This window comes from Tasmannia lanceolata, unplaced genomic scaffold, assembly GCF_043159265.1.
Source record: "Tasmannia lanceolata isolate RefF3 unplaced genomic scaffold, GAP_Taslan_0.1 ptg000006l, whole genome shotgun sequence".
NCBI classification, from domain to species: Eukaryota; Viridiplantae; Streptophyta; class Magnoliopsida; order Canellales; family Winteraceae; genus Tasmannia; species Tasmannia lanceolata.
In genome coordinates this window covers 19333445-19446150 of record NW_027518683.1, presented here as the reverse complement: position 1 = coordinate 19446150, position 112706 = coordinate 19333445, and the positions used below count along the sequence as shown (strand labels likewise).

The window sequence follows — 112706 nt, the reverse complement described above, 5'->3', positions numbered from 1 at the left end:
AATGATTGCCTTTTCATCCCATCCCAAAATAATCTAGGAACCAAAAATAAGTTTGAGAATTTTTTTCTTCCCACCAGTTCAAGCAGCCAAACAAAGTTACATCGCACCATAGTCCGGTCAACCAAACATGAGATTTTTATTTTACCGGGATTCTTCTAGGACTTTTTTTTCCCACCAATCTCCTTGGATTTTTTTTCTCCCACCTAAATCCCAGGAACCAAATAGAGCACGGCCGTTTGGATAGGTGGACTCTAGAATTTTGGATTTCATCAAAATTGTAGATGGAAGATAAAGAGAAGGAGACTAGCCGTAGTTTTCTGATTTCTTGCTTTCTTTCCGTCAGCAAGAGAGTAGGAGATCATCCCATGTTTTCAGGTTTTAAAAATCTCAAGATGGGGAAAAGATTACTAAAATCTGGATTTCTTACTTAAAATCCATGATTCTAAAGAGAAGCGAAACAGACAGGTCTCCTTCTTCTATTGCCTTCCATCAACAATTCCGAAGAAATCCGAGATTCTAAAATCCGCGTATCCAAACGGCCCGAGCCCATTAATGTGGTCCAAGCCCATTAATGTAATGGTTACGGTCACTTTTAAATTGTGTTCCATCCCAGTGGATCTTCCTTAGAGCTTCTCTATTTCAAAATTTGACAGATAGCAGAAGGACTCTACTTGAAAATGGTCATTTCACTGAAGGGAGAATTGAAATAGGAATCAAAATATGATGTCGAATTCGCGGCTGGAATTACGACTTTGAGCTGATTTTGGACGGATTTCTACGGTTTGTATCGGGATTTCTATGGCTTCAATGGCTCAATCCACGAACAAAGCTAGGGTTTTGGGAGATTACATAGTCGGGAGGCAGATCGGATCGGGATCCTTCTCTGTTGTGTGGCACGGCCAGCACCGAATCCATGGAACTGAGGTGGCCGTACAGGAGATCTCCATGGAGAGGTTGAATAAGAAGCTTCAGGAGAGTCTAATGTCGGAGATCTTGATCTTGAAGAAGATCAACCATCCTAACATTCTTGGATTGCTCGACATCATCGAGGTTGGTAGAAATTGTTTTTTTGTTTTTTTCCTATTCTCTTGCAAGTAAATCATTTCCAAAATGTAAATAGAGAGATGTATAATTCATAAAATGATGAGAATTTCCCACATCAATGTTCCCAAGGTTTTTGCGATTTCATTTCCACAAAACGCACTTTGGAAATCTACAGCTTTTGTGAACACACTTCTGAAAATCCATGTCCTTTGTAACTATGACCACATTGTATTCCTGTGACAAAGCCTAGAACCACATGTTAACCTTTGGTAAGCCGTAAGGGTTTAGAATAAGATGTCACATATCGACCCGTAGCAGGGTCTAGAATCAGAAACCACATGGAACAGAAACATCCATGTACCGGCGTGGCGGCGTGTGACCCCCAACTGGCGGGGTTCAGATCATAGTTGTTGGGTTGTGTGTGAAACAGATACGGAATATAATACATATATTTAGAGAGCACGGCTTAAGATGGTTTGGGTATATCCAATGCAGGCCTTTGGATGCTCCGGTGAGAAGAAGTGACTCGTGCTGAGTTGATGGAGTAAAAAGTGGTAGGGGCAGACCGAAAACAACTTGGGTAGAAACAGTGAGGAAAGATTTGAGGGCTAGGAACATAACAGGGAACATGACCTTGGATGGGAGAGAATGGAAGAAAATGATCCCTGTAGACGAACCCAACTAGTGTCAGGATCAGACTTAGTCAATTTGAGCCGGGTAGATCCTTTCACCTTCTTTAGCTTCAGTTATGGATAGGAAAGAGATTGAATTTCTAGAATTACAGTAAGGCAAAATGACATGGCTCAGTATGAAACCAAATTTATTGAGTTGTCAAGATTTGCTTCTTGGATAGTTGACAATGAAGAGAAAATGGCAATTGCTCAGTATGTGGATATGTGCTTAGTATGTCAGCGGGTAAAAATAAATTGAGCATCAAAGACCAACAAGAAAGTTGGATCCTGTTCCCATTTCAAAGTGGAAGTGGGAACATATCACCATGGACTTTGTTATAAGCTTACCTCGGACTTTCTATGAAAAATTGTGTCATTTGGGTGATTATTGATAGACTGACGAATTCTGCATATTTCTTTCCCTATAAGGTTGGCTCTTCTTTAGAGAAAATGGCAGAGTGATACATAGAAGAGGTTATCCGGTTGCATGGGATTCTTATTTCCATTGTGTTTGGCTGATATCCCAGATTCGTATCTCAATTATGGGGGAGTTTTCATAGAGCTACGGGGACCAGATTAAGTTTTAGCATTGCGTATCAACCTCTGACTGAAGGCCGATTGGAGAGGACCATTCAAATTCTTGAGGATATGTTGAGAGCTTGTGTCATTGACTTCAAGGGAGATTGGGACTAACAGTTAACCTCTGATAGAGTTTGGTTATAACAACAGTTATCAATCAAGTATTCGAATGGCCCCATATGCGGCTCTGTTTGGAAGAAAATGTAGGTCTCCAATTTGTTAAGACAGTGGGTGAAAAGATGTTATTGGGACCTAATATTGTACACCAGGCAGAGGAGAAAGTTCGAATGATCAGAGACCACATCAACTCATAGTAGACAGAAGAGTTATGCAAGTACTTTTTTGAATGCTAGCAAATTTCATTAAAAACAAGGGAGAGACCAAGATGGTCCATCCAAACATTACAAGGAGAAAAAGAAAGGTCCAGCAAAGCATTACAAGGGGGAAGTTATGCAAATAGTAGGAGGCGAGAATTGGAGTTTCAGGTGAGCGATCATGTGTTAGTGAAGATTTCACCTACAAAGGGAGTAATGAGATTTGGAATTTGGGGAAAATTGAGTCCAAAGTATGTGCGACCAATCCAAATCTTGGAAACGATAGGGACAATAGCATACAGAGTAGCATTACCACCCACCCTATCAGGAGTACATAATGTGTTTCATGTATCTATGCCGAGAAAGTATATTTTGGACCCCATCTATGTAATGGAACCTGCACCATTGGAATTCAAGGAGGACCTGACTTATGAAGAGTGGCCAGGTGCGCATAGTCAACACAAAGGATCATGTTCTAAGGCATTTAGGGGCGTCGTACCCTGTGTCAAGATTCAATGAAGCAAGCATTCCGAATGGGAAGCAACATGGGAGCTCGAAGAGGAAATGAAGGAGAAGTACCCACATCGCTTTTAGCCTACATGTGTGTAAATTTTGAGGATGGAATTATTTTAAAGGGGAGGAGAATGTAATACAATTATTTTAGAAAGTTCGCCCAAGTCACTGCCATCCGTCTTGCTTCCCATGTCCTCTCTACTACTTCCCACCAGTGTTCTACATCACCTTCCTACACGAAGGTAGCAAAAATTACTTTCTATTCTTCATCGCATTTAAGAACTTTAAAAATTTTCCCCTAACTAGATGACACATTTTTCAGCTTCTATAACATTCCTACATTCTAGAAAGGAAGGCTAAGCTTTTTAAAACTCTTTGTATTTGAGTTCCATCATTTCTGTCTACTAGCCTTGGTGCAAGGTTTTGATGCATCTATTGTCTCATTGTTGATGTCATCTCAGCCAATATTATGAAAAATTCCTCCATGTTGTTCTCACTTTCAGTTGTATTTCCTTGTCGTTCTTACCATTTCAAACCCATTCAAGAGAACATGGCTTAATTCTGGTAACTTTTTTTTTTTTTTGAATGATAAAATTTCATTAAAGAAGGGAAGACCGAGATGGTCCCCCCAAAGAAGTATAGAAAAGGATCTCAATACAAAAGGACAAATAGAGAAAAATCAATCAAGGGGGCAAGAAGTCAAACATCTCTAGACCCAAACTTTCAACCCTGTCACGCGCTAGCTTATCGGCTTCGCTATTAGCGGATCTCCTAACATGGTTGAAGACGATGGAAGATCCTTCTATTTGATCCTGGATCTCATCAAAGATGCGCATGAATCTCCAAGGAGGCACAATCGACCCTCTAAGCCAACGAATCACGTTAATAGTCTCCTTCAACAACCGTGGAATTCAATAGAAATCGATCTAGAATTTTTATTCCTTGAGTAGTAAGAAATAACTAATCTCGATCACATGAGTTCGTCATGCGGTCGAGATTGTTATTCCTCGATCTAGAATTCAATTTTTATTCCTCGATCTAGAATTCAATTTTTATTCCTCGATCTAGAATTCTTACTACTCTAACTAATCTCTTGAGCTTATCATATCATTTCATACCAGCATACCTTACTCGCATACTAAACTAGGTGCTCTTGGTGTACATGAGCTGACTATGCTATCTCATACCAACACAGCCGGTTCACATGCTAAACCAAGTGCTCTTAGTGTATACGAGTTTACTATGCTATCTCATATCAGCATCATTGATTCACATGCTGAACCAAGCGGCCCTGCTACACATGAACTCATCATACGGTCTCATGCCACCACAACTAACTCACACGCTGAACCAGCCGTCCCTGGTGCACATGAGCTCATCATATGGTCTCATGCCACCACAACTAACTCACATGCTGAACTAGGCATCCCTGGTGCACATGAGCTCATCATGCGGTATCTTTTTTTATCAATCTTCATTTGATATCTTATTAGTACAACTAACTCACATGCTAAACCAGGCGTCCCCGATGCACATGAGTTCATTATGCTATTCCCCTCATTGTTCTACACTGTTACCTTATTCAACTCCCGATAACCAACGCAAAGCCGCATGCTCCCATCATTCTTTTTCACGAATAAAACTAGAGCACCTAAGGTGAGACACTAGGTGTAATGAATCCCCTATCCAATAAGTCTTGTAACTGCACGGTCAAGTCTTTTAATTCTGCTGGAGTCATATGATATGAGATTTTAGAAATAGAGCCAATACCAGGCACAGGGTCGATGGAAAATTCTATATCTATATCAGGAGGCAAACTTGGCAAATCATCTGGAAAGACATTTACAAACTCCCGCACAATGGTAAAATCCTCCAACTTCAGGTCCTCCTAGCTAGTATCTCTTACTGTAGCTAAATAGGCATGGCATCCTCTTCTTAGTAAAGAGTTGGCCTGTAAGGCTGAAATAACCCAAGGTGGTGTACATAACATACTCCCTACAAAACTAAGCTTTGTCTGCCCAGGAATCTGGAGTTTCACTATCTTCCCACAACAATCCAAGTTGACATGATTGACAACCAGCCAGTCCATTACGAGGATGGCATTAAAATACCTCATATCAAGCATCACTAAGTCCGTCGGTAACTTCTCATCACCAATCCTGTTCAAACAAAACATCCAAATCCGATCTGTAACCAAACATCCTCCCACTGGAATATCAATGCATCGCTAGACCTCCATAGGTTCGCTCATCAACCAATGCTTCCTAGTTAAGCTAGCACACACGAAAAAATGTGTTACTAGAGTCAAACAACTTCTACGCTCGTACCAAAACCATGTCTGAAACATTGATATTTTCCCAAGATTAAACATATGATCAGATCGTCCATTAGATCCTTAAACTTCTACTTTTACTTTGCATAAAATCATATCTTATTTTCCAATATCCCTCAAAGTCACAGATCATGTACTAACAATCTACAGGATCATAAACCTAAGCTCTGATGCCACAAAACTGTCACGCCCCGAACTTGACAGTACGAGCAGGTGACATGGCAGCGACCACATAACTATAGGCTTAGTCCCATAGTTTTAAAACTCCTCCGCATCCGTGCCGACTCCCTTTTACCTTGGCCACGTTCTGTGTTACGCCGCATCCGCGTTTTTCCCTACAGAGTCAATAAAAACTCCTTTGACTCTCCTGAATTGAATTATGACCTCGTTAACTGAGTACTCGACCGCGTCATGCCAAGTCAAATAGGATTTTCTTCGTCTGCGTTCTGCTCCACATCCGTGTTTTTAAGTCTCATATCAAACAAATCTAAATACAAGTATAAAACCAATGAAAATCTTAAACTCCATTCTTATAAACAAGGTCATAGTTCTCAACAGATCCATGACCATCAAACCACTTCTCAATAAAGTACGAGCTTCCAAACAAGTTGTAAGTCCTACAGTCAGTTTCTCACTAAAGGGTCAATGGCAATACAGACTAAGTCTTTCGGCTTCCAAAAATTCTCAATGGGAATCATTTCTTTTCAAATGATTGGATATAGTGCTGGGATGATCTTGCATCTTACTCATTACCCTTAGCTGCATTTTCTGTTATTTTCTCATGAATAAAGTCAATAAACTTTCAGCAAAAAAAGAGAACATTTTTTTTTCGTGCAAGAAAAACAAGTTGGAATACTGCAGAGGCACATTTTTGAAATTTTTATTTCTTACTTGCCTGTATTATCTCTATCATTTTAGACACATGGAAGGGTACATCTTGTATTGGAATACGGCGTAAGTGGTGATCTTTCTATATATTTACAGCGTCATGGAAGTGTTTCAGAAGCCACTGCTAAGTACTTCATGCTCCAACTAGGGACATTTAGCTCTATTTTGAAAAATACCAATTCTTTGTGATTCTTTTTAATTCTTGTTTTACTTGAGAAGTTCACATCTATAATATGTTGTAATGTTTGTTTCTTCTACAGCTGCTGGTCTGAAAGTCCTCCACGAAAACAGACTTATGCATCATGATCTGAAGCCACAGGTACGTCTCAATGTTCTTTTCGCTAGTTTTATTGGTTATTGCGAGAGTCACTATGGTCCCATTGTTCATTCAGCCCCTCCATGGTCATATTTGCATGTTTATGTTTTAATTTGGGAGTGCTGTAACGCTCTTTTATTTGCTTAGTTTTTACATGACCAGTTTGGGGTTTATATTTTGGATTGTATTCATCTGCCGATATGCATGCCCAGAATATAACCTGTTCTAATGCTTTATCATTTTTAGCTTGAGTTTTGAGGTTAAGCGAGGATACTGTTAGGGTCTGTTTGGATACATGGATTTTAGAATCCAGGTTTTAGTTTTTAGTTTGACAGCGGTGTAAAATTCTGGATTTTACAATCCATTATCCTGGATTTTAAGTAAGTTTAAAATCCAGGTTTTAGAAATCTCTTCCCCATCCTGAGATTTCTAAAAGAGATTTCTAAAACCTGGAAACAGTTGACAATCTCCTACTCCCTCACTCGACAGAAAGAAGAGAGAGAAATCAGAAAACGATGGATGGTCTCCTTCTTCTCTTGCCTCCCATCCAGGATTTTGAGGAAATCCAAGATTCTAAAATCCGAGTATCCAAACGGCCCCTTAAAGTGTGTAAGATTCTTGGCTGACCCACTGATGAGATTGATTATCCGCTGTATTGATAAACATCAAATGGCGTAAGAACCAAAAATAGACTTTTTCTGTTTCATGGTAGACATCTCTCAGCGGCATTTGGTTCTTAACTTCTTATCGATGCATCTTGTCAATGGTATAAATTCTTGGTGAAGATTTATGGGGAATTTCTTCATATTGTTGCATGCATTCTTCTCTGTGGGCAAATTTGTATGGTAAAATTTGTGATGACTTGTTGACTATGCACACACACATCTTGCATACTCATGCACACACGACATGCACCCTAGTTTTCATTGAGTCACTATCTCCAGCCCGTTGTCGGTGTCAGGTATGCTTTCATATCTATCCACAGTTGTATATACCTGAGACAATGGGCATCACCTGTGATCTCTATAGCGCAGTGACTATTCATGACTTATGAGTGAAATGCATATATTACCGAAATTAGCTATTTGTCTGTTCAAAATTGTTAATTTTGAGCAACAATTGACAAATCCAGAAATTCCTTCGATGGATTAATGCCTGCCATCGTCATTTTTGGTATTTTCCATAGTTTTAAAACTCCCCCACTTCATCGTGGACTCCCTTTTACCTTGGCCGCGTTCCGTGTTTTTCCTCCGCGTTCTGCGTTTTGCCCTATAGAGACAATAAAAACTCCTTTGACTCTCCCGACTTATGAGCGCATCAACCGAGTACTCGGCCGCGTCGTACCGAGTCGACTAGGATTTTCTTTGTCCGCGTTCTGCGCCTCATCTGCATTTTTAAACACTGGTATTTTCAGGTCCTATATTGATAATTTAGTCACTTAAGGCCATGAATTTGAAACCTGTAATAACTGTGAGATAACAATGCTGCCTTCAATAATAGAACTAAATGATTCCATCACTTTAAATCTCGTCCTCTGATTTCTCTGCATGGATATTATATACACAATAAATTTGGAAGCTCATCCGTGAACTTATGAGGCATGCATAATCATAAAAAACTGGAATTTTGTTTGAGGCTGGTACTTGTAGGCTAGTAGCTGATACATTGCAGCATTCTTGTCTCAACCACATTCTGAAACGGAAATTTCTCAACACTTTGCTGGACTTTCTCTGGGACCCCCTTATCACGTGTCAGTTGGGGATTGTCCTTTGAAAGCTTGGATTGGAGCTCACGGTAGGACATGCTACTTTAATCCATGCAACTCTGGCTTCCCTTTAAAACCATTCCAAAAAAAAAAACTGGCTGCCCTTTAAGATATGATGGTTTCATGAGTTGAAGTGTGTTAATAATAATTTTTTTTTTATCGGTAATAATAATATTAATATTAGTTTGATGTTCTAGAAATTTAAACTGTTGTTGAATCATTTCATCATGTTTCCACTAGTGGAACCTTGCAAGGATGCATACTCTTGTCTTTCTTTTCAGAGATGGTATTTTTTTTCAATGTCAAGTTGGTGCTTGGTAGTGCTTTTGGCGAATAATTTTATGGAAAACATCATCTAGAGAAGATTTTCTTGCAGTTTTGGCCCAATTGATTAAGTTAAATCCCAGTCAAGTTAACAAGCTATCTCTTCTCTTCATTGACCATCATTCAGAACCCACTGTAATGAACCAAGGGACTACATCAACATTAAGAAGAGTTAGCAGCAGAAACAGAGTAGTGCCAGCTAGACTAAGGGATTAGATAACTAATTCAGTTGAAGTTGTTAGAAAGTAGTTTAAAATAGTTGGGAGACAGTTGGGAGATGAGAGAGGGGTATAAAGATAGGAAAGGAGGGAAGGTGGGGTAATGAACAATTCTGAAGAAATTACTTTCTTGTAAAATGGAGGTTCCTGGTGCCTCGAAGCCAGTGGTGTAACTTTTCTTTGAACATAAATTCAAGATTTTCTTTTATCTTCTTCTTCTTCTTCTTCTTCTTCTTCAACAGTTTTACTGTCTTATTCTGTGAATCATCTGATATAGATCTAAGCTCCTAACAGTGGTGCTTTCATTGACTTCTCACATCATGGCTGAGAATACTAGGATGAAGAGCTTAGATGAGGCAATCAAGAAGTTGATGGAAACCACATTTTCACAAGAAACAAGATTACAAACTCAGCAAGAAATCGCCATTCAACAGCAAGATGTTCTACTGGATATTTCTAATAAGCTTACTGCTCTCGATGGCAGAGTAAATCAACTATCAAGGTGAATTGAACACGGAGATCGTTTTGAGGGGGTGCAACCTGAGAATCAAGAAGAGGTAAGAGATGGACATCAAGATAGAATTCGAGACGTTAACAAGTATGGGGGAATTTCTGCAAGACAGCTACGATTGGAATTTCCTAGATTTGAGAGCATTGATCCAACTGCTTGGATCTCTAAAGCTAACAAGTTTTTCCGATTTCATCACACTTCTGATGATTTGAAATTGGAAATCGCATCATTTCACCTGGATGGAAAGGCATACGATTGGTTTCAAGCAATGGAACGTGAACAACCTTTTGATTCTTGGGCACAACTCGTTGGGGCTCTACAAACCAGGTTTGGTCCTTCCATTTATGATAATCCTCAAGGCAAATTAGCCAAATTACTGCAAACCTCCGCAGTTGGAAATTATCAAGCAAAATTCGATGCTTTAGCCAATCATACTGTTCATCTTCCTTCCAGATTCTTGATCGATTGTTTTGTGTCTGGACTAAAACCTGAAATTCACAATGAGTTTCAGATTCATTTACCTACTTCTTTATCACAAGTTGTCGGTTTAGCTTTGATGCCAAGAAGTTTACATACAAACCCAGTTTCAAAACTACATTTTCCCCTGTATCTAGGCCTGTGACTGATAATTCAATTGTGGGTTCTTCTTCCTCATCAACTACCAAAATTCCTTCACAGAATGGTCCAATTAAGAGGTTAACAACCGCAGAATTGCAAGCTAAATGTGATAAGGGATTATGCTATACTTGTGATGAAAAGTATAATCCGGGTCATAAATGTAAAAATAGACAATTATTTTTACTTTTTAATGAAGATTCATATCGAGAATCAGAAGCACTGATTTTGGAAGACAATACATCAGTTTTGGACACTTCCGTAAACAATCCGGAAATTTCATATTATGCCTTAACGGGACAGGACAATCCAAAAACTTTGCGAGTGAGAGCCAATGTTAATGGCAGAGAAATTCTAGTTTTAATTGATGGAGGTAGTTCCAATAATTTTGTTCAAGAGAGGCTGATTCAATATCTACAATTACCTATGCTTTCGGGATCGAAATTTCAAGTCATGGTAGGCAATGGGGAGAGATTGGAGTGTTCAGGTCTTCGCAAAAAAGTAGAAATAGCTATGGAAAATCATAAATTTCCAATTGATCTCTTTGTCCTTCCTCTCATGGGAGCTGACATTGTGTTGGGGGTTCAATGGCTGGAACTTTTGGGACCTATCATATTTGACTATAAACGTCTTACAATGGATTTTCATTTGCAAGAGCAGAACGTATTACAAGGGGAAAATAAAACAACAGAGGAGCCTATACAATTCCATAGTTTTAAGTGACTCAATGCAACATCTGGGGTGCAGATGTATTTTCATATACAACACCCCAAAATCTTAAGGAGATTAGGGGATTTCTGGGCTTAACGGGGTATTATAGAAGATTTATCAAGGGTTATGCTAACATAGCATCACCAATGACTGAATTGCTTAAGAAGCGAGGGTTCTCATGGAATTCTGCTGCCCAATCAGCATTTGAAGCATTAAAACAGGCTGCTACAACCACTCCTGTTCTTGCACTCCCAAATTTTGCAAAACCTTTTATTGTAGAAACAGACGCTTCTGGATATGGAATAGGTGCCGTCTTGTCTCAAGAAGGTCATCCAATTTCTTTTTATAGTAAGAAACTTTCGGCCAAAATGCAATCTGCTTCCACTTATGTTCGAGAAATGTTTGCAATCACTGAAGCTGTATTTAAATGGCGTCAGTATCTGCTTGGGCAAAAATTCATCATTCAAACAGATAAAAAAAGCTTGAAATCTCTTTTTGATCAATCCATTCAGACACCAGAACAACAACATTGGCTAACCAAGCTAATGGGATTTCAATATGAGATTCATTACAGACCTGGTAAAGAAAATTTCGCCGTTGACGCCTTGTCCAGACAACCCATGGAGAACAGTACTTGTATGACCCTCTCTGTTCCACTATTCGAACTGATGGATCAACTCAAGTTGGAACATGCTTCTAATCCTCAAATCAGAGCCATCTGCGATAGTATTAGTCAAGGGCATACCGATTCTAACACCTACTCTTGCCGCCTTGGATTATTGTTATATAATGGTAAAATCATGATTCCGACAGACTCAGAGTTGAAGATGCCACTATTACACGAATTCCATTCATCTCCAATAGGGGGTCATGCTGGAATCTCTCGCACAATTGCTCGATTAGCTCTTAACTTTCATTGGCCAGGTTTAAAGAAAGATGTCAAGACCTTTGTCTCAAATTGTGTCATCTGTCAACAAACTAAATCCCAACATACATCTCCTTATGGGTTTTGCAACCATTACCGATTTCAGAGCAGATATTAGAGGACTGGGCAATGGATTTTATTACTTTCCTTCCTAATTCCCAAGGAAAGACAATTATCATGGTCGTTATTGACCGATTGAGTAAATACGCTCACTTCAGTGCTATGCGTAACCCCATTACTGCATCCATGGTTGCTCAAGTTTTTGTCACTGACATTTGCAAATTACATGGTATTCCTAAATCCATTGTTAGTGGCCGAGATGCAATTTTTCTCCGTAGATTCTGGCAAGAATTATTCAGATTACAAGGAACTTAATTGGCAATGAGCAGTGCCTATCATCCGCAATCAGATGGACAATCAGAAGCATTGAACCGTTGTTTGGAAATGTATCTTCGAAGTTATGTATGTGATTGGCCAACACAATGGTCCAAATACTTACCTTGGGCTGAGTTTTGGTACAACACAGTTTTTCACTCTGCTGCTCAAATGACCCCTTTTGAGGTTGTGTTTAATCGTAAGCCACCCACAATTCAACGTTATGAACAGGGCACCTCCCAATTGGAAGCGCTAGACCAAGAATTAGTGCAAAGGGATAATGTTTTACAACAATTGAAAATTAATCTTCAGCGGGCACAAGTCAGAATGCAGCAACAAACTAACAAGCATCGTCAAGAGAAGCACTTCGAGGTTGGGGATCATGTATTGGTCAAGCTACAACCGTATAGACAATCCTCCGTAGCACAGCGAAGTTCCAATAAGTTTGCTCGACGTTTTTATGGTCCGTATCTGGTACTTGAACGAATTGGAGAAGTGGCTTATAAACTACAGCTTCCAGAAGGGTCGAAAATTCATCATGTCTTTCATGTTTCATTGCTCAAACAATTTATGGGAGATCCATCAGTTTCGGAGGTCGCTTTACCACCAATGCCCACCGGAACCCAGCCACTTTGCCTACCCCTAACTGTGTTAGACCGTCGAGTGATTCAGAGGAATGGGGAACACATTACCCAACTATTGATACAATGGGATGGTTTGCCTTTGGAAGCCAGTTCTTGGGAAGACCTGTCAGTTCTGCAAATGATTACCCTGACATGAACCTTGAGGACAAGGTTCCTTTTCCAGGGGAGGCATCTGTAACGAACCAAGGGACTACATCAACATTAAGAAGAGTTAGTAGCAGAAACAGAGTAGTGCCAGCTAGACTAAGGGATTAGATAACTAATTCAGTTGAAGTTGTTAGAAAGCAGTTTAAAACAGTTGGGAGACAGTTAGGATATGAGAGAGGGGTATAAAGATAGGAAAGGAGGGAAGGTGGGGTAATGAACAATTCTGAAGAAATTACTTTCTTGTAAAATGGAGGTTCCTGGTGCCTCGAAGCCAGTGGTGTAACTTTTCTTTGAACAGAAATTCAAGATTTTCTTTTATCTTCGTCTTCAACAGTTTTACTGTCTTATTCTGTGAATCATTTGATATAGATCTAAGCTCCTAACAGTGAAACCTTGCAAGGATGCATACTCTTGTCTTTCTTTTGAGAGATGGCATTTTTTTTAATGTCAAGTTGGTGCTTGGTAGTGCTTTTGGCGAATAATTTTATGGAAAACATCATCTAGAGAAGATTTTCTTGCAGTTTTGGCCCAAATGATTAAGTTAAATCCCAGTCAAGTTAACAAGCTATCGCATCTCTTCATTGACTATCATTCAGAACTCACATTATGCTCCAAGATGTAGGTGTGTTCACACAAGACTTGGTTGTTAGGAAAAAATATTGCCACGTGAAAATCTCATGGTTTCGTAGTGTTTCCTTGTAGGAATTCATTTTGGAGCTTTAATTTTGGTATGATGTACTTGATTGGAGTTTTTCGTGGACATTAGTAATTTAAATGGTCCAATGTTTCAAACTGAAAATTTATGTGAAAGCAGCCTTATCTTTGTATGTATTCTAAAAAATTTATTTGGTGGAACAGCAGCTCCTCCTCTCCACAAATGACGACAATTCTATATTGAAATTTGGCGCAAGATACAACGCAAAGCAAGGGAAAACAAGAAAACAGCGTAATAAGTCATGGGGGTAGGTAATCGAAAATCTCCAATGACTGCATGGGCAGTCCTCTGCGAGTTAGATAATCCGCCACGGCATTAGCCGACCCGGCACACATGCTGGAAACAATTGGATGGTCCTCCACACGATCCAAAATCTCACCAATCATGTCACCAAATCTCCAAGGGTGAGGGTTGTACCTGTCCATCCATCGAACCACATTGAGGGAATCTCCCTCCTCTATAAAGTAATCCAAAACACTGTTATCCACAATCCTCATTCCCCGTAGAATCACCATGACTTCAGCTTCAGTAGAATCCACAATACCAATAGGACCAGGAAAGGCTCATATAGTCATCCTAGTATCGCTTTATGTGGAAATTTAATTCCAATGTTACTGGACAAAAATTCATCGTAAAAGTTAAATATCCATTTTATATGTGTAAACAAGAAAATACTTCTAATTTCACCCATAAACCAGCTGAAGTAATGTTAGTTATTGTTCAGAAGCATATTCATGTGATGTTGTAGTTTCCAGGTCCATAAATCCCTGTTTTAATAATCTGCCTTGAATCAATCTCTCTCATTCTGGCTGTATAAATGTTGCTCTAGTATTTTTTTATTTTTTATTTTTTATTTTTTATTTTTTTTTGAGAAATGGTAACTTTATTGCAAATCAAATAAGGATACAAGACAATTCATGACTCGATTACAGTCACTCTACGTGCCGAGTGGCACCCCCTTTACAACAGAATGTCTCCATAGCTTTTAATTTGTTGAATGAATATGTTAATGCTACACATCCAAATGAGTAATGCTAGGGAAACCGGTTGTTGCCATCGCATCACAAGTAAACCAATCCTTTGGTTTAGAAAAAAACAACAAAAATGTGATTTTTTTGCACACATGGTGCATTCTACTTCTAATTGTTGATTTCTCCCATTGGTCTTACTCTTTGTTGACGTATCATTTTCCTATCCAAATTGGTGAATGTACAGGTTAAGTGTACACGGTCCAATTGATCAATTGATCTTCAAATAAGGGCAACTGTTCTAAAGCCATTGTGAGCTTATCCAAGAGGGAGTAACAATATGGGCAAATGTTAGGAAGAAGGAGCTCATGGTGTCCTATCCAAGAGGGAGTTACAATAAAAGGGCAAACGTTCTGAAGGAGCTCCCAATTTTCTATAATCCTTTTACTATCTACTTATGCTCCTTAACATATGCATTCGCCCAATTTTCTTTGAGAATATTCGTAATACATTTATATGTTCTCTCCTTTCGCTACTTCTCTCTGCGGCATCGTTAAATGTAGGTCGTTACTGCCTTCCGATTTGTTGTTGTTGCAACGACTCAGTCCTTGAACTTATCATAGAAATTTAGGCCATGTTTGGCTACCTCATGTTTTTGTATTTGGATTTGGATTTGAGTTTTGGATACAAAATACATCAATCATCCTCATGCTCATGTTGTACGAGAGAGAGAGAGAGAGAGAGAGAGAGAGAGAGAGAGAGGTCTGGCTGCTGGTGAAGGTAATTGCCACAAATATTGATTTCCAAATAATGTCTTGCAGAACAGATTTGAAAATCGGATATTTTTTCACTGTTGTAGCTGATTTGGAGATCTAAGGATCTGATCCACTTCCAAATCTCATCAGCAAATGTGAGAAATCCAAATCTAAATCTTGTGGGTATCCGAACATGGCCTTAAGGCTAAGTGATACGTACAGAAGTAATAATATTCATTAGGACGAACTCTCGGTATTGCTTGCGACAACCCTTTTGCCTGTTGCGAGAATTGTAGATATCTCTAATTTTATCAACAACATATAACTCTGTAACAATATCAAAACCGTTTTGCCCAAGTATCATGTAACCAAGATTGAACGAACTCATATGTGAGAGGAACCATTCCATTGTTTCTATCAAAGCCACAAGCAATCAATAATATTCCATATACTTGCCCTCCTCGAGTGTGTCCCGTCCTCTACTATTAAATGTCATAGTATATAGATAAACATGTCTTTGTCTAATGCAAATGTAGATAAGGCCCATAGAAATTACTAATCAATACTCCTCGGGATCAGGTCAGAAGCTCGAATTACACATGTATAACTCTCTCTGGGTTGGATCTTCCAAACTCTATCAAAGGATCTGCTAGGGACCATCACAGAAGGCATTTTGCGGCCGTCCTGTTGCATGAGAGCAGCCATAGAGGCTCACTTTGAGGTGGCTGCTCTCTCATTCAATAGCCCGGCCGTGAAATGCCTTCTGCGATGATCCCTAGCAAATCCCCTCTATTAAATACTCAGGTAAGATATGATACGACCTTCTTCATAAGATCTACAGACCACCAACCCTCGGTCTAGGTTTTTTTTTGCAAATGGCACTTTTCTATTGAAAATTAACATTGGGGAAGTTTGTAAACTCATTTTCCACGCAAACCTACTGGATTTGGGATTTTTTTACAAGTGCACAGCACGGTGGGCCCGCCATTTTTCCGGTGTAGCCTACCATTTAACAAACATTCTATGCATGGGGTCACAAATTCTATCAAACTTAGTCGTCCACCTCAATCACACGAAACCGAGGGCATAATTAAAGGGTTTTTTGGACCATCATAGAAGCAAAAGACAATACGTCTTTGGTTACCTTCACCCTTCTCACTCACGACATGTATACGTCCTATTTCAAAAACAGAGCAATGATAGATACAAGGGGGATCTCCTGCATAAAGAGCTGCAAAAGGTCTCTTCATTGGATCCACGTCATTTTCAGTTACATTTTAAAATCGGTTGAAAAAGTAGATTCAGTTACAGTTATATTTGACGACGTGGATCCAATCAAGAGCCCTTTTTTGGCTCTTTATGCAACGGCTCCCTTCTGTCTAGAGTCGGTTGAAAAAATGCTGGAATCTGGTTCCTACTCCTAGAGTTGGTATTCTGATTCTCCCATGCTTGGAAGGGAATTTTTATTAGAATTTCTTTTTCTCATTTTATTGAAGGGAGAATCGAAATAGGAATGTGAAAAAAAAATTAAAATTAAAAATTTAAGTCAAAAAAATATAATAAAAATTCCATTTGAATACGACGCCGGGGAGGGTAACATATTTCAGCAATATTTTTACCTTTCTAATTCCGTCCCGTTGTCAATTCCGCCTTTTATGCTGTTCTTCTTCTTATTATTATTATTTTGAATGAATCTAGATTCCGGCGGAATTGGTATCGGATCTCCATTTCAGCATTTGATTCCTGTAATCTGAATGCATCCTACAATGTGCAAAATCATTCAGATGGGCCCACTTAAAGGAAGTTCCGAATTAGGAAATGATATATTTGAGCCCTATTCTTCCCTGGGCCAACACCCTCTAATATATTTACAGTGAAAATATATGATGTTTGAGCTGTCATCTGCATAAAAGGGGTACAATAAAGGTGGCCCTTGAGATTTGGTCCAACAACAGTCTCTAAAACACAAAAGAAAAAATCAAGCGCAGTTTACGTGAATGAACGCGTGAACTCGTATAGAAACTCGTATTTATGCACTACATTGGTAGACCTGGCAAAAAGTGACCCCGACCTGTGCGTCCACCCAGCCCGCCCGTAACTTACGGGTCACTAAATTAGTGACCTGTTGAAATTTGACCCGGCCCTGCCCTGCCCAAACCCGTCAAAACTGGTCTGTACTATGTAAACCAGCCGGTGCCCACGAAAACCCACGTGATCAAGATTTTATATGGTGTAAGCCCTTATAGTCCAATATTTTTCAAAAAGTACTGTACGGACCACATCATAGGATGATCTAAACCGTCCATGTGATGGAACACAACGTAAATAGGTTGTGCCCCCAAAATCATTTCCATAGGGTGATCCTACCCCTCCGATCTATAGAGGTTTTCATAAATAATAATATGCAATTCCACCATAGATTAGAGGGCTAGCATCATCCTATAGAAATGATTTTTTGGGCACAATACGTTATGGCACAACCTATTTACTGTCCGGATCATCCTATAGTGTGGGAATAGGTATAAAAAAAAAAAACTGGATGACCTGGACCTTCTAGCCTATATGGTTGGGGTCTGGGTTCACAAAATAGGGATCTATAAGATTCCAAGTCATTTGTGACCCGGCTTGTCCTATCTGGACCCATACAGGTTGGGTTAAACCCGGCCCGGCCCACCCATTTGCCGGGTAACATTGGGGTAGGTTTCTACACACATGTGTAGATAAGTTATCTACACACTAGCTTAAAATACAGTGGAGGGCATATTGTTTGGGTGATATAAGCCATCCATTTGATTGGCCCTCACATAGATAGGGTGTCCAAAAAATATCAGTTTCTTAGGATCATCCCAACCCTACGATTTGTGGAGGTAAAATGGACATGTATAAACCTTTACAAATCTGTCCATTTTTTGCCTCCACGGTTCGAAGGGTTAGGATGATACTATGGAGCTGATTTTTTGTGGACACCCTATCTATGTGGGGGTCAATCAAATGAATGGTTTGGATCACCCAAACAATGTGGGCCTCCACTGTATTTTAAGCTAGTGTGTAAATAACTTATCTACACGTGTTTATAAACCGTTTTATCATTTCCCTGTAGTTAGCACGGTAGGGATGAGACGGGCGGGATATAGATTAGGTTACACTCGCGAAGCACGAAATGAAGCTAAAAATGGAAAAAAGTGAGAAGCAAGAACACGGAAACAGATATTCATGGTGACTAGATCGTAGGCTGTTATTTCTGTGTTGGGTAAATTCCGGTACAAGGTCTTTATTTTCTGTTTGTTTCACGTAATCACACTCCCAACCTCTACTTCTCCCAATTTTTTATATAAAAATCCAATAAAAATAATCCCTCTCTCTCTCTCTCTCTCTCTCTCTCTCTCTCTCTCTCTCTCTCTTCAATTTCAATGAAGAAAATAAATTCCTGACCCCCTTTCTGTTTTTTCTCTCCACCGATCCAAACCAAAACCCTCTCTCCTGAAGAGAAAACCGAGAAATCTCTTTCCCGATTCCTTTCAGATTCTCCTTCAGCTCCTGATTTTAAAAGAGGATTCCAATTTTACAACCGATTTTTGATTTTTTTCTGGAATTGGGATTCTGAGCTGGTTTTGGAGGGGTTTCTACGGTTTATTTTGAGATTTCTAGGGTTTCGATGGCTCAATCCACAAGCAGAAATAGGGTTTTGGGAGATTACATCGTAGGGAGACAGATCGGATCGGGATCTTTCTCTGTTGTATGGCACGGAAAGCATCGAATCCATGGAACGGAGGTGGCGATAAAGGAGATCGTGATGGAGAGGTTGAATACAAAGCTTCAAGACAGTCTCATGTCGGAGATCGAGATCTTGAAGAAGATCAATCATCCTAACATTATTCGATTGCACGACATCATAAAGGTTCGTAGAAATTCTTGCTTTTATTATCTATTTCTCGATTTTTTTCTTCTTCTCTTGCTTTAGATTTCATTGCTTTTGATCTAATTAATGTTCATACAGTGAAATCCCGAACCGTGTCCATTGATTTTCAAATAATAAAAAATTTCATATCTTTGATCCTATGTGGAAAAAAAAAAGAATAGATAAGAAATGAATTAGAAAAAGCGAACCTTTTCAAACTTTATTAGAAACGAGGAGATGAAGGACTAACAACAGTAAGTTATCTGCAAGGATAAAACAGTTCTAAGAAAGGATGTAAGCAAAATAGGGGCTGTTGTAGGTTTTAGGTAAATTTTGCAGATTGTTATGGGTGGTAACTAGTTTTAGAGGATTTTTATGGGCTGTGGATGGAGGAGTTAAGGGCTGTTTTACGTAAATGTAGAATGGTGAAAGGAGTCTTAGTTCCTGCATACGCAAAAGTAGGTGTTGGTTAAAAAACAAAAATTTGTTTTTGTTTCTTGCCCTCTCTTAGTAGCGGGAAAGGATATGGGATTCTAGGGGATTGTTTAGGATCGACTGCAGGTTACAGGTCAAACAGTCCAACGAAATTTTTTTAGAGTTGTTCAATTGGAGCCAGGATCTGAAATGATGGGGAGGATCGGATCGAGGACTGATAGGTTCAGGTAAAGGTCTAATTCTGTAACAGATTGAGGTATAGCTTCTGGACAGGTTCTTTTCATGTGCTTGTAAAGAATCGAGATTTCAATGAAAATCTTGTACAAAAAGTTTTAAAGGTGGGGGAAATTAAGATTCGGTTCAGGATGATTCAAGAATAGGATTTCAAAAAGATTTTGGGAGATATATGAATGACATGAAGCACGGGTACTCTCCGGAGGCCCACGTACCCGTGTCGGGTGCGTATCGAGTGCGGGTGCTCTTGGGTACTCTTTGGGTGCGTACCGGGTACGCATCCGGATTTGTGTACGTATCGGGTGAGGACGCGGTTCAAATTAAATCGAAAATTACAGATTTACAATAGAGGGGCTCTCCCAATTAACAAAAGGAGGGTTGAATATATCAAAAAAAAAAAAAATAAAATAAAAAATAAAAAATATATATATATATATATATATATATATATATATATAAAATTAAAAACCTAACACCTTAGAAGTAAGATTAGATTTTGGTGAAGTAATATTAGATTTTGGTGATGTTATGGTTATTTGATTGTTCTCCAATTACATTGTTTGAATTCTTTAACAAAAAAAATAAAAATAAAAAATAAATAAATATATATATATATATATATATATATATATTTATAAATATATAATAAAATATAAAAATATATTATATTCAGTGTACCCCCAACGTACCCGTATCCTATTTTTTAAAAAAAATCACGTATCCACGTACCCGTATCGTATCGTGTCGTACCCGCACCCCGTACCCGTATCCGTGCTTCATCACATAACATGATAGGGTTTGATATCTGGGATGATTGAAGTGAAATACAGGTGAGATAGAGGATAGAACGTGGGGAAAGGGTTAGAAAGGGGATCAAATGGTTGTAAGGGTTTGGAATGATACGTGTTGTGTTGATGGGGCTGAAAGATGGGGTTTAAGGGTATAGGATGATGATCAAATGTCAGGGAATATGTAGGGTGGTCATGGATTTAGGTATGGCAAGACAGGTGTGGGTAAGGGTTTCAAAACTCCCTTTTGTCATTGTGGACTCCCCTGAGTTGACTCCTTTTTAACTTGTCCAAGTCTGCATTTTGCCCTACAAAGTCAATCAAAACTCCTTTGACTCTCTCGAGTTATGACCGCATTAACCGAGTACTCAGCTGCATGCATCAACCGAGTACTTGACCGCGTTGTGACAAGTCGACTAGGATTTGTTTTGGCCGTGTTTTGACCCGCATTCTTGTTTTGAGACACTGGTTTAAAGGATGTGAATAGCAGGTTAGGGTGGTCAATGGTTTGGGGATGGGGGGTATGGAGATGGAATGTCGAGGCCTTGGGGTCATGGAGATGATGGTATGGTTAGGGTTGAAAGCAAGGAAGCTAAAAAAAAAGGTACTAAAGCAAAGATCAGTACTCATAGGCGAGGATCTCTTTAGCTAAATAACCAAGCTTAGGAGTAAATCATTTCATTCAAGTGATTTGCGAAGGGGCTAAAGGCCTTACATTTATAGACTAACATGAAAACCCAAGGGGTTTAACTCCTACTTCTTGTTGCACAAGGATCCTACTCCTACTGCAATCATTCAATCCGTAGAGATTTGTGACATTTGTCCCTAGGCTTATTCAACATTGTAAAATAAACATTTAGTCCAAATCACATTAACAAGTCCCAATAGCAAAGACCTAGTCAAACCCCAATAACTCCCATATAGACTCGGTCAAGTGTGCCCCCTCCCACTTCTCTCAAATGACACCACCTTATGTCATAATTGCCGCATGGGACCTAGCCACTTCCGGTAATCGCACTCTCGTATTAATAATTGTATTCTCCCAAAGTGATATTAGCACTCAGACTTGATAATGACACTCCTATGAAAATATTTTCCAAATTTATTTACGAGCCCCTTCAGGGGACCTCCCATTTAGAATTTCCTCCTTCCTCATGCCATACCAAGATTGTGGCTTTAGAGCTTGAATCATTATACCTTTGATAAATCTTTGAGGCCTTCTGATTACTATTATCTGTCACCAGCTGAACAAAAGTATCTGAATAGTTGAAAGCATTGTACATATCTTATGCGTCGTAGTTGAGGCGTTGAAATTCTTTCGCTGTAATCTAGGTACAATCGGAAGACCTTTCCATTTGGCACTACCACTTGTCGAGACAAGTTGTTCATCAAGAACATCTTCAATCACCTCTTGGATCTTAGGAAGAGAAGGTAGCCGTGGAGCATGTAGTGCGGCTGGATCGTCGACATAGTGTCTATGATAGGCTGTGAGATCTTCCACATTAAAAATTTGACTGATCCCCATGTCGTCTGGAAGTTACAATACATAAGCGTTAGAACATATCTTCTTCATGATCTTATACAAACACACACTTCTAGAATTGAACTTCTTATATGTGCCTTTTGGAAACTGCTCTAGACCCAATCGAACCATAACCATGTCACCTTCTTGAAACGCTACAAGGCGACGATGTAAATCCGTGCTGATTTTGTGAGCTTTGTTTCTAAGATTGATTCACTTTGGCTCCTCATCATGTTACTCGTATATATGCAGAGCGAAACCCTCCCTTTGAACACAGGTTCTCCGTTCTCACCTCTGATGGTGAAGGCATGACTGCATGAGATTAATTGGTCTCGTGGTTCGATCCCTGTGACTACCTCAAAAGGACTCCTTTCCTTGGATCTATTGATGGAGTTGTTGTAAGCTAACTCAACAATAGGTAAAATTTGATCTCATCTCGTTACATGGTCTCCGAATAAACATCTAAGTAAATCACCCAAACTTTGGTTGACTACTTCAATTTGGTTGTCTGCTTGTGAATGAAAGTAGACAAGAATTGAAGCTTTGTGTTTAGGTGCTTCCACAGTGTGCGTCATAATTAACTTGTGAACTTCACGTCTTGATTTGATATGAGTCTTTGGTAATTCATGGTCGTCTATCTTCTTGAGGAAAGTTGAGCAATATGCACTCCGTCTGAGGTTTTACTAGAAGGGATTGAGAAACATCCTTGAGAAACGGTCAACACTATAAAAATCGAGTCATGGCCTTTAATTGTCTTTAGCATGCTAAGGACAAAATCTATGCTTAAGTCTTTACATGGTTCATGTGGAACTAGTAGTGGCATGTATACGACAATATTATGTCTCTGTGCCTTTGCCAATTGACAAGTACGACACTGCCAGATAAGTCTTTCTGTGTCGTTCTTAAGGCTTAGTCAGAAGAATTTGTTTTCGACCATCACAATGGTCGTATCATGACCGAAATGTCTGTCAACACCTTCAGAGTGCAATTCCCACACAGTATGGTCTCTGAGTGATGTGACGAGAAGACAAAGGTGAGTATCTCAAAAGATGTACCTGTCATGCATTGTATAGTTTGTGGCACTGTCTTGTTGTCCAGCTACAATGTCTTCATAGATAGTGTTGTAGCCCTTGCATGCAGAATAGTGCTTCCTTAGCTTGTCGAAACCAACAAGATGGACGGCCATAGAATGCAAGATGTATAGGTTCAGACTTACAGAGTGCTTGATGATCTGAATAAAGCACGGACTTCTTCAATATTAATGCAGCCAATGTCGTAGTCTGAAGTATGCTGTACAACTCCTTGTCATATCTAGATGACTTCTACGCCTTGTTCAACCTTTTGCTATGGTAAGATATAGGGTGGCCACCTTGCATACGAATGCCTCCGAGCCCAGTGTTGGATGCGTCGCATCTTAATTCAAAGACCTTTGAGAACTCAGAAAGTTGAAGCACTGACGTCTCTGTCATCTTTGACCACAAAACTCTGCCCTTCATCCAAGTTAGTAGGTGCCAACTAATTTAAAATAGCTTTCACCTTTTCAGGATCAGCTTTTACATCATCAACATATATGGGAAGGATTTGGAGTCTTAATAGGGCAAGTATATGCTCTATATGAGGGGTCTTTGGACTGATTTATGTATGGTTGCGAAATTAAGAAATAATTTGGAGAGCTTTGAAGCCTTTTTCCAACTGGGTGGATTCATTTGATAAAAGAGCATGCCCTCTAGGTGTATTCCTTGACATCAAAGGTGGATTCCTCTGTGTGTTCTTCTCTAAGGGTGCGTTTGGATTACAGGAATCATGAATCGGTATTGGTAACAAATTCCAATCCCATTCCAATTACCCTGGTAAAAGGAATGCCAATTTCCATTCAAGTGTTTGGGTAAGCATTGGTATTCAAAAGGGAATCACTCATGATTCCGATTCTAGTGTTTGGTACCATTGGAATGGAATTAATCTTCAATAATTTTTCATATTATCCCAATTTGTTTCAACTGGTAGAAATGAGTAACTGCAATGATCTGGTCGCCAATCTGTTTATATGCACAGATCATAGAGATAGAATTCCATTCCACCAAATCTTTTCTCCATGGTATCAAATAGTTTTCTCCATGGTAAAAATCTAGCCCATTTTTTAGCACGTGCACATGGATCAACCTCCCCATAAAAGGATATTCATCAAGGGCTCACAAACAGGGAGAATACTTGAGATTGTAACCCAATCCATCCTCATACCTCCAACATCATCTCCTCAAACACACCCAATGTCTCAGCCACTTGACATTTTTGCAAAACCCAGAAATCATGGCATTCCAGGAACTTAAATACCTAAGTAGCATTTCGTCAAACACGTCTCAAGCACCACCTATGAACCAATATTCCGTATACAAGTGGACCAACGAATCATCCACGAAATAGAGTTACATAATCCACTTTAGTTCTTGCCTGCTCCTTAAACCATCAACATCCAGAGAGAGAGAGAGAGAGAGAGAGAGAGAGAGAGAGAGAGAGAGGGTTTTGATCACCCAGATACAGTGAGAGACAGGGAGAGAGAGAGAGATTTGCATACCTGGTTTGATTTATAGGGAACCCAACGAAAGAGGAGAGTAAGATGACATCGTTATTTTGGAAGGTTGAGAGGGATGAAGGTCTTATAACCTAATTTGGGAAGCTAAAATCGAGCAAAATAAGGCAAATATTGACGGCATTTTTTTTCTCCGATTCTGGGAATCAGAATACCACCCCTCTACGCGGGTATCAAATCGTGACCTTTATTCCCCTCTTTCTTCCGCCCGGTGTCGCGCATCATTCCTCATTCCGTTAGCCAAATAGAAACCAAACAGCGGAATTGGCTAAATCAGTTTCAGATACCGATTCCAGTGATCCAAACACACCCTAGGCAGATTCTTAGAGCCCCAAAAGTGGATTCTTTTGGTAAATCTATATATTTTCAGTCATAGTTGTTTTTTTTTTTTTTTTGCGTTTTCCATCAGTACGTTAAGCCTTTCATAATTAGTTTGTTTATCTCGGGTTAGATCTTTAGTTTAGTTTTCATCTTCGTATAGTCTTGTTAATTTTCTTTCTAAAACCCTACAACAGTTTTTCTCCAAACCCGCGTTTCTTAATATCTGCAAGCTTATTATCTTTGTTGTTCTAAGCAGACGATTTTTATTTCCTGAACTGGACAGCTACAACTATTCTTGGTTCTAAAGATACTTTTTCATTTGTAGTTCCAGCAGGGTTAAATTTGTATCTAAAAATTATTAAACCGATCCCAATCCTTCTTGTAGATCTTTTAATAGCTCAGTTATCCTTTAGGTTCAGTTCTACAGCATCCAGAAAATTCCCCCTAGTTCTGTATTGTTTTTTTTTGAATGGCCTCCAAGTTCTGTAATTACGACAATTTTTTCAGAACATTCACTCCATCCTTTAGGCTATTTTCTTCTCATTTCTAAACAAATTCATTCAAGATTTGTAATTCTAGCATATCCTTACAATATCTTGATTGGTTTTATCCTTCCCATAGCCTGTCCCACATCAGGTAGTTTTTAGAAAAATATCTATGGGGCTGTTCCCTTCCTGCACCAACTTGGAGGGGGTATGAAAGCAGCTTTCTCGTGGCTCAATAGCCTACTGAGGGAAAAAGCTAATTCATTTGGAAAAACTGATGATTTTAAATGAATCCCAGCTTTCCATCATATGACTTTTTGCATGATTGGCATCTCACCCAACATCTCAGATCCTGGCTCCAATTTGGCACCACAGTATGCCAGCATGTGTTAGGAAACCCTATATAGACACACTCAAGACATGATTTTGATAACAAAAGCACACATTTCAAGAAATAAGTTGTGTACGTGAAGAAGGCAAGAACCTAGTTCAATGTTAGTAGTAGAGACAACCCTACAACTGCTGGACTAGAAATCTAGCTGTGCATCTCTTTTTTCTTTTCTTTTGAATGAGCTGTGCATCTCTATAGTGAGTGATCGCATTCACAACCCTTAATCTTCCACTTTTAATAGGTAGTTGAATTTGGCATTGATAAATCTTTGACCCCTTTGTCAGAGGGATGCATTAATTTCACCAGGAAGATGTGAGGTAATTTGTTTATAAGTATATTCTGGAGTTCGTTGGTGTGCGAGATTCTATCCTTACTTGCATTCAGTAGGCGAGAGGGGCTCATGGACCATTTAGCTATTGTTTGATAGCTGATGAAGAATGAGGTCTACCTCAATGGGAAGCAGTTCTTTTCAAAAGATTGGATAAAGTGCTGGGATGCTCTTGCATCCTACTTATTTCTCTTAGCTGCATTTTGCATTATTTTGTCTTGAATAAAGTCATTGTTTCCGTGAAAAAGATGACTTTTTACTTTTTTGGTGCAAGAAAAAAGTTGGAATGCTGCAGAGCCATATTTTCATAAAATTTAATTTCTTGTATTATTTGTCTCACTTTAGACATCTGGAAGGGTACATCTTGTATTGGAATACTGCAGAGGTGGCGATCTTTCTATATATATACAACGTCATGGAAGTGTTCCAGAAGCCACTGCTAAGTACTTCATGCAACAACTAGGTGCATTTAGCTCTATTTTGAAGAATACCCATTCTACGTGGTTATTTTTTTTTCTTCTTTGACTAGACAAATTCACATTTATAATATGTTGTAAGGTTTGTTTCTTCTACAGCTGCTGGACTTAAAGTCCTCCGTGAAAACAGCCTCATACATCGTGATCTGAAGCCACAGGTATGTCTCACTATTCTTTTCGCTAATGTTTTCTGATAGACAATATGGTTCTATTGTTCATTCAGCCCCTCCAGGGTCATATTTGCATTTTTATGTGGGAAACTGTGATAACTGTAATGCTCTTTTATTTGCTTTGTTTTTACATGAACATTTTGGGGTCGATTTTTTGGATTGTCTTCATTTGCTGATATGAATGCGTAGAATGTAACTATTCTGATGCTTTATCTTTCTAACCCTGAATGTAGGGGTTAAGTGAGGATGCTTTAAGTGTATTAGATTCATGGCTGGCCCACATATGAGATTTTTTATTTCCTCTAGCTATAACTATATATATTAAATGACATAAGAACCAAAATTTTTTTTTTTTTGTTTCATGGCTGGCATCTCCAAGAGGCTTTGGTTATTGACACATCTTGTTAATGGTATAAATTTTTGGTAAAGCTTCAGACGGAAAGAAATTCCTTAGATGGATTGATGCCAGCCATTATTATTCTCAGTATTTTCAAGTCCTATGTTGAGGCTGTGTTACATGCTTAGTTGTGTCCCACTTAGACTGGAATTAATTAGTTTGTATTTTATAATTTTTGGACTTTGCTTTCTAGTTGTTTGGTATGGGTGGAGTCTTAGAGATAAGGGTTAGAATCTCTAGATTGGCTTGGGTAGGAGTTTTAGAGGAAGTGGTCAAGTGGCTGCCAAGTGGGTTTTCCATTTGGTATAAATAACATTTTTTTGAATGGTTTGGTATAAATAACATTTAGTAGCCTTTTTCAAAGGAATAAAGAATTTCAAACTAAAAACCGTGTATATGCACACACGAGGGCTAACCCTTCCCTCGAAGTAGGTGGAGAGGCGAATCTTCCCTCTAAGAAGATCAATCACGTTGCGAACTGATTTGGGTTCGTAACAATTGGTATCAAAGCCAAATGGAAAAAAGGCTACTAACATGTTATTTATGCCAAATGAAAAACCCACTTGGCAGCCACTTGACCACTTGCTCTAAAACTCCCACCCAAGCCAATGTAGAGATTGTAACCTCATCTCTAAGACTCCTCCTACCCATACCAAACAACTAGAAAGCAAAGTCCAAAAATTTTAAAAATCCAAACTAAGTTATTACTCTTAGTGGGACCCATCTAGGCATGTAACAGTCTGGTATTCATAGCTGATACAGCGCAAGCATCTTGTCTCAACCGCATTATGAAACAAAAATTTCTCAACGCTTAGCTGGATTTGCCCTAGGCCACCTTATAATTTGTCAGGGTTGTCCTTGTTGGCTTGGACTGGAACTCACAGTAGGACATGCTACTTTAATCCAGGCAACTGGCTGTCCTTTAAAATATGATGGTTTCATTAGTTGAAGCGTGTTAATAATATTAGTATTAGTTTGGTGTTTTAGAAATTGAAACTGTCTTCCAAGTATTTCATTACGTTTCCACCCATGGAACGTTGCATGGATGCATGCTCATGTCTTTCTTTTGAGAGATAGCGCTCTTTTATGTCAAGTTGGTGCCTTGTAGTGCTTTTGGTGGATAATTTTATGGAAAACATCATCTAGAGAAGATTTCTTGTGGTTTTGCCCCAAATGATGAAGTTAAATCCCAATCAAGTTAACATGCTATTGGCCTCTCTTCATGACCATCATTCAGTATTTATGTTATGTTGAAAGAGGTGGGTGTGTCACACACGACTTAGTTGTTAGGAAAATGTATTATGCTTGCTGTTGGATGCATACCTTCTAAGTTTGACGACATATTCTTTATTGCCGTGTGAAAAACTCATGGTTTCGTAGTGTTTCGTCCTCCTAGGAATTCATTTTGGAGCTTTTTTTCATGGACATTAATAATGTAGAAGGTCTAATGTTTAAAAATGGAAATTTATGTAAAATCAACCTTATCATTGTATGTTTTCTGAAAATTTTCATTTCGTGGAACAGAATCTTCTCCTCTTCACAAATGACAGCAATTCTCTATTGAAGATTGCAGACTTTGGCTTTGCAAGGTGAGCTATACTTTTTCTGGCAGGAAGTAACTATTAGTTGGTCAATTTGTTCATTCGTATATCACCGATTCCTTTATGGAAGTCCCATTGGGAAGAATTTTGTTAAAATGTCTCAAGGATGCACTGAACTGCTTTTGTGCTTACTGGTTCTCTGAAGGGATGTATCACTTTCTATTGAAATTTAATTCTGACATTACTGGGGAAAAAGTTTGCCCTGAAGCTTTGAGCCATGTAGCTTTTCCACCAGCTTTTGGTGGCTCTGGCTGCTTAAATTTTGCGCTCTTTGAGTCCTGTAACTTTTCCGCCAGCTCTTTTAGCCACCTTGTTGGTGCTATGGATAGAAAGAAATAATAGAGTGTTCCATGGTATATCTAAGTCTCCTCATTTCTTGTTCGTTAAAGTGATCACCCTATCCATTTCGTGGGATAAAATTCTCCCTTCCTTTATGTTTGTTTCGGCCTATAATCTTTGGGAGGGTTGGTCGGCAGTTTGCAATAGCTCTGAGTAGCGCAATATAAGTGTTCAAAATGGGATCCTCCTCGTTAAGGAATTCTAAATTTGAACTTTGACGGATCAAGTATGGGGAACCCAGGACCAGCGGGTATCGGAGGTGTCCGTAGAAATTGAGGGGAGATGTCATTTGGGCTTTTGCAGGGCCTATTGGAGCCGCAGATGCTAGCGAAGCTGAGGTTCGAGCTGTCCATCAAGGGATTAAATCCTTAGATAAAGAGTGCTTGGATAGGGTAATTGTAGAAGGGGATTCCCTAAATGTCATCCGATGGCTTAGGGGCTCTTTGGTTCCTCTTTGGAGATTTGCCCTCTTTTTCGACGAAATCCAAGATATTGTTGATGGAACCTTGATTACTTTTTTGCATGTCTGAAGGTCGGCCAACACTGTGGCGGACAAGTTAACGAAGGATGGTGTAGCCAAGGCGGGCCTTGAGATGTTTGATTTTCTTCTCTCTTGGGTGCTCGGATGCATTGTCTGTCTTTTGTTTTGTTCTCTTCTCTTCTTTCTTGTAATGCTTTGCTTTGTTCTCTCTTTTCCCTCCTTGTAATGCTTGGATGGACCATCTCGGTCTCTCCCTTGTTTTTAATGAAAATTGCTACCATTAAAATAAAAGAAACTTTTCCACCAGCTTTTAGTGGTTCTGGCTGCTTAAATTTTGCGCTAATATCTTCCCATACATTTCCTCCTATCATTATATATTTCTCTTGCCAAAGATGCAGTTTTGTTATACTGCAAATCCCTTGCATCTGTTTATCAAAAAAAAAATCAGCCTTTCAAAGTTCAAACTTTAGATTCTTTCAATGGTGGCAGATCCCTACAACCTCGAGGCCTGGCAGAAACTTTATGTGGTTCGCCCCTCTATATGGCTCCGGAAATAATGCATCTCCAGAAGTACGACGCTAAGGTGAAGCTTATCTTTTTCTTACAAATTTCCATTGCTATACTTTTTTCTCAAGCTCTCAAGCTGGTCTTCCATTCATGTTGCACTGGATACACAGGCAGATCTCTGGAGTGTTGGTGCTATCCTATTTCAGCTTGCAACAGGCAACACCCCATTTTCTGGGAATAACCAAACTCAGGTTTATGTGTTTTTTTTTAATATTTTAGCATAAAATTAGCCATTTATGTGGATGAAACTTCAGTGTAGTGAACATGGTTTGAAGTATTGGATTCCAGTACATGTCAGACACCTCAAATCTGATACACATCATTCTGTATTTGCCAATACAAGCATTGTATTGGATGATGGCGGTGTGTTTTTCTGGATGAATAGTATATGTATCAGACGGTGCACTCTCGTTTGTATCGTGCAGCTGGAAAACTGAGACGTATCAGCCAATACATCTCGGTATCAACAGATATTTCAATCCATGGTAGAGAAGTAGTTATTTTGCATACTTTCTTGGTTGCATACAATTGATCAACCTTTTTATCTCTTGTGTCGGTTCAGTTGCTACAAAACATCATGAAGTCAAATGAGTTGTCCTTTCCTCCTGATAAAAAGGACTTGAGCTTTGACTGTCTTGATTTATGTCAAAAGTTGTTGCGCCGTAATCCAGGTATGACTTTCTATTCCATGTAGTTTGTGATTAGAGAAATATTCGCAGATGTATGTTGTTTCTTCTGTTCAATACGAGAAGCATATCTGGTATGCTGATTTTAGAAACACATGACATGGGTCTTATCATCGGCAACCATAGCCTCTGGACATTGCATGTGGCAAATTTTTTTCGTTCTGGATATAATATCATTCCATTGTTTACATTTAGGAAAATACGTATATAATGTTTTGGGGTAGTGATATAAGCAAGGGTCGTGAACAAGCCCATAATTCAGCAAAGATTATTCAAGAGAGGAAGAGGGTATTGACAGCCAAAAGTAGGTCCGAAGGTGAACAAAACATCATGCTAACATTGATAGTGGGATATTGGGCCCTATAGGGCTATTTTTTCATGGAAATCCACAGGCTTTCATAAGATATCTAATGATTTTTAGTACATTTATTTAGCTTTTGGGTTAAGTAGGTTAAAGTGTACCATATGAAAGGAAACAATGTGTTTTTAGGTTAGAACTTGGAACCTTTCTACTTTGGATAGTTTTGAAGTTGAGAAAGTGGAATTTTGGGCTGGGGTTAGTAACTTGAAATAGTGGAAGGAGTCCTAAATTGAATTTACCAAGTAGGGAGTCCGTTTTTAGAAGTTTTATGATTTAAGAAGTTGGTGGTCCGGGTTTTCTTGGACAACATGTAATACATTTTCTGTTATTACTTTAGGTTCCTCTAAACTTGGGCTTTATTTAGGTTGGTCTTGTTAGTAATTAGTCGCTTACACTTCATCAAGGGCACTTCTTTCATTGGTTGTTTTTTAGTATATATGTCATTGTAATCATCTCGTAAAAGTAATGAAAATGGAATTACTCCACACGAATTCTCTTCCCCCTTTTCCTTTCTCTTTTCTCTCTTCTTACATCCGTTTGTTAAAGATTTTTGCATGGTTTTAGGGTTTAGGGATCAAGATCACATACTAGGGGACTGGTTTTAAACTCCTAATTATGTGTTTTGTTTCTTGTTACACCGTTGAAACCCTATATCCTTCATCCTTTTCCCTCTCCGGTATAGTTGTCAATTCCATCTTTTCTGAACTCTGCTCTCTTCATTCTCAACTATTTCTTTTTCAAATAATATTTCTGTCTTTATCATCCAAATTAATAATGTGTATATCTTTTCATTCTTCCTCTGTTTTCCTATCCCCGCACAAACCTTTCGCTCTCTCAAGAAAACCCAAATCCGCACAAATCATATTGTCCTCTTTTTCTCTAAAAAAATCATATATTGTGAATAAATGTTGAAAACTCAGACCCGATTCATACTCCAACTCCAACTTGACCAAGGTAAAAAGGAATCGACATGAATGAATCAATGTTTGACAGAATCAATTTTCCATTAATTCGGATTGAAGGAGTTGCTTATTGACTTGGTATACCAAAACTCATACTTGGACAAGAACTATGCGAATATAAAACATAGTTGACTTGGATGAGTTGATGAGTAATTTGGGGTGTTTTAAAATGTGCCTTGAATTATACGTACGGTTCGTACGTGAATATTTCCATCAACAGTAAGTGACCCCTCACTCGCATCTTCCATGCAAAACTCTTCCTATAGAAATCCTAACCCTAATCCTATTCCCGATCCCTGGCAAACCATAATTATTTTCTTTCTCATTTTTTATTTACTGCACCTTTGTTTTTTCTTTCCCCCAGCCTTTTGTACCCTGCATGGCATCTCGAACCTCCCCTACCTCTTCTTCCATTTCTAGTTTTTTGTTTACCCAACCTGTCACCATAAAACTCAATAATCACAATTACCCCCTTTAGAAAGGGCAAATCCATCCTACTGCTTTTGCTTAGGGCATTCTTGATCACATAGAAGGCTTAGCCATAACCCCAAATGAACGTGTGATGAATGGAGGAGGCGAAAGTACTACAGGGGAAGTTTAGATAAACCTTCTCACTTTGAGAAGAATCTAAAATGTGACATTTGGCCTGCCAAGCGTAAATTCATAAGTGCTTGGATCAATTATGTTCTTTCCTTGAAGGTACCTACGTACATTACCATTGCTTATGACCTCTAGAGGACCCTACTAAGATTTTAGCAATTTGAAGCTTGTATAATGCAGCTTCGTACTAAGATTTATAATTTGAGAAATGTTCTCCTTCTATCCATGAGTTTCTTCTAAATATGGAGAATATATTCAATTAATTAGCCACCATTCAACAATCTTTAGAAGTGTGAGATGGTGCGATGTACCCTACATGAACTATGTGATGACTGCCATGCCTTTACCACTTTTATATTGACCCACTTGGAAATCTTGCCTTTCTCAGTGTAATTTCTAGTTGTAATTTCCTCCTCTAAGGCTACTATTAAACCCTCTACTCCTATCCCTTTTCTCAGTATAATTTCTAGGTGCTGTACGCTGTTGGGCCCTCTTCCACTCGTGGTCATGAGTGAGGCCACGGACATAATTGTGAAGTTCCATTTTATCAACCATATGGTTGTCCACACCTTAGACCCAACTATTATGTTCCTCGCCCGGGGAACTGTGGACCACAATTGTTTTACTCTCCACACTACTCAACCAAAGATATGTTCCATGCCTCAATATTATCCTATTATTTCCGGTTCCGTCGCCTCTTAGTTTGTTGGACTCCTACACAAACTTCTATGAGCTGTTAGATTAGCAATCATTGGAACCACTCAACAATAGATTGCAATCAATGCTACAATTTAGTATCAACAATACTCTCCTTGGGCTTTAACAAATCATTTGGGTGATCTTTTACATACTCTTTTTTTTTTTTTGAATAATAGCCGATTTTATTGAGAAGAAAAGACCGAGGTGGGTTATTGACGAGAGTGCCACCCACCTTCTGTCCGATGACTCATTGATGCGGATTGTAGGACCAATAAGAGGCATATCTGCCCATTAGGACTTTTAGGGATTTATTTCCATGTTATTTAGTTTCTAAGATTTTTATTTCCATGTTTTAAGTTTTAGGGCTTTTATTTTCCATGATATTTTATTGACATGCTCACATGCTGTATTGAACTTTAATTTTTTTTTATGAATTAATATTGATTGAGAATTACACCCCCCTGCTCTGCAAAAAAAAAAGATTTCTTCTTCCTCCTCTCCTTCTCCAATTCTTCTCTTCTTCTTCTATATCTCTTCCCTGGCCTACATCAGTTTGGCATCAGAGCAAAGAATTGAAAGTTGTCTTCAACCTCCAATCCGTCTGGCACACCGATCGACCTGATTTCACCCAACACTAACAGCACCCGGAAGAAAACGCGATCTTCTTCAACCAGCCCCTAATTCCCCAGAGGTTTCTGCCTGCTATGCTTCCCCTTTCCACACCCAGTTCTCAGGTTATAGCAACAACCTAAAACCTCCTTTCTTTTCTACGGCTTTAGCCAACTATAGCCTCTCTTAGTAGCCCATCCCTGCTACCTTTCTTAAACCTGCAACTAACAGCCCATCACTCTCTTACAATTTCCCAATCGGAACCACCAGAAAACCCAGCCCAACCACACCTTCGACAGCCCATACTCTGATTGTAACTAGTCCTGAACCCAATCGAAATGTTTCGGCTAAAATTTTAAACCATGAACTTAACTAGGCCATGCCCTGAAAATCATCTTAAAAAATGACCCTTCGATTTGTGGATGTTTGTATAATGTGTCGTCCATTTTAAACCTCTGTAGATTGGAGGGTTAGTATCATCCTATAGAGATCATTTTCAGGGCATGACCTAGTTTAGTGGGGCTCCAACAGTCCAACAAATGAACGAGTGGATTATCCAAACAAGTAGGTCCCACTATTTCCTCCTCTGTCCTAGTGTGTCAGTGCGGACACCATATGATAATGTGTCCATATGATAACATGGAGATGGACCCACTATGGTTAAATAGGTCTCAACCAAGATTTTAAATTTCAGTTTTGGTCATCAGCGAAACGGAAACATTTTGCTTTCAGTATGAAATTTCGATCGAAATCTTGTGAAATTATGGAAACATTTCGGTACGAAATCACAACCGAAATACAGGCAAGATTTTTCTCCACTGATATTCTTTTATTTTTTGTCATTTTTGGAAATATCTAATCAGAATCCTGTTGTTCTTCTCTTTTCTGTGATTGGAGTTTATTTTTGTCAGGGTTTTGGTCGAAATGTTGATATTTCAAAAATTAATTTGGTTTTTTATTTGAAAATTTGCACGTTTTGCATATGTCGATTGAAATATTAATGAAATCCCGAAATTTCAGGCGAAATCTTATATTTTTGCAAATTCAAGTGGATTTTGTCCCAGTGGCAGCCAAAATCGAAATATTTTAGCTGAAACAAAATGTTTCTTAAAACCATTGTCTCACCTTTCAGAACTGTATATTTGAAAGGCCTTGCTTTGGACACCTTCTCAAAAAATCAAGTCAATCATCCCACTGTACAATCAAATAATGTGAAATTTTTTATTGAACATGGATGATCCAAATTATCTATAGTCAATGTTTAACATTGGTGACTGGAAATACACATATTGGATGTTTTGATTGCATGATTGATGTTATTTTGGTGCCTTAGAAGACCAAAACCAGGGCCTATCAAATGGACGGTTCAGATCAGTCCAAGGACCCACTGTGCTACAGTATAATGGCACTTCTAGTTTTTATTACCTTGCACAATGAATTAATGAGGAGAAGAGTTGCATCATTAAAACTAGAGAATAAAATGATAATTTCCTCGCTTTTTGTTTCTCTTTTTCTGAAAATGAAGAAAGAGACAAACCGAAAGAGGTGGAAATGCAACCATTTTTTAGGAAAAGACAAACACAAGGGGTGCGTTAATGGTAAATGGCTATGGAAATATCATCCATATCTTAATATTTTAAGATAAAAGGGTTTTAAACCCTTCATCCTGTTCGAAAAATGCATAGGGTAAAATCCATAAGAGCATGAGGGTTCGAGTATACCTCATGATGACTGCGACAATGATGGTTCATGATAATGGCAATGGCAAGAGGTCACGACGAATATCTCACGGCAATCTCGATTCCTTTTCACAACAATGCCTCCTCACAATGACAATATTCATAGCGACACTTCAGTCTAGCGACGACAACTACTCATGGAAACTCTTCTCAGCTCATAGTGAAGATGCATTGGCAAAAACTTCTCGTCCTCACTGCTGACAGTGACGACAAGTCAATGGAAACTTCTCACGGCTCACGGTTATGATGTGTAGTCTATGTTGCATAGATTCTTTGCCACCCTATGCCGAATCCGTGTCGACACGTCTCCACATGCGAATCGGACATGGATTCACGTGGGACACACCCGGATTCTTGTATAGCCATGTCTCACGAATCCTGTTTTTTTCCGGACGAATCCGATTCATTGATGTCTCTTTTCCGCACGAATCCTGTTTTTTTTTCGGGTGAATCCAATTCATCGTTGTCTCTTTTAAAATACGAGTCCTTTATATTTTCCCTTTAAATGTGTTTTCTTAACTTTTTTATATATGAAAGCACAACCCATACTCTTTTAATAAAAACCCTAGTGCCTCGTCCCTCGAACATGGGCTCCCTTCCTCCTTCGACTCTCTTAAAACAAAATTCGCAACAACCCTCTACGCTCAATCTTTCATGAATATATATATATATATATATATATATATATATATATATATATATATTTAAACATTTAATTTTAAAAATATTATTTTATTTAAAAATTGCCGAATCCGAATCCTACTTTTGGGGTTTTGCGGAATCCAAGACCTCGAATCTGTGTCGGATCCCGACACGCGAATCCGAATACATGCAACACAATGTGTAGTTTATAGGTCAATTTTCGACATATCCTAGTAAGATTTGTGACATTTTCTCTTTTTCCTTTCTTTGATTCCTTTTCCTACATCATTTTGCACATAAAAGAATAAGTGTCTACATTTTGCGGTTGAAAGCAAGCTTTTCAACCATTTCCGTTGTATCACCCCTTTTCTTGTCGATATTTTGTACTTTCTACTATATTCGGAACATTTAGATCATGTTGTCCGATATGTTACCAACATATGGTTGATACATCTGAAATGTTGAATGATGTTTTGTAACGATCTGAGTTCTGCTGCATTTTGTGTCAGCTGTCAGCCATGACAGATGTTGACATTTGTTGGCCAAACCAAATATGTCAACTGACATTTGATGGCATGCCACAGAAATAAGTACTGCATGGGCCATGTGGGGCCACAAATGTAGTGGCAGTTCTCTTGTAAGTTATCTATTCATTTAAGAAGTTATCTTCTTTAGTAGTTGGACAAATTATACTGTTTTATTTTCAGTAGGAATTTTACTAGAGTTAAAGTAGTTTTGAGTTGACTAGGAATCTACATAGGGGGAGGTGTGAAAGTTATATGATGTATGTAAAGGCTTTATTTTTTTAATGATAGAAATTAATGAAGGCAAGCTTTAGACAGACTCTGAACGATTTTTGAAGGGTGTGGCTCTCAATAAAGAGGCTTTTAAAGGTTATTTAACCTTTTCAATCTTTACGGTTATAGCTCTCCAATGGTCGGTGGAATTATGAAATAGAGGGAGAGGAGCTATTGGCGCACAAAAAGACCGGCTCCCTGAATCTTCAGTCAAGTGCTGTGGAAGGCCCCAACTGGTCAAGTAAGAGCTCCTCTGTTCCCTTTTTCTTTTTTGAAAGATCAATCTGCCTCTCCATCTTTCAAACCCGAGATTCTGGTAGGGACGCAAGCCGCCCCAAGTTTGGTGAGCTCCATTCCTTTCATTCATGCGTGGGTCAAACTGAATTCTGATGGAGCAGCAGCATTGGAGGAAGGATGACTAGAAGTACTGCCTGTTCCACCGATTCATAAGCCATAACATCAAAGACTGCTTCACATTAAAAAAAAAGAGAATCATTACAGGATGCTGGGGCGAGAACCATCGAACTCATTTAGTTCTTTTTTTTTTTTTTTTTTGAAAGATGACAATTTTATTGATACTATGAACGATACAATGGGGACCAGTGGTCCCAACCTGCATTACATAGAATCAATTAAAGGTGGCCAAGAGTAAACTCCTGGGCCAAAAAGAAGGAAGAAAATCTACTAATCATCCGCTACAGCCAGGACCACCCATCCTTGTACTGCCTTTCTGTCGAGCGAAAGGTAAAAGAAGGAAGAAAATCTACTAATCATCCGCTACAGCCGGACCACCCATCCTTGTACTGCCTTTCTGCCGAGCAAAAGGTTTCCTTTACTAAAAAAAAAAACTGGAGTCACCACCTAGAGAGTCTTCACCAACCCCAAACCACCAAAGGTCGAATCCAACGAAAAGTGCCATATTTGGGGGCCTCTCATGCAAGGCTCTCCTCAAAACAGATTTGTCTTCACCATTTAGATGGTCATTCAGTTTGGTGATGTAGGCAAGCCATCAAAATCGGAAGAGACTCATCCATGCTATATTGAATCTGGGGCTCTAGCAGATATACAACCTCGGAGACCGGGATCAGGATATCCAGAGGATCACTAGATACCTATCCTTCTTCCATCATACAGCAAACTCCCATCTTCATGCAGAGCCGATTATACCTCTGCCAAACCCAAGAACCAATCCCCAAATACTGACAAAATCCCAGAATAAAAGCTGATTACTGAGGGAAGCTGGTTTTTTCGGGTATTCAAAGGAGGCCATTCCTACTACTCTAAATCCTATATTCAAAGTGGAAGGGGAGGGCCTTTCAATAACTAAGCGAAGGACTAGAGAGCCTTGGAATCCCCAATCTTAGAGAAGAGTGCTACAAATTCGGACGACACGCCTCCCTTTTTACTAGCCAAAATCAGTACATCCACCTACTTTTACTTGACTAAGACTTTTTCAGCCCCGGGAACCCCAACTATAGATTTAGCTATAGATGGGTCCAAACCTAGGGAATCTGGAACACAAGTTTAGAAGTCTAACCAATCTGTTGAAGTTCTTCTTTGCACCCGGTTTGGAACCCAAGATAGTACTCAGTTTATTCGTAATGAAACGTGCTTGGGAACTTAACCCCCTATCTGGGAGAATTGAATCATTAAAAGAACTGCCAGGGGCATGGTTAACAAAATTCGTTCTGGCGTATGAAGGACGCCTCCGCCGGATATGAGGGTAGGTTTCTTGGGACTTGCCAACATACCCAAAAAGTCTTTTCTCTGTTCAACTCTCATCATGCCTTTTTCTGGAAAAGCTAATCGCTCGATCTCAGACCTCCCTGCATGGGAATTTGAATTTGAATTTGAAATTCTAATGGGGCCCAACGGCTCAATAGGCAAGGGGATTGCCGGTGGCTGGTCCGCCATAAGGGAGGAGCCTAATTCCTGGACAGGTTCGGGCTTTTCCTTAGAGAGCTCAACCCCAATGGGATAGTATTGACCCAAGATTTTGAGCTTAACATCAGAGCTAGGGAAGAGCCATCGAGGGGCTAGAATCTTAGCCGAAACGAAGGTCATGCAGTTCTGACGGTTGCCCTCCATCTTGGTTTTAATTACCTTACCAAAGAGGCCCCCTAATGCCTCCACCGTAGAAACAACCCAGGCATGCAAAGGGATGCCATAAAAGCGAACCCGAAGCTCTTCAACTCCTTGAGTGAAATCCTTTTACCATGGCGAGAGGGAAATAAGATGATTGTCCAAGGCCGCAGGTCCCTTGGCAAGAACCTGTGAGGCCTGGTCTTCTGAATCAAACGTAAAAAGGACTTCATCCTTTGCGATCACAGAGGGGGCAGTGTAACCTGTGAGTTCTTATCACTCGTTGGGCCCCTTATTTAAAGCAATTAAGCAATAGTCTATTTACTCTTTCCTTTGCTCCGTCTCAGTACCACAGGGAGAAACGCAAGTCGGGTATCCCTCCTACTGATAGTAGAAACACGCGAAACCTTAACACCTACCTCTTTGCTCGGCAATGGATTGATCGATTCGACTATTCTTTCACGAAAAAACAGAGATTTTCGGCTTGACCGACGATGACATCTGACTCTAAAATTGGGGCATAGATTGAAAGCCGGATCGTAGCCTGTGTAGAATCCTGATACCAATTGTCTAAATCTCAACGGGGCTTGCATAAGAGGAGGAACGAACACCTACCAGGAAAACAAGATCATTGGCAACCGCAGCAAGGTGAAGGTTATTTCCTTCCTTCACGACACCCAAACCCACACAGATCTGAATTGTAGCAGGATCTGGTATTTTTCGTGTTAATACCGTGGGATTTGAAGATGCAGTTCCATCTTTCATTACGTCAAGTGGCGTATGTTCTCCAAACTCCATATCCCGAAGCAACAAATAATGGAGGAACAAATACTGGTGGAGGAACAAATAATAGTGGAGGAATGAATACCGGTGATGGAACGAATTGCGAAGGAACAAATAATGAAATGACGAGTGGAGGATACACAACAGAACAACACAAGTGGTTAGAAGATGACTACTTTTGTCGAGGTACGATTTTAAATGCAATGAGTGATGGGTTATTTGATCTATTCAAGAAGTATAAAACTGCATTAGAATTATGGAATGCACTTCAGGCTAGGTATGATAGTGAAGATGCAGGGAATAGATCATTTCTCATCAATAAGTTCATAGACTTCAAAATGGTAGATGGAAAACCAATTCTTGAGCAAGTTCAAGAATTACTTCGAATTGCTCAAGATATTGAAGCAATTGGAGAGCCAATATCTGAGACTTTTCAAGTTTCTACAATAATCGGTAAACTTCTCCCTTCTTGGAAAGATTACCGAAAGTTGTTGAAACATAAATCAGAATTGCAGACATTGGAACAACTTCTCCAACATCTACAAATTGAAGAACAAGCAAGAGAAAGGGATATGTTAGAGGAAAAACAGAATAAAGTAGATAAAGTAAACTTAGTAGATACATCATTTCCTACTAAGAAGAATATGGAGAATAATTCGAAGGGTGATTTTTATAAGAAGAAGAAGAACAAGAAGAAGTTCTTTCATCCTAAAGTGCAAAAGAATGTGAAAGGTCCATGCTTTGTATGTGGAAAATCGGGACACTATGCAAGAGTATGCCGACACCGTAAAGGGAAGGACAATGTAACAAACATTGTTGAGGACAATCATGTGTCCGCGGTGATTTCAAAAGCCTTCACTGTTGATGTAGATGATGGATGGTGGGTCGACTCTGGTTGTACTTGCCATGTGACTCCTAAAGGGAGTGTGTTCAAAACCTACAAGACGGTTGAAGATGATATGAAACTCTACATGGGAAATTCTTCTTCAAGCAATGTAATCGGCATAGGGACGGTGGAACTTGTGCTTACTTCTGAAAAGACTCTTTCTCTTAACAATGTTCTTCGATATTTTAAAACATGGGCTTAACCAGTCATTTCCATTTGTGGAGATTCAGGATCCGAAGCCCTATTAGGTAATCCCTATATTAGCAAGGGCTTACTCCTACAGCAATTGAGGGCCTCTTTTAAGCCAGCCCACCAAAGAATTCCACCTCGAATCCCCTCTACCAAAGAATCCCGAAATTCTGTGCACCTTCTGTAGCAGCAGGGATGGGAAAGACAAATAATCAGCCGTTGGACTGCCCCCATCCTCCCACCTATAGATGGAAGACTTAAGAGAATAGTTAACTCTGATATCGATCATGGTACTCTTGATCGTCTACTGCAACTAAAGGCTTCATTCAGTCCTAGGCTTTTCCCTACAGGAGGTCAACGATTCTTGAAGGGTGTGGCTCTTTATTATTTAGACTTTATCAAAATCCCTCCCTAGTGAAGTGAGGTTCTGTTCTAGTTAGGCCTCATACAGGGTCAGATGCTACATCCTATCCTTTTCTTTTGATTCTTTGATTCCTATTGATTGTTCTAGATCTTTGAGTAGTTTTCTGCTATTATTCGTAGATTTATTGTTTTATTGTTTTTGTTGGTCGTCCAACATCACAAACACTTCTCTAAAACACAGAGTTTTACATGGTGTGTATTGGTGCCAGAATACATGCTTGGCTTAAAGTTATCAGCATTGTTTCCCATATGGTCTTCTTGTGGTAGAATCTCTCCATTCATTTCGTTTATAGATATGTCAAGGTTGCAGAGCATCGCGGACTGCAAAGGAAACCTTGTAAAAGAGTCTAGCCCCTGCTGATATCTTTTGTTTGTTGGAATGGTGTGCCGTTTGCTAGAAATGTTGGTGTTATTTCGCAAAGAGCTGTTCGTGGTCGAGTGAGGGAGTTTGGCGTGAAAGAGGAAAGAGTAGGAGAAGAGAAAAAATTCTTCGTACTTGGAAAAAGTTAGGTTATTGGAGCCTGAAGTTCAAAAACTCCCTTCTTTACTTGTGACATGAGGCTTTTTTGTCGACTTTTTTGCTCGTGTCAGGGGAGATGAGTGGTGGCTACCTTGTCTTTTGTTTGCTTGCTCTTGCTGGTGCAGGAAAGGGTTCCAATACTAAGCTATGGCCTATGGGTACAGAAAAGGGGTTCGGTGCTAGGGTAATCTGGTGTGAGTAAGATGAGTTTCCGGTCTCATGCTTACTCTAGTGGGAGCAGGGAAAGGGGTCCAGTGCCAGGGCAAGCCTGGATGAAGTAAGAAAGCTCCAGTGCTATGCTGTCTGATACGTGGACAATGAGGTTGTGTGCTAAGTCCAATGGGAGCAGGAAAGGAGTCTAGTGCTAAGCTAAATCTGGGGATCTAGTGCTAAGCTAAACCTTCTAGTGCAAGAAAGGGATCCAATGCGATGCTAAGTCATGTGGCTACAGGGCGGGTAAATTTAGGAGGGGATATGAAAAACCTAATGCTTAACATGGTGAAGGGATAAGGATTGGTAAAAAAAAAAAACTTTCTCTTCCAAAATTTTTTGTTCTGCTAGTGATGGAGGAAGTCCCTGAATATGTAAAGCTAATACCAAAGGGAAGTCCACGAATTTCTTCGATAGGATATCAAAAACTAATGAAGTCTTAGTGAGATCTTTTCAGCGACGATTTTTCATTTGTGCAGTAGGTATACATTATACTCGGTCATTTCCAGTTGTTGTTGAGTAATTTCATATTTTTGTTAGGAACTCAACTTCCAAACAACTTAACTATCTTTTATCATTCTCGTTGTTTGGTACTTCAAACGAGCATATGCGCGAAGATGAATTGGGTGCGAAGATGAATTAGGCATTGCTCTGTTATTTCCAGTTGTTGCTCATTAATTTTATATTTTTATTAGGAACTCAACTTCCAGATTACTTAAATATCTTTTATCATTCTCGTTGTTTGGTACTTCAATCGAGCATATGTGCGAAGATGAATTGGGCATTGCTCTGTTATTTCCAGTTGTTGCTCATTAATTTTGTATTTTTATTAGGAACTCAACTTCCAGATTACTTAAATATCTTTTATCATTCTCGTTGTTTGCCACTTTAATTGCGCATATGCGTGAAGTTGAATGGGGCATTGTTTCCATTGCAAGTCAGACATGCTCATGGGATATCTGCACAAGATATATTTTATTTCAGACATGTTCATGGGATACATGCAAATATTATATATTTTATTCCAATATCTGACTCACAATCCTAAATATTTGAGGTTTGTGAGCCAGATATTTGAAGAATTTTATTCTTGACAGAATTACATTTTTCCAGTGGAACGGTTGACATTTGAAGAATTTTTTAACCATCGATTTCTCTCACAAAATTCCTTGGACGGATCGTTGAGGTAAGAATCTATTGTCCGGTCATCATAATCGTCATAAATGTTACTTTCCCATTCTCAACAGTTATTAAGGTGATGAAAGTCCTTCTGATATGCAGGAGTAGCAGGGCAGCATCCAGGACAAGAGATGGCTCTCCATTGCTTAATTGCAATTTTGCGAGGCACACAGAGGAGAGCTCTCAAGAGGATTATTTACCTTTCCTTTTAGATGATGATTGCAGTGGGGCCGATGGAAGTCCATCATTTCCTTCGAAGAGGGCCTCAACACTGCCCACTTACGGATTTTCTATTGGTAAAGAAATTGATAAGAACCCCACTTCTAACACTTCCAACATGGACATCACTTCCAGAAATAGCATCATGCATGAGCTGGAAAGGACTGTTACTAGGCATGTTCTCCATAGACCTTCAGATGGATTTCTTAAGGAGTCAACAATGGCTATGGGCCAAGCATCAACGAAGGTTTCTTCAAAAGGTATTGTGCTTGTCCTGGTGGATTCTGTAATATCAGTTTTTTTTCTTTTCCAAATTCCAATTCGGTTATTAATCTCTTTCTATTTTATTTGAATAGACCCTACAGTTGTGGATTCATTGGAGTTCATCGATCAGGATTATGTCCTTGTGTCTGGCCCACCTCTGGATGTGTCATCTTCATTAGCAACTACATCCCAACCACGTCACTCACCATGCAAATCAGAAAGCTCACCCATGACATCTGTAAATAACACTGGGTTAAGTGCACCAATGCCAATAACCGGTGCAGTAATCCGTAATACTTGTGGCTTTGGAAGTCTGGAAAGTCAGAGCTCTGCTCCATCTGGGACTTCACAAGGGTCAATGGACATAGGAGATATTTCTGAGCAGCCATCTGCTCATGGCCTGACTAGGATTAGGTCATTGCAGCGGTGTGCATCTGCCCTTACTGAGTTAGTCAATGAAAAGGTAAATTACACCGATCCGATTTCTGCATTAAAATGAAGGTTTTTACTGTGTTTTTTTGGAGTCCACTTGACAAACCCTGCAGGATCTTAAAAGAGTCCACAGACTGATTGTACTGCAACCTATCCCCCTCGCCCCCCCCCCCCCCCGCCCACGCCAACACACACACACACACACACCATATTCACCAGTGTCTCCTTTACAATGATCCTAAGTATAGTTTTGAATCACCCATATAATCTATCTGCGACTAGGGAGTCAAGTCTAAACTCAAGGGCTATGTCACAAATATCTATCACATTTTCAAAACCTAGCAATTTTACCGCGTCATTTTGATATAGCGACAAAATCCCAAAACGATTCCATGAATTTAAAAAATATAGTGATATTTTCATGTACCGCGATAATATCACGATATTTTGACAACATTTTTTTATTTCTTCTTAATTTGTATATTTTTAAGTAAATTTATTTTTATCATTTCCCGATATAAACCCGAAAAAAATATCCCGAGATTTTCCCTTGTCTGATTAGGATCTGATTATTAGTTATGAAGATTTTGTGGCTTTTCTTATCATTTGTCTCTGGGTATGTATAGATGTTCTTACCTGTGGTGTATTTATCCTTGTTGAGAGGTTCTGGAATAAATAGCATGTGCACATTATCACAAGTTCTTTGCGTTCCTTACAATCTCATGAACTTTCATGTCAAAAGATTGAATCAGGTAGGCGATTGGACGCTTTCTCAATTCAGCTGGTAATTCTTGCAATTTGGAAGCAAGCGCTGCATATTTGTCATGCTCAGGCTGCCTCTGCTATTGAAGGAAGTCCCTCTCAAGAGTTTACAGGCCGAGGAAGCACCGCCAAGAATAGTGTTGACTCTCGAGGGCCAGTTGATGTGTGCTCCCACATTGAAAGGGAATTTCTCTTTGAAGTTGGGAATGCTGAGCAACTTTCAAAGGATCTGGGTCCAATCAATGGTAAATTCGAAGAATCTTTCTTCCTTGCTTTTGATATGTATCAAGCAACATTTTAATTTTCAATAATGTTTTTACATAATTTTGCTATCTTGATTGCAGGAAGCACAGAGATGCCAGATGCAATGGAGACTATATTCCAGTCGGCCCTCGCGTTGGGCAGACATGGTGCCGTATGTATCTATTATCCCACTTTCTTGTTATATTAAAAATTTAAAATCAATACCTATATATAGAAACAAATGTCAAATGACGAGCAACATAAACTAATTCACCAAACTGGTCATTTCTATCTTAGTTGTATATATTATTATATACAGAAATAATTGCATTTTTCCAATGAAAATCCTTTCCCTATATATGTTTTACAGGTTGATGAGCTGATGGGCGATACAGATAGTGCGGTAACTCTCTATTCAAAAGCAGTGCGCTTGCTGTTCTTTCTTCTGGTGGAAGCACCTTCTCTCATCCTCAATCCTCCTTTCTCCCTAACGAATTCAGATAGATTTCGGCTCCGTTCATACATTGATATCCTGAACAACAGGCAAAACTTTTCAAGATCTCAAAGGATAGCACTTCTCAAGTGCGAGGGCGAGGACCAACAGAGCCCCTGAAATGGTTTCCTCGATGCCTGCGAGAATGTTCACTATGTAAATCCATTTATTTGTACAGTGATTCTTTCGCTCGAGTGAATGTCCTTGCATTTGGGATGATATTTATTCTCGTTCTGTAATTTAGAAATGCTCCCAAGTGAATTAACTTGTAAAATTTCAGTTTGATGAAGTGTGTTGGGCATTTTTAGGGTGAAGGGTTATTTGGGTCGTCGTCGGATTTTAACCAGAACATTCATAAGATAGCAGGTTGGTTTGTGTTAGCGAAGCTGTTGTCTCTGATAGTGTTTTTGTTTTTGGTGTAACTAGTTGTCTATATTCCAACAGTCCATTGATCTGTCTCTCTATGTCAGTTACATCCTCACCTTTTGGTTAACTTAGGGGTTCACTATATAGCACTAGATTTTGGGATTGCTCATAGGTTTCTTGCTTTTTTGCCCTTCTAACGAATGTTCATTTTATAAAGGCTACTGATATTGGCACTACCATGTTTGATAATTGCGGTGACTCATCTTTTATCGGTTAAACGGCAAAGGTTATTACAGTTACCAAAAAGCTCTCGGAAGCCATTTAAAAAAGACAAGCTGAGTGTGTGCAATTATCAAAAATTGCTAGTGACAATATCAGTAGCATTTATAAAATGGCATGCAGTCCACGTAGGTCTCATAATATGTAATTGTGCAAGGTTTTGAAAGAACATTGATGAGTTGAGATTAGAACTGGGGTTAAGTATCATTTACCGCTAATTGATATGTTTGTACAGAGTAAATTTAGCTAATCATCGAAGGAGAATGATAGCCCAAATTTAAAGAGCTCCTGCTACTTGATCATATTTAACTACAGAGCATGTAATCATCTGACGGATTAATTGCCGCTGGGGTGCCAACAGATCCAAATCTGATCTAATACACTTGTAATCATCTGTGTCAGATCGGTTCTAACTTCTTATCGGTCTTCTTTCGATATTACTTATAGGCCATGTTTGGCAAACCATGAAACATTTTTCTATGAAAAACTAGTTTCTCATATGGTGAGAGAGGCGTAGGGAGGTGGGAAGGAGAACAGACTTGAGGCGGCATGAATGAGTAGAGGGTGAGAAGTGGCTTAAAAATAGGGAAAAAATAAATTAAATTCTGAGTGGAGTTTTTTGTCTCCTTGTTTTTAGCCTTTCCTTATCCTCTCCTTATTCAGTCCCTCTCATGTCTCTACCTCTCCCACCCTACCTTGGAATTGCGAAAGCTAATATTACATGGAAGAATAATTCATGGTAGCCAAACATGCCCTAGTGTCTAGATCACAATTCATTTTGAATGGGACCTTTTTGGAAAAGTGCCCCAAGTCCTGCCAATGTTGTACACACTTGGAGTTTTAGAAAAGGTTAGTGTATTATCTAGGCTGGAACAGGGTCGGGTTTTTCAAAACCCTAGCTCAACCTTGGATCCCATTATCTCGGCCCTGACCCGCCCTGACCCTGAGTTAGGGCCGAAAAACCTCAACCCATTGCCCGCCCTACAGGCTCAGTGCTGGCCCTGGCCCGCCCTGATTGGGTAGGGCCGGCCCTAATTGACCCTAGTGCAAATACCTGTTAAGAGTGCCAAAAATAAAGCAACCACTTATCATATAGAACAAATTGATCAATAAACAGAGAAAGGGGACAAAATAAGACAATATGAATTTAACAACATGACGGGCAACAGAGACAATTAATAATAATAATCTAAAGAAACATCAATCCAAGATAATAGAAAACATTACCAAAAGAAACATGCACAGATGGTTCAATTCTATAATATAAAACTTAGGGTCGGGCCGGGTCAGGGTACCAGAGGCATTAACCCAGAACCCGACCCGACCTAAGTCAGCGTTTGAAAAAATGAACCCTGACCCGCCCTTAGAGTTGAAAAATCCAGCCCTGACCCTGTTCGGGCTCAGGGCTGACAGGGCCAAACTTGCACCCCTAGTACTAGTATCCATTATTAGTATGTGACTACACAATTTATCAAGGGTTTTCTTTTTTTCTTTTTTTAATCCAAAAGAAGTCCCCTACTTTACCTTACTTTCAAAAGCAGTCTTGTACTTAGACAATTTACAATTTACACCCCTTTTCATCACCAGGGACACCCAGCGTCAGTGTATCAATGGCAAAAAAGGGGCTCATGTACTTTATGTCAGAAAAATCCAAAGGCTTCGATTGCAAAGTACACTGGCAAATGGGTGTCCCTGGTGATAAAAGGGGCGTAAATATCATTTCCCTACCTTTGAGCTAATTTGGCAAGTCCACTCTTGCCATCAATTTGTGACAAAATTACCCATGGTAGATTTTTTGCACTCATAAATAACCAAAATATCCTTATACTATGCATGGATTTGGTGCAGATGGTGGACTCCACTCGATGCTTGGGTTTGAGTGGAGTTGGTGGGATTTACCCTATCAAAACATGGTGGCCCACCCTATGCATGGATTTGGTGGAGATTGGGGGCCTCCCATTGGTGTATAATAGTAGGCCCCATCATGTGCACGGGTTTGGGTAGAGATGGTTGAAGCACAAGATGGAGCTCATGCTTTGATAGCAACTGATGCAGTCCAACCTATTTAGGCTGTGGCCCATCTAATGGACGGTTTGGATTACCTTATGGTGCGGCCATACCTTACTTTTAATAAAGTGAGGAGTGCCCTCATCAAAATAAGTAGTGCTGATAACATCTCCCCGATATCAAAAAAAAAATATCAACCATTGAAAAAATTTCAGTAGAAATTATCCTTGGAAAAAGCTTTCCAATAAAAATGATGGGCCTCACCATTTGTCATTTGTTTTCTTTCCATAGAAAATTAGGTATACACAATCCTTTTCAACGGCAAAAAGACACATTGCTAGATGTTGGGGTTAGATGATTGGATTCATTTTTGTGGCTATAGAATCAAATCACGGTCGACCAGACTGTGGTTGGACCAACCAAAATTGGGACCCAATATGTTATATTGGGAATTCTTCGTTGTAGTACAACGATGTTGTGCCTAGGGGCTCAACTCGGGTCAATTTTTTGGGATTCAGGTTGAACTTTTACCATAAAATCAGGTCATGTTCGGATTGATTCCAATTCTTTTTCTCTTTTCTTACAAATGAAACCTGGATCAATTTTTGGGCATTTGGGTTAAGCTTTTACCTTAAAATTGGGTTAGGTTCGGGTTAATTCCAATTCATTTTGTAGCAAAAGCTAAACCCAGCCAGACCCAAGTCCCCTGCAAATTGCACCTTTAGTTGTGTCCTTGCGAAGCATTCATCTTAAATACCTTCAGGATGCGCCCAATGAGGATGCTAAGGCTCGAATGGACCCTCGTTACCAAACACATGGGCCGGAATGTCCGGTCTATATAGCCAACATGTAGGACGCACATGAAGTGGTCTTCATGGCCTTGACATTTGGCTAGCTAACATTCCTCCATCAAAATATAGCCATAGAAGTGAGTAGTTTTTGCATGATTAATGGTGAAATCATATGGTATACGGGCATTGCTTCACGCAACCCTTGATGCTTGATTTAACGGCAGCCTCTTATAAAGTTGGCTGTTATTTGATCTAATTACTTAATAGATACTAGTTATAAATTAGTTTTTTTTTCAGTATGACCCATGCTAAGAAGACCTTTCCCTTTGCTTAACTTAATAATCCAAACATATAGCTGTGACCAATAATTTAGTTATCCCGATAATTATATGGGCACCCCCACCTTTGGTGGACCATCCACCGAAGAACTATAGACCTCTCTGGAAGCCATTCAATTTTTGGATCACTCTCGTTGAATCTTTATCGTTTATTAACCAGTATTTAGGACTTTAACTAGAGAGGGCATTTTAAGCACGGTCAATTTCATGGTTAGGAGAACCAGAAACTGAAAACAGAACAAAGAAAAGTATCCATGAACCAGGGAAAAGAAGGAAAAGACAAATACAAAGATGGAATATACGACAGTTGCTACATACATTTATCATTAAAACTCTACGGCTAGAGCTTCATAAGTACATAATACTAAACGTGAAGAGCAGACGAAAGTGGTGGCTTAGAATATGATGGAGGCTTGTGGTATGGAGCCCGCGGTGGTTAATATTGCGGCGGCGATGGCTTGTGATACGGTGGCGGAGGTGCTTTCTGTTGCGGTGGCGAAGGCTTATGTTGAGGAGGCGATGGCTTGTGATACGGTGGTGGCGGTTTCTTCTGTGGAGGTGATGGCTTGTGGTATGGTGTTGGGGGTGGTTTCTTTAGTGGTGGTGCTGTATAAACCTCAACATCTTCATCCGGCCCTCCACTGTAATGTGGCGGTGGATGGCCGTATTGTGGTGGTGGGTAGTGGTGAGAGGGTGGCGGGTAGTGGTGAGATGGTGGTGGATAATGGTGAGATGGTGGTGGCTTCTTGTGAGGCTTTGGCGGCGTGTATCCGTGAGAGGACGGTGGGTAACCGTGAGAGCGTGGCGGCTGCCCATGTTGCGGTGGCTGGTAGCCGTGTGTGGGTGGAGGTTTTCCTTTTCCTGGCGGTGGTTGGCCATGAGAAGGCGGAGGATACCCATGCGACGGGGGTGGGTGGCCGTATTGCGGTGGCGGCTGGCCATGAGAAGGAGGAGGATACCCACGCGACGGTGGTGGCTGGCCATATTGCGGAGGTGGCTGGCCATGAGAAGGCGGAGGATTCCCATGAGACGGTGGTGGGTGGGCGTATTGCGGTGGAGGGTACCCATGAGAAGGTGGTGGGTGGCCATATTGCGGGGGTGGTTGGCCATGAGAAGGAGGGGGATACCCATGAGAAGGCGGCGGGTGGCCGGCATAAGGTGGAGTCTTTGGTTTGTAGGAGTCGACGTAGGACTCATCGGCCGGAGATCCGGCATGAGACCCAACTGCCACCAACAGTAGGGAAAGGAAAAGAAAAGAAGCCCTCCTCATCTTGATATTATGGTTTCTTTCTTCTTAGGGAGAAGATAGATGAGAAGGTGAGTGTAGTAGAGTAGGGTTTATATAGGGTTAGGGTTTCTTGTCTTTGGACTTACGTGTTGAAGGAAAATGTAGTGTGGTTTTGGCTTCATGTACATGCACATGCAAGTTTGAACGGCAACTTAGTGTTACGTAGTGGGTTAGGGTTACACGTTTGCATGGGATTATAAGGTGGCGGTTTTGAACATGGACGTGTATTTCTTCTCTACGTAACATCTCTAAAGGGATTGGATTTTTGTGGGATTGTCTTAAAGTGGATTGATTTTAGGTTGTGAGTTCCAACTCATTCCATTTTGATTTCATTTAATTAACTTTGTATTCACCCCCTTTTCTTCCTCAAGACACCCCTTTTAATGTAAAACTAACCTTTACCTATTCTTTATTAGAGAAAGGAATTAAAGGATATTTGCTTACCTGCGGAAGCACATCTCGCATATCTGGCCCTATTAGTAAGGCCTTTTCCTTAAGTCTTTCTTATCACGAAAACAGAAAAAACAGCTTTGACAGGCCTTTGTTCATTCCAGGATATATAACTTAATGAATTAGAGATATATAACAAGAATCATGATAGATGTGTAGTCATAAATATAGTAGTAGGGGGTGTCCGTGGGAAGAAAACTGGAAGAATATATCACATCACAGTGCTAGTGGGTCGGACCAACATTAAATCAATGCAAAATTCTCAGAATTATGAGAATTCAACCGTACTATAGAGGCGCTCACTGTGTCTTAGTACTCCGATCAATCAGACCATATATATCTTATCATTAAGCCCCATTCGATCGAATATCATCAATAGATACTCCAATTCTCTCAAAATTTTACTACAAAACATGAAAGCATCCATACAGACGTGGACATAATGATCCAACTATTATAGGAGATGTTCGAATTAATCAAATTCAGGCATTTGGTCCCTCGATAAAGTTTCCAATTAAGAAAGGATTAGCATAGATCTCGCAAATACCAATTTATTCATAAAAAAACATTGACAATCGGCACATTTTCTATCACCAAGAGGTTAGAGAATTGCATCCTAATGTTGGAGTGACCATACAATTTCAAACAAATCAATGGCATAAATCAGTAACAGTATACAATTCATAGGTAACTTACTCTCATAACCCAAAAAAAAGGAATATAGATTTCAAGTTCTTTACTTGTCCGTTAATGGGTTTTCCCACCCTCCCGGTTTCGTTTCAGCACTAACCGTGCTCAATCCACTACTCGGGGCCCACCCCTTGGAGATGCTGAAAATGCACACAGGGAGGAGAGCTCACATAGCCCATAAATCTACTCACCTCCCTAAGGGCACAGCGTCCTCATGGAACACTTTACCACAGGAGGTACGGCTCTGATACCATTTGCCACGTCCTGATCCTACTGTGTAAATATCGTCCGGTTCTATGTTTTCCCACCCACCCCAATTTTGTTTTCTAGCAGTACTAATTGTGCCCAACCCACTCCACACAGCCTGCTCCTTGGAGATGCTGAAAACACATCTACACAAGGAGAAAGGAGAATTCACATAGATAGCTCATAAACTTTGTCTTTTTAATGTTGGATCTTACACTCTGAATTTGAGGAAAGTCAATCAGTACAAAGCTTGTATTTGGAAAATCTATAGATGTTGGCGACCACACAATGTTAGGAAATGGGAAAGGTTTTCTTTTACTTTGATTTTCCACTTATTGGTACATCTAAACAGACCCTAAATGAGGGGGGTGAAGCATTTGTGTACCCTTTATTCAAAAGTGAGAGTTATTGCGATGAGAAATTACCCCTTTAGAGACTCTAAGTTGTCATCTCATTAATAGCTGGAACAACATAAAAGACAACTTCTACGAGTAGGTTTTCCTCCTCCCCTCCTCTCATCAGTCTCTTTTTTCTACGGTAATAGAAGCAAAGTGCAAGTCATCTGGCCTACAAAGGGGGATTACCTGGCTGAAGGAGGAGCTCGAGAAGACGGCCGAGAAGAATGGGGTCTGTTCGGAAACCAGGCCAAATACTGCAGATTTATTCTACTAGGCTACCAATTGGAGAATCCAAGGCCATGTTTGGCAGGCATGAAAATTTTTTTCCCATGGAATATCGGTTTATCAATTGGTGTAAGAGGGACAAGGAGTGTAGAGGACGAAGAAAATAGAGAGAGCATGAGTGAGGAGTGAGGAGTGAGGAGTGAGAGAAATGGCCTAAAAATAAAGAAACACAAAACTCTATTCAAAATAGTTTTATTTTCCTGCCACTTCGCATCATCTCCTCACAATTCCCTCCCTCTCCTTCCCTCCCCTCAACAGGTGGTAAGCAAATATTCCAAGAAAATATTTCATGGTTGCCACACAGCCCAAACAATTAAATCAGAAAGTGGATTGTTCTTCTCTATCAGACCCAGCAACTTGATGATCTAGACAACAAAACGAGATCATAGCAAGACCCAAAGACATTTCAATCATTTTAGATTTTCCTGCACCTGCAAAAAAATTTATGAGTTTCAACCCATTTGCAACAAAAGTAGAAATGTAATGCAAACCTTGGTGCAGGGCAAATGCTTCTCATAACTGATATACATTAAACTCAAAAACAGTTTTATCAGCAAAAGCCGACATTCTTGAGAAAAATACCTGCAGATTTTTTAGTCCCACCGTGAAGAAACATCTTCGTAGGACAGAAATGAGGCTGTTTTCCTGTGCCCATAAACCTGTTTAAAGTCAGTTAACAGACCAATGTATGTACATGCTCAGCTGAGTTCACACAAAAGTAAAATCGGGCATTTGCCGTCAAAATCAATCCCTCTCCATGCGCCCGAGGGCTGTTACTACTTTATAATTTCACAGAATAATTATTCCAACGAGATGGATAAGATGATGTTTGGAGTTCATTTCCATTGGTTGAAGCCAGTGAGCTTGCATCCTCTTCGAGCGTGCTTCCATAAGATAACTGCAAGAGGAACATGTTGACACCAGAAATTGGATCACAAGTAAATAAACCAATGAATAAATCAATCCTGGTAGACATTCAAGTTGACAATAGAGACATGGAAATTCAAACACAAAAGTCAACTAGTGTTTTCTGGTAACATAAACCCTAAACTAGTTTTTTTAAAGATAAAACCCTAAACCAGAAAACTAGAGTTTTCTGCCAACATGACTCTCTTAATAGATTTAAATAAACATTTTTAGCCTATCTTCCCTGCTTTCCGTGAATTCCTCGAGAACTCTTTTTGGCTCAAGCAAAGACTCCCAAATGTTTCAGTAGAAACTGCGTTATAACATGAAATAGAACTTTTGGCTCAAGAAATGGCTCGTTCCGTTAGATTTAAAGAAAATTTTTTAGCCTACCTTACCTTATTTCCATGAATTCGTCAAGAACTCTTTTCAGCTCAAGAAACAACTCCCAAACGTTTCAGTAGAAACTACGTTGTAACATGATATGAACCCTTAGAATTCACACATTTACCCTAACTTTCACAAATCATGCCAGTTATTTTCGTCAAGATCTCTTTGAAAACTCGAACTCTGATGAGAACTCAACCAGCATAAAACCTAGCCAACTCTAGCATGTCAATGGCTAATGGGGTAAACTCGAGCGAGTCAAGAGGTTTTTGATTGACTTGGTAAGGCCAAACTCGGACCAGATGAAAACCCGGTCAGGTACTAAGGGGGCTGTAGTTAGTCTCCTTTTTCGGAGGGTTGATGTTATCGATAAGTTTTCTCCGTCATTTGATTAGCAAAATTTGTTAAGGGCAGGGTCCAAGCAGTTTTTCTTGAACAGTAGTTCTAAATGGAAGATAGTAAAAAGGAACATCGGAGTGGGCTTGAGGAACCTTGTTCTTTGCTGCTTGGGATGTATATTCTTCCATGTTCTGAGTTAATTGATGAGCAAGAGTTGTGTATGAAACAATGCAGTCGCTCGACTAATTTCAAGCCTCTTATTAACTTGCCACTGCTGAAGGGAGCCCTTTGGTATAGTATGCTTTGTCTCATCTAATTGGAAGAAGTTGATGGAGATTGGGATACATGGGGTAGAGTGGATTGTTTGGGTCGGTACTAGGATGGAGAGGTATTCAAGATCCCTACTGGAGATCGCAAAAGAGTTATATGTTGGCTTTGTTAAGGAATGACCAGGAATTTTGACAGACAGCATCTTTTGACCTTGCTTAAGGTTTTCTTTTCTGGACGTTGGAGTTTGTTTTGATGTTTTCATGCTTGTAATCATGGGGGACTTCTTGTCCCTTTCTCATGTAATTATAGGTATGATTTATAAATATTAATGTCAATTTTCAAAAATAAAAAAATAAAACCGGTCAAAGTTAAAACCGAGTGAACACGAGAGGGCCCGATGAGTGACTCTTGAAGTTTTAAACGATGTTCTAGATAGTTTCAACTAACACTATGAAAAAAGAGTTGCAACACCTGAGCCAACTTTGGGTCAGTAATGCAACAGTATCTCAAGCGATCGAGGGCCGGATGTTTAACAATGGTAATCTGATTGATCGGATAGAGGGTGGAAAGCTACAGATCCCCCTCACAACCGGCGCCCAATAGTGAAAGGGTGTATAATAGAGGAACTATGGAGCACAATAGCCTAGCGGCGCAGGTTATTTTTGAAATAGCTGAGGGCAACAACTGTCGTATCGTGGAGAGGGTACCGTCAGAGGGGGTACATGTGGCGGAAGATGAATGGGGTGTGGAAAGCACAGAGTTACATCGGGCAGGAAAGACTAGTGACTGGTTGCCTTCGGTAACCTTGGCTAGACTGCTGTCGTCTGTTCTTGAATTGCTTAATGGAAAAGGGTGTGGGATTGATAAGAACCGCAATTCAAGTGTGGGCACACCCTTTGGAGACTGGACTTCTTTGACCCAACTCATATCCCATATTGGGACTAGTTTCGAATCAGACCCAGAAGCGAGATTCATAAGAACCGCAATTCGAGTGTGGGCCCACCCCTCTGGAGACTTGAACTCTTTGACCCAACTCATCCCATATCAGGACTAGTTTCGAATCAGACCCAGAAACGAACTCTAATAGCCCATGGGCCTCAAGACTAGAGGCCTGGTTAAGTGGATTCCTCTTTGGTATTCAATTCTCGACATCGCTCCTTTTCTCCTTGCATAGCCCCCGAGAGGTCAGATCCATTCCCGTCTCTCTTCGATGCCGACTCAGCTATAGTAGTATCAAATCGAAGATTGCGGAGAGCTCAAAAACATTCTGAGCATCAATGGAGAGAAGTGCTTGCCCTTGCCCGTGGATTTGGAAAGGTCTTTCCATGACTATGATATAGATAGAGCGGATGGGTGTTCTACTCAGGATGAGGATTGGCTAGAAGCAGGGTACCAGGGAAGCAAAGCTTGAAAATGCGAAAGCTCCTCCAAGCAGCGCCAATTTAGAATATGAAGCTACATATCTACTTTCCGCTAAGGGAGGCAAGGTGCAATCACCTATCAGAGATTTAGAGCTGAGAGTGTCACCGGAGGTGCTTTGGCGATCCGCAGGTACGTCTTCCTATGGCCCTATAGAATCAAGGTTCGGGGTTCTCTGATGGCTCTTCGGGGTTCGGCCCTTCGGGGTATATGTTGCCCTTCAGGGTTCTCTGATGGTCCTTTGGGGTATATGTTGCCCTTCGGGGTATTATGGGCCCCTGGTGGATTGTTTTTGTGGTTTCCAGCACCGCCATTACAATAAAGGAAGAAGTTAACTTACAAAGTTAAATGACATGTAATGAGATGCAACAAACAATGTGATGAACTGTAAAATTTTCAATGTTATAAGTTGATTTGATACCATCATCATTTTTGCATGATAAATTATATTTTCATCATTATATGATCATATATGTTATGATATGTATCAACTTTATGATGATTTGCAAGAATTAGTCTATAAAATATGCATGATCTTGTTTTAATAGCATGGTTTTCAGCACCGAACATAGCTAGTAGGTGTACTTTGCTGGGCTAGTTGTAGCTCATTACGCTTTAAATTTTCAGATAATGAAGAGCCAGATCAACTTAATCTAGAGCAATTAATTACATCCTATTCGAGCAAGAGGAATAAAAAAGTAGAAGCTGAAAGTCAGTGTAAGTTTTGTCATGTATAGAGTAATGATAGTTTATGTTAGTAGATATTGGATTTTTTTTTTATCAGTTTTTCCAAGTGGATTGGAGTCCTATATGGATCTTGATTATGAAAATGTAATAATGTTATATTTGATGCATATCGTTATGATGATATGATGGAATTTTTGAGGAGGAAGCGCGATGGGTTAGTAGATTGTGTCGCGCTCTCCTCGCACGTCCCCATTTCCCCCATTCTTACAGGACCGGATTCGGGGCGTGACAACGTAAGTATTGGGTCATGATATGTATTCTTCCTCCGGTTGTATAGACCTTCTCGGTCTTTTTCTCTATTAATAATATTTGATCACCATTCAAAAAAAACATTGGTGATTGGACTAGCCAGGTTCTTCAGATCAATGAACTACTCAAATCAATTATGATCGGAGTGTCTAGGTTGTGGATTAAATTTTGGTAGCCTTTTTGCATGGGGACCTTTCTCTAAATGGTTTGGTGTTTAGTCAAAGGTAATTTGAGTAGGAGTCTTTCTTGGAAAGGCGTGAACTGTCCCTAAGATGGAACGGGTCATTTAAAATATTAATTGTCTCTGCTTTGGTTTCTCTGGATGGGGCTCCGTCAGGCCTCCTTATAAGGCGGTGGCGTATTTTAGCTTAAGGACCCCTTATACCTCTGCAAGTAAAGATGGAAGATCAAGTCCCCTTGCAACACGAATCATCATCATGCCCAGGGGTCATAAGAGACATCTGTTCATGGAGCTTATGATGTTGGAAAAAATCCTTCACAAGATAAAATGGATGTCCTACGACGAAAGATTAGCTTCCACCAATGCATTTCTAGAAAACAGTAGCAGGTGGAAGAGAGTTTGGGAATTCTCGAAGGAGATGGCTATTTCTTTTATTGAGGATGAGATTGAGTCTTGAAGAAGCCCGAATCGTTTGTAAAGGAATCCGGAAGCGGCAACCTTGGATCTACCGATTCCCTTCATACCAAGTATCCTTGATGAACTTGGTAAATGCTCCCCTTAGCTCTCTCTCGACTAGGAGGAAGCTTTTCTTGTTGCGTTGATCACCGGTTGGAAGCCTTTGAGCTAAACATTAGGCTGGAGGCCAGCTTAGGGAGTATCAAAGAAAAATCCACAAGGGACAAGAATGCCTTAGATAATCAAGCTTTTTGATTCCCTGAGTTCTGCTGGACTCAGGTGGAGGGAGATGAGGGATGCTGTTTGAATCAATTATACTGTACCGTCTGATTTCAACTGGTGCAGAAAGTTCCCGTTTTTTTTTTTTTTTAAAGGCGACATAGATTCATTAATAATAAAAGGGACATTCGGGACCAGTAGTCCCAGCCTGCTGGCACAACATAATATCGGGCTCGGACATACCCATGACCCAACCACACCTCATCCGGGTACAAAATATTACAAAACCAAAGCCAACCTCCCTTATCCGTTCTCCTAATTGGAAGTAATCAAAGAAATAATCTACGAAATGTATCCCAATTGACAAGATCCACATCCCAATCTTCTGAACTTACTAGATCCCCTACCTCTTGTTAGAACTGACCTCAAGAGGAAACCCAAGAAAAGAAAAGAAAAAAACCCCATACAACAAACCAAATTTGAAAGTTCCCGTTTTATGAACTACAAAATAGATCTGGTTTATCTCAGGGAACGCCCTCTTCAATCCTTTTCGATACTATGTAATGTTGAAAGGGACCTGTTGTCCCCTTTGTAATTATTATAGTATCAATGAAAATATGTCATCTTTAAAAAAAAAAAATAATATCATGCCATTTAAAATTTCCAGACCGACGAACCAGATCGACAATTGGGCCAAAGAATTCAGCTGAAGATGCTATCAATGGACAGATCATCCGAGAATATCATAAGATTCAAACACGTTCAAGATCGTCGGACCAATTCGATTCCTTTAAGATTTTGATCAAACATAGTTTATAGAAACACTTTCTAGGACTTCCTAAATAAGCCATCCTATAATAGTTATTTCCCTAAGTAATTCCCTACAAGTAAAATTCCCTAGGTTAGTTCAATATTAACAACTATCCAATGAGGCCTTAGTTATTGTTTTTAGCTAGTTTAGCTATTAGAAGAGAGAAGTCTTAATTGTCTTTGTTTGAATTTTATCAAATAGGAAGCCTAAGAGGTATTGGACGTGAGGTGTAGTGTGTTGGTATTTTGTAAAAAACGTAGAGTAGTGGCTCAATTTGGATCATTGCAATTAACTAATTCTGGACGTGGCATTTGAATTTATATTCAATACAACTGTTGCTACTTTCATTTCCTAAAGTCCTAAGTGGAAAAGGAATCCCAAGGAGTTTCCTTTTTATTGTTTCTCGTATGGACATGGTCCGTGGAGATAGATTGTTGGAAAATATTCAAGATGAGAGAGAGAGAGAGAGAGAGAGAGAGAGAGAGAGAGAGAGAGAGAGAGAGAGATTTTAGGTCTTCAATTTCGGTTGGATGATGGAATGAGAAATGTTAAGAGCATGGTCATGTAAAGAGAGATTGTAGGAAGTTAGCCTTAAGGTTTAATAATGATTAAAGAAAAGTTTTAGAAAGCTTTATCGTTTCACCACGAGAGAAGTTTATAGGGAGATTTATGTTGGGATTTTTGTTTCTTTGCCTTGTTTTAGTCGAGAATGGCTTTAAATTTCCCCTAAATTTTCCCGAAATGACCAAAATGTTTCCATTTCCATCCCCACTAAAGCGAAATCTACATGATTTCCTTTTACGTCATCCCCGAAATTTTGACTGAAATTCATGAGTTGACTGATATTTTTGAAATTGGACCGAAATTTGATTGAAACGGCTGGGATGACAAAAATGGAAAGATGTTAATATCCGCACCTCATTAACATAGAGAAAGATTTGGCAAGGGACATCATTGACCTGCACAACAAAGTAACCGTATCTTATGCATGGGATATCAGATCGGTATGGGACCACTAATATTCCGTAACTCTATGTGGCACTGACGTAGAGTTGGGGTCCTTAGAGGAGAGACTGGTCATTGCACTTTGTATACTTCATTACGTTGTACTTCTTTAGACTTTTCTGTTCCAAACATGTGCAACAATGCATGTCACTAGGTGTTCGATGTAATTAAGCCATTATGAATGGTTTTCTTGCATATGTGATGGTTTCCAAGGATGTGTCTGTTGCTTATTCTAGCATTTCCTAATGTTTCATCTTAAAATTTCATCATTAGTATGTTTTGTTTAAAAGATTAAAAAATTTCATCATTTGCATATGTTCCCCTACGTTTCCGTAATTTTAAAAGATTTCCACCGAAACCAAACTGTTTCCGTTTCTGTGCCAACTGAAACCGAAATTTAAAACCTTGTAGTGGAGATCCCATGTGCCTATGATACAGGAAGTTAGTATGGCGTGCCAATTATTTAGGAAGTTTTTTTTTGAAAGGCCTATTATTTTGGAAGTTAGTATTAAAAAGGTTTAGAAAGCGGTAGTCAGTTGTTACAAAAAGGGTGAGAACTTAGAAGAGTTTTCGTGTGTGTATAATTTTTAGATGAAATATGAAGTACAGTCGGCTTTTATGTTTTCTTTGGGTAGGTAAGTTTTAGCCATGCCTCTATAAATATGTAACCCTGCAAGAAGCAGAGAACATGTTCTGGATTTAAGGAATAAAAGAAAACGTGAAGACAAAAGGAAAAGGGAAGCTACCTTTGATTTTGATCGTATGACTTAGTGTTGTTACTTCTTTCTTGTTTCATACAAAGAATGCTCATCATGAGTTATTATTGCCATGATCAAGGGTATTTGGTCAATATTTTCCCAAAGTTGTGGAATGCAAGGTGTGAATATTGAAATTGTTGGAATAAGATAGACCCTCGCCTTGGTCTATAGTTCGTTTCCAACTTAATCCTGCCTCTGAAGTCTTATGTTGCTAGACATTGAGGTGTGAATGGTGATTGAAGTTGCAAACATGTTGAAAAATATAAAGAAAGAAGTAAAAGGTGAGTGTGATGCTGGGGTGTGAATGGTGCTTGGAGTTGCGAACATGTTGAAAAAAAATAAATGAGTGCAATGCATATGCGAGAAATGTGGGTGAGAAAGAGGGAAGCAATAAATGGGAAAAACTAAAAGTGAAAAACTTGTGGAGAAGATCATAAAGAAAAGAGGACTACTCTTGTCACATTTCTTCCCATTGCATGATATTTAAAATCATGTGATTCATATGGTAAACGCATGCCCGATGCCTCAACGACATTGAGCAAGATGAAACACTAACCCAGTGACATCAATTACTTTTCTCCTCAATAACTGCCCTAACGACTGTCAATAGAAGAGCAAAGAAATGAAATTCCAGCCAGAAATTGAACATTTGAGTTTCTGAAAGCTTGACAACTAGTTCTAGAAATAATTATAACCTAAAAAGCAACAGCAGAACTCAGATAGAGAATAGGAAAACGGTGCACATTCATTCCTTGTATGATTGTATCTACAAAGAATAATCAGAGAGCAAAGGCACTGATGTAGGTTGCGGAGGTTCTACATCAGGCACTTGCCAAAGACACGGTGGGAATCAATTAATAAAATAATGAGAAACTAACCTTGACAACACAAGGGAGTAATCCAGACTTTGATGCCTTCATATTTCTGCTGAAAACATGTATTTTGGTTTTTTCTCAGCAGGCTTAAGAATTTGGAAAGAGCACATTAAGCTTTCATCAACACTCATCATTGCGCCAGCATTGTCGAATTCACCACAGTAATTGGGGGCTGAGAATATTGTAACAAGTTGTCTATCAGCAAAGAATTCATACCCATCCTCCACAACCTGCAGTAACAAAACCATTGCATCAGAACTGCACAAGTCAAATCTGCCAAGGTAAAAAGTTTTACCGAAAAATTACCTGATGGGCCCGACAGACAAGATCTAAATCATGCTTCTGTAAAAACTCGGAAACCTTATCAGCACCAAAGGTGTATGAGACCCCTCTGTCATTCATTCCCCAACCTTGGACATCTCTACTAGGATCCGACCAGAGCAAGTCACAAAGCAAACCTGTGTCTGGGACATCAGTTGGGCGAGTTAAATTTTTAACTTGTTCCAAGTTGGTAAGATCAGGGGAAAGGCCACCATGCATGCATAATATTTTGTCATCTATAAGAGCAGCCACGGGGAGACAGTTAAAGCAATCGGTAAAGACTTTCCATAGTCTCACATTAAATCGGCGTTTACATTCATCGTAGAATCCATATATGCGGTTTATAGAAGCACATTCATGATTTCCTCTTAAAAGAAAGAAGTTCTCTGGATATTTGATTTTATATGCAAGAAGAAGGCATATTGTTTCCAAGCTCTGCTTGCCTCGATCCACATAATCCCCCAAAAATAAGTAATTGGCCTGGGGAGGTAAACCCCCATATTCAAAAAGCCTCAACAGATCACCATATTGCCCATGAATGTCACCTGAAAATCCATAATCAATCAAAACAAAAGGTTAGAAAATGTTTTTCTCACACAAAAATCACAAGATATGCAGAAGAAATCATCGTTAGTGCTCTTTAACATGCTAATGTATAGGAGAAAGCAGGTGAACTAGTTATTCACAAAGTAATAGCAAGGACTGGGGAACAAGTTCTGGAGAAGCAACTTGTCTAGTGAATGTTTATAGAGTTATTATGGTTCAAAGACTTGGATAAGTCAAGTGATGAAAAGTAAGAGGGTCAATCATAACTCAAGCATTATGAAAAGTAAGAGGGTCAATCAGAACTCAAGCATTATGAAAAGTAAGAAGTATCGACTCTTATTCAATACTGTCAGTTTTGAGCTGGCAACTGTTTTTAATTCTCCAAAGCGATGCCTAGTGTGGATTGAGGAAAAAACAAGGGAAAAAAAAGATAAAACAGAAAAGCAACACAGTACACTATATCACTTGGTATATAAGTGGTATAGAGGACATATACTCTTACAAAGTATTCATAATGAGCCATAACGTCGAGCCCACATGTGTATGTTATAAGTTTTATCGAATCATGCAAGGTAGTATGTGTCATAATAAATAATATTTTATATTGTTGTACCAATGTTGCATGGATTCGGATCCGTGTCGAAATCCGACACGGATTCGAGCTGTCAGATTTGGCAAACCCAAAAGTAGGATTCGAGGATTCGGTAATTTTTATTAAATAAAATAAAAAATAAAAAATTAATTATATCTATCAGATAAGTGTTCCTGCGCAGATAGCTTATCTGCTCTTGCTATCTGCGCTTGAGTGCAAAAAAAATCATGTGGGCACATATTTTTGGGGTGATCCAAAGCATTCATTTGGAAGGCCCTTCCATAGATAGGGTGTCCACAAAAATCAGATCCATAGGATCATCCTAACCCATGCAAAAGTTGAAGGAAAAATGGACAGGCATTGTTTGTCCACAAATATGCCCATTTTTTCCCTCCACTTTTGGATGGGTTAGGATGATCTTATGGATCTGATTTTTTGTGGACACCCTATCTCGGTAAGGGCCTTTCAAATGAATGCTTTGGATCACCCAAAAAATGTGCGCCCACCTTGTTTTTTGCACTCGAGTGTTATCTGCGCTCGAGGGCAGGAATAGTAAGCCCTATATATATGGAAATGATTTCATCACAAACATGTTTTGATACATGTGCTCATGGATCTTGTCTTTTAGTATTTAAAGAGCTATAGAAGGGTTATTAAGGTTCCCAAAAAGCACTTACAAAGACAATTAATACTAAAAGACAAGTACATGAGCTCATGTATCAAAACATGTTTGTGCTGAAATCATTTCCATATATATATATATATGAGGAAAAGGATTGTACGCTCGAGTGTACCAAGCTTATGGTACGCTCGAGTGCCCAATCACATGTGGGCCCACTTTGTTAGGATGATCCAAAGCATTCATTTGAAAGGCCCTTACATAGATGGGGTGTGTACCAAAAATCAGCTCCATAGGATCATCCTAACCCATCCCTTTGCGGAGGTCAAAATGGACAAACATTGTTTGTCCACAAATCTGCCCATTTTTGCCCTCCACTTTTGAAGGGGTTAGGATGATTCAATGGAGCTGATTTTTGGTACACACCCTATCTATGATATGGCTTTGCAAATGAATGCTTTGGATCACCACAAAAATTGTGGGACCCATGTGATTGGGCACTCGAGCGTACCATAAGCTCGGTACGCTCAAGTGTACAATCCTTTTCCTCTATATATATATATATATATATATATATATATATATATATATATATATATATATATATATATAGAGAGAGAGAGAGAGAGAGAGAGAGAGAGAACGGTTCCTACACATATGTGTAGATAAGTTCTCTACACACTAGCTTAAAATACAGTGGGGGCCACATTATTTGGGTGATCCAAACCATTCATTTTTAAGGCCCTCACATATATAGGGTGTCCATAAAAAATCAGATCCATAGGATCATCCTAACCATTCGAACTGTGGAGGCAAAAAATGGACTAATTTGTGAAGGTTTAAAGACATCCATTTTACCTCCACAAATCGTAGGGTTGGGATGATCCTATGGATCTGATTTTTTGTAGACACCCTATCTATGTGAGGGCCTTTAAAATGGATGGCTTGGATCACCCAAACAATGTGGGCCCCCACTGTATTTTAAGCTAGTGTGTAGAGAACTCTCTACACATATGTGTAGGAACCGTTTTCTCATATATATATATTCATGAAAAAAATTGAGGGTGGAGTGTCGAGGCGTTAGGGGAGAAGAAACGGGAAGGGGACGATGTTCGACAGTGGACGGTCAAGGCGCTAAGGTTTTTATTAAGAGAGGATGGGTAGTGCGTTTATTTAAAAAAAAAGCTATAAAGAAAACACGTATAAAGGGAAAATATACAGTATGCATATTTTTAAAAAAGACAACGATGTGTCGGATTCCCACGAAAAAACAGGATTCGCAGGACACGGCTACAACAAGAATCCGGGTGTGTCCCATGTAAATTCATGTATGATTCACGTGTCAACATGGATTCGGCATAGAGGAGCAAAGAGTCCATGGAACAGTGTTGTACAAACAAGAAAAACATCAACATCATCTTATATGTATTATACACTTGTAGAAAATATAATTTAATCATTAAAGATTGTGTCAAGTTATTGCACTATAAAAAAGCAATATCCATAAGGGAAGATCACAAATCATGGAAATAGAACTTAAATGTGAATCATATAGGAATGTGTGTGTGTGTGTGTGTCTCTCTCTCTCTCTCTCTCTCTCTATATATATATATATATATATATATATATATATATATATATATATATATATATATATATATATATATATATCGGAGATATTTACATCAGAACATAATATGTTGCAAACTAAACAATTTTTTTTCTTGGCGGAGGGGGAGGGCATGGGTCAACCTGGGATTGAACCTTTGGCCTCAAGGTTGCAGAACAAAGTCTTAACCAATTGAGCTAGAGGCTCGACCCCAAATCATGAAACTAAACAATGTTCCTTGAAGGATGCAGTCGGAGCTCTTAAAACTAAACTTTGATTGGTCTAGTATGGGAAACCCTGGTCCAACTGGCAATGGAGGATTATTGTGGACTGAGGTAGGGAGAGTAATTTGGGCACTCAGGAGCCCGATTGGGGTGGCAGACTCTACTGAAGCAGAGGTTCGCGCCATTCATGAAGGAGTTAAAAGGCTTCAGGATGTGGATTTCAACAAACTAGTGATAGGAGGAGACTCTCTCAACAGCATCAGATGGTTAAGAGGCGCACGTACACCTCCTTGGAGATTTGCAGCTTTATTTGATGAAATCCAAGATAGATTGGGTTTGGCGTCGGTGTCTTTCACCCATGTTAGACGGCCAACTAATGGGGAGGCGGATAAATTAGCAAGAGAGGGAGTATCTAGGGAGAGTCTAGAACTATTTGATCTTCTCCCTCCCTGGCTTCTAATATTTGTATTGTTCTGACTAGTCAGATCTTCAGATAGATTCTCATTATATTTTGGATTCCAACTCGGTCTCTTCTCTATTAATGAAATCTCTTTACCATTCAAAAAAAAAAATTTGTATTCTAGTCATTTTTGGAAGGCATATAGGCACACCAAAATCATGTGTAGCATAGAGCAGATGCCAATCATGCGCATTGAAAAAATTAACTTTCAACTAAGAAAAAAAAGGAAAAGATTAAAGGAAATTGATATTACAAATTGCTCATCATGTAAGTGATGAGGTTTCCACCACCATAATTGAAAGCCGAAGAACGTTCCATCATGTGATGATCAAAATAGGCAATTAATTATGTTGAGAGAAGGAAAACAAGAGAGGAGAAGAAAATGAATACGTGAGTTAGGGAATAGCTCCCCCTCACTTATATATATTTCTATAAAAGGAGAAAGAGTACAAAGACCAAAGTGCCCTTAGGCATATATACACCTTCAACACTCCCCCTCAAGCTGGAATGTATATATCGTACATTCCTAGCTTGTTACAAATATCACTCAGCTTAGCCTTACTTAATGGCTTGGTAAACACATCAGCCAGTTGATCCACTGATCTAGCTAAACTATGCATATCTCGCCCTTCTGAATTCCCCGACGGATGAAATGACAGTCCACCTCAATATGTTTGGTCCGTTAATGAAAGACCAGATTTGTAGCAATGTGAACCGCGGCCTTACTATCACAATACAACTGAGAAGGAGAGGAGGGGGTGATACCAATCTCTGACAAAAGGGAGTGCAACCAGATGAGCTCTCCACTCGTGTGTACCATGGCCATGTATTCAGCTTTTGCACTTGATTTAGCTACGAGGTCTTGTTTCTTGCTTTGCAATGACACCAAGTTACCTCCAACGAATGTACAATATCCAGTGGTTGATCTCCTATCTGTTGGAGATCCTGCCCAATCTGAACCCTTCTATCTTCTCATGATCATGCCTCTTAAACAATAAGCCTCTCCCTGAAGCACATTTCAAGTACCTAATCATCTGAAGCACCGGTGCCCAATGAGAGGTACGTGGTGAGCTCATATATTGGTTGACTACTCCAACAACAAATGAGATGTCTGGACGAGTGACTGTGAGATATATAAGCTTGCCAACCAACATCTTGTATCTGCAAGGATCATCTAACAATTCCCCCTCATCTGGATGAGGATTTACATTCAAGTCCATGGGCACGGCCAATGAAATCAACACACGAACAGAAAGAATTTCGGCAACGGGAGAGAAGGTCTTAGTATAGTCGACCCCAAATGTCCGCGTATACCCGTTCGCAACTAAGTGCGTCGTGAGGCGCTCAACTGTCTCATCTGGCAAGTATTTGATGGAGAAAACCCATCGATACCCCACGGACTGAGCACCCTAAGGGAGAGAAACCGAATCCCAAGTTTGATTGGCCAGAAGGGCACCCATCTCAAGGTCCATAACAGTGCGCCATCTTCGATGAGCAAGGGCCTCCGACACAGACTGCGGCAAAGAAACAAAAGACAAAGAAGACACAAAGCTACGAAATACAGGTGTGAGATTATCATAGGATACAAAATTAGAAATAGGATGGGCAATAGAACGGGAACGAGTACGGGAAGCAATATGAGAGTCAACAGTAATATCAGGAGAGGGAAGAAGAGGTAACTGAGATGGAGGAGCCGATATCTTCAGCTGAGAATACGATGCCTCGGGTGTAGGGTGGTGGTCATCAAGAAGAGGGAGAGGAACATGAGATTCGGGCAAGAAGGAGACGGACTCAAAGAAGGTGATATTAGCTGAAACAAATAAGCGGCGCAACCGAGGGCTATAACATCAATAACCCTTCTGAGTACAATAGTACTCCAGAAAGACACATCTCTCCGCCCGTGGATCCAATTTATCGAGGCCAGGAGAGAGGTTGTGGACAAAGCAAACACAACTAAAGACCCGTGGAGCGAGGGGAAAGGGATCACTCTGATGATGTAAGACGGAGAAAGGAGATGTACCACCAAGGACAGAGAAGGGAAGTAGATTACCCAAGAAACATGGGGTAAGGATGTCATCGCTCCAATAGGCTTTAGGGATTTGCATTTGAAAGAGAATAATGTGGGTCATATCAAGTAAATACCACAGTTTCCTCTCAACTACACCATTTTGTTGGGAGGTATAAGCACAAGAGGACTGATGCACTATGCCATGAGTAGATAAGAAGCCCTAAAAACCATTGGATGTAAAAAAGTACTCCCTAGCATTATCAGTGAGCAAAAATTTAAGAGTACATTTATATTGGTTAGTAATCGCAGCATGAAAAGTAAGAAAAACATGAAAGACCTCAGAAAGATCTTTAAGTAAAAAAGAGCCATGTCATACGAGAAAAGTCATCAACAAAAATGATAAAGTATCTATATCCAAAAAGAGACATAGTCTTCGGGGGACCCCATACATCAGAATGTACCAACTCAAAAGGACTCGAGATCCGATTAACAACTCTGGATGGAAAGGACACACGTTGGTACTTTCCAAGTTCACAGGACTCGCATTGAAATGACTGAATAGGACTAGAAAAAATGGATGTTTGTTGAAGTCGCTGAAGGGAAGGATGCCCAAGGCGACAATGCCACTAATAGGCGTTGACCAAACTATGCAAAGTGGCATACAAGGGGCTACAATGAAGACGATAAAGCCCAACCACCTCACGTCCCGAACCAATCGTCTGCCCAGTCAACAGATCCTGAAAGACACAATAAGAGGGGAAAAATGAGACATAGCAGTTAAGACTTTAGGTAAGTTAGCCAATAGAAAGTAAATTAAAAAGGGAGTTAGGAACACATAGTCGGCTCTAAAGACGATAAAAGTACCATCAGGGGCCGTCGGGATGGCGACGAAGGATGTAGAGGCATCACGAAGACTGGCAGCAGTGATGTGAGCGGAACGGTGTGGACGGAGCTCAAGATGTAAGGCATAACAAGTATCCACATTATGCCCGGCCACCTGACAGTGAGTGCAACAAGGGTGGCCATGTCCACCGGTACTACGGCCGCTACCAAAATCACGGCCGCTACCACAGCCTCTACGTCCCCTATCACAGCCAAAAGTACAACCGTCACGGTCAAAACGGTCACATCTATCATACATTGCAAGCGCAGAACCATCGACAAATACATCATGAGAGGAACCACTCTGGATACACTGCTAGGCATGAGAGTAAACCTCCGTGAGGGATGGAATGGAACCGAAGCCAATAATGTGTTGTCGAAAGGACAGAAAATCAGGGCTCAAGACATAAAGGAAGTGAACAGCTCGAAGCTGCTCCCGTCATGGCCGCGATATGAGGTGGCATACTCTGCCAGAGAAGAATGTGGATCAAGGCATCATCCTATCTCCACCGAGCATAGGTGGGATCCATGGAAGAGGGAGGATCCCGCTCAATGAAATCAACCTTGAGCGAGGAGGTATGTCTCAACGGCCATACGCCAATTGAGATAGTTGGACCCGTAAAGTTTTTCCGAAGTCACCGGTGGGTAAGAGAGCTCCACAAAGGGTGAACAGCTAGAAGAAGCTGAAGGTGGAGGAGTGGTGGTGACACCATCAGTCATGCTGACAGGAGGATCCATGAGGACATGAATAAACTGAAACTCACAGCCACAATTACGACAGACAAACAATAGCGAGGTGGAAGATAAAATGACGGACCAAGACAACATAGCGCGGCCCCGAAGAAGACACAGCTAAATCAGACATAAGGCGACGAGCTAGAGGGGAAATAGAGGCTCACCGAGGAGTTCGGAGCAGTGAAGAAGAATGAAGAAATATGACGAAGAGGATTTAGTACATGGCAGAGAAGACTTAAGTGAAAGGAAGGGACACTAATGGTGTTTGAGAGAGATTAGAAGTAGATGAGGGTTAGGGTTTGAATGTTGTGGGTGAGGGAGTTGGGAGAAGGTCGGTTTAGGATGGGAGGTAAGGAGGGGTCGGGTGGAGGGGGGAAGGAATTAGAGGAGGTCGGGTTAGGGTTTCAGGTAAGGAGGAGGGGCGAGGGAGGGAGAGGGGGTCTGGTTAGGGATTCAGCGAGGGTGGGAGGGGTCGTGGGGTGCTGGAGGTGCTGGGCGAGGGTGTGCAGAGGCCGTGGGGGCTGTGGGTGCTGGGCGAGAGTGGTGGGAGGGGTCAGCGAGAGGTTTGAGGAGAAGGTTGGAGGCATTGGGTGAGAGGTGGCTAGGGTTAGGATTAGGAGGATAGAGGAGAGGGAGAATGGAAGGAGCAATGGTGGTCCCTAGGGTGGACAAAACCCTAGGGCTCTAATACCATGTTGAGAGAGGGGAAGAGAAGAGATGAGAGGAGAAGAGAATGAATGAGTGAGTTAGGGAATAGCTCCCCCTCACTTATGTATTTATATAAAAGGAGAAAGAGTACAAAGACCAAAGTGCCCTTAGGCACATATACACCTTCTAAAAAGTTATATCATTTCCAGTATGTCATGTATTAATTAACTGAAATATTTGACAGTAAAAGGTTCATGGAAAAAGGCCAGCAGATAATAAAGCAGCCAGGCTTTCCATTGCCAAACTTCAGTGACATTTACATTTGTTACAAGATAGGCGTAGGAGATTCACAATTGCCTTTGAAAAGAAAGAAGGATGGGCATTTAGTATTCTATCCAGGAGGACACATCATTTACTATTCTATCCAGCAGTATGCATATTTAATGTAGGACCAAGATGGGAAGAGAAAGAAAAAATTATGTAGATGTTGAACATATGATCAATATGGCCATGTACTATGGGCTAGATAAAGAACTGGGGATGATCAAACGGAACGGACTGACATTAACACGATCGCCTCTATGATTTAGATGTGCCTGGGAATAGATGAACAGTTCAGTTTTAAAAGTTAAGGGATTGAGAGTTTCAAGCAACATGAATGAAAATGTGGGGATTTGATACCAATGAAGAAAACAAACGTTTAAAAACTGATGGTGGGGATTGGAATAAGTTGTAAACAATCCTAGATGATGTAAACAACAACAACAACAACAACAAAAATGGAACTAGATATCTAATGGTAGAATTATGGGAAAGAGAAGTAGAAAATTTTGTAACAAACACAAATAACCGCAACTAGGGAGAATCAAGATGATAGATGTGTTAGCATCATGCTAACTTATGTGGCATCAGTATGGGTACGAGTGTCGGTATCTGACATGGGTATCGAGTGTCGGATTCGGCAAATCTCAAAAAGAAATATTTGTGGATTTGCCAAAATAGTTTAATCAATTCCTAAATTTTAATTTTTTTACAGAATAATATGGTCGTCACAAGTAATATATTGAAAATTTTAATAGGTTAAGTAAATATAATGCTTTATTTCCATATAAAAAACTTACTATTAGGATGGATAAAACTCAAAACATGTGGTTGTAAAATTCTGGTTATAGTATTGAAGAAAAAACATATAAAAGAGATCTAAAAGTGTCACACCTAATCCTGGAGTATTAGAATCCAATATGTATCCGACACGAGTACTTCGCCCAATAAAAAGAATCCATGTAACACCAATGGAACCTTAAGCATCGCACCAAAGAGTATCAAGGCATCACACTTTGGAGTAGAAGGAGAAGATAAATATGTTGGAGTCACACCAACGAGGTCGAGCACACATCACACCAAAGGAAATCAAAGATAACTATGTCAGAATCACACCAACAAAACCCAAGGCATGACATCAAGGGGTTCCTAGGCCATGGGCATTACACCGAAGGAAGGCAAGGCATCACACTAAAACTTGCAGACATCACATCAAAGTTCTTGCAAGAGAGTAGAAGAGAGACTTGTCATTCATTTATAATATATTTTTGTAGACCCCAAGGCTGACAATTTATAGAACCCCCACAACTTCTAGATAGTTCTAAACAATTTAAAAGGCTAAGATGCAGGCCCTTAACTTAAACAATTAAAAATATTAATTCTAGATACTGCCCGCTTATAGCTTGCGGAAATAAAAACTAATAACAAACACTAACATGTGGGCGAATAAAGATGTGAGTATCATCACGTGAAGAGTTATTTGAATAGTAAACCCTAACTCTAGAACAAACTACTATCTCATCCCAAGCATATCACAATTTCCAATAAGACCGATGTAGCCCTACGACAATAGAGAAATTTAAAGCACTTCTAATGTGCCCTACTCTCGTATTTGGCCCCTTTTCTAATTTTTTCGTGAAGGCGGGTCCCCTATCATTCTTCGCCACTTGAAAAGACTCGGCTCTCAAGAATTTGGTCCATCTCCATTGTTGCCTTGGGAGCTCTGATTAGGTCATCCTTTTGATCCATCGCTAACCTCCTCGCCTAGAGAGCTCTCACTAGTTCATCTCTTTGAGCAATCACTAACCTCCTCACAGAGATCCTACTGTCATGTGATGCCATCCGAGACTCACTTTGATACCAACTAATCTCCAAACAATATGGGAAGGGTAATGAAGTCAAGAAAATTTTGTTGATCAATATAGTCATGTGTAATGGGCAAGATAATGGACTAGTTCAGATCTAATAAAGTAAATAAAAGATTGACCAAACTGGAGTGACTATCTTAACACAATCATCTGTAGAATGGATGTACAATCGGTTGAAAAAAAGATTTGGAGACGATATTCATGCCGCTGCATAGAACTTAATCTCGCTCGCGACTAATGTGTAGAAGATAGCAGTGCAAAGCCAATCCTTCCCTTATTCCTCATTCGGTGATGTTAGCCATGTGCCTTACAGGGTTGCAAGCGAATGAAGTAATCCACATCATTCTGTGCCTCATCATCATTGGTGAATTCTCCCCTAAAGATTCCGCTACTTCGAATAGCGATTGGAACCTAGGCTCTAAGACTAAATGATGCAGGATGGAAAGGGAAGACGCTAGGTATTGTAACTCTCTGGCAAATTGATGTCGGACAGTCAAGACAATGATATCTTAGAGTCTTAGCCTCAGAGATTTTGGGCCAATGAAGCTCTGCGTATTAAGGGAACTGGTCTGAGTAGGCTTCGGAATAGGATAAATATGGACTGTTGTTATGGGTTTCAAGGTTAACAAATCTGGACCGATCTGAAAAGATTATGCACAAGAAGGTAAATCTAGGCTAGTTAATTATTCTGGAAATTTTAATAGGGACTGGACATTTAGGGAATAATTGAGGCAGGGGTTTAAAAAGACTGTTGCAGATTTTATAGACTGACAGATTTTAGATGGACCGTTGCAGCGTGTGGTGAAATACAACAATTCTAAAGTGGACTGCTACGGACTGTTTGAAAGTAGGGATGCATAGCATTTGACAAAGGATGTTTCAATTAAAGGTTAAGTGTAGGTGTCAACTCAGTAATTGGTTTGGCTCAGGCGAGAATAGGAACTGGGTGCATAGATGATGACAGATTTATAACAGTTCTAATATAGAGCTAAGACTGTAGAACAGTGTAATAGATTTTTTAACAGATAGGTACAGATCTGTAATTAAATGTCTGAGGCAATTCTGTGGCAGAGGGAGATCTGGGATAAGAATTTGGTACTAAGGTTGGTAATAGGTCTGTAATAAATTTGATCTGTAAACTGGGTTAATTTCTGGACAATAAAAAGGTTCCTAAGGAGATTGATACGCTAAGGTTAGGTGTAGGTGCAAGTTTGGATTAAGGGTTGCAAGGGAATAGAAATCGATGGATTGTTAGTAGGTGGGGTGCATTCCATAACTGTTTGAAGGTGAGATGATGATCTAGGATTGATTGGGTAGTAATTGTTTGCTAAGGTTTATCGTTAAGGCGATGGTAAAAAGGTGGGGCTCAGAAAGTTGGTTGATGGATAGGAAAGGGTGCGGAAGCAACTATGGAAAACTAAAACGGCAAGAAAGGAAATCATTCTGGAGTAAAGCTCCAACGTTCTTGATGGCAAATGAAAGGGAGGTGGTTTTTGAAACTCCTTAGAGACAGAAGGCGTTCTTGGTTGAAAAATGAACTCGGTGATAGAGTGGCAAGGATGCTTCCTCTCCTATAAAATAAATCTTATTTATGTATGAAAAAAAAATAACTAAATTATTTTCTTGAAAATCGTTGAAAATGCTGGAAAGAATAAGGTTTTGGACTTCAACTGCCTCACCTTTAGTTCATTTCCTTAATATCTCGTGTTTCCTTTCCATATGTTTAGTGCAGGGGTTAGAATTCCAAAAATTGCATGAACTGGCCTGCCCAAAACACTAAACATATCACCAATGCTTATGGATTTTGATGTTTATTGATATGTATCAGATGAGAACATGCAAAATTTATGATAAAAATTGAACAAAAAAAAAGAAAAAAGAAGAAGAAATATGGAAATGGAAAACAAATAACATATTTATAGAATCACCACTTTTGCATTCAATGACTTACAATGACTCTAGCTTCTAGGAGGATGTGTCGTGTTATATAACAATTAATGAATTTACAACTGATCAGGCACCATCAATGCCCAATTGCTTGCTCAATTTAAATTATTCAAAAAAATGTGGCATGCTCACAAACATATAACAGTTACTTGCAACTGCTCTGACAACCCAACTGTAAAATTGAAAACAAAAGTCCACAAGCTCCCTTAAGAAATGACATCTGAGATCCATCATAATAGCCATAGATGCCGAGAGAGAGAGAGAGAGAGAGAGAGAGAGAGAGAGAGAGAGAGAGTAAAAACAACTATAATAAAATCCTAGAGAAAAGGCAAGGCACTTGCATTTTCATTCATAGTACCAAATTTCCCCAGAATCTCATCCGTATTTCTCCCTAAATCCCACCTAACAATCAAGCATCACCAAAAAAAAACTAATAATTATAAAAGAATATCTTCCGTTTTAGGGATTCAAATTCTAATTCAAAAAGAAATTACTCAAAAGCCCTAAAAAGAAGACGATGATGATGATGATGGAGAAAACGCATCAGGAAGCGAGATTTGTCGGAAAAAAACTCACCACAGATCTTGATCGGCGCTTGTAATTCTAACAGATTGGGTTGTTGGAGGAAAATTTCTCTAGAGACAACACATAGTTGCCGAATCTCGGCCTCCGAGAGCTGAACCAGCTTTCCAGGCCTAGCCGATCGGACCTCCAAAAGCCGATTTATGATATCATCCAACACTCCAGGATCGATCCCCTGCCCTTGCATGGCCATAGATCTCCTTCCCCTTCTTTCTTCCTCAATCGAGAACGAGAAAGACAAGAGAAAAAGAGGGAAACCCTAGAAAATGGGGGAAAAAGCTCTTTTCTCGGCGTTTTTAGGGTTTGGTTTTTTTCTCTTTCTTTTTCTCGGTTGTGTTCTTTTAGAGGGGATGGATATTATAGCATTCTAAAAGGATTTAAAAATAATTTAAACGGAGGAACGAAGAACGACTGCTACTCCGATGTGCGGCGGAGGTGCCAATATAAATATGTTTTCTTCGCGAGCCATTGAAATATTAAAGAGCAATGATAGATACGAGGGGAGCCCTTGCATAAAGAGCCACAAAAGGGCTATTCATGGGATCCGTATCATTTTCAGTTACATTTTAAAATAAGTTGAAAAAGTAAAATCAGATACATTTGATGACGTGGATCCAATCAAAAGCTCTTTTTTGACTCTTTACGCATGGGCTCCCTTGTATCTATCATTCCTCAATATTTAAATAGAATTTTTTAGTGGTTTTACAAAAGACCACTTGAGTTTCATTCTTAAAAAACTAACTCTTGTTTTCAAATTTCGAATTAGCAACATGTTAGGGTGCAACTCGGGCGGGCTCAACCCCGAACCCGGCGGGTTCAACCTGGAAAAAACTTGGGTTGGGGTTGAGTTTGGGTTGAGGGCTTGGGCAACCCGACCCGAGTTCAACCTGAAATTTTTAATAAGTTTTTTAGTTTTTAAGCTTAAAATCTCAGGTTGGATCGGATTCGGGTTGGCGAAAAGGGTTGCTCGGGTCGGGTCGAAACTCAGGTCAGGTTGGGTTTGGGTTGGCCTCAACCCGAACCCGACCTGCACGAGTTGCACCCCTTATTGTTATTTGTTGGAAAATGTTAAAACAACACCTGCTATCTAGAGTTTTTATATGGGGTGATGATTTTTTCACACCCCCGCCCCCAGGACTATGCGGCCCCCGCTTTTAGGGTGATTTGACGTCAAAAAGCGTTAAAGTCTGCCCACTATTCTGTTAAAAGGGGGGCGCATAATCCTATAGGGCGCGACAAAATCTTCTCTCTTTTATATGGTGTCCGAGCGTCAAGTACTGTGCAGGCGGTGCCACCATTGATATTTAGTCCAACAGATATGATGAATGGCCTTGTAAAAAAACAGTATATTTGATATTGGGTTTTGCCTGCTGAGAAGTGCCCTGAGGGCACCCGTTAAGGTGCAGTAGAAATGATATTTTCCAATCACTTTACACTTTTACACGTATTTTCAGAGTTTTACATCCATTTTAAGATTACTTTATGAAAATGATTGGAAAATATCATTTCCAATGCACCTTAACGGGTGCCCTAGCAAAACCCTTTGATATTTGATCCAACAGCAGCTCCTCAAAAAGTAAGCTTCTATTAGATCAAATATCAAGGATGGGATGATGGGTAAGGGCTCTTCATCATATAATTCCTCCAATATTTTGGGGGAAATTGACTTTAAGTAAGAAAAGGACCAAATTGCCCTTTCAACATATCCAAAAGCAAGCAACAACGTATAGCATAATCCAATTATCTTCTCCCAATATTAAGAGTTGCAACCCTATTTGCAACGCCACTTGGTCTCAAATTAGGGAGTAGTGACAGAGAATTGCCCACATGCTTACGAGCATTACTTGTGGAAGTGACTAATTAAGTTTGATTTACACAAATCTGATGTCAATTATAGCTGTCAAAGTGATCCAAAAGAGAATCCCTTGCCCTTGGAAAAAGACTCAAGAGCTGGAGTTAATTCATAAACTGCTAGATTCCCTTCTCTCATGGAAGATATCCCATATCTTGCGCGTAGGAAATAGAGCTGCTGACTTTCTCTCTAGGACCTCTTATTCTTGCAAAGGAATGTTTTTCTTCCCTATTGTATTTGACCAGGATCTCGCTGAAATCTTGTATGAGGACTCCGCTGGAGTTATCTACCCTGGGTTGTAATTGTTTCAACTTTTTTTTTTTTTTTTTTTTTCAATATATCAGTTGGGGTCTGCCTAACCCCAAATTACCTACCAAAAAATTCTGATGTCAATTCTAGTGCTTCTAATAATGTATTCTTGCTCATTAGTGTGCGCTGAGGTATGCTTATGTCTACCTATTTACCAATTCGGTAGATGGATTTCTTAACAAAAGTAATGTGAATTTTTCTATTTTTACTTGCTAACTCCCTTATATTTTCAACAAGGGACATGATTTCGGCGCTACCATGTTTTGATAAAGATGCGTGAGACATCTTGTCGTTTAGTATTTAAAGGCTTGTAAGAGCCTTTTGAGAACTGTAATATTGTTCCGACGGCTCTTTACTAAAAGTCAAGATGCTTCGCGCATCATTATCAAAACATGGTAGCGCTGAAATCATTTCTCTTTCAACAATATGAGAAATTTAGGCATGAAGAAAAAAGAGCTTTGAGTTGTCCATCTTTCTCATTGACCAGGACTAACCTATACAAATAAAGAATAAATAAAGAATTAAAATAATATAATGACATAGCCGGGAGTCATACAATGTCCTCCTCCTCTATTTTCACTGACCCAAGGGTAGGTTGGTCTTTAGACAAAGTCAACGACGGTCATGAATATAAAAACCATCTTTGGTCTTATAGATTCACTATGATGGTCTGTTAACATATTTCAATAAAACCGGTGGTTTGTTGGAAATTTGCAAACAGTAGGTGGTTCTCAAGAATAAAAAAACCAAGGGATTTGCTAGCGTCCATTGCAGAAGGCATTTCGCGCATGGTTTGTTGCATATGAGAGCAGCCACGCCATGAACGAATACAAAATCTGCTGAAAAGTGAACCTTGGTGGCTGCTGTCAGATGCAACAGACAATCCGCGAAATGTCTTTTGTGATGGACTCTAGCAAATCCCAAAAACCAATAGGTTGTCTTTTGTTAAAAAACAGAAAAAAGAAAGAAAACCACATACTTTTCTTAGTCACGAACATATCAAAAGAAAAAGAGGAGAGATAGATACGTTTACTTATGACAAGAGAATGGCGTGGCCCTAGTTGACCACTCGACCGTGACTAGTTGCTAATACTGATTTTCAAAGTAGGGAAAAATCTAGTCCTTTAGTATATATTTTCAAACTAGGAAAATATTGATAGAAATCTTCTTGCTAAAATTGATAAAATTCTTTCAATGTGAATAACTTTTTAAAAAAAAAATTGAAAGCACTTTGAATAAAAATTTATGTGATTTTTTTGACTTTTTTTGACTTTATAATAACTAGTAAAATATGCACGTGCACCGCACGTGTCACTGTGGACACCCCATTTTAACCGTGTCCTAAACCTTCCAATTTTGTGCCAAAATCCCATCAAATGAATGAATTAGGGTCCCAAAATTCACCCTAAGCTAGGGTAAGATCCTACCAAGCTCCCTGCAAAATTTCGTCTAATTCCGAGCGCGTTTGCCTAGCGAACGAGATGGAAGAGTGTCTGTAGTGTAAACCACAAAAGGGGAGTGGATTATCCTAGATGGGGCTGTCCAAGGTAATAGAGGGGGTGCGAATTTGGTATCTCCTTATATAAAGCCTATTTTTCGTTAAAAAAAGGGAGAAAAAGAGGACTTCATTTTTTTCTAAAAATTCGCAGAGAGATAGAGAGAGAAAACAGATCACCCAAACCCATTTTTCCTATCAACCCTCTTTTTCATCTTCTCCGGCGGAATTCTCGTCGGAATCCAGCCGGATCTCCATCGATTCCTTACCCTCGCCATCACCCCTTGCAATTAACCTCTCCATCATCGCTATCTTCATGAATTCGGGCATCATTTCGACCCTAAATCCATTTTAAAACCCTAATTGCAGAGAGAGATTCGAGATCCGAGAGAAAGAGTAGGAGATCGGAGAGGAGCTGCTTTCAGATCTGAAGATTCACAGAGAGAGAGAGAAAGAAATTGGATTAAAAAAAAGCAGATCTGAGAGAGAGTGAGAGAGAAGGCAGAAGGGGGTTTTCTCATTTTCTGAAAGAGAGAGAGAGAGAGAGAGAGAGAGAGAGAGAGAGAGAGCTCCGGTCGTCTTCTCCGTTCTCTTCTCCGATTTGTTTTCCGCGGATTCTTTTCTCTGATTGTCTTTGGCATTCGTGCTATGGTTTCGGGGATTTGGAAGGAGTGAATGAGGGATCTGGTTCGATCTCTATGTTTTGTGAAGAATTCCAAGAGAATACGGAGGGATTGCGGGCTTGTGATCCGGAGCAGGAGTAGATGGGGGAAATGTGGCTGATATCCTTTACAATTTAGATCTGATTTGTGTGATTTAGATTTCGATCGGATTGAAAAAGAAAAACAAAAGTAGGAATTTGGGCGGTTAGATCTTTAGAGATAGGCGGAGAAATTTGGGGAAAAACAGAGGAGAGAAGCAGAGAGTGAGAGAAAATCCAAAACCCATTTTCTCTTTTCCGATCGAGATTTTCCTCTTCCGATCATTTTCCGATTGTCTTCTCTGAGCGAATTTTTGCCGGAACTTCGGCCAAACTCCGACGAAATTCCGGTTAGCCACAGCACTCTTTCATCTCCTCCGATCAACTTCTCCGGCATGCTCGCCGGAGCTCCGGCCATCTCTTCTTCACCTCAGTTCTAATGATATTTTCTAGGAAATTTCGAAGCTTTGTTGAAGTTCACATGCTTTTGAGGAAGATGATGAGGAAGTCATGCGATTGAGCTCGGATTCACAAGATCAGTAATATCATTTAATACCTGGAATTCTTTAGGATCTGGTCATTAGTTTGATTTTTGAGAAGTTTTTTGGCGAAAATTAGAACATTTGTGGCTGAATCTGGGGCGTATTCAAATCTCATTTGATTGTTTTCAATTGGCTCTATTGAAACTGAAGAAATTATCTCATCATCTCATCAGGTATTTTCCTCCTTTGCTATTTTAGTGATGCATTCATAGATTCCCTGTTTTATTTATATTTTATATTTTTTAATCTTGCTTAAACTGAAATAGGGAAATTTTATTTTGCATGAGAAGCGTAAGTTCTTGCTCATGATGTTTAGATTTTTCTTATCTTGTGGAAAAATATGTCATGTGATGGTGCAGGTAGCATTAAGTATTGCTTTGTTAAAAGATACATGAGTAATATGAGTTATCTTGTGGATATCATGTATATATATCTAATGTCTGTTTAATGTTTGGTCTGGTCTTGATATAATCAGCTTGAGGTCCAGAACAAGATTGTGATAAATTTTTTTTATGCTCAATTTGTTTGTGAAATGTCTTCATTTGAGATATGATCATACGCGTAACTATTAGAAGTTGAAGTAATGCTTTAATGATTCTATGAATATTGAAAATGATGTGGCATTGGTGAACACTGAAACAGAGTAGCCTTTAGATTTTCTTGATGGGTCAAGTGATTAGCTAATTGTTAGATATTTAGTTTATCATCTCTTTTGTCCTGTGTGCCTCTTGTAAAATAATATTAGTATAATTATGTATTGCTATGTGTACTGTATTACTTGCCATTGTTCATTTGGGGCAATTTTGGTTTAGATATATTCAGGGTGGGGCATTGATGCCATAATGTAGGTGTATTAAGACAAGGACATAACCTGAAATTAGTTGGGACAAAACCTGAAACCAGTTGGCCTAATAATTTGAAATCAGTTGGCACATAACTTGAATCTGCCTTAGTTTAAAGGAAATTTTCAAATCTAATTCAACTCTTCTGATTTCGCAAGAATGGATATTTCCTATTCCAAATCATGATATCTTATCATTTTGAATCAAGGTATTCTTTTGAGGTATTCGTTTGATCTAAATGGATGCTCATCTTATACATTTGTTGTTTGGAGAATGAGGTGGAATACAAATGTCTTATCAGTGTAGTTTTTTGTTTTCTCATAAATTTGGGCGTAGCATTTTTCCCTTTCTTTTTAGAAGACTTTCCTAGTCTTTTAGACATGAATCTTGAACATTAGCAAGCCTTATTCATTGCAAGGGCGATGAAGGCGCTAGCCCAAGCCCATCTTTAGGGGACTTGCTCAGTCCAAGTAGCACTCCCCTCTTCTTTTCAAAAGACTTGACGAGTCTTTTATATGTGTATCCCCTAGATATTAGAAACCCATTCATTGCAAGGGCAATGAAAGAGCTATCTAGAGCCCTCTTTTAGGAGACAGGCTATGTCTCGACAGAAAATCAAACTTTTTGGAGACAGGCTTTGTCTCATTGGCCCTACTTATCATTTTGTTTTAGGAGACATGTCATGTCTCATTAGAGCCCTTCTCAGAGTCAGTCATTCTTTCAAGAGTCAGTCCTATCATCATAGGGGTTAGGATTCTATCCAACCTCTCATCAAATCATGTGTTTTTCTATCCACTCCTGCAAGGTATATGATGCTGTCTAACCCTTGCAGAGTTGTTATTCTGTTCATTTCCCCGCAAAGCATAGGATGCTGTCCAACCTTTGAGGGATATTCAGGAGTTTGTCTTACCCTTATGATGACAGGATTCCGTCCTCTTATCTCAAAAACATCAAAAATATTTCAAAAACCAAAAATCTCAAAATCTTGAGTCATTATGAGAGTAGTTAGGATTTCTGTTCCGAACTACGTTGGCTTGATCCCTTTCAACAGGGTACGTAGTGCAGCTTGGGATCCACATCCCAAGTCCAACCAAACCTTTAAAAAAATAAACATTTCAAACATTTCCAAAAATACAAAAATTCTTCAAAATCTTTTTGAAAAAAAATCTTCCCCTAGAGTTAGGAGTCTGTCTTAGCTATTTAGGGTGTTTTAGAGTTAGGAGTCTGTCCTGATTTGTTGATATAGTGTGTCCTGTCGTGTGAGTGTCCCTAGAGTTAGGAGGCCTCAAGTTGATCGATTAGACACTTAGTCGAACCGATGGCTAGACTAGGAAGCATATAGCCAGCCCATGGTTTTTCTTAGGTTGTACAGCCTAGATACACGTAGGATGTAGGGCCCACCTGCATTAGCTTAAGGCTAACCAACTTGCATTAGTTAGGGCATATAGAGTCCTAAAAATTACAACTCACACGAACTTAAGCAATTGTACAAAAAAGCTTTAAAAATCAGTCGAGTCTAGTGGAATTGAGTCTAGGATAGCGGTTTTAGATGGTTAGGCATAGTAGTTTAGAATAGGGCATCGAACTACGTTGACTGCGATTCGTCCCGAGGCCGGGATACGTAGAGCAGCTGGGATGGATGGCCATCTTGGTCCGAGTCAGGTCGCATTAGAGTTAGAACTCATTTTGTCCAGTCATATATAGAATTGAATTGTGTTGTGTGTTTTGCTGTGTTTTCTTACTTTCATGTACAGATCCTATACCTTTAGCTGTAGCATGCATGTGTTTGCACACCAGAATTCAGACACCAATTAGGTATGACACTCATAACCTAGTTATTCTTAGGCGACACTTCTTTCATTTCTTTTTTATGTGTGTTTATTTTTCATCTCCGAGACATGCATGATCAGATAGACGTCTTCTCGGAGATATTCGTTCCCATTTCGTATGACTTTCGCCTAAAATTCTTCAAAATCAATAATAAATGGCATAAGAGACCAGGTGTTTGCACTTGGGCGGATGATGTGCTCTTTAGACCTTCCGAATTCGTAACCAGGCACGAACCTTCTTTTATATCTCTGGTTATCCGTTGCAACAGAGCATAGTATGGGATCCTTGGCCCACTTCCTTGGATGGGGACTCTTCTTTGTTTAAGATACGCCTCGAATCTGGGCTAGTCCCCGAATCGAGAGGTATCTCACCTTTGTATCGCCACTCATGCTGTGAGGGGCACTTCTTTCGAGAGTTCCTAGGTAGATCTCTCCATTCATGTGGATGATCCTGAGAATCGCGTGTGGGGGCCCGTCCCCCGCCTCTCTCTCGGATCAGGGTCCACAGTCACTAAGGTATTTTACAATTTGTTTATTTCAATATTTTATTAATGAATTAGTATAACTTTTTAAAAATATTGTTAAATATTATTACGTAATTATTGTTAATTTCAGAAGAAATTTTATTTTAGAATAATCAAAGAAATGGCAACACGATCAATTAGTAGAAGAAACAGGGGAAACAATTTCTTTGAAAGAACAAATAAACTTCTCTGATTTATTGGAGGAAGAAATAAATGTTGTGGGATGGCATGGATCGAATGTTTTTGCTGGGTTTTTTTTCCTATGATTTATGTGGGAGAATATTTAGTGGTCACATCAACTTTTTCTTGCTGACATAAGCAAAATCTTTTCTTGAAAATGCTGGTCTCTCTTTCTCTCTCTATCCTCTCTCTCCACTCATCGTAATATCTTTCTCTAATTAATGCTTGTCCCCTCTTTTGTCTCCTACTTTTACCGACATAAATCCCAGGAAAAGAAAAAAACCCGGCAACCAAACAGAGCAAGGGGTGCAACTTGGGTCGGGTTGAGCCCGAATTTGGGTTGGGTTGGGTTGGGTTAAGTTTTTTTTAAAATCGGGTTGGGTTGGGTTGGGAAAAACCAACCCGATTTCCAATTCCATTATGTATAAAAATTTTACTTTTATGTTTGTTTTGTTTTTGTATAACTCAAATCTAGAAAGAAATAAAAAACTTGGTGAAAGTTGTCCTAATTAGCCCTCTTGTTGGGGAGCATCTAATGACTATGATGAGATGGAAATACAAAAATAAAATGGAGAAATCAAACAAATGGTGAAATCGGGTTGGGTCGGGTTGGGTTGGAAAAATGGGTTCCTCGGGTTGGGTCGGGTTGGCCTGAAACTGAGTTGCACCCCTAGAATGTTTGCCTGAAACTGAGTTTTTTCAGGGGCTCCCTTCAATTCAGCATTTTTCTTGAAAGAAAGGAGATATTTTTTTTCAAAGAGGAGAGAGTGTTTGAGAGGCAGAGAGATAAGACTGTAAACGTATCAAATACATATCACAAACCTAAGCAAATCTGCATCAAGTTTCGAATCTATAAAAAATCAAATCATAATGATAGTTCTAGCAGAACCTAATTCTATCATTTCAGCAACCTATCAACATGCAATTCTCCAATTGCCAGCTTCCACCACCGAACAAGATCTCGCTATCTAGCGGTTTCTAAGAACCAAAAAACAAAAAGCATTATAAAAATCTCCAAACCCTATTTCAAAACATCAGCAGAACACGCACAACTCTCCCCGAAGCTTTTGATCCATCGGAGAGACTGGGCTCTTAGTAACAATTTTACCTACTAAGATTGATAAAAATAAAATGTAAATCAAGTTAGAATGGATACTATACAGTCTATATGGATTTTCTTTTGAAAACCATAGGCACCTGATCAGGATTTTCGACTGAGAAATAAAAAAATAATCAGAAATAAGAATTCCTACAAATAACATGGCAAATGGCAGGGACATTGCAGCAGTGAAATGACTAAAGTACCCTAGAAATCCGACTTAGTGGAAACTTTTGAAGGCAAAGGCCCCGTGCGATGCACGGGCCGACAAAAAATTGTACAGACCACATCATAGGTTGATCCAAACTGTCCATGTGATGGAATACAACATAAATAGGTTGTGCCCATAAAATCATTTCCATAGGCCAATCCTAGCCCTCCAATCTATAGAGGTTTCCATAACTGTTGTTCCTCTTAAGGTGCCTGAATTTGTCAATATTTTTACAAGTGTCCTGCATTCGTAATATCAAACTTTCCGTAATTTGACCCTCACATAGTGAATAAGGAAAATTAGTTTTTTCGTCATCGTTAGGGGTGTAACTCGGGTCGGGTTGAGGCCAACCCGACCCAACCCGATGTCCAACTTGGGTGGGTTCAACCCGACCCAACCCGATTTGCAATTTCCTCAACCCGACCCAACCCGATTTCCAATTCGGGCTGGGTTGGGTAGGGTTGACCCGATTTGATATGGTACCAATTGTTGACCACGTCAACTCAAGCCGGGTTGTTTTGGATTTTGGGAACCAATAGTGTGTCACCAATAATCAGTTTTTAACTCACAATCGGGTTTCAAAATCCAAAACAAACACGGACTAACAATTAACAAAGGAAAATGTTATCCCTACTACTATATTTTGCTGATCACAGTCCTGACTTGATTAAAGTACGATATGGCCCGCACCATAGGATTATCCAAACCGTTCATTGTGGACTGTGGAGACTATTTCAATGTTGAAAAAGAAAAACACATATACAGAACTTCTTTAGATGGAACCCAAATTTGGGTTTCGGACCGGGTCGGGTTGCCCGACACCCCAACCCGATTTCCAATTCGGGTTGATTTTTCCCAACCCAACCCAACCCAACCCGATTTGTGAAAAATCTTAACCCGACCCAACCCAAATTCGGGTTGAACCCGACCTGCGTGGGAACATCCAAGAACATTGATGGTTTCAAATTATATATAGTGCTAATGTCCTCACTGCCATATTTTATAATGGCATTACTCACCGTATTTTGATGATCGCACTCCTCACTTTATTAAAATGTACAGTATGGCCCGTACCATAGGATGATCCAAACCGTCCATTAGATGGGCCACTGCCTAAATAGGTTGTGCCCTAAAAATAATTTTCATAGGTTGATCCTAACCCTCCGATCTATAGAGGGTTATAGGTTGATCCAAACTGTCCATGTGATGGAACACAACATCAATCGGTTGTGCCCATAAAATCATTTCCATAAGCTTATCGTAGCCCTCCAATCGATAGAGGTTTCCATAATTGTTGTCCCTCTTCAGGTGCTCGGCATCCGTCAATATTTTGTAACTTGTCCCGAATGCGTCATATAACGTAGTTTTTTCGTCATTATCATATGTCTATTCCTCTTTTTGGTAGTTTTTTTCCGTAATTGTCATAGACATGTACCATATGTCCGTACTTTTCGTATGCAATTGACGATTGTACCCTTAAATCATATCTCATTCAGAGAAACTTCTAGCATCAAAATGACGTAAATGTCCCCAGCTAATAGGATATAGTAGGAAGTTCCTCTAAAAGAAGGGCATGGAATTATCATATGTAAATTATTTTTTGGGAACACTCAATTTATATTGTGGCCCATTAAATGGACGGTTTGGATCATCCTATGATACAAGGCGTACAATTCTTTTGAAAAATACTTGATTGTACGGACTTACACCATATGTTGTATGCCAAAAATCATTTCCATAGGATGATCCCAACACAGTTACGGGGTTTCCAAAATATGTCATTTATCTATAGATTGTAGGGATGCGATCATCATTTGGGAATGATCAAATGGACGGTTTGGATCATCCTATGATGTAGGATTCACTCCAATTTTTGATAGGTAAGTTGGGGTTTTGTGGGGACCCCTACCGGCCTATTAAAAAATAGTTTACTACATGGGCTTACACCATATATATTGTAACAAGAATTTTGTGACAAAGCTTGCAAACCAAAAACATATTTCTTACACTCCCAATTAAAAAAAAAAGTACTGTATAACTTACACCATAGGATGATCCAAACCGTCCAATTGATGGGCCACAACGTAAATAGGATGTTCCCAAAAAACACATTTCCATGCGATGATCCTAGCCCTGCAATCTATAGAGGAACGACATATTTAGGAAACATTTATTGATTGGAGGGTTGTAATTATCATATGGAAATGAATTTTGGCACACAACCTACTTACATTGTGGCCCATCAAATGGACGGTTTGGATCATCCTAAGATATAAGCCATATAGTACTATTTGAAAAACAATACTCATTGTAAGGACTTACACTATATATAAAAACTCTCATAATCACATCATTTCCCTCTAAATCATGGGGAAACGAGTCAAATGGGCCGGGTCAAAGTGACGTGGAAATTTTTACGGGTCATTGGGCTTGGACCCGTACATGGCCCGTGAGGGCCGGGTCAGCCCATGGGTCAACCGGATTTTTGACGTATGTTTTTAATTTTATTTTTTTTGGTATAGGGATTTGCTAGCCACCTTCGCCGAGCGTACTTGTCTGCTTGTAGCCATCCTTTGCTGCGAAGATTGGTAGAAGTACGATTGGTGCAAAGGTGGCTAGCAATACATAATAGCAATAAATAATAATCATGCGGGTACTAAGTTTTAAATGAAAAATTATGGGAAAATGGAAGCAAAGCAGAAAAATTACCAAAAAAATACCGAACGAAGGTACTAAAATATGACAATTAACGACAAAACTACAAATAAAATTGAAAAATTATGACAATTACGGAAAAAAAGACATAAAAGGAGACAACTGGTGTTTTTTTTTAACTCATGTACAAGGGGAAGCGGAAATGACAAAAAGAAGAAGTGAAAAAGGACATGGGAAGCGGAAATGACAAAAAGAAGTAGTGAAAAAGGACATACGTGGGAGTTTTACGAAAATTAAGGCAGGACGCATAAGGCAATAGCAGGAAAGAAGTAGATGATTTTTCAGGGATTTTCCCTTTTAGTAGTAAAGGATTTCTTGATTATTGTTTAATAGCTATGGTTTGCTCTTCCTGGAGCAAATTAGTTTATGGGGGTGAAGGAACAAGCAACGGATTGAGCTTTAGAAAGCCGTTGGGCATTAGCACAGTAGTTTTCTTGCTAGTTAGCGCCTAGTTTTCTTTCATTTTTGGCTATAGATGAAATGAAAGGTGTATAACTTGAACACTAATGTTCAATCTAGTCAGCACATCATTGTGTTGTCAGTGTATGTGCCATCTACTACCGCACAAACGTGGTTGTGAGTGGATTCACTACTGACGATTTGTGTATAGTTGGCAATGTCATAATCACTATTAGATAGTGCAGCGAATCAGGACTGTGATTGAGTGCATAGCATATACACTATAATTTCAGTGTATACTTCATCCACTACTAAGGTTTCATGGTAAGACAATGGTGAAGAGCAGGGTTGGCAATGAGCGGCTTAACAGGCTATTCAGGCAAAAACTTACCATGTAATTGAGCAGCTTGCTGGAAAGATAAGCTTGACCCTTTGACCACTCGACTGTCATGGAAATTGCTACTTGCATGAAGCTTGTCATTCACCTATTGAGTATTCCTATATTGGAACTTTACGACATTGATTACTTGCTACATTGAGTACTATAGGCCAGTGATGAATCGACCTCCTATGTGTCTTTCTCACTCCTTTGGGTTAGAGAAAGAAAGAGGAGAAAGAAAGACACGTAGGGGGTCAATTTATAACTCCACATACTATATTGGAAATCTAGTCTTTTAGGAGATAATGTTCTTGGTACTTCATATTTTTTTTTTTGGAATTGTAATAGTCATTTACTTTACATATATTAGCGTGTCAGTGTTAGCTTAGGGGAGCTAAGTATCTGTATGAAATGCTAATCTCGATTTGACATGTAGTATATATTTTGGGTAGACTTGGCAAACGGGTGGGCTGGGTTTGATCCGGCCCATACGGGTCCGGGTTACAATGACCTGGAAAAATTTACGGGTCACGGATCTTGGACCCGCACCCGGCCCGTACGGGCCGGGTTGACCCCAGGGTCACCCGTATTGTTTTTAAGAATTTTGGTTGTTTTCTTAAAAAAAAAACCCGGCATGTGTCACATCCTCTAAAAAGTCTTTTCATTCCTCTCTCTCTCTCCCTCTCTCTCTAATAGCTTTCACTCTATTCTTCTTTGTTTTTTTTGTGTGTTATTCTCGATACCCGCACTCTACCGACAATCTTCTTTTCCTTTGTCTTTTGGTTTGTCTTACATAAAAATGGAAAATGAAATTTATTCCTCTTTTGCCTCGGGACAAGGCAGTCCTTATCTGCATGAAATGATGACCACACAGGAAGAAAAAGCATTTGAAAACTGGAATTCAAGTAGATGTGACGAAAATACCCTCTCCCCTAAAAAGTATTATGCATTTTAACGGGCACCCACGGGTCCACCTAGCCCGGACCAGTTTTGACGGGCCGGGTGGACCTGCGGGTCAAACTAAAATGGGTCACTAAATTGCAACCCGGACTTGGAAATTACGGGCGGTCCGGGTCACTCTTTGCCAGGTCTAATTTTGGGCACTGCATCTTCTCCTTTTGTAAGCTATTTTTAGCTATGACAACTTGGGCTTCATTCTTTGTGTATTAATTGGCGTCAAGTTGAATCTTCTCCTTCTCCCTCCATCTAGTTAGTTTCATTCCAGCACAATTGGGCTTGAGCCCATTCATTTTAAACAAAAAAATGTGTAGTGAACTCTGAATTTCACATTTCACAATGATGTGTGATTAATATGAAGATTTTATATGGTGTAGTCCAGTATTTTTCAAAAAGTAATGTACGGCCCACTTCATAGGATGATCTAAACCGTTCGTTTCTTGGGGCACAACTTAAATAGGTTGTACTCCAAAAAAACATTTTCATAGGATGATCCTAACCTCCGATCTATAAAGGGACTGCATATATACAACCTGTTTATGTTGTGGCCTAACAAAGGGACGGTTTGTATCAGCCTATGAAGTGAGCCGTAAGTAATTTTTGAAAATTACTAGACTATACAACCACACACAAAATAAAATCTTGATCAAAACTCGCCATGCATATAGAGTTATTAGTTCAAAAATGAAAACGGGTCAATGTCGTAACCTAAGTCAAAACCTTTTGCCTTGATGTGAAGACTAGGCAAGGCTTATTTGTTATTATGAGTAGTATAGGGTGCACCTGGCACGATATATAAATAGATATATAATTATCTAATGGGTGATTATAATTTCGCACCCCCACTGTTAACGCGATCTGACGTCAAAAAGCGTTAAAGTCTGCTGCAACAATTCACGTTATAAGGGGTGCGAATTATCCTACAGGGGGTGCGAATTTATTATCTCCCTTATCTAAGATACATACTAATCATGTTTCTTTCCATTGTCATTTGTTTTCTTTTCAAGAAATTTTTTTATTGGAAAACCATCTCCATATATAATTTTTAATAGAATTTTTTATATCGTAGGGGTCAACCTCCATTTGAATCTAAGACCATCTGGGTCACGTACTCACACCGGCCATGGAGCCTTAGACATCCCGCAAAACTAGTTATCACATAATCTAATCTTTGCATCCTGGCCTCTTTTTGATAGTTACAACCCTCTTAATTTGAATCTTCTCTCCTTTGGCTGTGCCAGGCTCCCAAGAAGCTGTCACTAGCCAATCGAAGAAGTTTAAATAAAGAGATGGGTGTATCTTTCAAATCAAGGGGCTGTGAATGTGCTCAATAAAAATATCACATTTTGTCCACGAACCATCTCTACCCAACTTGCAAACGAACTAGATTTTTTTCATGGTCACTTCAAGCTTTGGAAGGAAAAGAGAGGGGGAAAAAAATCTCCATTTGTCTTCCATTCTCCACCACCCACTATTCTCATATCACAAGCTCTCTGGGTCCTTGTCTTCTACCTTAGGCTATAATAGCTCAAACACTAAGCATCAATGAGTGCAGTTAAGATTTTCTGATTCTCCTTGATAGGCATCTCTCATTGTTTTATGAAATGTTGGAAGGGAGGGCAGTAATACATGAAACAGACATGCCGGAAATGATGCAAAACTACGCCATGGAGCTAGCTTACCAGGCCCTTGATCTGCACGAAATCTCCGATTGTAAATCCATTGCTCATCATATCAAACAGGTAATCCTGAAACCTTTTTTCGCCACATGATTTTTGGGAAGGCTCTGTTTCTTTCAAAGTAAAATGAGTGCAAAATAAAATTTAAATCCATTTTAAAGTGAAAAATGGGTGTAAAATTAATTTTACGCCGAAAGAAACGGAGCCCAGGCAAAACATTAACTCATATTTTCAATATAAGAAAGAAAATGAGGGGTGCAATACAATCATTTCCTAGGTACTGCTCTCGCCAAAAAAATATATAAGACCACACACACACTACATATTTACGATAAAAAGAGGGGTTGAGATATTAACTACCATGAGGCCAATTTATGTGGGCCTTGGTCAAAGCACCATTTAAATTTTTTTTAAGGTAATTTTGAGATATTAAGCATAATTTCATGCTTCTCTAATTTGATTTTGTTCGAGGTCAACTGGTTAACTTTTTACAATCATCCATCTATTAATTCCGTCGTTGTACTCTACAGAAGTTCGATGAAGCCTATGGCATGGCATGGCATTGTGTAGTTGGTGTCGATTTTGGATCTTGTATTACGCATGTTCATGGAAGCTTCATCTTCTTCCATGTGGAGATGATGGAGTTTTTGATCTTCAAGGATGGCAAAGACATGACTGAGAGCAAAGAAGAGGCTATTGAAGTGCAAAAGAAAGAAGAAGACAGCAATCTAGAGATACAGTAAATGAAGAAATTTTCAGGGTACATGTATCTATATCTAGGTGTTTAATGTATTAGTTACAAGTTTCTTCAAATAATTGAAAATGATAAAATCCGAATTTTGACCCCCATTTCAAAATTTAAATAAGTTAAATAATTAAAGTTCTCACCTTTTTCCAATTAAATGCGGATTTCCAAATTAAACCAAATTTTCTGAATTAAATTGTGAATTTGATGAATAATTCATCTGTTTCACATATATAATTTTTATATCTTGTAAGCATTTCAAAATGAATGAAAAAGTCATTGCCGCTGAAACGGAACTCATATCCTAATCTAGCAATCGTATGCACTTAAACCATCCTTCCTTGTTTTTACTGTCTTATTTATGAAAATAAGTATATATTTATGTTCTAAATTAAAAAAACCCGCCTTTTCCCAATTTAAAACTCTGTGACTGTGATTTGATGTGTGCATGTGAACATGTTCACGCAGTGGCGGAGCCAAGATTTATGCATAAGAGGGCAAGGTCATACATAAGGAGGCAGGCTTCAAATTTTAAAGGGGGCTGGGCCCAATTGAGTTGAGCCTATTAAGGAGTTTGGCCCAACTCAACAGGGGCAGCTGCTCCCCTTATGCTACATGCAGTGGCAGAGCTAGGATTTATACATAAGGGGGCAGGCTTCAAATTTTAAAAGGGGTTGAGCCCAATTGAGTTGGGCGTATTAAGGAGTTTGGGGGGCAGCTGCCCCCTTATGCTACATGTAGCTCTGCCCCTGCCTACATGTAGCTCCACCTGTCTTCACGTAAGTAAATGCACACATAGACGTGTTCATAATGCATGGACATGAATAGTTCAAAAATGTACATGAAAATCCTCGATGATGAAAGTCGAGAGTGATGAATAGAGGAGATGCAGAAATTAATACATTCAAATAAACTTGTATGTAAGATGATTAATCTATATATGTCTTGAACTCTCCATTGTCAGTAAGGAAGAGGTAATCTGCATCATGAGGGTTAGATTTTAGTAATCTAAACCTCAGGATGCAAGGGCTCTCCATTGTCAGTAACGAATATTCCGTGGAAAAAAAATACATGGTTGCCAAACATGGCCTTAGGAATGCATGAATGAATACAATCGCAGGTGGAAATAAGCACAGACATAACTTCTTTGTTAAATAGAGCGTCGAGATTATTGTGTGGCTTTTGAGCACTACATTGAGATAACAATTGCAAATCTCATGCCAAAGGGGCATCAACCCAAGCTGTAAAAAGAATATGTGGAGAGTATGGGACTCGGTAGCTAGTCTAGAGTTTGGTTTGTGGATCTGGGATACTATTTAGTGTTAGAAGGCCCTTCTAGGGGAATTCTACCTTCCATATATATATATAGAAAGGGAGAAGGATGTAAGTTTCTCTTGGTTTGTTTGCATATGCTCAGGGGCGGAGCCAGGTATTTACACTTGAGGAGAGGGGGGAGGAAAGGAGATGGCCACTAAACTAACTAAAGCATGCATGTACATCCAAGCAGTATAGAAGAAATTTTGCAAGTCATGGGGGGCCATGGCCCCCTCATGCTATATGTGCCTCCGCCCCTGCATATGCTTCTTCTTGTGAAAGTTCTCTTGATTCAACTGATTATTGTTTTCAGAGTCATCACACATACCCAAGACAGGTACATGAGAAAATTTCCCATTCTTTTTCTTAAAGATATATGTTTAATTTGTAATAATTTGCTAATAGAGGACTGATATCCGTACAGCCATATTTTGATAATGGTTCTACTCTATTTTACCTTTGTCTGCTTGAATGTTCATAGCATCTTGAGTATCTCTCTAGTGTAATGGAAAGCTCATGGATCTAATATCCTCAATCAATCTCTCTAAATTGTTCCAAGAAGAGCCACCTACGCCGACACTCTGCCTCGCAAATTCTGCAATCTTATTTGAAGATGTCCTCAGCTCCTCCCTCTTCCCTTCCATCACCTCTCTCACCAACTTCTCCACCGTTTCTCTACTGCATGATAAATCCTTCATGTCCAAACCATCCCTCCATACCTCGCTAACAAACCGACTATTAATCTGTTGGTCTGCGAAGAACGGCCAGCAAATCATCGGAACTCCGGCGAAGACACTCTCCACCGTCGAATTCCACCCACTGTGTGTCAGAAATGCGGCGACCGCGGGGTGGGCCAGAACTTCCACTTGTGGGGCCCACTCCACTAAGAACCCCCTCTTCCTCGTTCCCTCCTCCAGCTCCGCCGGGATCTGACCTTCTTCACCTTTTCCGGTGATGGAATCCGGGCGTATGACCCACAAGAAGGATTTCTGGCTATTGACCAGACCATGCCAAAACTCCAACATCTCGTCCCGAGTCACGGTGGCATAACTGCCGAAACTGACATAGATAACTGACTTTGGTGGCTTAGAATCTAGCCATGTCATGCATGTATTGTCCTCTTTCCATAGGGAAGAAGAAGAAGAAGAAGAATTATTATTATTGGAGAGTTTGGATTTGAGGAGGGCGTGGAGGGGTCCGACGGTGTAGATGTTGGGGCAGTGAGAGCGGATTTGAGAGAGAATGGGGCTTTCGAGGTCTTCAAAGGTGTTGAGTATGAGTCCAGCTGAACGAGTCGTGTTTTGTGTCTCCGTCCAGATGAATTGGAGGCTCGGGATGTTGAGTTCTTTGACTCGTAAGAAACTCGGGAGGTCTCGCCGTCGTAGAAAGGTTTCCATGCCCGGCACACCTTTTATCAACCCGTTCATGTCTCCGTCTGCAATTTTTCAGTTAATGTTAAAGTTTAACTGATTAAATGACACCAACTAAAACAGTTTAAGCTTATAAAATAATTGGTTGTTTCACATGGTATTAGATCTATTGCCTAAAGGTAAGTCTAGGTTTGAACTTAACTACGCCTTGATACTAAGAGCAAGTCTGGCCGCAGGGATTTTTTTTTTCATTAAAAAACAGTTTCTCAAAGTGGAGATGAGAGTGAAGTGGCTAAAAGTCAGGATACGAAAAATTAGGAAACTAGTGTCTCCGGAGATGAGAAATGGCAAAAATAAAAATAAAATAGAGGCATGACTGAGTGGCTTAAGGCATTGGTTTTCTAAATCAACATACAAGAAGATTGTATCATGGGTTTGAATCCCATTTCCTCGTGCATAGAAGTGGAACCGCGGGCGAAATGATGTGAGAGACACTATTTCCTTATTTTTTGCCACTCCTCATCCCCCAAGACACTAGTTTCCTGTTTTTTCTATCCAGATTTTCAGCCACCCCACTCTCATAACCACTTGGACACACCAATTTATCATGAAAAGACCAACCCAAAAAAGAAGGGTCACATGTGTTGAAGTGTAAATGATTATAACGATGACATGTGGTTATACACTAAACTTCAGTGTATGTTCTTTTTTCAGTTTCCTCCCCTCCTATCCATCAGGACCAAACAATCATTGGTCAGTAATTTCCCCTCTCTTTGTACAGGACCAAACAATCATTGGTCAGTTACACATCGAACTTCACTGTCTGTTCTTCTTAATACAGAGATGAGAGATTGAAGTTTACCTAGGAAGGGTAGCTCGCCATTTTCAACCAGTCTGGGGATACAGAAATAAGACCAGAAGCTACATGCACTGATCGTACGGAAAGTAAGGATGGGGATCCCCTGCCCATCCGCCACGTCGATGGCAAACATCATGATCCCGTCACGGGGCCTGCCGATTTCTGGCGGTCAGAAATCAGCATCTCCCGGAAGAGCGGTTTCATATGGGTTCTCAACGAGTCGACTACTTCCATGAGCCGGTCAGCCGACCGTGGATGTCCCACCGGGAGTCCATCGGAGATCGTACGGAAACGGAATCTCGGCCAGAGGCTGAAACGGGATTGGATATCTGTGAAACGTAGGAGGCGATCGTGGTTGTGATCGGTGTTTAAGAAGGTGATGTGGAATCCAGCTAAGCAGAGGAGCTGAGCTAAGTTGATCATGGAGTTTATGTGGCCTTGGGCTGGGAAGTGGAGGAGAAGCACGTGGGGGACTTTGTTTTCCATGGTGGACTTTGGAGGATTTTCCTGGATTCCTCCATCTCATGCCGCCTTTATCTATAGAAAAGCTGGGTTGGTATGGATCCCAAAATTAGGATAAGGAATGATAGATGCAAGGGCGCCCTTGTAAAAAGAGCCGGAAAAGGGCCCCTTGATTGGATCCGCTCCATCGCTTACATCGGTATATCCAATCAAAGGCCCTATTCTGGTTCTTTATGAAAGGCGCCCATGCATCTATCATTCTTCAGTTAGGATTGGCTCTAATGTCTTATATGTAAACAAAATGGTTAAATGAAATGACATGGCTAGTGGTGGTGGAGGACAACGACAAAGGCATGGTTCTAGGCTTGTTGCGACAGCATATGCATAGTGTCTAGAGACAGACTTATCAGAGCTACTGCCTTTGGGTGAGCCTCAGCACTCCTTGATATATACCACGGGCACGTCTTGCAGCCAAGAACTTTTTTTCATGATAAATCAGTGATCTCCAAGTGCTGAGAGAGGGGTATGACGCGTGAGTTGCTAACAATCAGGAAACAAAAATAAGGAAACTAGTGTAGAAGTGGCTAAAAATGTATTTTGGCTTGTTCGACATTAGTTTTCTGATTTTTAGCCACTTCACCTACCCCACTCATCTCTCACCACTTGGGGATCACCCATTTATCATGAAACAAAAAAAAATTCCTATGCCTTAAAAATCCAAATGTTCCGGCAAAATGATTGTCACGTGTCATGCCCCCGACCCAACTGTGTAAATATTGTCCTGGTCTTCTACCACTAACCGTGCCCGAACTAAAATGCAGGGAGATGGAAGATCTAGATATATAGCCCAGTAACTTTCCCTCCCTTTCCGATGTGGGATCGTACATGACCTATGGTTAAACATCAAACTTCACTGTATATTCTTTTGAATACGGAGATGAGAGATTGAAGTTTACCTGGGAAGGGTAGCTCACCATTTTCAGCCAGTCCGGGGATACAGAAATAAGACCAGAAGCTACACGCACTAATCGTACGAAAAGTAAGGATGGGGATCCCAACCTCATCCGCCACATCAGTGGCAAACATCATGATTCCGTCGGCGACAATAAATGTCACGGCATCCAATTCCCGGCGGTTGGAAATCAGCATCTCCCGGAAGAGCGGTTTCATGTGGGTTCTCAACGAGTCGACTAATTCCATGAACCGGTCGGCCGACCGTGGATGTCCCACCGGAAGTCCATCGGAGATCGTACGGAAACGGAATCCTGGCCAGGGGCTGAAACGGGATTGTATATCTGTGAAACGGAGGAGGCGATCATGGTTGTGATCGGTGTTTAAGAAGGTGACGTGGAATCCAGCTAAGCAAAGGAGCTGAGCTAAGTTGATCATGGAGTTTATGTGGCCTTGGGCTGGGAAGGGGAGGAGAAGCACGTGGGGGACTTTGTTTTCCATGGTGGACTTTGGAGGATTTTCCTGGATTCCTCCATCTCATGCCGCCTTTATCTATAGAAAAGCTGGGTTGGTATGGATCCCAAAATTAGGATAAGGAATGATAGATGCAAGGGCGCCCTTGTAAAAAGAGCCGGAAAAGGGCCCTTGATTGGATCCGCTCCATCGCTTACATTGGTATATCCAATCAAAGGCCCTATTCTGGTTCTTTATGAAAGGCGCCCTTGCAACTATCATTCTTCAGTTAGGATTGGCTCTAATGTCTTATATGTAAACAAAATGGATAAATGAAATGACATGGCTACTGGTGGTGGAGGATAACGACAAAGGCATGGTTCTAGGCTTGTTGCGACAGCATATGCATAGTGTCTAGAGACAGACTTATCAGAGCTACTGCCTTTGGGTGAGCCTCAGCACTCCTTGATATATACCACGGGCACGTCTTGCAGCCAAGAATTTTTTTTTCATGATAAATCAGTGATCTCCAAGTGCTGAGAGAGGGGTATGACGCGTGAGTTGCTAACAATCAGGAAACAAAAATAAGGAAACTAGTGTAGAAGTGGCTAAAAATGTATTTTGGCTTGTTCGACATTAGTTTTCTGATCGATTTTTAGTCACTTTACCCACCCCACTCATCTCACACCACTTGGGGATCAGCCATTTATCATGAAACAAAAAACAATTCCTATGCCTTAAAAATCCAAATGTTCCGGCAAAATGATTGTCACGTGTCATGCCCCCCGACCCAACTGTGTAAATATTGTCCTGGTCTTCTACCACTAACCGTGCCCGAACTAAAATGCAGGGAGATGGAAGATCTAGATATATAGCCCAGTAACCTTCCCTCCCTTTCCGATGTGGGATCGTACATGACCTATGGTTAAACATCAAACTTCACTGTATATTCTTTTGAATACGGAGATGAGAGATTGAAGTTTACCTGGGAAGGGTAGCTCACCATTTTCAGCCAGTCTGGGGATACAGAAATAAGACCAGAAGCTACACGCACTAATCGTACGAAAAGTAAAGATGGGGATCCCAACCTCATCCGCCACATCAGTGGCAAACATCATGATCCCGTCGGCGACAATAAATGTCACGGCATCCAATTCCCGGCGGTTGGAAATCAGCATCTCCCGGAAGAGCGGTTTCATGTGGGTTCTCAACGAGTCGACTAATTCCATGAACCGGTCGGCCGACCGTGGATGTCCCACCGGAAGTCCATCGGAGATTGTACGGAAACGGAATCCTGGCCAGGGGCTGAAACGGGATTGGATATCTGTGAAACGGAGGAGGCGATCATGGTTGTGATCGGTGTTTAAGAAGGTGATGTGGAATCCAGCTAAGCAAAGGAGCTGAGCTAAGTTGATCATGGAGTTTATGTGGCCTTGGGCTGGGAAGGGGAGGAGAAGCACGTGGGGGACTTTGTTTTCCATGGTGGACTTTGGAGGATTTTCCTGGATTCCTCCATCTCATGCCGCCTTTATCTATAGAAAAGCTGGGTTGGTATGGATCCCAAAATTAGGATAAGGAATGATAGATGCAAGGGCGCCCTTGTAAAAAGAGCCGGAAAAGGGCCCCTTGATTGGATCCGCTCCATCGCTTACATCGGTATATCCAATCAAAGGCCCTATTCTGGTTCTTTATGAAAGGCGCCCATGCAGCTATCATTCTTCAGGTAGGATTGGCTCTAATGTCCTATATGTAAACAAAATGGTTAAATGAAATGACATGGCTAGTGGTGGTGGAGGATAACGACAAAGGCATGGTTCTAGGCTTATTGCGACAGCAAATGCATAGTGTGCAGAGACAGACTAATAAATCCACCGAAGACTTGGTAGCATGATATTCCAATGGAAAAACACGACAAAGGCAACAAGACACTTGTCAAATATATATTCCAATGGTAAGGGTAGAAAGCAGGAAAAAGACGGCAAGGGCAACAAGAAAATTGTCAGAATCAGGAATCTGAATTAGAATGGGAACAAATTTTAAATAAAAAATTAATTAAAAAATAACCTAATAAATGTCGAAGTATAAATGATTAATTAACATGAACTCTTACAGGCTTAAGCTTTTGGAGTAATTGGTTGTTTCATATGGTAATTGTGTATTTGTGTGCCCATGCCACATGGGCACACAAGGAATAAACTAGGGGGAGATATGACAAATAGTAGTAGTTTGAATTTAAATATGCAACCAAATACTACTAGTAGATGGCGTGGCAACCCAAAACCAGTTAAAACACTTAGGCTTAGTTTGTTTTAGATTTTGAGAACCGATTGTGTGCCCAAAACTGATTATTGTACGCAAGTATACATTTAATTTTAAGTCCAATAATCAGTTTTGGAATCACAATCGGTTCTCAAAATCCACAACAAACAGGGGCCTTAGTAAATCCCATAAATTGTGCAACCAAACCTACCCTTAATTACAGGTGAACAGAACGTTGATAAGGTGAGGTTGAAAGAAACAACCTGTGTGAAAAAGAAGTCTCACCAGCTGAAAGCCATACTAATCACCTATTTTATCCCTAAGTGGATCGAAGTTGGTGACTGCTTACGATAATTTTAGATTATATTTGTTTGTCAAATGTAGCAACAGACTAAGCCCTTCACCACTTTATAGGAATCCTTTTCTAACATATCTTACCATCAATACAAAACCAAAAAAATCCTCAGCCTCAGCCTCAGCCTCACTCTTTATTCGTTTGCATCGGCCTCCCTAAGGCTGCCACCTAGTCTTAGTGATGAGCAGATTGTTGATGCCTCTCGATGGTTGCAATCCGTCCGTTAAAAAAGTTATTCTGTTCAGATGAAACCCACTTAATAAGAAAAGACTCATATTTTGTATGGGATGTTAGGGTTAGGTTTCCAAATGCAACTACTTTCCTAATTATACTTGGACTCCTTATTAGATTAATCCTTAATTAACTAAAACCCACTTAAATAAAAGGGATTCGTTAGGGACCATCGCATAAAGCATTTCGCAGGGCGTCTGTCCCATAAGAGAGCAGCCACCTCAGATGAATTAAATGAATAAGACAAAATCTGAGCCTATGTGGCTGCTCTCTCATGATGCAACAGACGCTCTGCAAAATGCCTTCCGCGATGGTCCCTAGCAAATCCGAAATTAAAGTCTTAAATATGATTTAATATTAATTACCTAAGTTGGCATTATGGGCTATCCTTAGACATAGACAGATTGCTCTGAAAAAGAAATCTTACATTAAGAATTGAAGGAAATTAATGGTTTGGATCACTCTACTGGTGGGCCCACTTGTACTTATGTCACCAATGTTTTCTTAAGAAAAATATGAGCTATTGCCTTGCTGAGTCAGGCCTTAGAGTTCAAAACCTACCTCCTTGATATTAAAAATCCACATGTACGGCCAACCGAAAAAAGAGGGGCGACATATGAGGGGAACTTTTGAAGAATAAATGATTAAATAACATCTACTCTAACGGCTTAAGCTTTTGGAGCAATTGGTAGTTTCACGATAAATAAAGGGAGATGATATTTTCACCCCCTGTATTACGCATGCGCTCCCCTTATAGGATGATTTGATGTGAACAGTGATGCAACTTTAACGCTTTTTGAGTCAAATCACCCTGTATGGGGAGCGTATGCGTAATGCAGGAGGGTGAAAATATCACCGCCCTGGATAAAAACAGATTCTGACTTTTCTCACTTTAATTATGCCCCAGCTGATTTTTGAACCAAATGCCAAAAATAGCGAAACACACCTTATTGATATGTCAGGGTCGTATTAATTGTTCTCTATGTCTCTACACCCCGAAGGATGTGGTTTATATTTATTCATTTTTGAACCACATACCTCATGTAGCTAGACATATCAATAGGATCAGTCCAGAAGAAATAAATAAATAAATATTATTTACTTCTTCTCTGGATTGATCTTATTATTTCTTATTTCTTCTTTATTGAACTTATTGATAAACTCCATAATGCTATCTTTCAATCTCCATATATTGTTCTATTTTAACCGTTGCTTGGGTGGGGATCTAAATGACATTTATAGGGTTCCATCAAATACTAAACCTAGGGTTAGGTCCCACTAGTGAATTTTGAATTTCTAAGGGCTAAATCAGTCATCTCATAGCCAGCCAGTAATATAATTACCATTATAACCATCATCATCAAACCTATCAAAAAAAAAAAAAAAAAAAAAAAACCTTCATCAAATCGGTAATTACAATAAAACTAATATGTGGAATTTTTTCTCAGATTGTTTCCCAATTAATTACTTATTAAACGGCATGTAATTGATTGGACAATCTCTTCGAAATCACGTCCTCTCGTTTCTAAATAGAAAACCAAAGAGACACAACGCATCACCCTTCAATCAGACTACGATTAGATTAAATTCTTGAAAAAATATCAAGTTCGTCTTCTTCCTCCTCTACCCATGCCTCTAGCCAGGCACTCTGATACCATTTTATTGAAATCAATGATCATAATCTGATTTGATCACATGCTAAACAGAGGAAGTAGCAAGCACACAATATAACATTAGTGTTTTACATGGCTCCGTAATGGTGCCTACCCTCTACAAAAGAGAAATCACAATCTTCTACTATGAAAGAATATACAAAGATTATAACGACATTAATCCCAATCCTAAACTCAATCCTCTCCTCCCAATCTAAAGATCAAACTAGAAACTGCACCCATCCAAGCAAATCTCCTTCTTCTTCTCGTCCCCCCTCTCTTCTTTCTACCTCTTTTCTCTCTCATAAGGGAGATTTTATATGGTGTAAGGTCTTATAGCCCCGTATTTTTCAAAAAGTACAGTACGGACCACACTATAGGATGATCCAAACCGTCCATGTCATGGGCCATATAAATAGGTTGTGCGCAAATTTTTTTTTCTATAGGATGATCCCAACCCTCCGATCTATAGAGGAACTGCATATTATGGAAAACTCTATAGATCGGAGGGCTAGGATCATCCTATGGAAATATTTTTTTGGGTATAAACTATTTATGTTGTGTTCCATCACATGGACGGTTTGTATGATCAGCCTATGATGTGGTCCGTACAATACTTTTTGAAAATACCGGACTATAAGGGCTTACACCACATAAAGTCTCCTCATAAGGTTTACCAATACCTTTTATAGACTAGGTTAAAACTGAACTATTCCTTTTCCCTCCCCTCTCTTTCTAATTGGATACATGGTTTCCAACTGTCCAAGGCTATATCTACTTATCCTAAGGAGAGTCCCACTACACTTGCGTGGAAACAAGACACCAATCCTAAAATTCTTGTAGAAAACCAGAGTAGATTGTGTTCCACATCCAAGATATAAAAAATTGCACAGTAGGATATTGTTTTTCATAAGATTTTTAATCTAGTAGTATAAATTATACTTTTACATTACAAACCTAATTTCAAAGGCTAAAAACACCTGATTTTCTGCCCTGGATGCATAGCTGTTAGGCTTCCATGTCTAACTTCTCTTTGAGCAACTTATTTTCTGCTATTTCTTCCCTTTTATGTCTTACCCTGATGCTCGTTTTTGTTTTTTTTTTCTCATAGACTCTTGATAGGGATATTTGGATGCTGCTTTACCCACGTCGGGAGATCTACTCCATGATGGCTATCTGTTTTTGCCAAGGTGTTGTTATCAGAAGAAGCTTCTTCAAGCTGTCTCTCTTGCTGAACCTGCACTGACTTCACTGCAACTTCCACATGTTTTTCGCCATCCAACAAAAACCCATGTCGAGCAATGACCGTAGTTTGTACTAGCAAAACCAAGGTGGCTAAGGGAAGAAGAAAACACGGATATTTCATGACTGAACTGCAACAATGAAGAGTAGTTTGGAGGGCTGTGTTGGGGTTTGTGAGAGGTTTAGTGTGGGTATCTCATTTTATAGTGAACTCCTTGGTGGAATTTCTTGTCTTTCCACTCAGCTGAATAGGTTCTCATGGGATAGTTTTAGAAATACTTTGAGATATGTTTGTCTTGTTTTGAGAAAGAATGCTTTCAGTAATCAATGTCACCTTTGAAAAGAATAGTCAATGAGCTAAACATTGTTTAATTGAAATCCTATTAAGCATATTGGCATTCTCCATCAAATTATTGACATTATTACACACAAATATCTGCTTTAGTCCAATAGCAGCCCTGCTGATTTGTACCATATTTAGATATGAACACTTCCTTTCTAAAGTAAACTAAGCATGCTATTGGAAATTATCACTGAAAAATGATATAAAAAAGGAACACGAACGTGGCCTTGGAAGGGCCAACGCTTTCTGGAGAAGTGTCCGAGGTGAATACTTATTAAATCAACTGGGACACGTAGCAAAAAAGCTTTGGATGCCCATGGTTGTGCCCTAATTATTGTGGGACCGACCTTATTTGAAGATCACAACCGTTCATTTATTAGGCCTAGAGAAATTTGGTTGTGCCCCACAAATCATCTCCATAGGATGATTCTAACCCTCTGATTTGAAAAGTTTCTATAATGTGCCATCCTACAGATCGGAGGGTTAGGATTAGGGGTGTAAACAGATCGAATTCGAAGCAGATATGGCTAAATCTGAATTCGATTACAGTATACACTATTCGAATTCGATGGATATTTAATATCTATTACCGAATTCGTATCCGTCGGATATTATTCGAATTCGGATATTATCTGTATTCGTTTATCCGGTAAATTCGAACATTTTTTTACAACACTTCAGTTTCTTTTCCTTCTTATTTCTCGAATGAATTTTCCAAACCTTAAAACCAGACCTCTACCTTCTCTTCACAAAATTAACTCTCAAACCCTAAAATATATGAGATCCTCTTCTTCCTTTTAAAACAAAGGTAGAGAGAGAGAAAGAGGTGGTGGGGATAGATGATGGTGTTGGTAGTGGTCTTTGTTTTTTTTTTTGTACATGATGGAATGGGTTTGGGCTATGTTTAACAGGGGAAGTGGGAGTGCTGATGGTGGAAGATGAAGAGAAATGGGGATGGAGATGAGGATTGGGTTAGAGATGGAGGTGACTGGTGGTGATGGAGGTGGCTGTGAAAAGGTGGAGAGGGGTGGCGGTGGATTTTGGTGGGGTTGGAGGCACTAAGGAATGCCGAAGATGGTGTCTCAACCTCCTCCTTTCTCCTCTCTTCTCTTTGCAAACCTTAGAAGTCCCTTCTTTTAATTGCATTTGGGGTTTTTATATAACCCTAAGTTGAAAAATTGATCTGAGCCGTCCATTTACATATATGGCCTTTTTGCTTTAGAATTCTCTAGAAGCTATGCCATCTTCTTTCAATCACCATCATCCATTTGTCTCTTTCATCCTACAACGCATATTTGTTGCTTCATAAAGAAGCCATGTCAAACTCCAAGAATGCCCTTAAAAGGAGAGATTACTTCATTTCCTACCTAAAACACTTTTTGTTTTTGTCTTTTTTCTAAAAAGAAAATTCACTTTTCTTTTAGAAACAAAAGATAGTGTGCCATTACTAAAAATAAAAATTAATGATATTATTAATAATAAATAAAAAGGATTTACTTCTCGGATTCGGATTTTAAACGGATCGGATATACCATTTACAAGATTCGCATCCGCTAAGAGCCGGATATCTCATAAACGGATTTGGATAATATCCGCTTGAAACGGATTAAGATAATATTCACTTTAAACTGTAGACACCCCATTTTGACCGGACCCAAGTTCGCGTTATTTATTCAAGGCCTCGTCAAATCAGTGAGTTGGGATCCCGAATTGAATCCTGAGGTAGCTTAAGGTTTCCCATAGGTCTCCGTAAAATTTCGAGAAAATTTGTCCAGAAATTACAAATAGGACGACCCAGGAAAGAGGTGTAGTATGAATGTATAAGGAGGGGTGAGTAATCTGCAGAGAGGGATATCCAGGTGAGAAGGGGGGTGAAATTATCCTGCGAAGAGCGCGCCCGGGCCGAATAGGACAAAAGTGGCGGGCGCGCCCTATCATTTTCCGCGCGCCAATCAGGTGGGAGTGCCGATATCATTTTCTTTATTTCCTTATAAAAAGCGAAAAATAAGAAGGATTTGAAAAGGTTTTTTTTCTTTTCTTTCTTTTATATATATATATATATATATATATATATATATATATATATATATAGAGAGAGAGAGAGAGAGAGAGAGAGAGAGAGAGAGAGAGAGAGAGAGAGAGCTCGCCAGCCTTCATTTTCTCCGGCAATCTATGTTGGAATCCGGCATTTAGGTCTTTTCTTCGATCGATTTCTTTGTTCTTCTTTTTCTCTATTTCATTTTTAACCTCAAAATTTTGTTTCAAAATCTCTTTAAATCATAAAACCCTAACCTTCTGTATTTCTTCCCCCGATCAAAATCCGATCATATTCCAGTGGATTCTCGCGAGAAATTCCAGAAAGAGAGAGAAATCTCAGATCTGAGATTTTGGATCTGAGAATGTAAAGAGAGAGAGAGAGAGAGAGAGAGAGAGAGAGGAGGGGTGAGCTCCGATCATCTTCTCCGGCTATAATTTTAGCCAGATTCCGGTTATTTCTTCTTTTTCTTCACCTCTCTGACCTCAAATTTTCATCATCTCCTTCGAGATCTGCCGGAATCCGGCTTTGTTCCTATCCTCATTATTTCTCCGGTTAGATCTAGTTCATCTCCATCATTTCTATGGTCTAAAACTCTAGATCCGGCTGTAGAAACCTAAGATCTGACTTTCTCTTACCTTGTGAGCTATGAATTTGGAAATTTTTGTGGTGATTGGAGCTGGAAATTGAAGAAAGCGGAAGATCAAATACATCATCTGCTTTCGAATAGAAGAGATCTAAAATTCTCTAGCTGGTACGGATTTAACTCTTGTGGGTGCAAATCTCATTTTCGATCATTTCAGGCAAGATTACAAGGTGAGCTTCTCTTTTATTATTTGATATTCTTACTAATGCACTCTGTTCTTGTGATTAGTGTTTTAGTTTGTTTATTTATCCGACCGGTTTGCTTAATTTCCGTGTGTAAATGAGATATTTATCTTTTGAGGATAGCACTATGAGTGATTTTATAATTTGACTACTGTGATTAAATGGTATTTTACTTCTGGGCAAAGATATATGCAATCGCTAATTGATAGTGCTCTGGATCAAGTCAATTTAGAAAGATTATGCAAAAAATTCATATAGAAGTAAATAGCTTTAATTTTCATTGAGGTGATCTCGAAGTAGTGATATGTTGGGGATAAGTGTTCAGCTCTTGATGCAGTTGGTATATCAAAAATAGTTTAATTCCGGTATACAAGAAGGATTTGATATTCTCCATGTTCTAAGCTTGTAGATGAACTGAAAGATTCTCTAATTGAAATAAATGTTTGAGTGCCCTTGCTAATTTTTGAGCTAAATTGATCTTCTTAATTTGTAGCTTCTATGATATCTGGTTTTGTATTACATGTCTCTATCCAATTGGACTTCATTAGCCTCCTTTCATTTTAAAGATTTAGTAATCAGAACCTTCATTTGGCTGGAGTGTTAGTTGTCAAAAGACTACACCTATATTCTGTTTGTTAAATTTCTTCAAAGAAGTCGAATTAATGCAAGAGTGACATGATTTTTATTGGCTTTAGAATGAGACAAGAAGTGCACCCATAGTTTTGAAGTTGAGTTTACATTTAGTTTTTGCAGTCAATGAAAGAGCAGTGTTCTCGTGGAAAACAAGCATTTGAAGCTAGCTGCAAAGCTAGTGAACAATCTTTTCACTAATAATAAAACCCCATTATAGATGTCCTTTGAATTTTTAGCTTCATCGACCACAGCACAACCTTTTCTATGCTATTAAATCAACTTGTAAATCAGCCCTAACATATTTGATGCTAGCAGCCTCTCCACCATCCTTTTTATGCTGTTTGTCACATAAAGATGCTTGTGGAGAAAATTTCAGTGTTTTTATGCCTAAAATTCCAGCCCATGTGTAATGTGTATGTGATTACATGTCTGTGTAAAGATCGTGTGAGCTTGATTGCTTTGAATTTGGGTCATGGATAGGATTGTATGGTTGTAATTGCTGCCCCTATAGGTTGTTTCAACTTACAACTGTGATTTATGTCTGCTTAGAAGCATGTAGCTGCTGCCCTGCACGGTTTTGTACCCTATTGTTGTGTTTTGTAATTGTTCATTGGTGCATAATGGCAGCCCTCATGCACACTTGCTAAGGGCAGCCCTTATACCCTCAATTTTGAAAAATCTTGTACATCTTTTGATAATGGCAGCTCTTATTATTAAAGCATGTGATCTTGGGCTTATACATATAATTTAATAAATCATCGTACTTTGAATAGTATTTTAAGAGGGTTATATCTATAAGTGGTGGTTTATTTTGGGGAATTCGAGGTCTGTTGTGAGGGATCTTGTTGGCCACTTAGGGTGATATATTTGTGTCTTTTAGTGTTTTCTTTGGAGGTCTATTACCTTTTAGGAGACTACCTTTCGTCTCATTAGAGTGTCATTTGAAAAAGGCTTACTAAGTCCTTTAATTGTTTGCCCTGAGTTGTGTTCCTTCTCATTGCAAGGGCGATGAAGGTGCTAGCCCATGCCCATCCTTAGGAGACTTGCTCAGTCCAAATAGAGCTCCCCTCCCTTTGTATAGTAGACTTTAATAGTATTTTAGACACCGATAGAAATTAGACCCCTACTAGGAGATATGCTATGTCTCATTAGGCCATGCTCCTTTGGAGACGAGCCTCATTTAGAGCCTACCCTCAGGGAGTTTGCCTTGATTTTGATAGATAATGTACCCATAGGAGGCATGCCTTGCCTCATTTATAGAGCCCCTATTTGGAGACAAACCTTGTCTCATTTAGAGGATTTCCATTTTTAGAAGGCTTACCCAGCCTTATATTAGAGCAGCTCATTTTAGAGAGTCTTTGACTCATTCCTCCTTTAAGTTGTAGTATTAGAGAGCATTTGGCTCATTTGTCTTCGTTAGTGGTTTCTATTAGAGAGTCGTTGACTCACTCGTCCTTTGGATAGAATTGTTAGAGAGTCGTTGATTCCCTCGTCCTTCAGGTAGTGTTGTTAGAGAGTCTTTGACTCAGTTGTCTTTAGGTGGTTATTAGAGAGTCTCTGACTCATTTGTCCTTAGTAGGGAGTCTTTGACTCGGTTATCTTGCTTAGCAGTATTATCGGAGAGTCTTTGACTCATTCATCTTTTCGTGGTATTATTAAAGAGTCCCTGACTCATTTGCACCCCTCTTTAGTGTTATTAGTTAGGAGTTTCTCCTTTAGAGTTGTTGATTACTTCGCTTTGATTAGAGACTAACTCAGTCTTATTAGAGCTTTGCTTGCTTGGGATCTTGGATCGTTTTCTCTCTTCTTGGGATACTTGTTTGGTTGTTGTGGATCGTCTCTTTGAGACCTTTGTTGTTTGTTTGGGGTTTCCCCTTTTTGCTTTAGGGCTTTGCCCTAGTTTATGGTTATGCTTATTTGTTCTCTGTAACAGTGAAAGCATTTAAAGATCCAAAAGCATTGGAATATTTTAAAAATCCAAAAAATATTAGAAATTTAAAACCTTAAAAATATTAGAAATTTAAAACATCAAAAACATAAAAAACATTTGAAAAACCTTAAAAAAGCCTAAAGTGTGGAGTCTTTTAGAAGTAGTAATTAGAAGAGTTCGGTTCGAACTGTGTTGGCCTGATCCTCTTCCACGAGGTACGGAGTGCAGCTTGGAATTTATATCCCAAGTCCAGCCAAACTTTTGTAAATAGCATTTTAAATCTTTTTGAATAAGCAACATTTAAAACCTCATTTTCAAAAGATCTTCCTCTAGAGTTAGGAGTTTCTCCTAGATAGAGAGTTTTTAGAGTTAGGATTTTCTTTTGATGGGGCGTTTGTTTGTTTGTTTGTTGTGTGCTTGTTTTAGAGTTAGAGGTTTATCCTAGAGTTATAGGAGCGCCTCCGTCCGGTCAGTCGGCGATCCACATCGCCGAGTGATGACTAGAATATGATGCGTTAGTCCACCCTTTGTTTTCCTTAGGAAACACGGCCTAGTTACATATAGGTTGTAAGAACCACCTGCATTAGCTTAGGACTAATCTGCATTTAGTTAGAGCATATAGGATGTCCTAAAATCCACAATTCACTGGAATTTAAATAATCGTACAAGAAACTTTAATAACTGGTCCGGTCTTTTAGATCGAGTCTAGGATAGAGGTCTAGGTGTCTTAGGCATCACAGCTTAGAATAGACGCGAAGAACTACGTTGCCTTGATTCTCGTGGAGGCGGGGATACGTAGGCTTATTTGGATGAATATCGGACCATCCAAGGACTCGGGCTAATGTTTTAGAGTCTTAGGATTGATTGTGTTGTTATTATATATTTTGATGTGTTTTCTTACTTTTTTGTACTGATCCTATACCTTTAGCTGTAGCTTGTATGTGTATGTCCACTAGAACTTAGACACCAGTTAGGCATGTCACTCACAACCTAGTTGTCATTAGGTGACACATCTTTTATCTTACTTTATATTGTGTGTGCTTATTATTTCATCCCCGAGTCATGCATGATTAGGTAGACGTTCACTCGGGGATATTTGTTCCCATTTCACATGATTTTTACCCAAACTTCTTTGGAGTAAATGAAAATGGCATAAGAGACCAAGTGCTTGCGCTCGGACGAATTGGGGGTGCTCTTCAGACCTTCTTCATTCGTAAGCAGGCACGGACCTTTTATATCTCTGGTTATCCGTTGCAGACAGAGCATTTATTTTGGTTCCATGGTGTATCCATGGATGGCGACTCTGAGTTTATTTTAGGTATGTCTTGGTTTCGAGGCTTGGCTCCGGATCGAGACATATCTCTTTCTTTTTATATCGCCACTCGTGCTATGCTATGAGGGTGGCATCCGTTTCGAGAGTTCCTTGGCAGAGCTCTCATTCATGTGGATGATCCAGAGGGTGTTAGGGACTAGTTCCCTCACCGTCCTCGGATCGGGGTCCACATAAACGGATTCGGATGCGGACGGTAATCGAATTTTCGAATATCCATTTACACCCCTAGTTAGGATCATCATGTGGCGATGACTTTTGCTGCACAACTTATTTACATTGGGAACAAATGAATGGTTTGAATCTTCAAACAAGGTGGGCTCCACTGTATCCTTTTTCAAAAATACCCACAGCTGAGTATGGACATAATATAAAAAGTTGAATGATAGAGGCAAGGGCGCCCTTGCATAAAGAGCCTGAAAGCCCTTGCATAGAGCCCGAAAAGGGCCCTTCATTGGATCCACATCATTTTTGGTAGCTTTTTAAAATCAGTTGATAAAGTAATTCAATCAAGGGAGCTTATCCGGCTCTTTAAGCAACGGCGCCCTTGCATCTATCATTCCTCTACAAAGACATCATAATCATATTAAGCAACTATAAGTCTCAAAAGGTGGTGAGTTGGAGTCCAATTCTAAGTAATTTTGCCATTCAAGGTTTATTACCCGTGAGTTTATTCATGACTCTGTTCCACTAACATCCATTATAGACCCTACAGAAAGTCTGTAGGGTGGGTCCTAGATTGTTGGAACCTGCTTTCTAGTGGACATTAGATTTTTAATTTGATTTTATTTAAGTGAAGTTATTACATTGGAAAGAGTATTTAGAACCTCACTTGGACGTCATTGCTGATCAAAATTATGGTGTGCAGGAGCCAGGAACAATGAAGTTACACGGAGCATCAACACTAACTGTTAGAGTATGCAGCGGCCACAAGATCACAAACAGAAAGTAAAAGAAGAAATAAAGCCACAGACAAGAACACAGAGATTTTACGTGGTTTGACAATATAGCTACTCCATGGGGCAGCAATTGAGACATCTTCTTCACTAATCAGAGAGATAATTACAGAGTACACACTCACCTTCTCAAATAGAAAACAGCCCAAGAACAACCCTTTACAAGAGAAGAACCTACCCCTTTGAAGAGAAGACTGTTCTCTCTCTCTCTCTCACGTACAAGGATTTCTCACGTTTGCTCTCAAAAGTACAAGGCAAAACCTATTTTAGAGTTTTGTAGTTGTTCTTATGTAGCGGGTTTTCCATCCGAGAAGAAATAGGATTCACACGCTATCACGTTTTCCAAAAGATAACGTAACAGGAATAGTGGCCCACTACTTCGGTTTGGATAACCGTAATAGCAGAGTCACGAGGAGTTGGTTTTCCAAAACATGAGGCCAATTTATGTGGGTCCAGGCCAAAACATCATTTAATTTTTTTAGGTAATTTTGAGATATTAAGCATAATTTCATGAGTCTTTAATTCGATTTTGTTTGAGCTCAACTGGTGAACTTTTTACAGCAGTCATCCATCTAGTAATTCCGTCGTTGTACTCTACAGAAGTTCGATGAAGCCTACGGCATGGCATGGCATTGTGTAGTTGGTGTCGATTTTGGATCTTGTATTACGCATGGTCATGGAAGCTTCATCTTCTTCCATGTGGAGATGATGGAATTTTTTATCTTCAAGGATGGCAAAGACATGACTGAGAGCAAAGAAGAGGCCATTGGAGTGCAAAAGAAAGAAGAAGAAAGCAATCTAGAGATACAGTAAATGAAGAAATTCTCAGGGTACATGTATCTCTATCTAGGTGTTTAATGTATTAGTTACAAGTTTCTTCAAATAATTGAAAATGATAAAATCCGAATTTTGACCCCCATTTCAAAATTTAAATAAGTTAAATAATTAAAATTCTCACCTTTTTCCAATTAAATGCGGATTTCCAAATTAAACCAAATTTTCTGAATTAAATTGTGAATTTGATGAATAATTCATCTGTTTCACATATATAATTTATATATCTTGTAAGCATTTCAAAATGAATGAAAAAGTCATTGCCGCTGAAACGGAACTCATATCCTAATCTAGCAATCATATGCACTTAACCATCCTTCCTTGTTTTTACTGTCTTATTTATGAAAATAAGTATATATTTATGTTATAAATTAAAAAAACCCGCCTTTTCCCAATTTAAAACTCTGTGATTGTGATTTGATGTGTGCATGTGAACATGTTCACGCAGTGGCGGAGCCAAGATTTATACATAAGAGGGGCAGGGTCATACATAAGGAGGCAGGCTTCAAATTTTAAAGGGGGCTGGGCCCAATTGAGTTGAGTCTATTAAGGAGTTTGGCCCAACTCAACAGGGGCAGCTGCCCCCCTTATGCTACATGCAGTGGCAGAGCTAGGATTTATACGTAAGGGGGGCAGGCTTCAAATTTTAAAAGGGGTTGAGCCCAATTGAGTTGGGCGTATTAAGGGGTTTCGGGGGCAGCTGCCCCCTTATGCTACATGTAGCTCTGCCCCTGCCTACATGTAGCTCCACCCGTCTTCACGTAAGTAAATGAACACATAGACGTGTTCATAATGCATGGACATGAATAGTTCAAAAATGTACATGAAAATCCTCGATGATGAAAGTCGAGAGTGATGAATAGAGGAGATGCAGAAATTAATACATTCAAATAAACTTGTATGTAAGATGATTAATCTATATATGTCTTAAACTCTCCATTGTCAGTAAGGAAGAGGTAA

The 112706-nt window shown here is 39.6% G+C and overlaps 4 protein-coding genes across 13 annotated transcripts; 2 read left to right on the top strand and 2 right to left on the bottom strand.

Moving 5' to 3' along the window:
* The first annotated feature begins 243 nt into the window (after positions 1-243).
* Positions 244-15235, top strand: LOC143880022 (serine/threonine-protein kinase ATG1c-like). Of its 8 annotated transcripts, XM_077382774.1 has the most exons (5): positions 244-554; positions 654-1050; positions 6372-6489; positions 6602-6660; positions 13751-14440. In XM_077382774.1, the coding sequence occupies exons 2-5, from the start codon at positions 799-801 to the stop codon at positions 13856-13858; spliced, it is 537 nt and encodes a 178-aa protein (XP_077238889.1). In that variant the 5' UTR covers positions 244-554; positions 654-798; the 3' UTR covers positions 13859-14440. The 8 variants fall into 8 exon arrangements, with proteins under 8 accessions (XP_077238889.1, XP_077238895.1, XP_077238893.1 ...); XM_077382780.1 differs by lacking the exons at positions 244-554; positions 13751-14440 and adding an exon at positions 14823-15235 and having other exon boundaries at positions 563-1050; positions 6438-6489; XM_077382778.1 differs by lacking the exons at positions 244-554; positions 13751-14440 and adding an exon at positions 14823-15235 and having other exon boundaries at positions 563-1050.
* A 3200-nt stretch (positions 15236-18435) lies between these two features.
* On the top strand, positions 18436-46592 carry LOC143880021 (serine/threonine-protein kinase ATG1c-like). Its single transcript, XM_077382772.1, has 13 exons — positions 18436-19228; positions 26665-26782; positions 26895-26953; positions 28887-28951; positions 30273-30366; positions 30461-30541; positions 30913-31021; positions 43652-43724; positions 43820-44196; positions 44293-44663; positions 45375-45639; positions 45739-45809; positions 46008-46592. The coding sequence occupies exons 1-13, from the start codon at positions 18986-18988 to the stop codon at positions 46248-46250; spliced, it is 2169 nt and encodes a 722-aa protein (XP_077238887.1). The 5' UTR covers positions 18436-18985; the 3' UTR covers positions 46251-46592.
* Positions 46593-53747: 7155 nt separating this feature from the next.
* LOC143880020 (serine/threonine-protein phosphatase PP1) lies at positions 53748-75732 on the bottom strand. The gene is made up of 4 exons (XM_077382771.1): positions 75247-75732; positions 62197-62756; positions 61894-62120; positions 53748-54166 (listed from the first exon to the last, which is right to left on the bottom strand). Exons 1-3 carry the CDS (start codon positions 75443-75445, stop codon positions 61932-61934), a joined length of 948 nt encoding a protein of 315 aa, XP_077238886.1. The 5' UTR covers positions 75446-75732; the 3' UTR covers positions 53748-54166; positions 61894-61931.
* Positions 75733-90840: 15108 nt separating this feature from the next.
* LOC143880019 (7-deoxyloganetic acid glucosyltransferase-like) lies at positions 90841-98847 on the bottom strand. Of its 3 annotated transcripts, XM_077382769.1 has the most exons (3): positions 96671-97416; positions 93481-94458; positions 90841-90979 (listed from the first exon to the last, which is right to left on the bottom strand). In XM_077382769.1, the coding sequence occupies exons 1-2, from the start codon at positions 97164-97166 to the stop codon at positions 93521-93523; spliced, it is 1434 nt and encodes a 477-aa protein (XP_077238884.1). In that variant the 5' UTR covers positions 97167-97416; the 3' UTR covers positions 90841-90979; positions 93481-93520. The 3 variants fall into 3 exon arrangements, with proteins under 3 accessions (XP_077238884.1, XP_077238883.1, XP_077238885.1); XM_077382768.1 differs by lacking the exon at positions 90841-90979 and having other exon boundaries at positions 92583-94458; XM_077382770.1 differs by lacking the exons at positions 90841-90979; positions 96671-97416 and adding an exon at positions 98104-98847 and having other exon boundaries at positions 92648-94458.
* Between the last annotated feature and the right edge of the window lie 13859 nt (positions 98848-112706).

What these genes read in the sequence shown, in the direction of transcription:
- LOC143880022 (XM_077382774.1), top strand. Translation starts at nt 799, where the DNA reads ATGGCTTCAATGGCTCAATCCACGAACAAAGCTAGGGTTTTGGGAGAT. An exon ending in GATTGCTCGACATCATCGAG is followed by an intron (nt 1,051 to 6,371) that starts GTTGGTAGAAAT and finishes CTATCATTTTAG; the next exon opens with ACACATGGAAGGGTACATCT. An exon ending in ATCATGATCTGAAGCCACAG is followed by an intron (nt 6,661 to 13,750) that starts GTACGTCTCAAT and finishes TTGGTGGAACAG; the next exon opens with CAGCTCCTCCTCTCCACAAA.
- LOC143880019 (XM_077382770.1), bottom strand. Translation starts at nt 98,599, where the DNA reads ATGGAAAACAAAGTCCCCCACGTGCTTCTCCTCCCCTTCCCAGCCCAA. An exon ending in TGGTGAGCTACCCTTCCCAG is followed by an intron (nt 94,459 to 98,103) that starts GTAAACTTCAAT and finishes GAAAAATTGCAG; the next exon opens with ACGGAGACATGAACGGGTTG.
- LOC143880021 (XM_077382772.1), top strand. Translation starts at nt 18,986, where the DNA reads ATGGCTCAATCCACAAGCAGAAATAGGGTTTTGGGAGATTACATCGTA. An exon ending in GTTGTTGCGCCGTAATCCAG is followed by an intron (nt 31,022 to 43,651) that starts GTATGACTTTCT and finishes ACATTTTTCCAG; the next exon opens with TGGAACGGTTGACATTTGAA. An exon ending in AACGAAGGTTTCTTCAAAAG is followed by an intron (nt 44,197 to 44,292) that starts GTATTGTGCTTG and finishes TTATTTGAATAG; the next exon opens with ACCCTACAGTTGTGGATTCA.
- LOC143880020 (XM_077382771.1), bottom strand. Translation starts at nt 75,445, where the DNA reads ATGGCCATGCAAGGGCAGGGGATCGATCCTGGAGTGTTGGATGATATC. An exon ending in AGCGCCGATCAAGATCTGTG is followed by an intron (nt 62,757 to 75,246) that starts GTGAGTTTTTTT and finishes ATGGATTTTCAG; the next exon opens with GTGACATTCATGGGCAATAT. An exon ending in TTGTCTGTCGGGCCCATCAG is followed by an intron (nt 62,121 to 62,196) that starts GTAATTTTTCGG and finishes TTGTTACTGCAG; the next exon opens with GTTGTGGAGGATGGGTATGA.